Source organism: Carettochelys insculpta, chromosome 4 (genome assembly GCF_033958435.1).
Source record: "Carettochelys insculpta isolate YL-2023 chromosome 4, ASM3395843v1, whole genome shotgun sequence".
Classification (NCBI taxonomy): Eukaryota; Metazoa; Chordata; order Testudines; family Carettochelyidae; genus Carettochelys; species Carettochelys insculpta.
This window is the reverse complement of record NC_134140.1, coordinates 31,775,290-31,919,468: the sequence shown is the minus strand read 5'-3', so window position 1 is coordinate 31,919,468 and position 144,179 is coordinate 31,775,290. Positions and strand designations below refer to the sequence as shown.

Below are 144,179 nucleotides of genomic sequence, written 5' to 3'. Positions count from 1 at the left end.
TTTGATTGTCAGACTTATTTTACACCGATATAATTCCATTGATTTAAATGACACCACTCCTGATTAGCACTGATGTAAATAAGTGAAGATTCAGTTTACATAATATTCTGTAAGAAAATGATTTCTACCTGAAAGTTACTTCAGTGTGGGACATACTTACAACAATTATCCTTTGTGTCTTGTTCCTTCTTGTGTTAACTAGCCACACACACACTCCCTCTAAGCTCTGCTTTGCATCTGATGCTAGAAATTAACTCTTGCTCTCTAACAGCATGGTGTCTCCACTGGACAAGCAGGCGACAGGATGTCTAATCCAGTTTTCTTAGCCACTCTAGTGGCTAATCAGAAACATTTATTGCTAATAGCTTTTTAATTTTTTAATTTTTATTTATTGATTTTATTCCAAACATCTTTGTTGACCCAAGGGACTGAACTCCTGAGGTGATTCAGAGGTCAATATTCTAGTGTTGCTGAACAGTAAACGACTCGATTTGTCATCCTTATTAACATGGGCATCTAAAAAAGAAATGTTTGGGAGAATTTAAAAAATAGATAACTGCCAAAGAAATAGTGCTATAAACACATTTGTTCAATTGATTTTCTGTAAAATGATTAATTATGACTCATTTGATGACTTGTGATCATTTTTAATGTGAACATATTGTCCAGATACTTTTTTCTTTAATGATTGTGCTAATTTATCTGCTATCCATGCTAAAAGCCCAAGCCATTGCTTGTGTATATTAAAAGAACCCTCTCTTTTACAGTGCTCTGGTTATTATTCTTTATTTTCCTACAATGCAACTCTCCAACATTTATGTGCTTAAGTCCATATATGTAAAGATGTCAAACATAGCTACATCACTTAAAGCATGATCCTGCAGCTCTTAAAGTCATTGGGACTACTCCCTGAAGTCTAGTCACATGTGTGACAGCTGCAAGTTTGGGGGTTTTATTAACAAGCATAATTTAAATAAAGTGCAATCTACAAAATATGGTTGTATCTCCCTGATCACCTCTGCAAAGCATTTAGGAAGGAGCTATACAATATATCCTGAGAGTTAACAAACCTGGCATACTGTTTGTTTACTAATGAGTTTTTCCCAGTGCATGGAATAAAGCACTTTCACATCTTACCATTATTTGATTTCTATTTGCCTGATTCAGGACTAATAGAGTGACACAAAGATCCTCAATACTTATTCATATTTTGCTTCACCTACTTTGAAACAGGACCAATAATTTCAATTTTAAGCCAAACTGACAATGCAGCAGTAAGCAGCACTTTACTTTGGAGTATCATCAAATGCATCCGTTCAATATGGGCTCTGGAAAGAAAGTCAAATAAACATACATAATCTACAGTTAGGCCATTCTGTTACACCTAACCAACTCAGACAGCGAAGCAGTGTTCTCTAAATATAATGGAACATTCTGATTTTTAAAGAGATTGAGAGAGAATTCATACATCAATTACAAAACCATGTTAAAAATCAGTTGTGGTTCAAACTTGCAATCTGGTGATAAATGTTCTGGTTCTTTTGCGGATTGAAAATGATGATCAGTTGGCAAGAGCAAACAGAACAAATGATCAGTTTTGCCAAAAACCAGCAGGAAGCCTGGGAGTGGACTTAAAAAGGAGACTGTTCAGGCACAGTGAGACATATGCTACCCCTCACACTGGCACACTTGGTGCAGTTCAGCAGTCCTTTGTTTCACAATAGGAATTTTTTAAATTGTATCACTCCCAAACTTAAAACAACTGTTTTCCCCCTCAAAATGGTTGAAACTGTCATAAAAAAGAAATACAAGTGAGGATTGCCCCTTTCATTTGTTACCACTTGCTCATCAACAGATGCTGGCAGCGGTGGTGGATTTAGCTGTAGGCTCACAGGACTCTGGACAGCTGTGGAGGCTGCTGGTTTCTGACTGGCAGGTGGGGCAGGGGAGCTCCCATGCTCCCCAAACCCTGCCCATGCGAGAAGGCACAGGATGGGGGAGAACCCCACATGGCCCCTCATGTCCTGCCTTAACAGAAATCACAGGACAGGGGATGTTCCTTCAGCACCTCCCACTCACCCCATCCCCAGGGGAAGCCACTGGACAATGGATGCTCCCACAGTGACTCCTGACTGCATTCCCAGAAGAAGCTCTGGGGTGGGAAAGTTCCTAGGCAGCAGCTCTCAAATGGGAGAAGCCCCCAACCAATAGTTCCCAGTCCGTCCCTATCAGGGGAAGCCCCCATGCCTGACCCTGCTGCCCAGGAGAAGTGCCAGGCAGGGAAGGAGAAGTTCCAATGCCTTAACTATGGTCCCCTGCAGAAAAGTGGCACATGGATCCATGCTACAGCCCTAGGACTGAATCTTGCTCCCTGCTATGGCCTGGGGCTGTGATGCAGGGACAGAGCTTCTCCAATGGTGGGGCTGCAGTAGCTGGGAGAAGGGGAGCAGAAAGGAGCAAATAGTTTGTGAGGTGAGCATAATGGGGGATTCCTGGCTGGAATTGGAGCAAGGGCCCAGGGGAAAGAGCAGACAAAGGTGGGACTGTGGGCATAGCTGCAGATGGAAGGGATTGAACTGCAGGCACAAGGTTGGGGAAGGTCTAGGGATGTTGGTATTTAACTTGTTGACGGGTGGGCCTGGAGCAGCCACCTGCCTGCTGTGGGCAGGGGGATGCTTCAGCCCTTCATGACACGCCACAGTTGGGGACTCTCCAGCATGGCCAGACCAGCCCTTGTCTGCAGCAGACCCAACGTGGGAGTGCTGCGGGCAGAAACGCTCCATCCTGGGTGGAACAGCCCCCCATCTGTGGTGGCCATGGGAGCACCGAATGTGGGGGAGCTCCATCCAGGCTAGAGATATCTCCACAGCTGACCCTCATTTAATCGGTTAACCAGTTAAACTTAACATTTAACTGGTTAACTATTAAACCAGATTTTGCATCCTTAGAGGGGACCCCCCACTTGCTCTGACCCAGAGCCTCAAGAAACCTTAATCTGCCTCTGGCTGACAGAAAGCTCCCTTGTCTATGGATCTTCTGACCATGTGGTGTTCTCTGTGCCATCACGAACACAGGTCAGTTGCAAACGACCTATTCTCTAGAGCTCCAAATGACAGGTCTTACATATTTATGTTGCGTTCCTTGTTGAAAGCTTACATTGCTCTGTTCAAATGGAGAGCCACTATAAAGCTACTGGGACAGCAAATGGCTCTTTAATCCACTCAGAGATGGATTGTCAGGGTACTGGACACAAAGACCTCTGCCTCCCAACCCTCCTCATAATGCAGCCCCATCCTTCAACCCTCCTCTTTCTTCTAGGCTCCACTCCCCGGTGAGGGCACAAGCCAGAACCTGGCTGTGGTAAGAGCCAGGGGATCTCAGGCTGCTGTGAGGCACTCTGGACCCTCCACCTGCCCCGGATGTCACACCTCAGGGAACTGGAACATGGCTTGCAGCTGCTTTTGCCCCCACTCCAGGATATATGGATGTTCTGAGGAACCCCACAGTGGCCCAGGCTCCTAGAGAGGTTCTTACCATGACCTGCCGCCAACTTCTGTCCTGTCCAGAAGCCAGTCCCAGGGGGAAGAGAAGGAGCAAGGGTAGGGGCCTTAAGAGTAGAAGAAGAAAGCATCAGGCCCCAGTTCTGGAGCTGGTGCTCCTGTGAGCCCCCTGGGCATGGGCATAAATCCAATTGTTAATCCAATACTGAGTCAATTAGGAGGCAAAAGCAATAAATATTCCCCTACTTGACAGGACTGGACAAGACTCCTCTAACTGCCAGATTCCTTAACCATCTTGAAAAATCACCCTGTTGCCTGACTCCCCGTAAGCTCAGGTTTCACACAACACGGGGTCAGAAGAAATGGAGAGGATCATCAGCTCATCTCCCTGGAGAAGCAGCTTCCTGGCTGCCAGTGAGATCAGAAATAAAAAATTGGACCTGTTATCTTTTGAAAAAACTGAGAAAGGAGGACCTTATGCTTGTCCCCACATGGGAAAATCTTCTTCAGGAGATTCCAGTTCCAATCATTGCACCCCTGTCAGGGCTCTGGCAGCAGTAGGAGCTCTTTATTGTTGTAGTTAAGTGGGCAGCCAGTGAACATGGGCTATAACTGGAAGTGAGAGTAGATCCTGATGCTTGTGATCTGAATTCTAGCCACCATGTGCAGACTTGCCCAGGATACTTAGGTGCTGTCCATCTGGTACATGGTTACAATCTTCTTGTGGAAGTGCATATTTTGAATAAAGTGCCTTTTATCCAAACATTCTTGAAAGGATTAACAAATACACTTTGTCATGTGTTGCTGCTTATGTATTACTAGCCTATTCAACATAAGTTTTTTACACCACACAAGAAATTATGGCTTTTTTTCATCTCCACACCAAAAGGGTATGGATTAATTTTGTCCTAAAGAGGAAAATATGGATGTACCTTCATCTTGTGCTTAAATGGGTATGTGATAATAATGTATTACCTAAGAGAAATCAAGTGAATCCTGGTTTACTGACAGCTTCCAGATACAGAGAAGTTGTATTTAGGTTGTGAAAATTGCCAGGTGTTTTAAGTTGGTAAATTCCATCATAAACTAATTTTGATTCATTAGTCATGACCTTTAAGAAATTATTATTATGAATATATTGAAATGTGAACTGTATTTCTCTCAGTCATTAGAGAGTCACAGATTTTTGCAAGAAAATGTTGCTTCTCATTCTCTCATTTTATCTCTTTGGCACTGCATGTGTGCTTTATATTTTCAGAAAACAAAGCAATGGGGAGACCTTATCAAAAATATTCCGGAAAGGATAAGTCTCTTAGAAATGAACTGGAAGAGACCTGTAAATATTTATTATAAATAAACTCATAATAAGATTGTGTGTTCAGTGCTTGTTTTACTCTTGCAGGTTGGAGGACTGAGGATCTCAGAGCAGGCCAGTCTGATGTGGCTTATAAGCATCTTGCAGAGTATGACATTTTGGGATACAGTTCAGCCTGTAAGGAGTGGTGTCACCCCTGCCCTGCAAAAGTGGGTGCTTCAGAATGCATGACTGCTGTAATTCTCACCTCGGGCACTCAGAAAAGGCCCTTCGAGCATGCAGAGAACACTGTGAGTGTCTGTGTAAAACTGCAGTCTGCAAGTCACACGTCAGTCACACTCTGGCTTCCACCAGCCTTAGTTATCATTTGCAAGTGATCCCAGAACACTCTCAGATAGATATTCCCCAAAAGCATGTATTTCCAGCTCTTTCCTGGACAGTGCAGATATATTAGGTTTGGTGCCCCTCTAAGGGGATCAGTGCAATAGCTTGCTGTGGTTAATGGAGTTATGCACACTATTCAGTTTCAAGACAACACTGGATTACTTCTAATTAAAGAATAAAATAGTAGGGGAAATCGCTCTGTATCTGTATTGCTTCTGGTGGTTCTCCCAAGACCCACTGAAATCAAAGGCATAGATAGTTTGTGGGGGATTAGATTCCTGGCTTCCTTTTGATCAGTGTATGAGGAGATGCCAGTGGTTCAAGCCCACCAATGAGGAAGGGGGGCAAATGCACAGAGGCCCAGCATTTCAAAGGGCTGGGAGCGCCCAGCTGCCGCTGCTGCTACTATGGCAGTAGTGGTGGCTGGAGCCCTAGGTCCGTTTGATTCTGTAGAAGTACCACTCTGTTCCTCTGCATGGCTATGAGGGCTGGGGCAGGAGCAGTGCCATGCTCCAGGAAGCACCATGGGCTGACTGCCCTCAGCTCAACCCTTTCTGCCCAAGGTTCCACCTCTTCTGGGGATGTGACACAGGGCCCCCGATACCTTGCCTCTGGGCCCATGGTGGCTGTTGGCCTCGCCGATCATACTGCAAGTATCAGGGCTATTCACTGAATAAGCCTTACACAACTGCTGTGAGATTAATAAACATTGCACCTGTTTTAAGGATAACTAAACTGAGGCCCATGGAATGACATCCTGATTCCACTGAAGTCAGTGGGAGTGCTGCAATTAACTTGAATGGCCAGGATTTCAGCCTGTGTTTCTGCTGTTCTTTTTTTTTTCTTAAAGACCCACAGTATCAAGATTAAGAATATTAATATTTAAGTTTAAAATCATGGCCAAGGTTTTCGAAAATACAGATTTTGGGTATTCCCTTTGAGTGACTTCCTCGCTTGCATTAAGACATATTTAAAGTCTTTCCAGCTATGTTGTCTATGATTCTCATTTTAAAATAATCCAATTTTGAAGGATGGAGAACAGAAATTGTTACAATTAAAGCCATTTATTATGTTTATTTTTGCACGCCTGAGACAAAAAACATTTTTATATTACTTTGTGAAATTTTGCAGAAGTTTACGACTAGACAGACTCCCTTTATCTACCACTGAAATGTGCCAATATTCTATAGTGAATTGTAGCTATTCAACAGCTTTGGACAGGAAGAAAAGAATATTCTGTACAACTGAGATTGTGACATTTGGTAAAATGGATATGAGCCTTCAGGGACTTAAGTATAGCCGTGTCTAAACTGAGACGTAGTCCCTACAGTTTGGTGCAAATAAGGAGTCTTGAAAATGCAAAATGGTGGAACATTTAGATATTCACATGGCTAATTTGCTTATCCATTATACTAATTTGCATATTCATGAAACAACTCAAGATGTGTAGACTAGTTCTGCCAGCAAAAAAACGCTTTGTTGGCCACCCCTCATGCCTGATTTTTTCCAGGCATAAGGGGCTGCAGACAAAGGGGTTTTTCGCTGGCAGAAGCACATCTACGCTGCTTGATTTCTGCCGTGACTATGCAAATTAGCCTCATGCACATGGCATATTAGCTGTGCAAATATGCAAATGAGCCACCATTTTGCATTTTCAAGACGGCTTATTTGCATCAAATTGTTGGCACTAGGGCTCAGTGTAGACACAGCCTATATGTTCAACTTTAAGCATGTAATCCTACTGAAATCAGTAGAGACTGCTTGCATGCTTAATGTTAAGCATCTGCCCATTCTACCTAAATCTTCACAGCAACAGAACCAATTGAATAATTTAATTCAGAATTTGGCAAATCCTAGTGTCCTAATAACTTTGATTTTAGTAGCCTGGACATCAGTTTCACAGGCTACATCTACATGAGAGGGTATCCCCAGCAAAACTGGGCTTTTGTCAGGTAAAACAGCAGAGCATCTATATGCAAAATACGCTTTGTTGACAGTTTGTTGACAAAACCCAGCACATCGATCAGCAGCATTATACCTCTCCCCGTTCAGGTATAACACCACTCTCGACTGTGTTCTGTCAGCAAAACAGCCATGTAGATGCTCAAAAGCCATTCTTTCAAAATTCACTAGACAAAACTCCCTTTAACAAAGAGCTGGCTGTTTTTTAGAATAGGAATGAGGCAAGTGTGTGGCAAAAAATGGTTTGCATGCAGTTCTGTCCTATACAGCTACAACTTCTTGACATTTCAGTCCGTACCCACGTTGTAGACTCTCGTTGTTATTGTGTAGTCTGATCTGTACTAAATATTCTCCTTAACCAAATGAATAGTGTAATTATAATAAAATCTTTACTATATTCATCTTTCTGCACTAATGTAACTGATGGCTTTGCACAACCCTGCTGTGGGGTGTTGTGGTTTCTTAGTCCTGCTGTGGTTTTTATGTATTTAAACATGCTGCTTGCTTGTGTTATTAAAATCTGTCATTGGGGTAATATTATTGTGGAGGATTGTTGACTTAAAGAGGCCCTTTAAAAACACAAGCCACTGCAGATAGCCAGTAGAAAGCCTGATGAAATACTCTATATTCCTAGAGTCAAATTTAATCCAATGCATTGGGACTTCATCTAGCAGAATAAATGGACATAATTTAGACATCAGGAATGATAATGTACAGAAGCCTGTGGGTGAACACTTCAATCTCCCTGGACACTCAGTGGCAGATTTAAGGGTGACAGTCCTGAAACAAAGAAATTTCAAAAATCAGATGGAGGGAGAAATCTCTGAGCTGCAATTTATTTGCAAATTTGACTCCATTAGCCAAGGATTAAACAGAGACTGGGAGTGGCTCGCAGCTTACGAGAACAGCTGCTCTGCCCTGGGTGTTAATATCTCCCCATTAGACTCTGACAAAGGCTCACATCCCCCGTCTGATCTATCTTGTTTTTTCCTCTTTTGATAAGTACTATTGATACCGGGCTGTAACCAGCCAGGCTCGGGTTCCCCCGAAACGAGCCTGCACCCAGAAGGCGAGTGCTATATTTGGTCTACTGAAAGTGCGTGACACCCGCAATGGGAGCCCCGGAGACGCCGCAGTCACCAGTGGGGGAAAACCCGACGCATTGGAGCTTTGCTCGGGGAGAGGCTCTGTAACAGGCCTCCTAACACTAGCTGATGAAGCTGAACTCATTAACATAAGATTGCCTAAAATTGCCTATGCATTCCTTATCACTATCTCTTGTGGCCTATTGCCAGCGTAGCCTTGAAGTCTTGGCAAGCGCGCCTTGTTCTGCAGTAGTTCCCATGGCAGGGTTAATTATTTTGCAGCTTTTCACCTTGCACAGACTGGTCTCTTTGGAATTCTCCTGAGGATTCACAGAGGGGTCGGACTGCACCCTCGACTGCTACAATGTCTTCTCGCACCCTACACGGGCCATTTTCCACCTTGCTGAATAGATCTTGTAAGCTCTGGCCCTTCCTTTCACTGAGACCCCACTCTTTAAATACCCCTCTGAAACCACCCCCCCACTCATGCATCTGATGAAGCAGGTCTTTGCCCATGAAAGCTTATGCTCCAAAATATCTGTTAATCTATAGGGTGCCACAGGACTTCTTGTTGTTAATCTAGCACAGTGAACATCAATTGGAACTTCTAGTTCCTCCGTACTTTTGAATATCTGGGTGTGTCTGCACTAGGAACTAACTCAGAAGTTAACATAGGCACTACTTTGAAGTAGTCTGCGGAGACTCTACGCAAGTTTCCCTTATTTCAAAGTTAACTTCGAAGTAGGGAGTCCAACATTGAAGTCCTCACTCCATTTCTGGGAATGGAGTAGTGCCCTACTTCAAAGTTTAATTTCAAAGTAGGGTGTGTGTAGACATTCAACTTCAAAGTCTGTTACTTCGAAGTTATACTTCAAAGTAAGCAACTAAGAAGTTATTTTTATAGTGTAGACACGGCCTCTGTATCTAACTATGACAATAGCCTACTTTTAGCCTTCTGTTTTTTGAAAGCTTTACCATGAATTTTTAGTCAACCTCTGCAATGATTACAATTAAGTAGACTTTTGCCCACCACAGTGTTGTAATTTCCTCATGTATTTCCTGCGCTAAATATCAGAGAACGCAGCACCCTCTCAGGTACCACAGTGTGGAGTCTTTCAACCAGGGTTGTCTTTTTAATGGGAGCTATGCTATCTACTCTTGCTGTGAAACAAGAACAAATGGCTCCATTGACAGATATTATTAAAGTTGCAAAATCAAGCACTTCAGTGTAGGAAATGCTGGAATTCAGGTTGCTTATGCAGTCTTAACTCTGTCCCTTTGTACATACGAATTATGATACAGTCTATAATTATGTGATCCCATGCTATTTTTTCCACAGGAACCCTACTTCACTCAGTGCATGAAATAGTCAGTTCTCACTTATTAACCAATAATTAATATTGTGTTTTATCCTTTTGGTCAGTGTGTGGTCATTAGCCTTCTCCACTGCATACTATTAAAACTGTGTTCTGAAGACAGAATTTTTCAGTTCCTCATTGACTTTACAGCTGGCAAGATTTGTTAAAGACCACAAGACAAAAAAGAAATATGAAGGATAATGTGAATCCACCGCTCAATTGAGTAGGTGAGCTGGTAACAAAGAAGAGAGGAAGGCAGAACTTCTCAGTGCTTCACTTCAGGATTCTCACAAAAAATAATGTGACCAAATGACTTAATGCCATCATCATAGATAATAAAGAGGAAAAGATGCAAATCAGGATAAATAAAATAACATGTCAGGATCTTCTAACCAATTAGAATGAATTCAAATCACAAAGCCTGGATACTAGTCACCTGAGGTTACTGAAGGAATTAGCTGAAGAAATCTCAGAGCCTCTGGCAACAATATTTACAAACCCATGGCTGCCAGAAGGGGTCCCAGAAAACCTGGACAATGGCTAATTTAGTAGCCATCTTTAAAAGGGTGGGAAGGGATGAGCTGGGGAACCATAAGACAGCCAGTCTGACTTCAATAGCTGGGACACTAACTAGAGTAATGTGTTAAACGTTTAGGCTATGTCTACACTAGCCTCTTCCTTTCAGAAGGGGCGTGGTAATGGGCAAGGTGGGAAGATGCTAATTAGGCTCTCCATGAATATGCAGAGCCTCATTAGCATAATGGCAGCTGCACATGATTCAAAAGCTATTTCGTTTTAGGAAGAAGGGGCTTTCGAAGTCCAGGGGGTTCTTTCAAAAGACCCCTGTCTACATGGGTGGTGCCTGATTTGAAAGAGGCACTTTTGAATTGTGTGCGGCCACCATTATGACAACAAGGCACTGCATATTCATGAAAGCACCTTATTAGCATCTTCCCAACTCATTCATTACCATGCCCCTTCCAAAAGGAAGGGGCTGGTGTAGACATAGCCTTAATTTGTGAATATCTGGAAGATGAAGAGGTAATCATTACCAATCAGCATGCATTTACTAATCACAAATCATGCCACGTCAACTTGATTGTCTCTTTTAACAGGATAAGTGGTGAGATGAATAGGATAAATGCAATGGAGATAATATTCCTGGACTTCAGCAAGGCTTTGATACAGTGCCACAAGACATTCAGGTAAGTAAGGGAGAGAAATGAGGTCTTGGAGGAACTAACATTAAGTGGATATATAATTAATTAAACTACAACAGACAAAAAGTATCTGTTGATGGAATTATGTCAGATTGGAGGGAGGTCTCAGGTAGGGTTTCACAGGCATAAGGTCTGGGTATGGTCTTGTTTACCTTCTTTAATAACCTATATGCAGAAATATAGACCATAGTGATCAAGTTTGCAAAGCTCAGGGGTGCGCAGGGAGGAGGTGTGGATTGCCAGTACTTTGGAGGATAGGGCTAAAATTCAGAGGGATCTTTTGACACGTTGGAGACCAGGGCTATACCGAAGAACATGAAATTCAACACAGATGACTGTAAGATGCTACACTTGGGGAAGAAAATCCAAATGCAAAAGTACAAAATGGGTGAAAACTGGCTAGGCAGCAGTACTGATTAGAAGGACGTGGTAGTCATGGTGGATCATAACCTCAAGATGAGTAAGCAGTGAGATGCTTTTACAAAAAAAGGAAGTGCTATTTTAGGCTGAGAGATGATAATACTTCTCTACTCAGTACTGGTCAGGCATCAGCTGAAATACTGTGTCTAATTGTGATCATCAGTGTATAGAAAGGATGTAGATGAACTAGAAAATGATGCAGAGTGGAGTGGCAAAGCTGATCAGAGAGCTGGAATGCAAGCCTTAGGAGGAAAGGGTGAAGGAGTTAATTTGGAAAGAGAAGATTAAGGGATGATATGATAGTAATTTTCAGATACTTGAAATATGCCATAAAAGTAATGGAATAAAGTTCTCTTTTATTATAGAGAGTAGGACAAGAGGCAGTGGGTTCAAACTATACTGTAGCAGATTTAAATACATCCCAGGAAAATCTTCCTAACATTATGGCTCCGTCTACATATGCACGCTACTTTGAAGTAGCGGCGCCAACTTTGAAATAGCACCCGTCACGGCTACACGTGTTGGGCGCTATTTCAAAGTTGAAATCGACGTTAGGCGGCGAGACGTTCAAGTCGCTAACCCCATGAGGGGATGGGAATAGCGCCCTACTTCGAAGTTGAACGTCGAAGTAGGGCACGTGTAGCCAATCTGCGTCCCGCAACATCGAAATAGCGGGGTCCGCCATGGCGGCCATCAGCTGAGGGGTTGAGAGACGCTCTCTCTCCAGCCCCTGCGGGGCTCTATGGTCACCATGTGCAGCAGCCCATAGCCCAGGGCTTCTGGCTGCTGCTGAGGCAGCTGGGGATCCATGCTGCATGCACAGGGTCTGCAACCAGTTGTTGGCTCTGTGGATCTTGTGTTGTTTAGTGCAACTGTGTCTGGGAGGGGCCCTTTAAGGGAGTGGCTTGCTGTTGAGTCCGCCCTGTGACCCTGTCTGCAGCTGTTCCTGGCACCCTTATTTCGATGTGTGCTACATTGGTGTGTAGACGTTCCCTCGCAGCGCCTATTTCGATGTGGTGCTGCCCAACATCGAAGTTGAATGTCGACGTTGCCAGCCCTGGAGGACGTGTAGACATTCGATGTCGCTACATCGAAATAAGCTATTTCGATGTAGCGTGCACATGTAGACGTAGCCTATAACAGTAATACAATGGAACAGCCTGCTGAGGGAGTTTCCCCACTGGAAACTCCCTCACTGTAAGTTTCAAAAAGGAGGCTGGCTGGATAGATGAGATGATCTTTGCAGGCCCTTCTAACTCTATGGCTGTATCTACACTTGCATTCCTCTTTTGAAAGCAGAAAAGCAGTGTAGACGCGGCTCTTTCAAAAGTAAATCCTTTCTTCCAAAGAACCCTTCTTCCCTTAAAATAATATGCAAATGAGGTGCCAGATATGTAAATATGCACCTCATTTGCATGTTCAATTTCCCTCATTTGCATGCCTCTTTTCAAAGAGGAATGCAAGAGTAGACACAGCCTATGACAGTTTGCTGTGGAGCTCATCATGATAGTGTCCAAGTAAGTCGCAAACATTAATCATTAATTCATCTATCTTCCTTACACCCATTGGCTATGTCTACACTAGGGCTGTGTCTACACTAGCCCAAATCTTCAAAATGGCCGTCCATCATTCATTGCAGCGCCTCATTAGCATCTTTCGAACCTGCTCATTAACATGCCCCTTTCGAAATGAAGGAGCACGTGTAGACCCAGCCTAAGAGAAGTGGATCAATCTTTTGATCTGCTCTGTCAACAAATGGATCCCTGGAGCATCTACACAGATTTTTTGTCTACAGTTTCTGTCAACAAAGCACATTTTGGGTGTGTCTACATTTGCATTCCTCTTTCAAAAGAGTCATGCAAATGAGGGATATTGAAAATGCAAATGAGATGCAGATTTACATATTTGGTGCCTCATTTGCATATTCCTCTTTTGAAAGAATAAAAGCTGTGTAGATGCTGCTCTTTCAAAAGTAAACCCCATCTTTGAAAGAAACCTTCCCATAAAAAAAGGGAAGAAGGCTCGATCCAGTCCTCCAGCACTGGAACACCTGGGTGTGGCCAGCACTCCCAGTGAAAAAGGGCGTGGCCATTGCACTGTGGAGGCTGGCCATCCCTGCCAGCCACTGGTCTGTTGGCCACCAATTTGGAGTTGGCAAGGCCTCTGTCAGAGCAGTGCTGATAGAGATAAGCCTGGCCTACTCCACATAGTGGGTTACTGGGCAAGGGGAAGGGGGTCTCTGGTGGGGAGGGAGCAAAGGGAAGGGAGGTCCTGGCAGGGAGGGGGCAAGGGGAAGTGGGACCACCTCGTCTGGCATTCATGGATGTATCTTCCTTCCACCCCTGCAAGTCATCTGAGCCATTAACACGGTGCTTCTGTGATGTGTCATCACCCTCGGTGACCTGGATGTCACCTTTGCCGGGTTCTCAGAGTTGGAGTTCCCAAATTGTTTTGGAGCTCTGGACGGGATGCATGTGGCAATCCAGGTTCTGGACCACAGCGCGGTTGCCTACATTAACAGTAAAGGGTACCACTCAGTGGTACTCTAGGCCCTGGTGGATGCGAGTGGCCATTTCCTTGACATGTATGTGGGGTGACTGAGCAGAGCCCATGATGCCTGGGTGTTCCAGAATTCATGGCTGGGATGCCGAATGCAAGAGGGCACGTATATCCCACCATGGGAGCTCCTGCTTGGGGATATCACAATGCTCCCCTGCATCATGGCTGATGCCATGTACCCGCTGCACCCATGGCTCATGCAGCCCTATACCAGATGCACCACCCCATCCCAGGACACCTTCAATGGCCACCTCAACCAGGGGCACAGTAGAGCAGGCATTTGGGAGGTTGAAGGGGAAGTTTCACAGCCTTCTCATAAGGCTGGATATCAGCTTCCCAAACATCCCTGCGTTGGTTGCCACCTACTGTGCCCTCTACACTCTTGTGGGGGGCAGACTGGAGCCCTTCTACCAGGGATGGGCTGTGGAGCCGGGAATAGGTATGAACAGCCACCCGCTGTCCCGTTCCACCAGGCACAGAGGGATGGGGTCAGGTTCTGTGAGGCCTTGGGCCAGGCATCCAAGTATAAAAAGGATGTGGATTTGCTGGAGCAGGTTCAGTGGAGGGCAATACAAATGATTAAGGGGTTGGAGCACAATACCTATGAGGACAGGCTGAGGGATTTGGGCTTGTTTAGTTTACAGAAGAGAAGACTTAGGGGTGATTTAATAGGAACCTTCAGCTTCCTGAAGGGGAACTCTAAAGAGGAGAGTGAGAAACTGTTCTCAGTAGTGTCAGATGGCAGAACAAGGAGTAATGGTCTGAAGTAGAAGAGGGAGAGGTGTGAGTTAGATATTAGGAAAAACGACTTCACCAGGAGGGTGGTGAAGCATTGGAATGTGTTGCCTAGAGATGTGGTGGATTCTCCATCCCTTGAGGTTTTTAAGTCACGGCTTGACAAGGTCCTGCCTGTGATGACTTAGTGGAGGTTGATCCTGCTTGAAGCAGGAGGCTGGACTAGATGACCTCCTGAGGTCCCTTCCAGTCCTGTGATTCTGCGATTCACGGCCTGCTCTGACCATCCCAGCCACACTCCGCACCACAGGCCCCCTCACTCCCTCATCCCTCACACTCCACCACCAAATGCACGCCATCCCACTTCCCCTCTCATCAGTCTGCCACCAACCACTAGGGACCTGGGGTTAGTGTGGGAACAACACACATATCTGTTGGGGAATAAATGTATTTGACAAAACAAAACAGAACGTGTCAAACTATATACAGTGCATGGGGGGAATGCTCCATGGAGGGGAGGCAGGGAGCTGGGTGGGGAGACCGAACATGGAGCGGGGCTGGGATGGGAGAGGGCTCAGTCACCCAGTAGTGTGTTGGGCCTGGAGCTGTGGTAGCAATGGCAGCCTCTACCATCCCGGGTCTGGGGCCCCCTGTGGGGCTGCAGTGGGGCTGGGACCATGGGGAGGTAGGAGTGAGGTAAGGATGCCACGGGCTCAGCCTCCACAGGTTTTGGAGGGGGGGTACTGGGGCTGGGCCAGGTGTGCCTGGCAGTGGGTGTCTTTGAGAGAAGCAGCTGCGGCGGGGGTGGGGGGCAGCTGCCGGAGGGGCGGTTGCCAGAGGGGTGGCTGCAGGGGGGAGCAGTTGCAGACTGAGCTGGACAGGGGGCAGGAGGTTGGGCGAGGTGGGCGGCAAAGGCCTGAACCAGGTTTACCAGGTTGCCAGCCAGCCGCACCCACACTTCCCACTCCATTGCTAGCCAGTCCCTGAGCATGCCAGTCATCTCCCGCATGACTGCCTGGTTGGCAGCTGGCTCCTTGTCCTGCCAGTGCCATCTTTGTGTGGCCCAGCCATGGCTTCAGCCACTCAGGGATGCATGTTGGGGTGATGGGGTGGCTTCCCAGCCCCTTGTGTCTGTGGCCTGCTTGGATGGGCTGTGGCGGCTGCCTGATGATGGACCTGTGGAGACAGAAGGGGACGGGGGATAGCCCGTGAGTGCTGGGTCCCACTCCCAGGGGGCCGGGGCCCCCACTCTGCTGGCCCCCACCCCACTCCCCTGCCGTCCAATGGCCCATGGGGCCCAGGGGCTCCTGGGTGCCGAGGGATTCCCACCTGGCGAGGGTTGGCCCCTGTTTGGCACCCCACCTCTTTCCCCGGGTGGATGGGCTGAGGGGCTGTTCTGGTGGGGACCCTATTCCTGGGCTTCATGACATCCCAATCATCCCACACTTACTGGCTCCAAGTTTCTGGGGCTCAGGTGAGGCTCAGATGTCCCAGAGGGGAGGGTGATGACAAGGGTCCCATCACTGGAGCCCTTGTCATCATCCTCAGTCTTGGTGGGCTGCTCCCCACACAGGGGGCAGGTGGTGCCGGAGGGGCCTGCCTTCTTGTCAGTGTCTGTGGGGAGTCGGGGGGGTGGTGGTGTCCACTAGATGCTCTGGGGCAGCCACCTCCCTCTACCCCAGGAGACTGTGCAGCTCCCTGCAGTGGGGGGCAGTGCATGGACCGTGCCCCTGCCTGGCTGGCAGCATTGCAGGCTTTGCAGTAGGCCTGCCTCAGCTCCTTTACTTTGATGAGGACACTGCTCCCGGTGCAGCTGGGGTGACCTTGGGTAGCAAGGCAACTGGCCAGCCTGTTGTATGCCTTGGCATTTTGCTACCAGGTGCCTGTTTGGTGAAGGACCTCCTCCTCCCCCAACAGACAGAGGAGGTCCATCAGCTCCCCTTCAGTCCAGGAGGGTCCCCTCCTGGCACACCCCTTGCCCAGGTGCTGTGAGCCTTCGGACTTGCTGTCTGGGGTCTCTGGAGTGGCAGGGAGTTCCTGCTGTGCTGCCATGGTGGCTGGACAGTGTGGCCACCAGCTGGAGCTTTGAGCAGTCTGACGGGCAGCTCGTGCTTGCCCTGCTTGTGACATGCTCTCAGCTTCCTGCCTGGGGTTTCCAGAGAGCTGGTTACTGCCAGGTGGCCAGCAGGGACCATAGAGCCCTGTCTGGGCTGGCCAGAGCATCTCTGTGCTCCGGAGGAGCTGCCACCGTGGTGGACTCCTTACTTCGAAGTAGTGAGTGCAGAATGTCTGCACACATTCTACTTTGAAGTTAATCTTTGAAGTAGGGCACTACTCCATTCCTGGGAGTGGATTAGTGACTTCAAAGTTAGTATCTCTTACTTCAAAGTTAATTTCAGAGTAAGGAAAAGCATATGTAGATGCTCTGCAGGCTACTAGGAAGTAGCCCTTTACTTAGAAGTTAACTTTGAAGTTATTTTGTAGTGCAGATGCAGCCAGAGGGAAAGAGTTACATTGTGTCACTTGAATAAATGGCCTAAAATATCATAATTATTGAGCTGGATGGGAGGTTAGAGGAACAGCACAAGAACAACATTTTGCTGGGAGAAATTGCATAGGTGGGTGGGAGAAAGGAACAATGAGGAGCATTTCTTTGACGCAGCTTTTCAAAGGGAGGGCAGTTGTGGCTTGCTCAGGTAAGTGTGAGAGAAGGAAGCAAGAGATGAGACAGATACAAGCTTTCAAAAGTTTGATTTAGGAGAACTCTATCTCATTATTTCTCTTTAAGTGTCTGTTTTTGAGACTGTTCTGTTGATGCCTAATGATGCTCTTTTTAAGTAATTCCAACTTCAGGAAAGCATTTAAGAAAATTACTGATGGGGTGACATTATGTCCCTAATGAAATCAGTGACAAAACTCCCATTGACCTCAGTCAGGCTAGGATTTCATTCTGGCTCTTTCTCTTAATTTCTGGCTCTTCTTTATACTTTTGTACATCAGAGGTATAAAACTGATAGAGGACTCCCCATAAAACAATCTTCAGTGGTAAACTTTTCATACCCTAAATCTTTATTTGAACCTTTATTGGAAGCTACACTGAGGCTATGATTTCTAGTGAGAAATTATGGGGGGAAGGAAAACTGCTAAAAGTTGAAAAAAAAACCCTAAAACATTTTAACAATTTCAAAAACTCATAAAGGTCACATAGCACAACCTTCAGCCAAAGTATTTCTAAAGCTAGCAACCCACAAAGATTCTGGAACACCCACACAGAAACCTGTTCTTAATTTTGGAGTAAATATGTTTTCCTTGCACACAAAAAAAATGGCTGTTTTAAATAATAAAAAACAGCCGAAAATAGAGAGGAAGTTGGGCATTTTTATTGTGCAATTAAAAGTGAATTAGACATACCTAAGATCAAAATGATTTCAGTACTACATTGAAAAGTTTAGAAAAATGAGCATTTAAAAATGTCTTCAAAATAGTAGTGCTTGTTAAAGAGTCACGAACCATTTAAAGCAAGGCCTTTCAAATTTCTTAATTTACTAATACCATGATCAAGGCAAATTTTAACTTGCTGTTTTGGAATGTAGGAATGTGTAGCATAATTATGGTGAATTATATATGTGTGTGTGTGTGTGTGCTATGTTAATTGAAGATAGAGGGAATTGTGGCTTAGACTCCAAAATAGTAATCCTCAGGGTTCAAAACGTGACCGTCAGGGATACAATGGATGAAGCCATAGACTTTTTCAATCTACGAGGTTTCAGACTCTTTTGAAAAAATGTTTGGCTAATGATAATGAGTTTCCAAAGTTTCACAATTTTGGTTCATGTCAGATAAAACTGGTCAAGCACTTCTACATAATTTTCCAGATCAATTGAATCTTTGGAGGATTCCTTTTCTCCATTTGTGGTTGGTGGACTTCCCCCTTCCATGAAGAGGCAGCAAACTTTTGTGGCAACCTTGTATTCTTCATTCAACTTTTGCCATGACCCCACTCTTCCTGCAGCATCATTCATTTGATCACAGACTTCCCCAAACCTCAGGAATGGAACTGACCCCACTGCCCATCCTCATAGTTGTGAACTTTTAGATTTATTTCATAGTTGGAAATCCACAATACATCAATGTTTGGTCACTGCAGAGGACTGTGCCATTTGGGAAATCACTACCAGGGAGACCACAGAGAGTGCCAAAGCTTTCAGAATTGTGATAAGGGGTTAGGTATTAATCAAGTGTTCCCAGATTTCAAAACCAACTGGGGGAGAAGACTTGCTATTTTAATACTGGATTTAAAATACTGTGCACCAAACTGTTGTTGGGGCTTTAGTAAAAGTGAGCCCAGTGTGCAGTCTCACCAGCCAGGGAAGGGAAAATGAAAGGTCCAGCTACAGGTCAGTTCATATCCCTTGCCTCAGGGCTTGCTTTGTCTCTAAAAACAAAACTCAAAGCCAGAACAAATCATTATATCATCAGATAATAACTCCATGGGACATTTCTAGCTTCAGTCAGCTGAGAGAACACACCCTTCCCTCAGTAGCCTCTTTGCACCCACTTTCCCTTTCCTTGTGTAACTATGCCCAGTTCAGCCATGTGACAAATAGTAACTTGTTGATCCCTTAGTAACAGAGAGACAGCCATGCTACTCTATATACTATGAAAACAAAAAAGCAGTCCAGTAGCACTTTAAAGACTAACAAAATAATTTATTAGGTGATGAGCTTTCGTGGGACAGACCCACTTCCTCAGACCATAGCCATACCAGAACAGAATCAATATTTAAGGCACAGAGAACCAAAAATAGTCATCAAGGTTGACAAATCAGAAAAATTATCAAGGTGAGCAAATCAGAGAGCAGAGGGGCAGAAGGGGGGGAGGGGGATCAAGAATTAGATAAAGCAAAGTATGTAAAACAGCCCCTATAATGAGCTAGAAAATTGTCATCCTGGTTCAAACCACATGTTAATGTGTCAAATTTGAATATAAAAGAGAGTTCGGCAGCCCCTCTTTCCAAACAGCTGTGAAAACTCCTTTTCAGTAAAACACAGACTTTCAGGTCATTAACAGAATGGCCCACTCCATAAAGTGCTGTTGGTGCTGTTGATCCCTTGCATACCAAACCACATTTGCACCTGGCTATAAGTCCTTACAGACCATCCAGAGGATATGGTCAGAGGATCCTTTAGTCTCTTTACTAATTTATCCTTGGCTTTGCCAACAAGGTGCCATGTTGCTTTTTTATGATATGGTTATTTGTTTAGTAGCAACTAGACTACCAACAAGGATACAAGAGAGGGCTCAGAGAAGAGCAAAAGTAATGATCAAGGACATGAATGACTCTCACATGAAGACAGACTATAAAAGTTGGGACTGCTTACCCTTAAAAGGAGATAAGTAGAGGTATACATGGCAAAAGTCTTTAAAATAATGACCGTTATATAGAAAGTAGATTGAGGGCTTCTGCTCTCCCCATCTGAGCACAAGAATGAAAGGATAGTTGATCAAATGAAAATATGGCAAATTCAAACCTGAAAATAGGAAATACTTTTTACACTTGCATAATTAGACAATAAAACTCGTTGCCATGAAACACAAGGCACAATTAGGCAATGAAACAAGAATTTAACAAAATTAAAAATAGATTGGGCATGTATATAAACAGCAAGATTACCCAAAAGTAACCATGGTGAGTGATAAATTATTCTGAAGAAATACTAAGCCACTTGCTTCAGGGTTGCAGCCAGTCTCTAGCAGTGGCTGACACCTGACGTAGGGAGTAGATTATCCCATATCTCAATACAGCTAAGCTTTGATATCTTCCCCTGAAGCAGCTGGAACTCAGCCACTGTCAGAGAGAGAATACTGGCCTAGACGGACAATAGGTCTGATCTGGTCTGACAGGTCCTACGTTATTATGCCAACGTTTGCCAATAGTCATGGAGATACTGATGATCTGTGCTTAAAAACTGGACTTGGCTTAAGAACTCTTCCACTAAGGCCATAGAAAAGCCAGATGAAGAAAATAGTTTTGGCTCACCGATAACCTGAATGATCTGAAAACAGTGACCTAGAAGTGAATCACTTCCTCTTAATTCTCTTCATTCTATTATTTCCTTTTCCTTCTAGTGTTACCTCATATTCTTCCCCCATTGTCATCATGCTACAGAAGGACCCACTTGTACTTTTATGACATTTGAAATTTCAGCTTTTTTCTCCTCTTTGTGTCACTTCCCCCTATCTATTCCTGAAAACTCCTGTTCTCAATTCTCATTTCAATTATATTTTACGTGGGTGTGAAAATTATGATGATGTGGTGGAAGGAAATCTTTTAAAATGTTGTGACCTGTTGCTTTCATTTACAGTCACTGTACCTCTCACTTAAATTCTACATCTCTTCATGGAATAAATTACCAATGTAATTTTTTAAAACTAAAAGCTACTCTGGAGCTTTTTTGTTTTTTAAAATTGCCTGTTAATTGCTTTCATGCCTAAGGATGTACAGCATATGTCCTGAAAAGAGACACCCATATGGTTGTACAGTGTATGTCCTTGCACTCTGTTACCACAGACAAGAAAACAACAGACTTCTGTGTAACATGCATGGCCCATTGCAAAAACGAAGGTGTGACATGTAAGGGATTATAACTGACAATGCTGTAGCCCTACACCTGTCACAATACCGTATGTAGAAAAAACATATTATCTTTTAGTGGTGGAGGATGTTTTACTCATGTAGATGGGGAAGAAACCTCAGATTCTTCTTATAAATTTGACCTTTCTTAATCTAGGAAAGATTTTCTCTCACATTGTTAACTATTATAGTTGGATCAGACTGCTGCAGATAACTGCATCCTGGCTATAAGGGGACACTATGATAAAACATTTAGGCTATGTCTACACGTGAACGCTACATCGAAATAGCTTATTTCGATGTAGCAAAATCGAAATAAGCTATTTCGATAAATAACATCTACACGTCCTCCAGGGCTGGTGCCATCGACGTTCAAAGTAGGCGCTGCAGGGGAACGCCTACATGCCAAAGTAGCACACATCAAAATAAGGGTGCCAGGAACAGCTGCAAACAGGGTCACAGGGCAGACTAGCACTTCCGGGGCAACAGCTAGCTGCTCCCTTAAAGGGCCCATCCCAGACACACTCAGCCTGCACAGCATGCAGTCTGCAGAGCCATAGGCACGCACACCTCGGGCGACGCAGTCATGGACCCCCAGCAGCACCAGAAGCAGCAGCAGCAGCCGCCAGAGGTCCACCCAGCCGCCCCTGTAGGAGCGGTGCTCGCCCTGCTCGATGCCATGCAGGAGGCACTTGATCACATCCTAGCCACAGAGGAGGAGCTGCCCGCAGGGGAGGACGAAGCAACCCCAAACCTTGCAGCACCCCGCTGCCCCCCCGCCGCACACGCTGCCGGCTGTGGAGCTACCCCACCAGCACCGACTGGTGGGAGCGGCCGGTGTTCGGAGAGTGGGATGACGACCGCTGGCTCCAGAACTTTCGGAAGAGCCGGCAGACATTTCTGGAGCTATGCCAGTGGCTCACCCCCGCACTGAGGCACCAGGACACCGCCATGCGGCGTGCCCTCCCTGTGGAGAAACAGGTCGGCATTGCTGTCTGGAAGCTGGCCACTCCAGACAGCTACCGATCCGTGGGCCAGCAGTTTGGCGTCGGCAAGGCCACCATCGGGGCTGTCCTCATGGAGGTAAGAGGACCCACGGGGGGAGGGGGAGGCAGCCCTGGCAGGGGAGGGAAGGGGAGGGGAACACTGGCAGGGGAGGGCCACACACACCCTGCATACCCCTCATTGGTGGTCTCCCATGTGCTTCCCCTGCAGGTCGTCCGCGCCATCAACGCCCTGCTCCTCCACAGGCTCGTGCGGCTTGGGGACCCGGATGCCACCATCACGGGGTTTGCCACCCTGGGCTTCCCCAATTGCTTCGGGGCTCTGGATGGGACCCACATCCCCATCTGTGCCCTGAAGCACAGTGGAGGACGCTACTTAAACAGGAAGGGTTACCACTGAGTGGTCCTCCAGGCCTTGGTGGACAGCTGGGGCTGCTTCCTGGACATACATGTGGGCTGGCCTGGCAGCACCCACGACGCCCGGGTATTCCGGAATTCAGGCCTGTGCTGCCGGCTGGAGGCGGGGACCTACATCCCCCAACAGGAGATCCCTGTGGGGGACACCACCATGCCCCTCTGTGTCATCGCAGACGCGGCATACCCCGTCCGGCCCTGGCTCATGCACCCTTACACGGGCCACCTGTCTGTGGGCCAGGAGTGCTTCAACATGCGCCTGAACCACGTGCGCCAGGTGGTGGAGTGCACATTTGGCCGCCTCAAAGGGCGCTGGAGGTGTCTCCTCACCCGCCTTGATGCGGGCCCCACCAACATCCCCCAAATTGTGGGTGCATGCAGAGCCCTCCACAACCTCGTTGAGAGCAAGGCGGAGGCATTCTTTCAGGGCTGGGCTGTGGAGGCTGGCAGGGCCGATGTGCAGCCACCCGCTGCCCCCAGTCGCCAGGTGGACCCCGAAGGGATGTGGGTCCGGGAGGCCCTGCAGGCCCAGTTTGACGAGGCCGTGGGGTGAACGCTGGCAGGCCCCCCACTGCATCCCCCCCATCCTCCACAACACTCCCTGCCCCTACGCCCACACCACAGAGCACCCAAGAGCACCCCCCCTCACTTTTCTTGTAAATAAAACCAGACATGTTGTTCGTCAAACCAGCATATGTTGAACTCTTATTATTATCATAAATATTTACAGGCAAAATAAATATTATATATATATTATAATAAGATAAGATGACAGGAAAAAAAGGGGAAGACAAGGAAGGGGAGAACTATTTACATGGGGGGGCAGCTATCATCATAACAACATAACAGGGGTCTAATACAAACTATTTACAAAACATAAGTGAAGGGGATATATACAAAGGGGGAGGGGGGGCCACGTCCTGGGCCCCACACCCCCTAATGTCCAGCGCTGGGGGTGGGTGGCCACAACCTGCACCTCGGCCTCAGCCCTGGCTGGGGCTGGCTGGGGGCTGGGCGGACCGGTAGATATGGCCGGCACGTGTCAGCTGGCCCCAGGTCCCCCTTGGCAGAAGGGCCCTTGGTGGTGAATGGCGGTGCGACAGTGGGTGGAGCAGCAGGTGGAGTGGTGGGTGGAGCAGGCAGGGCGGGCGCAGTGGCGGCCAGCACGGCATGGGGGGCCAGGTAGTCCGTGACACGCTCAAAAGTGCTCATAAAGCCCCCCATGCCTCCTGGCACCAGGCCAGCGCCCGCTCCTGAAGGTCGAGGCGCCGCTCCTCCACCCGCAGGCGCTGCTCGGAGACCTTCAGCTGCCAACGGAGGATCGCCAGCAGTTGGGGGTCCGTCGCCGTCCTGGAGTGCTGGCTCCACCGTTGTCCCCGCCCTGGGGCCGGTCGGTGCTCCGCCGAGGGGCTGGCCTGGACTGATGGCCCCGGTGGGCTCTCCGGGACCACTGACACCTCGCCGGCACTCTCTGGTCCTTCCGATGGTGCAGCTGTGGAACACGGGGGGAAGAAGAGTGGAGACAGCCATTAGTGTGGGCCCCGAGCAGTGGCCCTTGTCCCCCCACCCCTCTGCTGCTGGTTCCCCATCCCCGTCCCCGGGAGTGCTGCTGCTGCTGATGGGTGTCCCACCCCCTCCCCCCGGGGGACCCTAGGTTCTGCTCCCCCCATCCCCAGGGATGGGGCATGGCACTGTCATGCTGGGGGGGCAGGGGCTGATGCACTCCTGTGAGGGACATGCCACTGCTGTCCTTGGGGCCATGGTCATCTGGGCATGTGGAGGGCCCTGGTCATGTCTGTTACCCCTGCCCCTCAACCCCGGGGGTGTGCACTGGGGGGGTACATACCTGATGGTCCGCTCCCACGGTCGGGGGACACCCGGTGAGCGGATGCCCTGCTGGAGCTCTGGGACAGGATGTCTATCTGGAGCCCCCCCATCGCTGGAGGAGGATCCCCCCTCCTCCTACTCCTCTGGTGCCCCAGGCGTGGGCTCCTGGGGGGGCCCCTGGGGTGCAGGGCTTACCTCCGGGGCGGACTCCGCCTCTGGGGCCTGCTGGGGCTCGTCGGCCGAGGTATCAAGAGTGGCTGGAGGGGAGGAGGGGTGCCGGGGGCCCAGGATGGCCCTGAGCTCCCTGTAAAAGGGGCAAATGACGGGGGCGGCCCCAGATCGGCCGGCCGCATCCCAGGCCTGGGTGTAACCCTGCCGCAGCTCCTTCACCTTTCTCCTGATGTGGTCAGGAGTGCGGGCAGAGTGACCCCAGGCAGCGAGGCCCTCGGCCAGCCAAGCGTACGCATCCACGTTCCGCCTCTTGCTCCCCATTACCTGGAGCACTTCCTCCTCACTCCAGAGCCCCAGCAGGTCCCGAAGCTCGGCCTCCATCCAGGAGGGGCCCTGCTGCTGCTTCTCGGCTTGGCTGCCGGGCTGGGAGCCCTGGCTCCCCTTGGAGGGGGTGCTCTGGGGGTGCTTGGGGGGCTGGTGGGCGGCCATCGCAGCGGGGGTGTGTGTGTGTGGCTGCAGAGGGGCTTTCAGGCTGACCGCGTGGCTGGGCTGCCGCCTGCATGCTCTCTCAGCTTCCTGCACAGGAAGGCAGGGGGTGGAGACCTTTAAGGGGCCGCTGCACGTGGCAACCATCGAGCTCAGGGGCTGGAGAGAGCATCTCTCAACCCCTCAGCCGACGGCCGCCATGGCGGACCCCGCTTTTTCGATGTTGCGGGACACGCAACGGCTACACGTGCCCTACTTCGACGTTCAACGTTGAAATAGGGCACTATTCCCATCTCCTGATGGGGATGGCGACTTTGACGTCTCGCCGCCTTACGTCAATGTCAACTTCGAAATAGCGCCCGCCACGCGTAGCCGTGGTGGGTGCTATTTCGAAGTTGGTGCAGCTACTTTGAAGTAGCCGGCATGTGTAGATGTGGCTTTAGTGTACAAAATCATGTAGTTTACAATACACTTAGGACTAGACAAAAATATGGATAGGTATCTTGTGGAATTTTCCAAAGCATTTATTTGCATCTTTAGGCACCTGAATACCTTTAAAAATCTGGTCCTATGGGCTTTATCTTTTAATTAAATGTCTGGGATGCTTCTAAGCATTTATTCTGAAAATGAGTGTCACAGTTATGAAGAACATAGATGTTTCCTGAGATTAGTGTGCTTGCATTATGAACGTTCTATGTGTGTCTGAGGAAGCCCTTGACCACATGAAAATTTTGAAGACTATTACGTTCAGATGGGACAGATAATATGGGTCACTAGAATGTTCATGGCCAACACAGCCAACAAATATATCAGGAGTAGGAATTTGGATGGGGGTTGCTCTGCCTTGGTAGAACCTACTTTTGCGCAGGCATGTCCCTGAGCAGAATTTATATGTTGTTTTTTTTCCCCCATTCCTTGGATGTCTTTGAGGAGCTGTGGGGGCTACTAGGGATCTCTGCTTTGTGTACCCTTCCAGTTCTGATTTACATTTTGTGACTTTCACTCACATGCTTATTCCTTCATTTGTTGTCCCCGTTATTCACTTGTGGCTGGAGTTCATTGGCTCTGCAGGTCTTGGAATAAATGGCACACCATTCATCCACAAATCAGCAATCCCCATCAGAGGACCCCCAGCCCCAAGTAGTCCCAAGGCATGTATATAAGCTTCTAAGAGAAGCAGTCTTTTCAGTCTGCTCAGGGTCATAACTGTCTTGGAATGCTCCCATTGCCCAGCAGCTCTGACAGACTCTTGGTGCGTTAGCCAGCAACCCAGCAAATCTGATGGTCAAAATTCTACTATGCTGTGCCCTATTTTTCACTGGTATAGATGCTTCAGGCATCTTGCATCAGTGGCTTAAGTTAAAGTTAGCACTCACTGAGGTCAGTGGCTGGGAATTAGGGATCCACAATCTGTCCTCAAACAGCTTCAGGTGTAGTAGGAAATCAAACCTGCAGGTTTTCATGTGGCATTTTGTGGGTTTGTTCCGGCAAGTAAGCTCCAGATATTTCTGTTATTGTCAAAGACTTAGCATTTGCTATTAATCCACTAGTTGATGCCCTGGGAAGAAATGAAATTTGAAATGTTATTTTAAAATTTCATAAAGAAATTTTCATTATCTGAATCATTGTTGTCTTCAGTTTCCCTTTTTTGAAAATTATAGCAAAGCTCAGACAATTATTCTTTAACAGTCAAGACAAATACAGGACACAGTTTAATAGTAAGGTTAGTCATCAGGTGTCAACAACTTCTTACAGCATTATTGAAATTTGCTACCATGATTTATTAGAACAAACCAGCTTTTCAGGTTCTGTCAGATAAACCCACAACCTAATTTGAGGTACAATAGCTTTGAAGGAATTGCATTCTTTAAACTATGTCCTTATTTGATAAAGGTAAAGTCATTTTACATAAAATATCAGTGTTTTACTAGGATTATAATAATGACAGGGCCACTACATTACATCTGCATCAGAATTTATCATCTTTCATACCTAAAACTAAAAAAAATGAGTCCTCCTTCACAGAGCACTTTATCACTATAGCATTTTGCCTCTCTTTTCATTTCCTCTATTCATCATTTCTCCCTTTCAGTCTATGTGGCTGTTTCTACACAGGCAAGATCTTCCAGAAAAACAGCGCCTTCTTCCAGAAGATTTAAGGAGTATCTACACATGCAAGGCACTCTTCCAGATTTCTTCCGGAAGAAGGTGCCACCTCTTCTGGATCTGCACTATGCTTCGGAGTCAGGAAGAGGGGCTTCTTCCAGAAGAAGGCATGTATAGATGTTCCTGGACCGCTTCTTTTGAAAGAAGCGGTCCTCCATGGTGGACCCATAATATAGTGGCCCTGTCATTATTATAATCCAAGGAAGACACCCCCAGCGGATCCTTGCAGCTTTAAAAGACCTCATGGCAGGATGCTTGAGAGTATGAGACAGGCAGCACATGCCACACTCGCCCCCAAGGCCCCGCAGTGCCCAGCGAGTCCCAAACCGCAGGGATGGCTAACTGTCCAGCATCCCCCACTACCCAGGGGAGCCCCAGAAACCCAGATGAGGGCAGCCAGGACCCTGACTGGGCTCCTGAATGAAGGGCCCCTCTCCTGGACTGAGCAGGAGCTCCAGGACCTCTTGGAGCTCTGGTGTGATGAGGAAGTCCTCTGGGACACCAGCGGGCACCGGAGGAATGCCTCAGCTTTCGCCCACCTTGCCCAGGGCCTGACTGCCTGTGGCCACCCCTGCCAGACACCAGAGCAAGTGAGGTGTAAGGTGAAGGAGCTGCATCAGGGGTACATGTGGGCCCAGGATAGCACCCACAGATCCAGCTGTGCCCCTGCCAGCTGCCCTTTCTACTGGGAGCTTCAGGACATGCTGGCTGTGGATGATGCCTCTCCACCCCATGCCACTGTGGAGACAGCTGCACTCAAGCCTCCTGCCACAACAGAGGAGGAGGAGGAGGAGGTACCTGCTACTGTGGATGTCCCATCTGATGGGGAGTCCACAGACGGGTCCCTCATCATCATGCTGCCCTCCACTGTCAACAGCCAGGCCCCCTCCAGTTGGACATCACCCAACATATAGGAGGCCACCTCAGGTAAGTGCGCACAGTGGCAAAGCACACAGGGGGGAGGAGGACACCTGGGCCCCACCCCTGAGCCCCGAAGCCCTAAAGCCCATCCCTGGTCAGGGCCCAGGGCGCACCCATGCCCGTGGGCAGCACCCAGCTCCCTCTCCCATCCAGGCCGGAGGATGCAGCAGCCCACCACCTGGGCCCGCACCAGCCCCCCCGTGCGGTGGCCACGGGTGCACCAGACCAGAAGCAGCTGCCACAAGGATGAGGTCGTGGCCTACATCGTGGCTCTCCGCCACCAGAACACCCTTGCCGAAAGGCAGCTGGCCCTCAACGAGGCCAAGCTGCAGTGGAGGCAAGACATGTGGGGGGAGGTGGTGGGGATGCTCTGCACCATGTGTGAGGCCCTAGCAGGCCAGCCCTCAGCCCCCCCCAGCTGCTCCCCCTGCAGTCCCCCCCAAGGCATCCCCTGCTGTCCCCCACGCTGTTTCCCCGAGGCTCCCCTTGCTGCCTCCCTGCATTCCCCCGCCAAGCCCCTTGGTTGCTCCTGTCCCCCCAGCCCATGACCCTGAGGCCCTGGACACCCTACTGCCCCCGGGCCTGCCCGATGCTGCACTGAGAGACCTCACAGCATGGCTTGTGGCCACAGTGGACCCTGTAGAGGGTCACCTGAGCCATGACCCGCCCCCCTCCAGCCCCTCCACTGAGGCTGGGCCAGGTGCTGACTGGAAAAAGATCTTCTTCCAGAAAAAGTGCCATGTGTAGAAACGGCTTCCGAGTTCACTGCATACGTATTGTAAGTATGATCTTTCCATTGTACAGTACATATCTGCAAAGCACTGTTTTCACACTATGCATAATTAACAGGTGGATCCCGTTACTAAAGTATATAATTGCGACCAACTGCTTAGTAGGAGTCAAAGGACTAGAATTATAGGTAATTATAGGTATCCATAGTTGTGATTTTTTTTAATGTATGTGATAATAAACCCTCACGCTTTACTGCACAAGCCAGCCAATAACTGGGGATAGAAGGAAAATCCTCACATGGACAGGTTATCCTACTGAGTTCTTGCACCTTACTTTGGTGAATGAGTCAATGTCTACTGTCAGAGGAAGGTTACTGAGCTAAACAAATTACTTGTTTGATTAATTACTGTGAGGATTGCCATAAATACATAGGGATAGATTCTTTGCAATACGCAGAAGGAGAAAAGGAAGTGGAAAGTATCTCTCTTGTCCCTCCTGGGGATTCCTTTTGATGAGCATGACAGTGGCGTAGCTGGTGACAATGATGCCTCCTCCTCTTCCTCTGCAATACAGGAATTATGTTGGGACTTGGTGGGAAAGGGGAAGATTACTGAGCACTGTGTTGTTCTATCAATATAGCTAGTGTAACTTTACAAGAAAGCAATACAGATGTTTCCTGCAGAGTGAAGCTCAATACAAACTGGATTACCAGCTGGTATTGCTTTGATCTTTGGGCCATCTATCATGCCATCCCTTTTAAAAAGCTGCAAATCAGGAATTATGGTTATGATTATTTTTGTTTAAACAAGAGAGCAAAGAAATGTTGCAGTCCTCCCTCTGTTCAGAAAGTGTACACCCCACTGTCTTTATTACATACACATTAGCTTTGTTACAGGCCAAAGGGCACATTTTTTTCATGTGAACCCCTTGTTAGGATATTGGCAGTACAATATTATCCACATGTTTGAAATGAGATCTGATTGTATTTGATGCTTATTTGTAAGCTAATGTATATCTAAACATTACTTTCAAACTATTAGTTTTATTAACAGAGCATATTAAAATTATATGTATTTACATTATTAGTCTGTTTTGTACATAAGAAATGAAGCACAGTGGAAGTAATAACAGTGAATAAAACTGTCCTCAGCATCTGCAGTGCTAGTTTTATACAGTGTGTTGGTTTATTTTCATTGCCTTGTATTTACAATATGTCTCAAAATAATTAGCTGCAATAACAACAAAACATTGAATAAATCAGAGATCTATTGCAAAAAATACCTTTTCTCAATTAGCTTAATCTTGGATCAGATCTGAAAGAATGAAGAATGGCAATTAGAAATCATTTATTGTTTTTATATAATATTGGTGATATTTAAAATTACTGTATGGCAATTTTGAAATGAAAGTTGTAGAGATGAAAAGGTACCAAAAATAACATCGAGTTTTCTTGGGATAGTAACAAAATAAACAAATACATACAGCAGGACACAATAAAAGAAGAATAAAAAATGTGACCAATATGCTGATTCAGCACGACACTTGCATGTGACTTTAAGCAAATGAGTACAATCTTGAAATCAATAGGAGTATTTCCACTTCAAAGTTATGCATTTGATTAATCAAGGGACCTACACTGTCAACATGCTGAAAGTGAGCTGTGCGTCTGGATTGAAAATAAGTTGTCTTTTTCTGCTTTGCTTACTTTCTGTCAAAGCACAGCTTGTAACCCATATAATGCTTTTGGTTTAAATGAATTAAAACAGGGGTCTGAAACCTGCAGCTCCAGAGCCGCATGTGGCTCTGAAGGACTTCTTTGTGGCTCCCAACACTATAATTGCAAAGTTAAAAAACAACAGCAACAACAACAACAGAAACCCTCTTGATTATTTTCGATAAACAGTGAACATCTAACAGTGCAACAATGAACAACTCATGTCTAATTAGCAAATGATGTGAAATGTTGGATAACTCCCCCTTTAATATGGCACTACATTGTGGGATACTGTATCTGTATTTTCATTGTATTGCTGATAAACTCTTGACTTTGAAAGGGAAAAAGAAGCTTGCGGCATTCCTGCTGCGAAGGGCAATGCGCATTTTAAGAGAGGAAATTGAAATTAAACGTGAAGTAAAATTGGCATAATTAAAGTGGGGTTGGAGTGGCTTTAAAAAAGAGGAAAACTGAAGATGAAAACAGACTTTCCAACTGAATGGACCCAATCCTTTGCATTTATATCGATTTTGGGCTGGGCTCCCTTTGTCTCATTTGCAATGGGAAATTCAGCAACATCAAAAATATGCAACCTCAAGAAGCATCTTCTCATAAACACTACTTTGCCAGACAGTATCCAGCTGGAGGTGCCAGAACAAAGCTGCGGAGGAACTGCTACACAAAGCGGACCAAAGAAAGAACACATTCGCTAAATGGGTGAAATCACCAAGGCTGTGTCTACACGTGCCCCAAACTTCGAAATGGCCATGCAAATGGCCATTTCGAAATTTACTAATGAAGCGCTGAAATGCATATTCAGCGCTTCATTAGCATGCGGGCGGCAGCGGCGCTTCGAAATTGACGAGCCTTGCCGCCTCGCGGCGCATCCAGACGGGGCTCCTTTTCGAAAGGACGCCACCTTCTTCGAAGTCCCCTTATTCCCATGAGCTCACGGGAATAAGGGGACTTCGAAGTAGGTGGCGTGCTTTCAAAAAGGAGCCCCGTCTGGACGCGCCGCGCGGCGGCAAGGCTCGTCAATTTCGAAGCGCTGCTGCTGCCCGCATGCTAATGAAGCGCTGAATATGCATTTCAGCGCTTCATTAGTAAACTTTGAAATGGCCATTTGCATGGCCATTTCGAAGTTTGGGGCACGTGTAGACGTAGCCCAAGTAGCATAACAGTGGCCAGTTTTGTGGCAACTCAAGAGATTATGAAATGAGGAAAGCCATTCATAGATGGTGATTATATAAAAGAGTGCATTATTCAAGTATCAGAGCAGCTGCTCAGTGATTTCAAAAACAAAAATGAAATTGTTCAAAATCTATCATTGTCCAGAGAGGGAGAAGGTATTGGAGTGAGAGTCAGACAGACAGTGGCACAAACACAGACATGTGAAGTGTGAGGAAATAGAATACATAAAAATTTTATGAATGTCTTGCAGTAAACATGCATCACATTATTTTGTGTGCACTGTTCTTAAAACAGGGGTTACAAAGACATGGTTTGATGTTACTTATTAAGGACCGCCTCATATTTACATGCATTGTGGCTCTTGAATTATTTTTTTTTTTTTACCAAATTAGAAAAAAGTGATTATTCTTGCTATTTTGGTTGCTGACCCCTGGACTAAAACATGATAATAGTCACTGTTTATCTGCAAATAACACACCCTAACACACACTTCATTTTTGAGTTTCTTTAGGAACATAGAATTACAAACACACTTTCCTGCCACATTTAATTATGACTTTATGTTTACTTAGTGCATTTGATCTCAGAGAACCATCAAAGTATTCTATAAACTTTGACTGCATTTGCAATCTGTGGTATATATAAGGGACAAAGTTTTCAGAAGTGACTAGAGATTTTGTGTGCTTCAATTTTTGCATGTCCATTTTGAGACACCTTTGATGTCTCTGATTTTCAGTCAAGATACCAAGGTGTCTCAATGGGTACCCAAAAATAGCTTGTTGACTTTGTTGTTTAATCCAAGGCAGGCTTTGTCCCCATAATGGTGGACATGAAAAACAAATTGCATTTTAATATATATTTCTTATTCTTATGTAAGTTTGGTGTCATGATTTACTGCGTTTAAGCAGGTTGAGTGAGCAGTATCTGCCATACAGCGGAGGGCTAGTAGTGTGCTGGATTCACTGCCAGGGTGTATCCTGCCGTTTTGGCTCAGTTTATGAAGGGGACTGCCTTCTGGAGAGTGCCTTGCCTACTGTCTGCTCTCTATTCTGCTGTCTCCATTGTCTGGAACTGCACCTCTTTCTGGACTGCAGTATCCTTTTCAGGACACTACCCAGAACTCCAGTCTCTCTGCAGGAGTATCAGCACTACTCAATCCTGGCATCTGCCTCTGTGGCCAGCTGCAGCCAAGGTATAGCCCCTCACCTCAGGGGTAAATTGCAATCTCTATTGGCCAGCTTCTTGTATGGCAAGTTGCAGTGCAAGAGGGAAGAGTGGAGGGTGAGGATCCCAAGTGTGCCCACTACTTTGGGTCCCTAGGATGCTGGAACAAATTTTAGGATGGGGATGCTGAGTTATGCCCCCTGCTTCCTTATACCTGTTTTATGCCACTCCAGTGGTTGCCAGCTCTCCCAGACCAAACCGACCAGGAGCCATTTATGGCAATGGCCTCTGATCCATCTGGTCTGAGAGAGCTGGCAAGCCTAGCCCTTCTCCACCCTCAGGTTAAGCCACATCTGGGGGCAACTGCTGAGCCTCGGGCTGAGGTCAGGAGCAGAGAGGCAGAAAAGCCTCCACAGCTGGTGGCCCGTGGCTGCAGAGCCTGGGGGCAGGGTGGGACCACTGTGTGCTGGGAATCCGCAGAAGTGGTGGTAAAACCAGTGAGGCTGGGGGATCCCAGAGGCCTGGCAGGACCCCACGGGGCTTCCAAAATGCCAGATCCTGGGGCCAGCAAATCTGACCCCCAGGCAGGAAGACGAATGCAAAACCTGAAGGTGCTGCAGCATCCCCAGCTCGCCTACCTACCATTCCTATGCTGCCGTGACCTGCCCTCCTTCTCTCCCCTCTATTGCTCATGCTCTCTGGGCCCCTTCCCCATCACCCTTGCACCCACCCATCCCTTATATTAAGGCCCTCTGTCCAGGAGTGGTCAGGCAAAGTTCACTCTGCCCCGCTAACCTGCCCAGTGCTGCTTTGTCCCAGGTGCATCTCTCTGTCTCTGAGAGCCTATCCTTCTTGGCCAGAACAAGACTGAGCTCCTATCAGCTCTGCAGCCCTGCAGCCTGTTTGGCTGGCTGCTCCCTTCTTCTGACTGGCCAGGTTTGCACAGGCAACCACCACTCTGCTTTTAACCACAGAGTCACAGGGCTGGGAGGGACCTCAGGAGGTCATCTAGTCCAGCCCCCTGCTTCAAGCAGGATCAACCCCCACTAAGTCATCACAGCCACGACCTTGTCCAGCTGGGACTTAAAAACCTCGAGGGATGGAGAATTCAACACCTCTCTGGGCAACGCATACCAGTTCTTCACCACCCTCCTGGTGAAGTAGTTTTTCCTAGTATCTAACCTATACCTTTCCTTCTTCGACTTCAGACCATTACTCCTTGTTCTGCCATCTGACACCACTGAGAACAGTTTCTCATTATCCTCTTTAGAACTCCCCTTCAGTAAGTTGAAGGCAGCTATTAAATCACCCCTAAGTCGTCTGTTCCATAAACTAAACAATCCCAAATCCCTCAGCCTATCCTCATAGGTCTTGTGCTCCAGCCCCTTAATCATTTTTGTTGCCCTCCACTGAACCTGCTCCAGCAAATCCACATCCTTTTTATACTGGGGGGGCCCAAAACTGGACACAATATTTAAGATGTGGCCTCACCAGTGCCAAATAGAGGGGAATAACTACTTCTCTAGATCCGCTTGAAATGCTGCTCCTAATGCATCCTAATACGTCATTAGCCTTCTTGGCTACAAGGGGACACTGTTTACTCATATCCAGCCTTTCGTCCACCATAACTCCTAGGTCCCTTTCCATCGTACTGCTGCTGAGCCAGTCGGTCCTCAGCCTGTAACTACACTTGGGATTCTTCCTCCCCAGGTGCAGGACTCTGCACTTTTCCTTGTTGAACCACATCAGATTTCTTTTGGCCCAGTCCTCCAATTTAGCCAGGTCACTCTGGATTCTCTCTCTACTCTCCAACGTATCTGCCTCTCCCCCTAGTTTTATGTCATCTGCAAACTTGCTGAGGGTGCAGTCCAGTCCCTCCTCCAGGTCATTAATAAAGATGTTGAATAACACCGGCCCCAGAACCAAGCCTTGCGGCACTCTGCTTGAAACTGATGGCCATCCAGATATTGAGCCATTGACCACTACCCATTGGGCCCGACCATCAAGCCAGCTTTCTATCCATCTTATACTCCAAGGATCCAATCCATATTTCCTTACCTTATGGACAAGATTGTTATGGGAGACTGTATCAAAAGCCTTGCTGAAGTCAAGGTATATCACATCCAGTGACTTCCCCATGTCCACAGAACTTGTTACCTTGTCATGGAAGCTAATCAGATTGGTCAGGCAGGACTTGCCCCTGGTGAATACATGTTGGCTACTTTTGATTACTTTCCCCTCTTCCAAATGCTCCAAAATGTATTCCTTGAAGATTCCCTCCATTATTTTCCCAGGGATTGAAGTAAGACTGACCGGTCTATAGTTCTTTGGATTGTCCTTCTTTCCTTTTTTAAAGATGGGCACTATGTTTGCCTTCTTCCTGTCATCTGGTATCTCCCCCAATCTCCAAGAGTCTTCAAGGATAATGGCCAAAGGTTCAGCAATGACCTCTGCCAATTCCCTCAGTACCCTTGGGTGCACTAAATCCAGACCCATACACTTGTGCACATCTAGTCTTCCTAGATGGCTCAGAGCTTGTTCCTTCCCCACATATGGCTGCCCTCCACCTTCCCATACTTCATTGTCTAGGACTGTCATGTGGAAGTTGACTTTGTCTGTGAAGACTGAGGCAAAAAAAAGCATTGAGTACTTCAGCTTTTCCTACATCATCTGTCACTAGGTTACCTCCCTCATCCAGTAATGGCCCCACACCTTCTCTGATAACCCATTTGTTGTCAACATGCCTGTAGAAACCCTTCTTGTTACTCTTCACATCCCTTGCCAGCTGCAGTTCCAACTGTGCTTTCACTTTCCTGATTACTGTCCGGCATTCTCCAGACGTATGTTTATATTCCTGCTTAGTCAACTGTCCACGTTTCCATTTCTTGTATGCATCCTTTCTGAGTTTAAGCTGACTAAGGATTTCCCTGTTAAGCCAAGGTGGTTGCCTACCATGTTTGCATTTCTTACTATGCAGCGGGATGGTTTGCTCCTGTGCCTTCAGTAAGACTTTTTTTAAAATACTGCCAGTTCTCTTGAACTCTTTTCCCCTTCATCTTCATTTCCAAAGGGATCCTGCTCATCAGTTCTCTCAGGGAGTCAAAGTCTGCTCTCCTGAAATCAAGGCTCTGTATGTTACTGTTCAGCTTTCTTCCTTTTGTCCGGAACCTGAAATCTACAATCTCATGGTCACTACAGCCCAGGTTTCCTCCCACTTCTATTTCTTCTACTAGTTCTTCCCTGTTTGTGAGCAGCAGGTCAAGTTGCTCTCAGCCCCTGGTCTGTTGCTTCAGCACTTGTACCAAGAAGTTATCCCCAACATTCTCCAAAAACTTCCTGGATTGTATGTGTGCTGATGTATTGGTCTCCCAACAAATGTCTGGATGATTAAAGTCTCCCATGAGAACCAGGGCCTGTGATTTGGAAGCTTCACTTAGCTGTCTGTAGAAATCCTCATCTACCTCATCTGGCAGTCTATAGCAGACACTAACTACAACATCACCTCTGTTATTTCCGCCTCTAAGTTTAACTCAAAGACACTCAACTGGATTTTCTCCTTCCTCATACTGGAGCTCTGAGCAATCATACTGCTCCCTCACATAGAGTGCAACTCCTCCTCTTTTTCTCCCGTCTGTCCTTCCTAAACAGTTTATAACCCTCCATGAACATGTTCCAGTTATGCGAATCATCCCACCAAGTCTCCATTATTCCAACCACCTCTTACTTTTTTGACTCTGCCAGGGCCTCTAATTCTTCCTGTCTGTTCCTCAGGCTTCTGGCATTAGTGTACAAGCATCTTTGAGAAGGGGCCAATTAGCCCACTTTCTCCTATTTTAAACTCTGTTAGAGTGCTGGCCTTCACAGCCTCCTCCAGCAAGGAGTTCCACAGGTTGACTGTGCGCTGTGTGAAGAAAAAATTTTTTATTAGTTTTGAACCTACTACCCATTAATTTCATTTGGTGTCCTCTGGTTCTTATATTATGGGAACAAGTAAATAACTTTTCAATATTCACTTCTCCATTCATGATTTTATATACCTCTATCATATCGCCCCTCAATCTCCTCTTTTCTAGACTGAAAAGTCCCAGTCTCTCTAGCCTCTCCTCATATGGGACCCTTTCCAAACCCTTAATCATCTTAGTTGCCCTTTTCTGAACTTTTTCTAATGCCAGTATATCTTTTTTGAGGTGAGGAGACCACATCTGCATGCAGTACTCAAGATCTGGGCATACCACATTTTTATATAGGGGAAGTATGATATTCTTCTTTTCTATCCCTTTTTTAATTATTCCTAACATCCTATTTGCTTTACTGACTGCCGCTGCACACTGCCCGGATGTTTTCAGAGAACTGTCCACTATAATTCCAAGATCCCTTTCCTGATCTGTTGTATCTAAATTTGCCCCCATCACATTGTATGTATAATTGGGGTTATTTTTCCCAATGTGCATTACCTTACACTTACCCACATTAAATTTCATTTGCCATTTTGCTGCCCAGTCACTCAGTTTGCTGAGATTTTTTTGAAGTTCTTCACTATGTACTTTGGTTGTGACTATCCTGAACAGCTTGGTATCATCTGCAAACTTTGCCACCTCACTGCTTACCCCTTTCTCTAGATCATCGATGAACAAGTTGAACAGGATTGGTCCCAGGACTGACCCTTGGGGAACACCACTAGTTACCCCCCTCCATTGTGAAAATTTACCATTTATTCCAACCCTTTGTTTCCTGTCTTTTAACCAGTTTCCAATCCATGAAAGGATCTTTCCTCCTATCCCATGACCACCTAATTTACATAAGAGCCTTTGGTGAGGGACCTTGTCAAAGGCTTTCTGGAAATCTAAGTACATTATGTCCACTGGATGCCCCTGGTCTGCATGTTTGTTAACCCCTTCAAAGAACTCTTAAAGATTAGTAAGACATGACTTCCCTCTACAGAAACCATGCTGACTTTTGCCCAACAAATCATGCTCTTCTACATGTCTGACAATTTTATTCTTTACTATTGTTTCTACTAATTTGCCCAGTACTGACGTTAGACTTACCGGTCTGTAATAGCCAGGGTCTCCTCTAGAGCCCTTTTTAAATATTGGCGTTATATTAGCCGTCTTCCAGTCATTGGGTACCAAAGCTGATTTAAAGGATAGGTTACAAACCACCATTAATAGCTCTGCAATTTCATATTTGAGTTCTTTCAGAACCCTTGGGTGAATGCCATCTGGTCCTGGAGACTTGTTACTGTTTAGCTTATCAATTAGTTCCAAAACCTCTTCTACTGACACTTCAGTCTGGGACAGTTCCTCAGATTTGTCACCTACACAGGATGGCTCAGATTTGGGAACCTCTGTAATATCCTCAGCTGTGAAGACTGAGGCAAAGAAATCATTTAGTTTCTCTGCAATGGCATTATCTTCCTTGATTGCTCCTTTTATATCTGTATCGTCCAGGGGTCCCACTGCTTTTTTAGCGGGCTTCCTGCTTCTGATGTACTTAAAAAACATTTTACTATTGTTTTTTGAATTTATGGCTAACGGTTCCTCAAAATCTTTTTTGGCTTTTCTTATTACATTTTTACACTTAATTTGGGAGTGTTTATGTTCCTTTCTATTTTCCTCACTAGGATTTGACGTCCACTTTTTAAAGGATGCCTTTTTATCTCTCACTGCCTCTTTTACATAGTTGTTAAGCCATGGTGGCTCTTTTTTAGGTCTCTTACTGTGTTTTTTAATTTGGAGTATACATTTAAGTTGGGCCTCTAATATGGTGTCCTTGAAAAGTTTCCATGCAGCCTGCAGGAATTTTACTATAGTTACTCTACCTTTTAATTTCTGTTTAACTAATCTCCTCATTTTTGTATAATTCCCCTTTTTGAAATTAAATGCCAGAGTGTTGGACTGCTGCGGTGTTCTTCCCAACACAGGAATATTAAACGTTATTATATTATGGTCACTATTTCCAAGCAGCCCTGTAATAGTTACTTCTTGGACCAGATCCTGCATTCCAGTCAGTACTAGATAGAGAATTGACTCTCCCCTTGTGGGTTCCTGTACCAGCTGCTCCAAGAAGCAGTCATTTAAGGCATCAAGAAATTTTATATCTGAATCCCGTCCTGAGGTGACATGTACCCAGTCAATATGGGGATAATTGAAATCCCCTATTATTACTGAATTTTTTATTTTGATAGCCTCTCTAATCTCCCTTAACATCTCAGCATCACTATCACTGTCCTGGTTAGGTGGTCAATAATATATTCCTAGTGCCATAGTCCTATTAGAGGAAGGAATTGCTATCCATAATGATTCTATGGAACAATTTGATTCATTTAGGATTTTTACTTCATTTGAGTCTATATTATCTTTCACATATAGTACCACTCCACCACCCGCATGACCCGTTTGGTCTTTCCGATATATTTTATATCCCGGTATGATTGTGTCCCACCGATTGTCCTCATTCCACCAGGTTTCTGTGATACCTATTATGTCAATCTCCTCCTTTGATATGAGGTACTCTAGTTCACCCACCTTATTAGACAGACTTCTAGCATTTGCGTAAAAGCACTTTAAAAAACTACCACTATCTATATATCTGCCCTTCACTGATGCGTTCGATCTTTTTTTATATGTGACTGTTTCTCATCTGATCTGGCCCATACTTTACCATCTCCCATCTTCTCTTTCCGACTGAGTTCTAGGAAATCTCTATCATTGGAGTCTCGTCTAAGAGAAGTCTCCATCCGATCTATGTGCTCCCCTGCACCGATCGGCTTTCCCCCATCTCTTAGTTTAAAAACTGCTCTACGACCTTTTTAACGTTTAATGCCAGCAGTCTGGATCCACCTTGTTTTAGGTGGAGCCCATTGTTCCTGTATAGGCTCCCCCTACCCCAAAAGTGTCCCCAGTTCCTAATAAATCTAAACCCTTCCTCCCTACACCATCATCTCATGAACACATTGAAACTCTGAAGCTCTGCCTGTCTACCTGGCCCCATGTGTGGAACTGGAAGCATTTCTGAGAATGCCATCATAAAGGTCCTGGATTTCAGTCTCCTTCCTAGCAACCTAAATTTGGCTTCCAGGACATCTCTCCTACCCTTCCCTATGTCACTGGTACCTACATGTACCACGACCACTGGCTCCTCCCCAGCACTGCATATAAGTCTATCTAGATGCCTTGAAAGATCCACAACCTTCGCGCCAGGCAGGCAAGTCACCATATGGTTCTCCTGGTCATCACAAACCCAACTATCTATATTTCTAACGATCGAATCCCCCACTAGTGACATCTGCCTCTTCCTAACAACTGGCGTTTCCTCCCCCGGAGAGGTATCCTTGGCGCGAGAGGATAACATAGCACCCTCTGGAAGGAGGGTCCCAACTATGGGATGGTTTCCCTCTGCTCCCATTGACTGCTCTCCTTCCCCGAGCCTTTCATCCTGCTTAACAGCATCAGGATTGTCAGACTGGAGGTGGGACAGCCCTACTATGTCCCGGAAAGCCTCATCAACATAGCTCTCTGCCTCCCTTAGCTTCTCCAGTTCAGCCACCCTGGCCTCCAAAGCCCGCACTTGGTCTCTGAGGGTCAGGAGCTCCTTGCATCGAGTGCACACATACGCCACCCACCCACAGGGCAGGTAGTCATACATATTACACTCGACACAATAAACAGGATAGCCCCCCCGTGCTGTTGGGCTTCTGCCTCCATTGCCTGCTCTCATTTAATTTAATTTTATATGGGGATTTTAAGTAAATGCTTCAGATGGGGATTATTATAAAGATTTATGTTTAAGGGCAATAGAATAACTAGCTCCCTCTAAACTCCCCTCTCAAAACTCCCTCCTGTTAGCAATCACCCTGTTCGCAAGTACCAGGTCGCAGGCTCCCTGGTCGCCTGACAGCAGGGTTTATATGCTCTGGCCTTCCTGATAGCCCCTCCCTCTGACTACAGCTCAGCTCAGCCAATCAGCACACAGTGTTCCAATTCAAACCTAATCAAGGCTAACAGCTTCCAACTGCCACCCTGAGCACACGGCCTTTCAAACAAGCAGACAGCTCAGCACTCCAAACACCAAACAAACAGACAGACACAAGCCCAGAGAACCCCCCAAACACAAAGAGCCACACACTACAGAGAGCCACTTACCCCAAGCTGCTGTGGTTTGCCTCCTCCTTCTCCAGGAGAGCCCTCTCAAAACTCCCTCCTGTTAGCAATCACCCTGTTCACAAGCACCAGATGTAGGCTCCCGTATAAGAAAGGAAAAACAGGTACGGGGCTTCTCCCAAAGGCGAGCTCCCAGGCAAACTCCCTGTTTGCTGCTCACAGGGTTCGCTGGGGCTGCCTTCTTATAGTGCTGCTAGGTGGTTAGGCCTGACTCATAGCCTTTGCCTCCAATCTAATCAGCCCTTGAAGGCCCACCTGGAAGGAAGGAAGGAAGCTCTCCCAGTTCACACCTTGCAACTTGCCAGACTGCCAAACATGCTTTCCAGCTGCCCCTCTCTGCAAAACAGATGCTCAGGCACACAGGCAGCTATTCAAACTACCTCTCTCTTCAAAATCAAACAAATGCACAGACAAGAAATTCAGCCCACTAGCTCACAATGCTGCCCCACAAATGCCACACTCACCTGAGCTCCTCGAGGATGCTTTCCCAGGCAAACTCCCTGTTAGCTGCTCCTGTTTGCTGCTCACAGGGTTTGCTGGGGCTGCCTTCTTACAGAGCTTCTAGCTGGTTGGGCCTGGCTTAAAACCTTTGCCTCCAATCTAATCAGCCCTTGAAGACCCACCTGGAAGAAAAGAAGCTCTCCCAATTCATACCTTGCAAACTTGCCAAACTGCCAAACATGCTTTCCAGCTGCCCCTCTCTGCAAAACATGCTCAGGCACACAGGCAGCTATTCAAGCTGCTCCTCCCTGCAAAATCAAAACCCTTTCACTGCCCCCAGGCTGGGGGTGGTGTGGCTCCAGCCTGGGGCTGGTGAGGGAGCCGACTAAGGTTCCCAGCTCTCCCAGACCAGCTGGATCAGAGGCCATTGCCATGTATGGCTTCTGGTTGGTCTGGTCTGGGAGAGCTGGCAGCCATTGGAGGGACATGAAACGTGTAAAGAAAGAGGGTGTAACTCAGCATTCCCATTCCGCTTTTAACCCTTTCACTTCTGGAGTGAGGCATTTGCACCACTCTACAGCTTATGTGGTGTTAATATCTCAGGGCAGATGGGAAAAGGAATACAATGTGTTTTTTTTGTGGAAGTCTTCTGTGGCCAAAGGATCTGAGAGGAACTTCCCTTCAAGGCACAGCATGGGTCTACCTGAATGTAAGTCTGCACAACAGTCATGTTGTGTGTTCTTGTGAGCATATCTGAGTTAATTTTAATCTAGATGGTTCAGAAACTGAAACAGTGAAGCTGCAACTGTGTGGGATAGTCACCTGACTCATCACCCAGGTTCCACAAAAGCTAGTACAGCTGGCACTGACACCCAGGCTGTTGCAGTTTCACTGCTGTACCACCACAAATGGCTAAGTTCAGGCTTGCTGTGCATCAGCTGCAGTCACGCACAACAAGAGAGTAATTTCAAAGTATCTAAAATCAATCAGCCCATCTAAGCCTATGTCTGTACTATGGACCTTATAGAGGCAGAGATATACTCCCAACATAGCTCTGCCCACGCGAGTGCTTTTTGTTGGCAAAACCTATTTATTTTTTCACACCCCTGACTTACAATTTTGTCAATGAAGATGCCAACACTGACAAAGCCTAAACCTTTTTAAAGTCTAAAAGAGATCTGAAGAGAACACATACTAAAATACTCAAATCAGAAGTTCAGATCCATCAGAAGCTAATGGAAAATTAAGCTGCAAAAAGCTTTGTTAAGACACAGTCATGTTGCTAAGTGCAATTCAAAAAGACGCTATACCATTATACACTTCCTTTAAAAACCCAGCCATTAAAAATGGAGGAAATCACAGTCTAAATAATTTATATTTCCTGTCTCCGGTAAAAACTAGCTTATCTGCTTTGGAAAATAGACGCTTAACTAAGCAACCAAAACTTTTTTTTAAAAAATGCAGTCTTTGCACATAATGACCAATAGGTGTCAGTTGGTCTTACATCCTATAGTTCCTTTCTTATCAGAAACTGACAGCAAACACCATTGAAAATTAACATTGAGCTTATTTACTGAGCATGCATGATTGTTCCGTGCAATTCCCTTCTTCCTACAGAAATTTCCCCACTGTTTTCCCCAAAAACTGAAATTTGGGGGAAAGTTTGTATATATAAGGAGGAAGGATTGAGGATTGAGACCATTAGGGCAAAAATGAGCGGGTTGGCACCATAATAAAAACAAAAAGATGTTTCACAACTATTTTACTAGATGTAGATGCAATGTGTCATAACAGGCTTGAGTATCAACCTTTGATTTCTGCGATGATTTTAAAATATGAGTTAAATCTAATAAAATAGTTGTGAAACATTTTTTGTTTTTATTATGGTGCCAACCAGCCCATTTTTGCCCTAATGCTTCTTGTAATTTGCACAACTCTTTGAGGTCTTCTCATGCCCATTACTTCCAGTCTTCATGATACGCTCATGATCAGGAAGAAGACTATTAGCCAGGACAGGCAGGAGTGGAGTCCCAAGAGTCTGTTGTCAGAATTTGGGAATGGTCAACAGGAAGTGGAGCTCTTGATGATCATCTGTTCTGTTCATTCTCTCTGGGGCACCTGGCATTGGCCACTACCCAAAGACAGGACACCAGATTAATGGATCTTTAGTCTGACTCAGTAAGGCCTTTCTTATATTCTTTCAGAACATAAAATTCTATTCAATGAGGAAAAAGAATATTTGTCTGTAGCTGTGGTGACCAGGATTAGCAAGAGATGAATTGCTTCATCTTTCCTCCCAGGAAACCTAGCGCAAAGATTGAGTCAAGCCACTAATGGTGAAAAAGAAGAAGCTGAAGTTAAATATTCATTCATTTATAACATGGTATTCCACTCAGTGCTCAAAAGTTTATAATCTGTCCTAATCACACAGCAGCTTTGTGGCTGGTATCACCTCATTCCACTCAAATGCAGGTGTTTTATAAGACAGGCATCTGTAAAATCTATGTAAAGACTGCTTAGACTCCAATTATCACTATTGTATATTTGTAAGATTGTAGTCTGTGTACTTTCTCATCTGGCTTGTTCTCTTCACTTAAAGATTCAATAGAAGAGGCTTCATTTTTCAAGCATGTTTTCAATGGATATCTGTGATTGATCCAAGTGTAGCTTTTATTGTTAAACAAAGATCTGCTACGGTTGTAACAGATGCCTGCGTGGCATTGTTTAAAGACCCAAGTGGTTTCAACAGTAGACTTGCAAGTGAGAAAATAGCAATAATCGTCTCTGAATTTATTTCCAAAAGTATTCCACCATTCCCAACACTTATTTTTGTTCATACTTTACAAAGCCAGTTTTAACAGTTGCAGTAATTTTAAGACAACAGACAAGAATCTCTCATGAGAAAGCCAGCAGGTTTTCCTGTGCTGGATTAAACTGAACTTCAGTCCCAATGTCTCTTGTATTTGTTGCCAAGATGTCCAATCCTTTTGGACCCTTGCTGACAAAATTTAACAAAGGTATTAAATTTATAGCTTTTAATGTCTTTTGAAGATTCTGCATCTTATCTTACTGCTAGCTGGAGTAAAAAGCCTCTGCATTCCGTATAGGACAGATACTGTTCTCTGAGCAAGGTTTGTACAATACTGTGTTTTCCAGAGAAGTTGGTAGCTCCATCAAATGTATAAGCAACCACCTGTTTGGTTAAATTTACAAGCATTTAAGAGTTCTAAGATGTCACAGAAGCATGTGATGTGTCTTCATTCATGTTCTAGAACATACAACTACTGGCCTTCCACAGACATCAAGATAACATACAAAATTACTTTATATTTGATGCCTATTTGAATTGGTGCATTCATCAGCTATTTATGTACATTTTTTGAAAATGAGAGAGTTTGTCACTTTTTCTGGGCCTTCCAGTGTTGCATCTCAGGCTTCTAAATAGTCAGCTGAGAGTTTTGTTTTGTTTTGGTTTTTTTTGAGCATTTGCCTGTCTTGTTCAGAATAAGTGTGTAATTTCAAGATTAACAAATGACGATGCACTCAATATTGACCTCTAGTTTGTAGTCTATAGTATCCCTTGTTGAAATAGAAAGTATGATGCAACAGCCATGTTGACTTACATAAACTGAAATGTGTCTCCAACATTCCCAACAGCCTCATTAAGTACTCTTAAAATTATTTTCGACAGTGACTGTCTTATAAAGCTTTATGCATGCTAATGTAATCCAGAGGCATGATATTTTGCAGCCTTTTCACATAGGTTGTCAGTACTGACTTCACTGATCTGTCTGGCTCCTCTACTTGTACTACCTAAATCCATGTTATGTCCATATCTTCAATAACGCATGCAATTCTAGTCATCTCATCTAAAAAAAGAAATATTGGAATAGGAAAAGGTACAGCGAAGAGCAACAAAAGTGATTAGGAATATGGATCAGATTCCATAGAGGTAGCGATTAAAAGACTTGGATTTTTCATCTTGGAAAAGAGATGACTAAGAGGGGAATATGACAGAGGTCTATAAAATCATGACTGATGTGGAAAAAATGAATAAGGGAGTGTTATTTATCGCTTTACTTAATTCAAGAACCCAGTAGAATTAATAGGTAGCAGGTTTAAAACATAAAGAAGTACTCCTTCACACAGTGCAGAGTCACCTATGAAACATTTTTTTCAGGGTTTCTATAAAGGCCAAATTTGTTATAAGTTTCAAAAACCAAAAACTGAAAACCTAGATTCGTCTATGGAGGCTAAGCCCATGAATGGCTATGAGCCAGAATGGGCAGGGATGCATCACCATGCCCTTAGTGTCCCTGACCTCTGTTCAACAGAAGCTGGGATTGTATGACAGGGGATGGATCAGTCAATAATTCTTTGTTGTGTTCATTCCTACTGACGCACCTGGCCACTTTTGGAAGACAGGACACTGGGGGGAATTGGAACACTGGTCAGCCCCTCTGTGGCCATTCTTATATGAAAATTAATTGTAATAATAAAAAATGTTTAGGACAGAAACTCCTCAAGACAGAAATGATGTGAAATAATAACCTTGGCAAATAATGCATTTGAAAAACCTTGGCCTAGGAAACCTATTTATAGAAGTTTCGCAGTCACCAATGTAGCATTCTGGATTGAAGTCACTAAAACATAGTCCAACAAATGCTCTGGCTGCTGTTGTTTGTTATGCCACCATTTATTCTATTGCTCAGTTCCCAATGGCCTTGCCCCATCACCTGCTGCCACCTGCTGCTGTGACATCTGTGAATAGGTGCTGTGGTGGTCCATCTGTCTCTCAGTGACTTCAGGTCTCAGCCGAGCAACTGGACTGCTGGTGTAGGCTGGTCTGCCTCTTCCACAGAAACACTGTCCCACAGAGGATCTAAGCATTGAAATCAAAAGGCTCATGGAGCCTAATCAGCTCTATCTCTAAACATAACAGAGGGGCAGGCTGAACAGTGCCAGTGACTCTTAGGCAAAGACTACACCACCAAACAAAACCCCTGTGTCCCCCCCACCCCTTCTCCCCATTAGGATCTGGCATCCAATCCTTTTGCTTGGCAAGTGCAATTCAGTGGAGTACTGACCCGACTCACCACCCCTCAAGAATGGTATACCACTCCTTATTTCCCACACAACCCCAGTTGGCTCGGGTAATTACAAATTACTTAATTTGTAATTAAAGAAATGCCAGGGTTGAAACAAGCTTACAGGTGCTGAGGCTCAGACCTGGCAAGCCCTAGCATAAATTAAGCAATGAGAGAGAGCCCCTCATTCAGGCAGACTAAGTATGGGTCTGCTTCCCTTTACTCAAAGTAAGGATAATATTTCATACCAGACAGAATTAATCACTTGGGCAGCACAGCTCTATGGGCTGGATATCTAGGCAGAGTAGATGTGTTCATGTAAATACAATATAGTCCTGAAGCCTGTCCACCCACCACTGAGTCATCAGTAGCTGTCAGGGAGAGCTCATTCAGAACTTGCTTGCAAATAATAAATTGAAATTATTAGGTAGGCCAATATAGCCAAAACAATAGTGCTGACATTGTCATAAATAACAGCTGTTGAGGGAAGCTTGTTCAGACTTTTCAAACTCATTATGCTTTCTCAGGTGCAAGTATTTTATCATATCCTGTATATGCTTTTAAAGTGTGTATGAATGTTTCAATTTACATGTCTGACTGATTACTTTCAGCCCTGCAGCCTGGGGGCAGAGCTGCCACATCCATAGGACAAACTGGAGTGGCCACCCTAGGCCCCATGCCTGTGGGGGCCTCACAGCTGCTACCCCAGCCGTCGATCAGATGGAAGACGGGAGGATTACCTGGGACAGGGCATGTGGTGGCAGTGTGTGTCAGCAGCAGAAGGGGGACCTCTCCACTCAGCCCCCCTGCACTCACCATGCGGGCGTTTTAAGTGGAAGCCTACTTTGGCCTGCTGAGCCACTCTTCTCTACACAGGCTCCTCGCAGCTTGCAGAGAAGCGGAGCACAGTGGACAGGAGGGCACGGCATAGTGCAGCAGATAGGCTGCTGCTCATGCTGCCTGTATGGTGAGTGTGTAAGGATGAGGGCAGGTGGTGACCTCCAGCTGCTGCCGCCGCCATCCACTGCATACCACTGCCACAGTGCCCTACCCCAGTTAATCCCCAGCCCAATTAGTTGGGAAGTGGGTAAGAGGGCAGGACGGTGGCAGAGTGGGGGAGAGGCAGGCCTGTGCAGAGGGGCGGGGTGCCGTGGACCTCTTGGGATGGCTCTAATTGGGATTGTGTGGGGAATGAGGTACACCATTCCTGGAGGGTGTTGAGTTGGGAAATCTCTATGCCCTTTTCTGGGTCATAGGATGTAGAAATATATACAGTACATACTCTGGCATATTCACTTGGCCTGTATATTTCTAAAAACAAAGGAAGTGCAAAACTTAGGGACTAGATTCTATTCTCAGCTGCTTGAGTGAAATCTCACTTACTTGTACATCTGATTCTCTGCTCCAGTACGCTATTTTTGTACCAGTGTAATTCCACAGAGTTTAAGTGGATCTGACTCCAGTGGCCTTACACCCACATAAGCTAGTAAAATGAACTGGAGAATCAGGCTAATAAATGCAGTTGCACCTGTGGCCTCATGTTAATAGCAAAATTGATATTTCTTAACTAGACTATGCTCTGATATTACAGCCATCATTGATCAACATTTCCATATGCCTTACTCTTACAGAGAACTTTACATTAGTATGGATATGCCGATGAAGTAGTTATCCCAATTCTCAAATATATTTTTCCCAATGAAGAATAAATTAAATTTATACATGGACACTTTTCCCATTCCTCCTCCCCCACTCCAAGTAATATGAACAAATTAAAATTCCAATATGTGTATAATTAAGACCCTTCTTTCCCAAATATAATCTACTGGGACAATTTTCTTCTTTTAAGCCCTTATCCTGAATTGTGATCCATGCAAGTATGATCCAGGATCTTTTGGTTTTTTTGTTTGTTTGTTTTGTTTCTAATTGTTTTATTGAAATAGCCAAAATTACATATATTGTGTAACACAGTGGTTCCCACACTTTTCAGCATCATGCCCTCTTTTGCGTTTTGAGAAACCCTAACACTCTCCCGACCTCTTCTTTACCATCATCCAACCCGCCTTTTAACAAAAAATTCAATTCATAATTCAAAACAAACACAAAAAAATCTGATATAAAATGTTATTTAAAATAAGCACAAATAATTTTTCTTGGCCCCTTGCGGGTGCCTAGTGCAGTCCCAACTGACCAGCTGCCTGAATCATTTGCCAGCCGCCAGAGCAGCCTGTGCCAGCCGCCTGCCCACCTGAGCCTTGCACTGCCAGACCTGCCCATCAAGCCCTGCACTACCAGGTCCAGCCACCCACCTGCCCACCAGCCACCGGGTCCCCATGCTGCCGGGGCACTGCACTGCCCACTCTCCAGATGCCTGAGCTGTCCACCTGAGCCCCACACTGCCGAGGCCAACCATCCTCCCACCAGCTACCTGGGCCACCTGCCCAAGCTGTGGGCCGGCCACCTGGGATGCTTGCCCAACCCCTGAGCCCTTGGGGCCAGCTGGCAGCCCAAGCCGTCCGAGCCCTATGCTGCAGAGGCCAGATGCCTGAGCCCCGTGCCTGCCCCTCCCCAAAGCCAGGCACCACTACCCCCCCACTCTTACCCCATCCCCTGAGCCAGGCACCCCAAGTCCTCCATTTGACCCTATCCTCGTCCCCACACCCCACACTCACTCACCTTTGCAGGCGGCAATTAGCTCTATGTGGGTCTTTGCCAGCTGCCTGCTATTTATAGCAGATGCACCAGGTGACCCATGTAAAATGGCAGGGGCTGAGAGCCGGAAGCAAAGGCCAGCTCTTTCCTTGAGTGGGGGGAATGACCACAGGGGGGAGAGCTGGGTAACGTCATGCCCCCAGAATTTCTTCATGCCCCCCCAGGGGGGCACACCCCCCAGTTTGGGAAACCATGGTCTAACACAATTTTCATCAGGCAGAGCATCTGTTTTTCTTTCTATTTCTTCATGCACAAGTGTGTAAGTGGATCGAAAGCAGCCCATGCTATCCTGGGCTGACTTGTTCTCTAATTAAATGTAAAACTACCTGCCCGCATTTTTAATCAAATAAATCCTCTTGTTCATGCAAATAAAAAGTCATGTCCCCCAGATGTAAATATTCCACCACAAGTCAATGCCATATGCTAACAGATGGTATCCCATCTGTGGTACAGTTATTGAAAATACATTGCTTTGCTCTGTAAAATAAATACAAGACAGTCGTAATAGTTTTTCAGGAATTCTTACTTTCAGATCTTAATGCCAACAAAGGGATCTCTGAAGCTACTCCTATTTGCCAAACTCTGAGACACATTAAGGAGTCATCCAGAAAGGTTTCATTATGGGGATAGCCAAAACAAAAAGCAATATTGGTGCACTGTCACTTTTAATAGTTGAACTTTTACTGGGTGATGCATATTTTATTCACAAGTAGCAATAAGACATCTTTGTGAAATAAAATGTGAAATTTTTCTGCTATTGTTATTACTAGAAAAAAGTAGCTGCCTGTTTTCTTTTTCTTTGATACCATTTCAAACCCACAGTAGATATAAAAAATTGGAATTTATATAGCTAAGAATGAGGGCCAAATTCTGTCCTTGAGTGCAGTCACATGGCTATCAGTGCTGTAACTAGAAATAATATGTTTTCAAAGTCAGAAATTGGCTCTTAATTGGAAAGGTAACATGGGCAGTGAGACCAAGGGGAAAGAGGAATTTGGATTAGCTGTGCATTTCTGGATGAAGAACTGACACATAGAAAATTATCCCATCAAAAGAAAGAGAATTGTAGAAGTAAGAGTGGGCAAATCTGTTTGCACCAGCAATTTTTAGAAAACTTGAAAAATAGAATAACCCTGAATCCTAGGAGAAAATAAAAAATAAAAGGGTGGAGACATAAGGAAGTAAGAAAGCTGTAATTTTTTTTGTTGAAAAGTTGAAGCCACAGTTTGTTAAGTTATAGTTTTGGTGTGGTCAATTCAAATACCATAAAAAAACCCCAAACATACTTGCAAAGTGGAAACAGGTTGCTGACGAACAAGGACGTTCTCTGGATAGCACACAGAGTATCAGCCTTGGGTGCGCATACACATATAAGCTCTAGTACCCTCTTCTGTGCAGCCTGTCCTCCAAAGCAGGCTAGAAGCACAGAAGAGGTGTCATCTGTTCTGCTTAATTCTCAAAGGCTACGGTTGTACTAGCAAGTTTTCCTGGCAAAACTCCAGTTCTGTCAACAAAGCTTGCGGAGCATGCACGCACAAAAGGGGATTTGTCGACAGTATCTCGACAAAACACAACACTTTTGCCAGCAATACACTGCTGTCGACAGATTCTGTCAATAAAAAAGCTCATGGGAGGGCTTTTTCTAGACAGACTGGGCATCCACAACAATGGGCAGGACTGTCTGCTGTGCTTCCCGGTGCCTTTTTTGTCAGGAGAGCTACTTTGTTGACAGAGCGGAGTGCTCTCGCATTTGTTTTGTGTGCGGCTTCACTCTGTAAACAGAAGTTTTGTTGGGAAATCTCTTCTGACAGTGACTTAGGTCAGCAGACAGCTGTAGTGTAACCATGGCTAAAGAGTATAATACCTGTTGCATTATAATAAAAAGCCAAAGTAGACATATATCATAAAAGCTAGTTGGAAGGCTTTCTCAGTGAAAAAGCCACACTGTTCAAAAGGCTGTAAATTTGAGATTAGAAAAACAAGCCAGTCTTTGTTTTATATAGTTTTTTTTTATGGTTGACATAGTATAGTTAATCTATTTTAACAAAATCTTTATGATGTGAAGAGATGGTATCATCCCATTTTGAAGAAGGGATACCATGGCAGAGAGACTAAGGTAAAAAGTATGCATTAACTTTTGGTGCTTAAATTTCATGTTGAGTGCATGATTTTTCAGCCTATATGGTACATTCATGACATATAGTTATATCAAATAAGTTAGTTTCCTGCCATTTCCTTGAGTGACCTTACTGAATTAAATTCAAGTATCTTTGAGTGTGTCTACACTAGGAACAAACTTCAAAGTTAACTTCGAAATTAGGCACTAAATCGAAGTAGCCAGCAGAGGGTCTACACACATTTTTCCCCTACTTCGAAGTTAACTTTAAAGTAAGGAGCCCAACTTTGAAGTCCTTACTCCATTTCCGGGAATGGAATAGTGCCCTACTTTGAAGTTTAGCTTCGAAGTAAGGCGTGTGTAGACACTCAACTTCAAAGTTGCTTACTTTGAAGAAAGCAACTTCGAAGTTATTTTTGCAGTGTAAACACAGCCTTTGGGATCCATTCTAGTAAATGAATGATTTATGTATTGTTGTGGGCTGGGATTGCATATAGTCTCGTGGGGATAGAGGTGTGACAGATATGAGAACTGGAGGCTCAAATGTACAATTCAGGAATGAACTATTGGAACAAGAACAGCCGAGTGATTTTCTTGGGGAATAGCTAGAGACAGGTGTAGGCAAATTCCCCACTTTTGGCTATGCAAAAACCCAGACTTTTGAAAATACATCCTTGGGAGCAGGCCATTGTTGGCTGATCACTTGTTCCATCAGGCCAAAATCAAAGGAACAAGCTCATATAAAGAAATGACTCTTCTGGTTCTGAATCTGAGACAATTATGAATTTGTAAGCTCCCCCTGCCCCTTAGTGTTCAACAAATCAGATCCCATACAGAGGAAAAACAGGTACCCAGGGACAGACAAAACTGAGGGAGCCCCATCAGAGGGGTGGTGGACCCCACCTACCCCATGGCTGGGAGCCATCTGGGGCACAGAGCCCCACCGACACCCCACCCACTGGAACCCCAGCCAGATGGCAAGGGACTCTGCCAGTCTCACATCTGGGATCTGACCAGGGTCCAGAGCTCTGCCAGCAGCCATGGGGCTGGGATCTGGCTGGGGCTGGGGCAACTCTGGCAGCCCTGGAGCTGGGGAACCTCAGGCCCTGGAGCCAGCAGAGGTGTGGAATCACTCTGGCAGCTCCAGCCCTGGGACTTAGCTGGGGCTGGGGAGACCCCAGCAGCCCCAGGGATGGGAGCCGGCAGGTGCATGCATCTCCTCGAGCAGTTCCAGCTGCGGGGTCCCAGCTGGGGCTAGTGGGACCCTGGCACCCTCAGGCCCAATGGAACCCTGGGGCTGGGATCTGGCAAGGGCATGGAGCCCTGCTGGCGTCTCCAGCCCTAGGACTTGGCCAGGGCTGGGGGAACCCTGGCAGCCCCAGGGCTAGGAGACCCTCTGGCAGCTCAAAGGGAGGCAGGGTGAGTGCTGAATGATTTGGCCCCCAAGGGGTGGGGTGTTGCTCATGTGCTCACTTCTGCTCTCAGAAGAAAAAGTGGTGTTATGTTTATGCTAGTTAATTGAGAGTTCCAGTTGAATGAATACTGGATAAGACAGAGTTTACCGTAGCTTTTATGGTCGCCATCATATTGTTAATTTTGACCTAGTTGAAAGACTGATACCTACAATGCCCAAAATTGGGGATGAGGTGACCCTGGTGAGCTTTCTCACATGCATGTATATTCTTTTACTTTTAATTTGTTTTTATCTCAAGATTAAACATACTTGCATATAAAAATGTGTGATAATGTGTAATTACTGGTAATTACTCTGTTCATTGGCTGTGACAATAAAGCAAACTGCCTTTTCGGTGGTCTGGCTTTCTGGGTACATCACTGTGTAGATGGAGACCTGTGCAGCTGGAATAAAACCCAGTCTGGAGAGATAGAAGTATGGGTGTCTGCTCAAAGGAGGTGGTGGACAGGAGCCAGAAACCTTTAAGTGGGTGCCCTTGGTGGCCCACATGGGAAGGATATAGGTGTATTTGCCTTCAGCTATTATAATACTTATCATGTAGCGCTTCATAGATTCAGGCATAGTTCCCATTGATGTCAGTTGCAGTTATTACTAGAGCTGATTTTGAATTGAAGGAGTTTCTGTGATTTTGAAAAATATTGCCATCTTGTATTAGAACTAAAACTTTAACATCTCAATGTTTTCATGAATTGATTAACCAAAACATAATTTGGTTTGGGTCTTCTGATTTTGACTTTTTTATTTTCTTAGGTTTTCATAATATAAATTAGGTTATACTTCAAAATAAAATGTCATTATAAAATGAAAAATGGAAATTTCATATTATTGTCAAAATGTCCCATCTTGATAACTGTGAACTCCCCCCCTCAAAAAAATAAATACATAAAAATAAAAATCATGTTGGGAAATTCAACAAAACAAATCTATTTCCACAACCAGTCTCAGTTTTAACGATCAAGCATTTTATGGGGGGAAAAATAATGTCATTGAAAAATCCCCATCTAGCTTTAGTTGTAACTGCTTCACTTCTGCAAATAAGAGGTCTCAAGCTGAGCACCCAGAAAATGAAGAACACACAGTTAGTCATTACCATTCCCCTCATTAAATATATTCTTCTGCCATGGACCTCATGAAAATATATTCTTCTGCCATGGGCCTCATGAAATCTAAATAGAGTTTATGAAGTAAATCAGAAAACATCAGAGATTAAGCACTTTGGTTAAAAAAATGAAAACTTTAGCTGTGATATGATCATGTCAGACTGTACCAATATGCACTGGAAAGAGAAGCTGGTTGATTGTGTATACACAGTGCATTATAATGCATGTTTTCTCATCTTGTAAAGAATACTTCAAAACCTTTTTATAGAACTAGTTTAGTAGCATTTATCTGATACAGACCCACAAATAAGGGTCAAATTTCTTGAGTTTTTGCTTAAGAGAAAAAAATCTGTAGGTATATGTAGGGTGAGTTATGAAAGAATATTTTTGTCAATGGCTGATTAAAGGTTCTTTGATCTGCTTTTTGACAGTTTCCTGTTATTTGGATCAGGTGTATTTTATAAGGTTCTCTTATGGATGCTTCCACCATAGATTATTTTCACCCAAGAACTATCCATGAACTGCAGTCTGCATGAATGAAGCAAATATTCCTGCTTGCATATGAATGTTACTTTTTAATCACATTTTTCTTTTTTGGGTTTAAAGAGATCAAGGAAATGATGAATACAAGCACTATTTTTTTAAAAGTCTAGAGATGGTTCTGGCAATTGCTGGCCAGTAATTCACATATCAGTACCAGGCAAATTGGTTCAAATTGTGTTAAAGAACAGAATTATCAGATACCTAGATATAGACAGTATATTAGGGAAAAGTCAACATGCCTTTTGTGAAGGGAAATTATAAGAATATAAGAATGGTCATACTGGGTCTCACTAAAGGTCCATCTAGCCCAGTATCCTGTCTTCTGATAGTGACTAGTAACAAGGTGCCCCAGAGGGAATAAACAGAGCAGGTAATCACCAAGTGATCCCTCCTCTCTTGCCCACTCCCAGCTTCTGACAAACAGAGGCAAGGGACACCATCATGCCTCATCCATTACAATGTCTTGAGAATTTCAAGAAGCATATGGACAGTGTATTCATCGTAGCAATATTGCTACACTGTGAATATAGCACAATGAAGATGTGTTTTATTCAAGATGCTTCATATCACATATTATGGGAAAGGTTATGATTTACTGAATACGATCATCCTGTTTGTATGCATGTATCATATCTATATCTAAAGTTAGGAATATTGACTGTGTAACAATCACAACTGTTTGCACGTGGGGAGTGCCCACTGGAAAAATGCAAGCAGAATGAATGGACCATTAGGACAATAGGACTTTGATGGTGCTAATCTCACCCCATCCTGAGAAATTTCCTGTGATGCAGCTTTGATAATACAAGGTCAGATAATTGTGTCACCTGGTACTGGACACCATCTTGGACTTCTAGCGTTCTTCCACTAGGACAGGGTGGGGTCCAAAATGGGAAACAAAGGATTCCTGCCATTTGCAAATCCTATTTAAGGCTGAATTGTGAGTTAATCAGGGTCAGTTCTACTCTTCAAGGAATCCCAGCCCAAAATAACTGCTGTAAACACCTACGACTAAACAGGGGAAGCAAGGGACTGGACCCAGATGGAAGAGTGACTGGCCTGTGATGGAGATGCTTAAAATAACATTTTGGGTAAGAAAATGATTACTTGTAGCCAGTCTCTATAGCATAGTAAGATTAGTTTGCATGTTTGTTTTATTCACTCAATAATCTGCATTGATATATTGTTGTCTTTTAAACGCCGTCCTTTGTAGTTTGTTTTGTTTGCTGAAACTCAGTTTGTTCGGTTCATAACTGGGATGGGGAAAGATGTGCATGTCTTCCTCCACATTGAGGGGAGAGCAAATTCATGATCTTGCGGTATACAATTTTCTGTGCAATGCAAGAAAGTACAATGTTGGGTTTATTCTCCAGAAGGAGTGTGCACTTGAATACTGCACAGTCCCTGAGCTGAGTCTTCCTGCACAGAACTGATCTCAATGTCTGTCCTTTTGCAGTTGGGCATATGGCCCTGTGCATGTCTGTGTGTATGCTGGAGAAGGCTAGAGGGCCTTGAACAGCATGGACAGGTAGCGAAAACTGATGGTAGAATGGGCAGGCTCTGTGGGACCTCAGTACATCAGGAGGCATGCTAGAAAATGGGGAGGGGGGTGAGCTGTCACAGGACGGTCATCTTATAGATCAGAAACCAGTTTAAAAGGTGAAATGAAAGTGCAGAATAAATTGTCCTGTTTTATAATATAGAAGGGATCCCCAGAAGATTTCTTCTGGGACCTGTGTAGTTCAACATATTCAATACTGATGTGGATGAGGTGGTGAAAGAGAGGTGGCAACATTTGCAGATGATACAGCTTAGTTAAGTCTAAAGCTGACTGTAAACAATTACGGGGGAACTCACTAAACTGGACAACTGAACAAGAAAATGGCAGATGAAATTGGAAGTTGGTAAAGCATAATGGAAAACGTAATCTCAACTGTGTGGGATCTAAATTAGTTGTTACCCAGTGCTTAATTTGTAAGAAAAGAGGTGCTTGGGTGTGAGTAATATTTTTACTTTCATATCTGGCAGAATTGCCAAGCCTAGATGGGTCCTGGCAAGCTCTGTCATGAATTAAGCACTGCTGTTACCACTCAAGAAAGATCTTGGAGTCATCATGGATAGTTCTCTGCAAATACCTGTTTAGTGTGCAGCACCAGTGAAAACAAGCTAACAATGTTAGGAGCCATTAGGAAAGGGATAGATGAGATGAGAAAATATCATAATGCCCGTATATAAATTTTCCCAAACTTTGAATACTGTTTGCAGTTCTGGTTGCCCTATCTCAAAAAAGATATATTAGAACTGACAAAAATGCAGAAAAACAGTGAAAACGATTAGGGGTGTGGAACAATCTCTATGCAAGGACAAGTTAAGAAGATTGGAACTGTTTATCTTAGAAAAGAGATGACTAAGAGCGGATATGCTAGTGAAATTAATATGCAACAGGTTTAAAACAAACAAAAGGAAGTGCTTCTTCACACACTACACAGTCAACCTGGGGAACTCGTTACAAGGAAATATAATAAAGTCCAGAGGTATACCTGGGTTCAAAAAAGAATTAGGTGATTTAATGAAGGGCAGATCCATTAGACTACGTCTACCCTTGTCCCCTTCTTCGAAAGGGGCATGGTAATCAGGCTGATGGGAGATTACTAATGAAATGCTGTGGGGAATATGCAGCACTTCATCAGGATAATTCTCCCTCATGGCAACTTCGAAATGTCAAACCTCGAAATGCCAGCATGCTGTGTAGCTGCGGGCACTTTTGGGGGTAAAGGCACTTCGAAGTAGCACGGGCACTTCAAAGTGCCCGCGGCTATAAGGCATGCTGGCACTTCGAGGTTTGACACTTCAAAGTTGCCTTGGGGGAGAATTAGCCTAATGACATGCTGCATATTCATTGCAGTAATCTGCCATCAGAATGATAACCATGCCCCCTTTGAAGAAGGGGGCAAGTGTAGACATAGCCTTAGTGGCTATTAGCCAAGAGGGACAGGGATGCAACTCCCAGTAATTCATTGCATAGTAATCTCCCATCAGAATGATAACCATGCCCCCTTTGAAGAAGGGGGCAAGTGTAGACATAGCCTTAGTGGCTATTAACCAAGAGGGACAGGGATGCAACCCCAAGTTCCAAGTGTCTCTAAACCTCTGCCTGCCAGCCGTTGGCACTGGATAAAAAAGCATGGATCACTAGATAATTGCCCTGTTCTGTTCATTCCCTCTGAAGTGTCCATCACAAGACAAGTTACTGGGTTAGATGAACCATGGTTCTGCTTTGAGATGGCTAAGCTTTATGTAGATAAAATTATTAAATGAGAATGTTAGTTGCATTTTTAAACACTCAATCATAGGAAATAATGAAAGCTGATTTACATACATCCTATGCTACAGTCTTTTACTGTGCAACACACACCCTCTCAAAGTATTAAAAAGTTCTTACTGGTTGCACAAAATCCATGGATCATATGGAAGGATAGAATATTTTTACCTCTTGAATTCAGGAGTTAGATATAAGAGAGCAGCAGACTATCTTCTGCTTCAGATTCTGTGGTCTGGCCACGTTGTATGAGGGATAGAACTGTCTGGGAGAGGCTAAAGGTGGCGTCAAGCCTCTTTGACATTCCTCTGTCCCAGGGCCAGCATCAAAGCCACTGTAAATTACAGCCGCAGCTCTCAGCCGTCTATGGATTGCTGTGCTGGCACAGATTAACTAAAGCAAAGTACACTCTGGTTACTTCTCCTGACCTGCTCTCATACCAGGATTTGGGAGAAGGGAATGGTGTAGTGCTGCTGAACTATTTCTATGCCAGTAGGAAGGCCCTTTATACATTTGGCCATTTTACAGAGAGAAGAGGAGAATCTTGGCCAAAGCCTTTGTTTATTATGGACCCTTTCCAGCTCCAAGTAAGGTAAATTGAAATACTCATGCTGACTTTGATGGGAATTGGTTCAGGTCACAAGTGAACACTGGTGAATTTATGGCATCTTAATTTTTCATTTCCTAGCTTTTAAGCACTTGAGGTTTGTAAGTGATGTGCCAGGTAAGTACACTGTTGTCCCTTAGCAAATCTAGCTGGTGCTTGCAAATGTCTTTGCTTTCTGGTGAACAAAGGAACAGGGTAATTATTGCTAGAACCTCAGCCAATGTGAAGTGGCACAGCTCCATTGACTGTAGTTAGTCCAATCAAACTCTCTAATGAAGTCAGTGAGAATGTTTGCATTTAATTAAGAGTTGAATCTTAAACAATTTACCCAAGGATATGGAATAAATCAGTAGCAGAGTAGTCCCAGAAGTTAGGACTCTTCAGTTACCCACCTGGATACTATTCCTCCCTGTTCCACATTAATTACCAATTTTTTTAAAAAACACATTTAAAACTCATATTTACTGCAGAGAGCAAAAAAATCTCTGTACAGCTGTTTGTGAAAGTTAATGAAGTGATTCTTATAAATCATTTCATTTTAATGCTATGACATTATTACAGTACTTTACTTTTATGGTTTTGTTCATTTCAAAGGGACATACACTGCTTTTACCATAAAATAGGAAAACTTATGTAATCATTTCTATTTAAAGCTCAGTGTTGGGGTGTCTCTTAAGAGGTTTTAGGAATTCTCTTTGTGCTAAAACTTAGCTTACAAGAAATAAGCCTAAGAAGAGAGCACACCAAAATTTCAACGTAATAGCTTCAGCAGTTTTATGTTAGAAGTCTGTAAAAAAGACACATGCTTTTGGGACATTTACAAAAACTTTCCAGGTGTTTTATTGCGCTTCAGCAATGAAAGCTGTTTTGAGAAAAGAAAATGTTGCATGATATCAGTTTACCATGTACACTAAGCCCTTTTGATACTAGAAATAATTTTAAAGCTGACAAGATATGGAATATGCAGTGACTTACTCCCTCTATTAGTCTTCAAGCATTTTTTTTTCCAATGCTTAATTTGTAGTGGAAGAGATGCCAGGGTTCAAGCAGTATTTTTACACTCATAACCTATGAAGTAAGCCCCGAGATACCCTCACTATGAACTGCTAACCCTACTAGTGCTCAGACCTGGCAGGCCTGGCACAAATTAAACATGGTTGTTCTTTCCCCAAATGCATGCATCACTTCCATAGTCATAACAGAAAATAACCAAACCAAAGAAACTGGTTTAGTCTATGATGTAGTGTATAATGGTGTCATGTTGACTGAGGCAGTGTTTCCAGGTTTAACTAACTCACACAGCCAGCCCAGTAACTGTTACAGTATTAGAAAATAAACTGCTTCCTTAAACAAAAAAACATCCCAGTGTATCAGATATACAATACCGATTTAATGACAAGGCTCAGATATCAATTTACCCAATCAGTATGAATGTTTCATGCAGACAATTAAATCAACTGTAGTTTTCCATAAATATTTATGCTTTAATCTTAACTTTATTGAAGCTCTACATGGACATGGATCCAGGCTAGTATATCTAATCAGAGAATCAGGTCAACAGTTTCTTTATATCAGAGATTATATTACTTTGGAGTCCATAACATTCCATAAAAACTGCTTCCTCCAAATTCTGTGTTAAATGAAATTCATTAATATAAAACAAGCAACCATCATCTGGGTATAAAAGCAAGGTCCTGATCCTGCTTCACTTCTCTTGAAATTGGTAGGTCTGCCATTGACTTTGGTGGAAGCAGGATTGTATTGTAGTATTACACTGGCTTTTGTTGATTTATGTTGCAGTGTTTAATTCAGGCATATATAATAGTTATTGATTTGAGACGAATGATAGCATGACCTCTTTTCTCTCAACAATTTGAGACAGAATAATGGTACATGTTAGGCAAATGCAGCTTTTTTATCCTTAGTTTTAGTTCATAAACTAATTGGCTGAGCAAAGTGAGACCCTGTGTTTCTCTGACATCTTTGTCATGTGATAATGTGTTAATGCCACATCTGATCGATTTTACAATTTCAAGGACTGTAATCAGAATTCTGAAAGGGGGAAAATGGGAGACACACAGAGCTGCTGACATCTGGCTACCAGAGGCAGCTGCTCCAAGCACCTCTGTAATTGCATCTATTGATCAAAGAATTGGTTGATGGCAGCCATTAACACCTTCTAGCATAGCGACAACCCCCTTCTCAACCTTCTCACCCTAGATGACTTATCTTCCTGACTGAAAGAAAATAAATAAGAATGGTGTGGGGGTGGGGAGGGATAGTGGGGCATATAGACCTTCTGGCAGGAAAGAGAATGGACAGTTAGGTATGTGTGGGGTGGGGTGGGAAGGACTGGAGGAATGGAGCAAGGAAAAAAGGGAATTGGCAAAAACAGAGTTTCCTTGGCACACAGAAAGAGTGAGGGAACCTGGTATGAGGGGTAGGGTAAAGAGGGGTTGAGTGTAATCCCTGAATTGAGGGAGATGGAGAATCGTATATAAGGAGCTTCTTCACACAGCAAACAGTCAATCTGTGGAACTCCTTGCCAGAGGAGTCTGTGAAAGCTAGGATTATAAAAGGGCTTAAAAAAGAGCTAAATACGTTAATAGAGGTTAGATCCATTAATGGCTATTAGCCAGGGTGGATAAGGAAAGGTGACCCTAGTCTCTGTTTGTCAGAGATGGATGGCAGGAGAGAGATAGTTACCCGTTTGGTTCACTCACTCTGACAATGGCTGCTGTCAGAAGACAGGATACTGAACTGGATGGAACTTTGGTCTGAGCCAGTATGGCTGTTCTTATGTTCTTATGTGTGTGTATGGGGGAATTGAAGAATATAAGGAGCTACTCTTCAGTGCTGCCATTGGTTTGGTCTAAAGAATAAATGCAGTGTGCAAACCACTAACAGTGATTCTTCCAGAATCCTAAATTACAAAACTGGGTCCTCAGAAGTGTCATTTGACAAATCAGTATTTATTCTGATAACAAGCAGGTTGAGACATTGTAACAGAAGTAGAAACCCCCTAGGTCCCATTAATATTTTCTGTGTTCTTTATGTTTCCCATTGTAACAGTAGACTCTTATCAAAAGCTGGCTATAACAAATGAATTATAACTGTCAGAGGAAAAAATAAAATAAAAGGTAGGCAGATCTTCATCTGATATGAATCAGTATAGCTTAGTTGGAATCAATGGTATTCCACAGCTCTCTCATTCATCCTCATAATGATTGTATGTAAAGCTTAGTTCTAAGTGTTATGTCTCTGAATGCTTTCGAATGATACACTAGTGAGTGTATTTCAAGGGTAGTCATTATACTTGTGTTGTCTACCTCCTCTAGTGCAGTTTCTTAGAATTCTGAATAGCATGCACAAGGCAATGGAAGATAAAAGGGGGCAGACTCACTGTTAAAGTTCATCATAAAATATGATGAAATATCTGCTATGTGAAAATATATATCTATGAAACATGAGATTAAGAAATAAATTATATCAAGTAACTAGTAAAAAATAGCCACAGGATAAATGCTTTGAATTTTCCTTTAGTAAACAGAAATCAAAACTCGTCCTATGGCTGCTAGAGGTCATATGAAATATATCATACAGGGAACAATATGTGAGCTCCTCCGCTGAGTCTTTAGATTTATCATTATTTGTACAGTGAATGTCTGGATGTCCAGGCCTCATTGTACTATGCACTGTAAAAACATATAACAAAGCAGATCTTGGTTCTGAAGAGTTTACAATCTAAGATGAGACATGAGAGGCAGGTAATATAGAGATTGCAGAAGATAAGAAGGCAATGAGAGGTCATTGATCAGTATGATAAACAATATTCCCAGCACAGAAGTAGCCTGACCATTGCTGAGATTTTTGTAGGCATCAAAGCATAAATTTCTCCTTCCTTCCTGGCCCATAATGGCTCATGAAGCAGAAGGTTAAGGAGGATGTATTAAACTTTGCAAGTAGCTATACCAGAAACAGAAATTTGATAACAGAGTGTAATTTACCAAACAAAGGCATACTGAGATCTAATAGCTGGAAGTAGGGCTGGACAATTCTAGACTTGAAATAAGAAACATTTTAAACAGCATTTTAACCATTGGAACAATTTACCAAGAATTCTGGTGAATTCCTTATTACTGGAAATTTTAAAATCAAGACTGGATGATTTTCTACAAGAACTACTCTTGAACTAGAAATGAAATATGAAATAACTATGAAATAACTCAAACAAGCCTTGTTATTTGTGTTATGCAAGCGGTCAGATGATCGAAGCGGTTCCTTTGGCTTATGTATCTATGAAAAAAGTTAGGCTCCTATGTATGCTATTTAATTTCTCTCTCACACGCACACATACAGTGTGTGTTATAAATGTTCTATTGGCATGAATTTACAATGGCACCATTATTCATGAGCAGGCCTCAATGGAAAGTAGAGAATATAATCCTTTCAATGGTATAAATTACAGATGACTGGAAAATAGTAATTATTTCATGCATGATAGTTTTAAAAATATGGTGGAAATTTTGACTTGCCTTCGGATATTTTTGTTTGTTTTCAAAAAATGAAGTTTCTGTTTCTTTGTGTGTAACAAAACCAGAACATTTAGAAAGAAAGGAAAGCTTTGCATTACCATTTTCAGAGAGTCAGAAGCCTATTTTTCATCAAATATTTTAGACAATACATTTTGACCAGCTCCATTTACTATTGTTATACAGAGTTCAATCCCCATTTAAGTATAGTCACTATATAAACATAAATAGGACTGGCTAAGAAATTGAGTGTCAAGAAATTTAATCATTTTGAAATCTGGTTTTGGGCTGATTCTATCAAAATCCTGCCTGAGATTCAACAAAAATTCATCAACTACAAATTGCTTTTGTGACATATTTTGGGTTCCAGAAATCTTATTTTTTCAGTTAATTTTCCATCTAAACAGAATGTATCATCCAGCTCTACATTTGAGCAAAAAGCCGTGGCAACAAAGACTGAAGATCTAAAGAGTAAAGACTGAAGGGGCAAGGCAAAGGAAAGAATAAAAAAAAAATGGTCATAGGTATAATCAGGCTAGTGTCATATTGAATTAAAAACTGATAAATACTTTGGCAGGAGGTAAGGTTTGGGGAGTAAGAGAGATATACATAAAGATACATGAAACAGAGCAGGGGGTTACGAAGAGGAAGGCCTGGGAAACAAAAGACGGTGAGTGCCAAATGGACAGAAAAATAAAGCTGAGTAACCTGACCATAGTAGTGGTCTGAGAGAGGCAGATTGTAAGCATGCCAACAACCACACAAAACAAAGTGATAGGAAGAAGTAACCAGCATCAGAGTTTCAGAGCTGAGTGACAACAAAAGGCATCTGCAGTTGATTTTCGGCTACTACTCTTCCCCATGTGCAGGTGGAAGAAGAAGCTGTGGGGACTCAGTGCCTAATTAAGGCCTGCTAGGTCCATTGGTCTAATGGTTGCATAGTCAGGTAACAGACTCAAACCCAATCCATCACCAGGCCCTACCACTGCCACAGTTTTCTCATCATGGGAATCTCAGAAACTGCACTTAGCTACTTATGAGAAAAACCTAGTCCTGGGTGCTAGTATGTTAAAAAAATCACAATTCAAATGTCATCTTAAATCAACAGTAGTGTTTCCCCAAATCTAGTTTCTCCAGCCATTTGTGAATGCACAGGTTTCTTTTCCCAAACCCTGGCATTTCCTTAAGACCTTCCCTTTAACACTTCTCCTTCAGCCTCTCTCTCTGCCTTTCCCTCAGGCTGGGATAGAGAGCTCCTTTAAGTGAGCTGTTTGATAGCCTTTTATCTAAGCAACAGGTGCTTTACAGTCTGCCACCAGATCTCTGAGCACATACACCTAAAATTCTGACATAGGTCCTTAGTGATTGACATCAATGATCATTATGTAACATCAAATACTGTTGTCTGAGAGTTGGTGAATTTACTGATGGACAGTTTCATGTTGCACAAGTGTATTTGCATGGCAAAATGTCTCAGGAGGAAAGGGGCTTTAGCAATAGTGCTCATCATTGCCACAACTTTTGAACAGGCACAAGTAGTGACATATTACCATGATATGAATATAATCTTTCAATCATTTTTACTGTGCTTTAAGACCTAGTGAAGTGACTTCATTCAGTTTTGATCATACTGAAGTCAGTCTTGTAATCAGTGCCACCAGGGGGATGAAAATCTGAATATTTATGACAAAGGATCAATTATTAAGACCAAATCTTCTCTGTATTGATCGTAGGATACTCTCTTTCATTCACATAATTAAACTAAATAACGTCACAATATTTAAAAGTCAGTGCTCATCAAAGCTGAGTGACTGCCTCAGATGCTGACTTTGATATCCCAACCTGTCCTGCAGGCACATGGTCATTAATCAGTATGGAATATTTCTCATATGTAAATAAGCATATGTGGTATGATAATAGCACCTGAAAAGTAAGAGAAATGAGGAGACATAGTAAAAAGATAATGAACAGGAAAAGTTAAAGGGTTCTTCACTAGCTTCTTAGGGTTTCTGGGGTAATGTCACCATGAGTTAGAAGGGTGAATACTTCAGGAGTTACCAATCAATTATATTTTCAAAGGAACTGAATCTTATTCAAATCCATAAGAGATCCCTTGTAGTTCAGGTGTGGGATAAATGGGATTTTAATGCTTTATAGGAGGAAAGGGACCACTACAGTTGTTTGGAGTCATGAATCCTCTTTCTTTGCCATTTTCATAAGATGCATAATTTTCCAGAAGTTTGCAAGTAAACAATATTTGGCCTAGTGCTGAACTAACAAACACTCCCATACTAGAAGTCATTAAATTCTAATGGCTGGAGCTGTTACTCAAGGCTTTGAAAGGAACAGAATCTAAAATTAATTTATTTATAGCTAATCCTCTGTGACTTTCAAGGCTTCCTTCCTTAGTCATGACAACATCCTATGTATTTAGGTTAATCAGATATAACACTGCCCAGCTTATCCTAATCAATGGAAGCTCAATTCGTGCTTAATGGTGCACCACTGAAGTAACTGGAAACGTGCCAATTTATTTTGGTGTGCTTTGGATCAAGCCCTAATTGGATGATGCTGCACCACTAAAGGCAACAGAGTAGGAGCCATGCTAGTCTATATACTATCAAAACAAAAAGCAGTCAAGTAGCACTTTAAAGACTAGCAAAATAATTTATTAGGTGAGCTTTCGTGGGACAAACCCACTTCTTCAGACCAGTGAAGGCAATGAGACTTTCACAATTGATTTCCATGGGAGCAGGATTAGGACCCTTAGTTAGCATTCAGGTCTTCCTGAAGAAATACAATTAAGCAGTAAGTAGAAACATGATAATTATCAGAAGCTAAATACAAAGGATGGCTCTTCAGTTTGAATGGGATAGAGTTTGTTTATACTCCAGAAAGATCAGAATCTCAGGGTAACGAATGATTTAAACAAGAGTTTTTAAAATGGCTGAAGGAGGAAGATAAATATTCCCTGAAACTGAGAAGCAAAAAGCAGAAAGGGAAATCAGATTTAGACATGTACTGTAATATAAAACCATATTTGTATACTTATACATTTTGTGCACTATGTCTCTGCCAGGAAACTACATTAGACACATCTGCATAAAATATATTTCCAATTTAGCCAGTCTAGAATGACCACATTCATTTTCTAGTTCACTGCAAGGGTAAGTAATATAATAAGCACGATTTATTCCCCAAATTTAATATTTTAGCATGCTTTCTGAGTTAACTTATTATTAAGAATGATGTCTTTGGCTTGTTTTTGTTGTTGCTCTTGCGGGAGGGGGGAGGTATTGACTATGTCAAGAATACTGAAGATATTTTGAACATTTAAGATAAAGAGAGTTCAGTAATATTGTTCTCTCCCTGAACTGGCGCTGCTCCTAAAAGGAAAAGGACATGTAGGCTATGTCTACACTATAGCAATCTTTCAAAAGAAGTCCTTCTGGGAGATTTCTTTCAAAAGAGTGCATTCACACACAAAAACATGGACTGAAAGAGTGATCTGCTCTTTTGAAAGAGAGTGTCCACACAGCCCCAGCCAGAGATCAAAGTATCAGGCACATGAGGGCTGCTCTTTTGAAAAGAGGGGCCCACAGAGCACCTATACATATTTTCTTTCAAAAGCAGCTTTTGAAAGAAGATGCTCTTCCTGAAATGGGACTGGAAGTGTGCTTTCAAAAGGAGTGCTGTGTTCTTTCAATTTAATTTTGAAAGAATGCTATTTGTGTGTAGATGCTCCACTGGATATTTTGAAAGAGCTCCTGCTTTTGAAAAATATTTTGAAAGAACTTGCTAGTGTAGACATGGCCATATTTTAGTTAAAATTAACTTTAAAAAACCCTCAGAAGTATTTGGGGTGATTAGAAAACTTCAGAAGTAATATAACTGGTTCAAACAGACTGTTTTCAGTAGTACAAGATAAGTGAATAATAAAATTAGCACTCTGCTTATGACAATGCATTTTAAGACATGTTTACACTGAAGAAAGTATATTGAAATAGAAGTCTGATTCTGATTTCCTTATTGAAGAAAAACTCCCTTTGATATTGTTGGGGTTCTTTTCTGAATAAAGAGTGTAGAATGGAGTGCACAATCAAACTGGTAATAGGAAATATATATGCTGTGTAATTAGTCTACAATACGGCATTATAGAGTTACTTTTACATTGTAGATTTTTCAATGCAGGAAATATATTCCATAGAGATGTACTATGTCATTTCCAGAGGGAATTTTGTTGGCTGCAGCTGAAGGGCCAATAGTTAAAAACATGAAATTATGCAATATAACCTGAAAATCAAATTAGTTGAAACCAGGTGTAAGTATTTTTCCATAGGTATCTTCTTTCTTCTTTGATCATTTAATCATTATTTGAATTTCAGGAAAGAAACAGGAAAGGAAAAAATAGTTACTGAGTATGTTGAGAGATTTATCCACAGAACACAATAAAAATATGTCTTTAGTATTTTTGGGCTCTGAACCTTCATCAGAATCAAATAAAATAACAAAGACATCGAAAAGGTAAATTATAACTACTATATATTATTCTTCTCAGACAAGTGGTCTCTGCAATCGTTGAAATGTCCTCCATTTTAGAGGCAAAGTGGGTGGAGTAATACTGCTTTTTGTCTCTTTCACCATCAGTATTTGGCCCAATCTTTGAGCCACACACTGTCTGCATCTAAACCAGCAAGTTCTTTTGGAAAATCAGGCCCTTTTTAGAAAGAACACAGCCTGCGTCCACACACAAAATGGGCTCTTTTGATCTGAAACCAAAAGAATGGGGTGCTCCTTCTGAAAGCACTCTTCCACTCCTGGATCAAGAAGAGTGCCTTCTTTTGTTTTAAAAAAAAAAGCACGTGTAGACGCTCTGAGGCGCCCTTTTTTTGAAACAGTAGTCCTCGTGGTGCTGGATTTTTCAATCCCGGACCCTTTCTTTTGAAAGAGAGGGGATCTGTGGACGTTCTCTATCAAAAGACTGAATAAATCTTTCGATCTGCTTTTTTGTGTATGGATGCAGTCTTTTGAAAGAAAGTCTTCCAGCAGACATCTTCTGGAAGATCATCTTTTGAAAGATTGCTGTAGTGTAGACACAGGCACTATGTCTAAGGCACTGGTGTCCAAGAGTAATTCACCAAATCACCACAGCCCTGCACAACCAGGCCTCCTCCTCAATTATTCACTGGAACTGCATCACAGCCCCCAACCTGTGCCTCAGCCCCCAAGCCGTGCCACAGCCCCTGACCTGCATAACAGCCCCCCGAGCCACACCATAGCCCCTGAGGCCCAGCCAACCAAGCCCCCGCAGACCCTCGGCCATGCTGCGTGCATTGTGCCACAGCCACTGCACCATCCAAACTGCTGTGCTGCACAAATTGTCTGCACTGCCAGGGCTGGAGGAGCTTCCTCTGTTGCCATATGCTTGTCCCACTGGGTGGTGGGGCTCATGCACAGAGTGGCCGGAGGGGCACCCCATGTGCGCGGCTCTCCTGAGTTGCTGATCCATATTCACCACAATCTGTTTCCCTGTTCGCAGCATGTGGTGAACTGAGAGTGTATTGGACATCACAGGTCTAAGTTTTTATCTACACTGTCAATTGAGCAACAAAATTCTTGTTGTTCACAGTTGCTTAACCTCTCTGCTTGGAAAAAGACAGAATCACAGAATTCTAGGGCTAGAAGGGACCTCAGGAGGTCATCGATTCCAGCTCCCTGCCTAAAGCAGGATCAACCCCAACTAAATCATCCCAGCCAGGGCTTTGTCAAGCTGGGACTTCTGGGACTTAAAAACCTCTAGGGATGAAGATTCCACCATCTGTCTAAGTAACACATTGCAGGTCAAACTAGATTATCAGAATGGTCCCATTTTGTCTTAAAAACTGAGAAACCACTATGGAGATAAAACTGGACCTGTTCTGTCTTCACAATGCCGTCTGAAAGGAGCCTTTGCAAACATAACTTTTCTGTTTAAAATATTAGAACTTGAACCACAGGTTCTGTTTTGCCACAGGTCATTTTGGAAGATGAGATCTCTTTGGATGACCATGCAAGGTGGGAGCACTCTCAGTCCTTAACTGAGGGACTGAAATGGCTGGATGAAAATGAACTTAGTGTAAAAAAATCTGCAGGTCTTTATCAAACACCACACGAGAGTACAGGCCCTAGTTTCCTACTTAAATAGGAGTGGGGCTACAGGAACCAGCCATGAGTTTTGATGTGGCAAATGGCTCATGTGGCAACGTGATAAGCAATGAAGGATTTTGTTGGCAAAAGTGCTGATAAACATAGTTTACACTGCCCAACTTCTAGCCACACAGCCGTGGCGCTAACAGCTGTGTAGTGTAGACAAAAACATAGGGTGTGTCTACTATTATGGGAAGATTGACATGCTGGCGGTCAATCTTCTGGAGTTCAATTTAGCATGCCTAGTGGGGACGTGCTAAATCAAACTGCTATGACACCGCTGTCAACCCCAATACTCCTGGCAGTCACCTGGAGTAAGGCAAGTCAACAGCATAGTTTCTCCCAACAAACGCCTTCTGCGTGGATGGTAGCAAAAATTGATTTTAGATAAGTCAATTCCAGCTGTGCAATCCTCATAGCTGGATTTGTGTATCTAAAATTCATTTTTATTTCCTGGTGTAGATCTGGCCTTAGTGTAATAGCTTAAAACAATTTAGATCAGTTTCATTGGTGTAAGTAGTTAACATACGTTGCCGTTGCAAGAGATCATTCAAGGTGAAAATGGACAGTTAACACTTGGACAGTGCCCCATAGATAAGCACCCCACCCAGTTGCAAGCAGCACCAAACCCTCCATAACAGACAGAAAACCTGCAGACTTATCTCCACTGTTACAAAGATCAACCCCCACTCCCAACGTACCTCTCAAGATTCATGTGTTATAATGTAGTGTACTGTATCCTTTGCACTAAATGCCCAATAACAACTTTGTGAGTGAAATGAGACAATCACTCTGCTCTTGAAAAACAACAAGAAGTCCTGTGGCACCTTATAGACTAAGAGATATTTTGGAACATAAGAGTTCATGAGCAAAGACGCGCTTCGTCAGAAGTACCTGTTAGTCTATAAGGTGCCACAGAACTTATTGTTGCTTCTGAAGATACAGACTAATTTGGCTACCCCTCTGATACTCTGCTCTCTGTCACTATTCATCATGCAGAAAGATGAGAGAAGACAAAACCATCCTCTCACGCCTGGGCAAACACCTTTCCCAAAGATCACTCCAGTTACTTCTCAATTCTCATCCTGAAAGGAAACCTGCACAACATCTTCAAGACAAACTTAGGAGCTTTATTTCATTACTTTCCAGGACACCAAAAATCATGGTTTTAATAAATAGATTTGTTTTATTAGCGTGTTCTGCAACCCACTAAATGCACTTTTTTTGGCTTTTAACTGGGGAGATGTTATCTGACCCCTTCATGTGAAGGGTCTTTTACAGTATGTACTAATAATTTATACTGAACAATCTGTTCCACCCCACCTTGTGCTTAGCTGTTTCACTTTCACAGACCTGAAGAGTCTCTGTGTACTCAAAAGTTTGTGTCTCTCACCAATAGAAGTTGATTCAATAAAAAGTATTACCTCGCCTACCTTGTCTCTAAGGCTATGTCGAGATTGCAGTGATTTGTCAACAGAAGTTTTTGTCAAAAGGTATCTTCTGACAAACTTCTGTCAGCAGATTGTGGCCAGACTGCCAAGCGGATGGAAAGAGTGATCCGCCCTGTGGCAAAGCAGCCTACCAGAAACACAGACAAGTCTGCCTGGTGTCCCAGAAGCTTCGTCTGTTGACAGAGGGCTCCCTGAACATCCGTACTGGCTTTCTGTTGGCATATCTCTGTCGACAGATGTGTTATGCCTTGTGCGGAGTGGTACACAGTTGTTGACAAAAGTGCTGCATTATGTCACTTTACTGTGGCCAGAATGCTTTGGGAATCTGGATGCTCCCTGGGTTTTGTTGACAAAGTGCCAGTATTATATACACTGAGAATGTTAAAGAGCTGCCACAACAGTTATGTAGTTGCAGCACCAGTGTAACCCACATACCATCTGGGTGTAATATACAGTCCCATTTAGGAGGCGCTGAGACCACTTGCAGAGAGAGTAATGAGCCTTCTCTACATCTGACTCTTAGCTCAAGTGGTAAAGGCTCATGCACTAGGCTGCAGGGGTTCCATTCCACCACAGCCACCCAGGGTCTGTCAGCATTACAAGTGTGGGCTCCTTTGGGAGAGAACTTGCCCAACACTGTTTAAAAAACCCCATCCTGATGAGGGAAGAAGCTGACAACACTGGGGGCACTGCAAGTTTCAGTGATGGTGCACTGTCTACATTGGTACTTTGCAGCATAATAACTTGCTGTGCTCAGAAAAGTGTTTTTTTTTTTCCCCATGACCTTGAGTAAAAAATGTTCAGCGCAGATAAGTGGCAGTGTAGACCTGGAACCATTCTCACTACAGCAACACTGCAAGTATCTTCTTTACCTTGTAGTCTTGATAAACAGTGAAGAGCACTCCATAAACCCTCTAAAATTATTTTTTTGTGTGTGGCTTTGCATAGTTTGGAAACCATATAAAGAAATTATTTGTATCTGGCTCTAAGGAACTACTTTCTGTCAGTGTAAATGAGTAAATCTATATTTTCATTATTCCCTGAACACATGTCATGCTGTGAACATTTCCCGCCATTGAGATGAAGCACTGAAATGGGCAAACTAAACTACGGGGAGTGTGTACGTATACACATCCTTCTACCTCTACTGTGGATGATTAATTCTGGGGTAATGTAATTGATGAAGTGGATATAAGGATACATAAAATGCCAAATGTCTGTCTCCTTGGGAGTTTTGTCTTTCTGAGAGGATTGTTTTTCTTTTAGCCTGTAGTAGTTTCTTCCTCCTACTTCTGCAGACGCAAATGGTGATTACTGATATTGGTACAGATCATACCTGCAGATACTCAGGGCTAGATCCTCAGGGTATACAGCAGCACAGATTCATTGAAAGCCATGGAAGAGTGGTGATTTACACCAGCTGAACAGCTCACCAGTTTCTACTATGGATCAAGAATTTAGGATAACAGATGAAGACATCTTATTTCAGGCATGATGTTGTCCTGTTTGGTTAGGATTAGTCAATGTACACCCTTCAGAATGAATTTGTTAGAAACCAAAGCCTGGGTGAAAAAATAAAATAAATATCATAGTGGTAGAAGCTCTGGGAAAAAGAAAATAGGGATCTTTGTTATTACCTGTATTGTCTCAATGTCTAGGGACTGTCTATTGTAGATCAATGCCCCACTGACAGTTCCTGCTCTGAAGAGCTAGACCTTGTTATGAAAGTTTGACTATGCTCTGCACAGTTGCTTGAGGAATCTTGTACTTTGGTGGCCCTGTTAAGCCCTGTTTTCATAAAACTCCCTTTTAAATCAAGTTATCCAGGTTCTTATATCAGGATACACAGAAGATCATCTCACACAGAGCCTGAGTCCATGGGGCTGAGTGCCTTTAAATCTTCATGAAGTCAGGACTTTAATTTTGCACTTTATCTGAAAGACCTCATCTATAGCAACATTGTGTTCTACAGATGCATACAAGGACTGAGTCAGTGGGAGAAGTGTCCCACACTGAAATAGCAGCACCACTTTTTTCAGCACTTGGATTTTTCCCACAAGTCTTCTTTGCAAGCATTCACTTGGCATAGCTTGATAGAGTATCTATCCTTTGCCTGCTTAGCTGGTGACATATCCTGATATGACTCCTTTAGTACTAGAATCCCAAAGAATGTAAAGAAGGCAAAGCACCAGCTAAGCTAACTAGACATGTTATCCTTCATCCTCCACAGGCCCCTAAAGAACATAATGGCAGAGTGTTCCTATTCATATATCTGGAAGAAACTGGCAAATTTGGGTATGGCAAAAGAACTGAAGCCAAAGAAAGAGGAAATTGAAATATTTTTCACTAAGCGGATAGAGACCAAACTTTTCACTTAGCATTTGTTAATGACACAAACTTTGACAAAACTGTTTTAACTTAATTTGATTATTCCCTTCAGTGGGGCTTAATGTTCTCGTGCTGTCATGTTCATAAGTAGTTAAAAGACTGAGAGGAAGGTCAATATTTCTTTAAGCAGTATGCAAATACCTATAGAGGCAGGGAGATTAGACTAATACAGCTGGTGCAGGTAGCTTATTCAAGAATATAATTTTAAGATGACCATCTATTTTAGAGAAATATTTTTGAGAACAGTCTATGGTAAAGTCTTTTATTTACTCTTTCATGCATGATAAGCTTGTGCAGCATGTCAGCATGCTGTCACAGACCTCCTGAGGCTTTTTGTAGAGGTGGGGTTTCTAGATTCTTCCACCTCATTTGTCAGCTCTCTGTGTAAAGTCAAAACCTTAACTGGGCCCAACCAATGCATTTGCCATGTAATTTTCTCACCCTCCTCTAAGGGGGATGGAAAGATTGTCTCCTAAAAGGTTGTAGGCCTGAATAGTCAGGCATACTGGTACTGTCACTAAGAATTTTTTTTTGAATGTTCTGTCTGTGAATCCATGCACCTTACTGAGCTAAACTGCCAAAAATGGAGGCACAAGGGAAAAAAAGTAGCTCATGTGGTTCTAAATCAAATTATGCACTTATGAAATCAGGAAGTGGGCAGATCATTCTTTAGAATGACACCCATACTCAAAAAAGCACATCCAGTGGAGGAGTAGACAGATATTTTCCCTCTTCTCCACTCATCCCTATAAAAGTTAATATCTATATAAGAAATACATTGTCATTCAGGATGGCTCCAAAAGCTGTAACCCACTCTTACGCAAATTGTTGATAGACAAATTCCTTGGTCATTTAATAACACCAAGAATTCCCCATGGATTTCACTGAACAGCCACATTCCATCACATAAACACTGATGCTCCCCTTCACATCATTCATCTGGATAGCTGAACAATGTAAACAAATACACTTAGCTAGAAGTGAAAATTCTGAAAACATTTACTAAAAATCCAAGACAAGTGTTATTAACATCCTTCATTTTGGGTGGAGAAGTCCAGTTATAGCTTTCCTTCACAGACTACTGTCCTACATTGTACCAGTTCTGCAGTGCTGATTGACTTATTAGGAACCACTGGAAGCAGACAAGCTGTAGGCTGTGGGTTCAAAGTGTGCTGAAGCTCCCTGTGGAAGTGACTTTTTATGTGTACAAAAGTAAGGATGCTGCAGTGGCTGTTGGAGCGATTTGACATTGCAACGCCTATTTAGAAGAGAATTTGGAGGTTTTGCTTCACTTTTTACACAATTCACTTCACTGTTGCATTTGTATGAGGGACATTTGAGCCGTGTCTACACGTGCACGCTACTTCGAAGTGGCGGCACTAACTTCGAAATAGTGCCCGTCACGGCTACACGCGCAGGGCGCTATTTCGAAGTTAACTTCGACGTTAGGTGGCGAGACGTCGAAGTTGCTAACCCCATGAGGGGATAGGAATAGCGCCCTACTTTGACGTTCAACGTCGAAGTAGGGACCGTGTAGTCGTTGCGCATCCCGCAACTTTGAAATAGTGGGGTCTGCCATGGCGACCATCAGCTGAGGGGTTGAGAGACGCTCTCTCTCGAGCCCCTGCGGGGCTCTATGGTCACCGTGGGCAGCAGCCCTTAGCCCAGGGCTTCTGGCTGCTGCGGCGGCAGCTGGGGATCCATGCTGCAGGCACAGGGTCTGCAACCAGTTGTCGGCTCTGTGTATTTTGTGTTGTTTAGTGCAAGTGTGTCTGGGAGGGGCCCTTTAAGGGAGCGGCTTGCTGTTGAGTCTGCCCTGTGACCCTGTCTGCAGCTGTGCCTGGCACCCTTATTCGATGTGTGCTACTTTGGCATGTAGACATTCCCTCGCAGCGCCTATTTCGATGTGGTGCCGCGCAACGTCGAAGTTGAACATCGACGTTGCCAGCCCTGGAGGACGTGTAGACATTACTCATCGAAATAGGCTATTTCAATGTTGCTACATTGAAATAAGCTATTTCGATGTAGCGTTCACGTGTAGACGTAGCCTTGGTGAGTGAGAACAGGGCCTTTCAAAATAGGAGGTAGCAATCTAAAATATATTACATGTGTGAGAAATTTTGCCAGTATACACAACCTACAAGACCATCCTGTGTGGAAGCTTAAAAAAGAGTTAGCACTGGATTTAATAAGTGTATCACATTTCCAGAGAGAAGAGTCCTGTCCAGAGGATAGTTTGGTGTGGCTGCACTAGGCCCAGCGCTCTGGGGAGCCCCACGGTGGCCACCAGAACTGTCCTGTGGCTGTGACTTCCAGAGCTCGGGGGGGCCTGGGGATTACAGGGGGCCTGGAGTGCGGTGGTAGCAAGAGTTGGGCCTTCCCCCACTCAACGGCAGCAGCAGGAGCCTGACCTATCTGGCAACCTGTTTAACTCTGCTGCTCATTTCCCAGCCCACTGTGCTCCACTTCACCATGGTGACAGGAAGCAGTATGACCCAGCCCCAGCCCCAGCCCCAGCCCCAGCCCCAGCCCCAGCCCCAGCCCACTCCACTTCCCACTGCTGTGATGAAGCAGAGCAGAGTGGGCTGGGAGATGAGCAGGGGAGCAGAGCTGAACAAGCTGCCTGGCTGCTCTGGCTCCCACTGCCATGGTGAGTGCTGAAGTGTGTGTGTGCGTACGTGCATGCATGCATATGTGTGTGTTTGACCCCTGCTGCTGCTCCACATTAGGACCCCTAGTAATTCCTGGGCTCGTGTCTCTCATGGGAGGGGGCTTCGGATAGGGGGTGCAGTGTGGGAATGAGGGGGCGGAGAAGCACTGGGCTTAGGAGAAGTGGTGGAGTGGGAACAGGGTGGGGGCACAGAAGAGGTGTGGCCTGTTGCGGGAAGACTGCCCCAGGAAGGGGTCAGTAGGGAGGGCTCTGCTGGAGATCAAATCTAACTCTTGAAGATGTAACCTACGCAATGGGAAATGACTACCTAGGAAGGAGTACTGCAGAGAGGGACCCAGGATCACAGTGAACCACACCTCAACAGTGTAATGGTGTTACGAAAAAAAAAAATGAAAATCATTCTGAGATCTGTTAGCAGGGGTGTTGTACGACAGACATAAGAAGTAACTCTTCCTCTCTATTCAATGCTGATTAGGCCTTAACTGGAGTCTTACATCTAGTTTTAGGTGCCACGTTTCATGAAAGACATGGACAAATTGGAAAAACTCCAGGGAAGGATAAGAAAAATGATTAAAGGTATTGAAAATATGACCCATGAGGGAAGATTGAAAAAACTTGGCATTGTTTACTCCGGAAAAGAGAAGACAGAGGGGCATAACAATTTTCAAGTACATAAAAGGTTGTTACAATGAGGAGGGAGAACACTTATTTTTCTGAACTTCTGATGATAGGACAGGAAACAAGGGGTTTAAATTGCAGCAAAAGAGGTTGGAACAGTAAAAAAAAAAAACTTAACTGTCATTTTCTTGTCCCTTCATGGACTAGGGGTGGCCCAGGGAAGAGTCAAATGAGGGGGCAGTCACGTGGCTGTAGTCCCCCCCGATTTCCTCCCTCACCAGTTGCCCTTGCCCAATAAAGTTTGAAAAAGAAACTTTATACTACATGGAAGTGGACATTTCCAGTTTCTTAAATGGACCCAGCACTTGCTTTCCAATCTGGGGAGGGCTAGAAATCAGATTTTGAAGTGGTGACATTTTTAAGTATAGAAAAAGCCATTTCAAGACATTTTAAGAAGTTTTATATGCCCTCGGAGCCTAGTACAGTTGGACTTACGGGGACTATAATTTACAGGTGGTGGTATGAGTGAGAGGACAGTTTGATTTTTTCAAAACCCCATAAAACATTCTTATTATGCCCTCATCTCTCTGTAACATACATGGCTTTTAGTCTTATACACAATACAGGATGGGGTATTTTGGAGTAACCTTCTTTTTGATATGGGTTTGGGATTACCATTAAAACTGGCTCCCGGCTCCCACACTGGTGTATCCATCACAGACTCCTGCTAATAAAATGTTTAAACCATACACCCAATCAGTAAACAATGGCTTATTATTAGTCTTCTAAGTCTAAATTTAACAGGATATTCAGAACATCCGTTCTCCCATTTACAAACCCCCAACAATAAAAGCCCTTCTCAAGGGGAGCTTTCTATAACTCCAACCCCCCACCCCAGAATCCATTAAACACACCAGTGATTTCTACTTCATTCCATTCATTCTCTTTGTAGATAAAGAGAGCAGTACAGCATTGCCATTTATTTCTGTCCATAATTTTTTACTCCACTAAGCCCAGTCTGGTCTCTGCATATGATCTCCTGCCTCTAGTCCCTGCTGGGCCTCTACATTGGAATGATTGTGATTGCATTTTTCTTATTTTTAGCAACCTATCATCATTTTTTAGTTTGGCAATGTCCCTGCCACCATAATCTTTTGAGTGTATCCTATCCTGTACCCTAATGCCACATCCTATCTCCTTCTAATGTGTATATTTGTCTTAAAATCAATACACTTTCTACTTATTGTCTTTTGAAGAACTCTCATTTCTACTACCTCTAGCCTTTTGAAGTCTTTCATTTAATTAATTTACTTCCAAACCGAGTGAAATACTGTTAGTTTACTAGTTTAATACATTTTCACTTTCCTTAAACCACTTAAACTACCCTAACTAAAGCAGGATATTGCACTAGAGTATATCACATCATGAAATCTGAGAGAACCTGCTTTAATACAGAAGTAAACTTCCTGGGGTCAGGGTGGGGACTGTGGCTGAGCTAGGGCTGAGCACCCTGGGGAAAACTGGAAGGGAGCACCTGTGAGTGACCACTTTTCACAAAGAGCCCACTCTATAATCTCTGTCTCCTCATCCTCAAGGAAACCTGCAGAAAACTTTTTAAAAAGAGAAGCCTGGAACTTTAAATTTGTAACTTGGTTAGACACTAAAAATCATGGACTGAACAGACACTGAATTTATGGCTTATTTTATTACAACATTCCTCACCCAACTTCTCCCCCTACCTTTCTTTCCATCCTGTGACTGGAGGGGTGTTGATAGTCCACTTTACCCTGATTGGTTCCTTGAAATATGTGTTAACTGATTATGATAAATTGGTGACTCTTTAATGCTAAATCTATAGTAGGGAAATAAGTTGATTTCAGATATGCAATTCTAGCTCTGGTATTTGTGTAGGTAGACTCAACGTATTGGAATTGACTTATTTCCCTAGTATAGACCTAGATTTTATACTCTTCCATTGACCTCCCTTACCCCACGCGAAAGCATGGAGCACAGGGATTGACTGTCGACCCCAGAGAGATTGGTTTCACCATGTCTGTACCAGACGCGCAAAATTGATCTCTGGAAAATCAACCCTGACTGAGTCAATCTTCCGCTTAGTATAGACAAGTCCTCAGTTAGGTTATGTCTCCACTAGAGAGCTTGCATCAGTGCTAGTGTAACTGGTCAAGGCCAAGGGAAAGAGCTCTCCCATTGTGTGGTTTTGCAAGGCAAAAGGCCTATGACTTAACCCCTGAGAGTGGATCCCTTTATGAGGCACCATATGGAGGTGAGACAGCACAATTCCTGTGAGTCCATCACATCCATCAACTTGATTAATCCACACAAATGAGTTGCAGCAGCTCTCCTGCCAACACAGCACTATCTATCCATGCTGGCACTTATGTTGATGTAATTTACATTGCTTGGGGGTGGCTTGTTCACACCCCTGAGTGACGTGATGTAGCCAGACAGAGTCTCCCCCTTACAAGCCAGCTTGCTCGTTGCCCCCCCCACTGAGGAGCACACAGGGCACGGAAATGGCTGCTGACAGCACAGTCTTTGATGCCCTCATTGAGGCCCAGATATGCTAGCTTATCGTGACCCTGAGAAGCAGAAAGTACAGCTAGAAGGCTAACAGGCCAGACTGTCAACAAGAGGGGGGGACACCCTCAGAAATCACCCCAGCTGGCATTGATCAATATGATGCACACACACAAGCACCCAGAAGGGGACGTGCCCCGCCCGCACAAAAGAATGTCCCGTACTCCTAAATTGCTTATCTCTTGTCTTACAAGTGCAAACTAAGTAAGAAATGCCCTTGTAACAAACTGGTGTCACAAAGACAGACCAGTATGATCTGGCACCATAGATAAGAAAGAGAATACATAACCCAAAAGGGGTATAAAAGATGGGTCCAACAGAACTCTAACTTTGAGTGCATTCCACCAACTACCTGCTGGTCGGGTCAGGTGATTGCCTCCTGAGGTCCACAACTGGGGATGCCCAACCTCGTATTCTTCTTTCCGTGGAATTGAGTGACCGATCCGGCTTGGCTACGCTGGTATCGAGAGACGCAGAGAGGGTAAGATACACCCATGCTAGGTCTCTGACTTTTTTTGTGCACAGCTAAAGAATTAGAGCTCTGTAACTAGATGTCATTGTGCCAAGATATCATTGTGTTAGATGATAACAGATATCTTTGTATTGGATTGTAACATAACTTGTTAACACCTGTACTTTGCTAGTATATAAGAAGTAAACAATAGCCTTTTGTAACCGTACGCTTATAACTGTAGCTTAATAAACTTGTAACTAGTTAAGATCCAAGCCTAACTATTTTGTTAACCCTTTTGTTACTGCAACACAGCCGGCACAACAAAAGAACTTTAACCGTTTGGTTACTACAGCCTGGCCGTGGGTGAGTGTGCTAGGAGCTGCCTGCTCTAACAGTAAAAAACTGGGTTGTTTAGGACCCAGGGGAGTACCTCACCGCACATTACCCGGCCACCGGCTAACACGTGAGTTAAGCAACATAAGTGGCTGTGTAGACATAGCCTGTGTAAGCTTGATAGCTTGTGTCTCTCACCAGCAGAAATTAGTTCAATAAAAGATTTTATTTCACCCACCTTGTCTCACTAATATCCTGGAACCAACATGACTACCAGAATACTGCATTCCAGCATTCCAGGCAACCATTATATTTATTGTTTTACTTTGTTGCTGGTTCATTATACCTCATTTTCTCCAAATCTAAAAATATTACACTCGTCTCAAGTGCAGAATGGCCAATAATTAATCCTTGACCACTAGCATTTGTCCCGTATCTGGATCCCTGCAGGGCTAGAAATGGGAGCTCCATACTACTTCTTTTCTACATGATACATTTGCTGCTAACCATGGAAGATTGTGAGGGCTCAGACTTTCAAAACCACGACATTTTAATATCTAGCAAAGCTACTGTTGAGTATAGAGATGGAGGAGATAAGATACTGAACACATCCTCTGTAATAAAAGCACTTGGTATCTCAGGCAGAAACCCAGGAGATGTATTGTGGAGCAGTTTGCTGTATTATCAAGGAACAAAGTGCCTGCTTGGTTACCATTTGAAATAGGCTGATGCATTGGCCACAGTATAAAAGGAACTGTAATGCAGTAGATAAAGGGTTAATTACAATTTTGAACATAAAAACAGCCATATTGGGTCAGAGCAATGGCACGTCTAGGCCAGCGTTCTGTCAAACAGTGGTCAGTGTCAGCTGCATTGAGGGAATGAACAGAACAGGGTAATTATCAAAGGATCCATCTGTCATCCACTCCCAGCTTCTGGCAGTCAGAGGCTAATCAACTAATATGAATTGCAAGTAGAGTCCAACAAGTTTATTATAACCTTCTAATGATGTGCTTCTGACAATCTATAATACAAGCCTGCTGCACTTCAAACATTTAGCAATTTTTTTAAACAGCTTACAAATGAAACCCCAATATGAATTGTGAGTAAAGAGTTAGTGCTAGCAAGTTAAGCGGGGCACTAAGTGTTTCTCCTGGCCCACAGACCATTCCCTTTTGTGATGATAGACATGGGCAAGGCATAGGTTGCAGAAATTTGTCTACACAGTGTTGAGTCCACACATGAGAGGTGTAAATTTTACTTGACAGTAGTGTGTCACACACTAAGTGACCTGCATGGACCCTGCTGGAAGGCAGTGAAAGTTCCCTAGTGTGTGTGAAGATAATTCTGTTTGAACAGGGACTCAAGTGCCTAAATCCAACAGTGAGGCAAGGGTGGCATTCATGATACCTCTGCTCAGCTGCTGCCTAACCTTAGAGTCACATGAAGGCCCTAGACACCAACTTCCAACTGTGAAGTCCCCGCAAATGCCTGCATTGCATTTAGAATTGTTTTATTTTAGTCATTTATTTTCTTGGCATGGTTAGTTTCTCTTTAAAAAAGTGTGCATATTTTTATATTACTGCCATCATAAAGCCATCGCAAAGCTTGTGTTTGACCTTAAAAATCCCTGTCCATTGCACAGATTTTTCAGGCTTTCTTTTAAAGTACAGTAATATTTTATTAAATTAATACTGGCAATAGTTCCATTCTCAAATAATAGAAATAATAATCAGGGAGAAGAATACAGAAAAGTAACTTGAAAAAATTTTAAATAATTAAAAAAGGATGTTAAAGAACTTAGCTTTCAAAGCCTGCCCTCTGTGTTTGAAGATGCTAAAATGTGCTACTGTTTCACTTCATTAAATGTTCAAAGTTCACTTCTCACCTGTGGCTATAGGGTTTGTAAGGGCCTTGAAAAAAGACTATCCTGATAGTGAATTTTTGAATTTCGGTTTTATGAATGGCCTCGTCCTGAACTGTAGAAGTGGATACAAAAAAGAGAGTCACTTTTCAGCCTAATTATTATAACAGATCTTTGGATTCTAAATGGTCATTGAAGACCTGGTTAGGACTTCAGGATTTGGCTTGTAATTTTAGAAGTGTACATTGTACTATTTTATTCTGTGACTGTCAGATGGACTGGTGTAGAAACATAGTTTCTCTTGAAATAATGAGCCATCCTCCACCCCAGCTACATGTATGTATGCCTTTGTATAAATGAAGTCAGGTTTCCTTCAAAAAACTCTGTTGAAATATGATTTTAAGACATGTAATAATAATTTTGACTGTGTATGACATCATAGCAGCGTCTACACTAGCCCCTTCCTTTTGAAAGGGGCATGGTAATGAGTGAGTTTGGAAGATGCTAATGAGGTGCTGCCATGAGTGTGCAGCACCTCATTAGCATAATGGCAGCCATGGCGATTTGAAAGTGCCGCATTTGAATCACGAGCCACCTGTGTAGACAGGGACCTTTGGAAAGGATGCCCCAATCTTTGAAAGCCCCTTAATACCAATTTGGTTTTAGGAATAAGGGGCTTCGAAGTCATGGCATATTCATGGCGTCACCTCATTAGCATTTTCTGACCTCGCTCATTACCATGCCCCTTTCAAAAGGAAGGCGTTAGTGTAGACATAACCCATATGTCCAAACCGTGGAAGGCAGACATAGGCATTCTGGAGCTGGACATTGTGTTAATAATTTATGTATCAGGGCATATACCCCTTCTGACCAAGCAGTAGTATCTATGAAGCCTCTTCCTCTCAGACACGCAACACATGGGCACATTGGTGGTATATACTTGTATGCATACATTAATGTAGGTTAACACATCTTTTGGTATAGTTATATGCATCTCATTTTTGAGACATTTTTACAGTGAGCCTGAATTTTACCCAACATATATGTATGAATTGTTTCATACACAGTCATTGTTTAATGGTTTACAACACAACCCAAAGGCAGGAAATTTAGAGGGTTTGTGATATAGATTGAATAAAATAAAAGGGTCAGACTGTAAGGTAATCTCAGCAATTTGTTTGCATTACCATGTCTCTAGTAACATCTTTTACTGGTCTTATGCAAGCATTGCATTACAAACTGGAAATTTAATAGTAACAGAGAGGCAGCCATGTTAGTCTGTATTCTAACAAAATAAATCAGCAGTCATGTAGCACTTTAAAGACTAACAGAATGATTCCAGACCAACTTCTGGAAATTTGTTATTACAAAAGTATGAGGAGAAGTCATAAGAGAGAGTGTGACTACATTTGCATATTAACCTACTTTACAACCTCAGTATCTGAGCACTGGGGTGTCAAATCTCTGCACATTTAGAAATCTGGTGGCTCAGTCCTCAGCTGGTGTAGGTCACCATCTCCATCAATTACAATGAAGCGTGAAGCTACAACAATTTAAACCAGCCCAGGATGTGGCACATGGTAATAGCTCATTCTGTAGATAATGAGGTTCAGGATGAGACCTGAAATAAGAAGAGAACCAGGAAAGCGGGGCGTTCAGTTTTTAAATGTAAAGCTCACCTCAGGAGAGAAATGTGGAATTTGTAAAGTGTGTACTTAGATGAGTAAGGAGATATTTTTGTTTAAGATATAATGGCGTTCTGAAAAGATGCTGTATAGTCTATTTCTATGGTGAGATTACAAGTGCTAGAAGAATTGCAAACAGAGCCAGGATAATTAGTGGTGCTAAGATACAGTTAAAGATATTCATAGTCTTTCTTGAAGCTCTGACTCTCAGAATCTAGTATGTGAGAGATTTTTTTTTGAAATTGCCCTGTGAGTAAATAGATTTATTTAATATTTTTGATTCTTGTGGGATTTTTTTCTTGTTCTAAAGGAAACACACATTCTCTTCCCCCTCCCAATCTCTGACAACTTTACTGATATCACAATTAAAGAGCTGACAGGGAAAGTGCAGTACTTGCTGTGAAATGAAACTGTTACACCAAAGAGAAGCCTAGACAGCTCAGTGATAAGATAATTTAGATGGCGAGAGAATGCAGTTAATGTATATCTGGATATAAAGGACAAAAGAGTGGAGATCTGTAGTTTTAGACATGAGGTTCAGACATCTCCTCTGGATACTGTGGGAAAGAAGATACAAACAGTGCTTTCAGCTCTGGTGCCACTGCCAGTCATAGGTGGAAGCTGAGAGCACTTGAAGAGGAGCTGCATCTGAATAGGAAGAGAAAGGATAGAAGAAAATTCAGGGTGGGTGAGTGTTGTGAAAGCACAGGTGTTTAATGAGGGGAAAAGTAACAACTAGTAAGTAAAGCAGGATGGTTTCTTACAAAAGGAATCTGGAGTGGTATTGTACAGTGTTTCTTTACAGTGGAACTACAAGTCTTGAGAGCACATTTTATAAAAAGTGATATGTAATGGGAGTCAGACAAATAGCATTTAGCTTACTCTAAAAAGGACCTGGAATATAATATATTTATACACTACGGTGCTACTGTGGTCCCTTTTCATCTTGAGAGACAGTGGTCAACAGTGGTGGTGAGAATCTATGGGCAGTGTTTGAGTTTGCAGCTTCTCTCATGGCTTGTCTGTCGAGTTTTGGATTTGCACGGTCAATTGCAATAATTGCATGTGAATCTATTTCCTAATTCTTGAGTCTGAGAATTTTTCCTTCTTTAAGATGAAAATAGGTGTATAAAAGAATATATTGGAAGAATGTAATATTTTCAAATTGTATGGCAACACAAACCATTTGGGCTGAAGTGAAAGATACAAATGTCAAAAAAATAATTTTAGAAAACTTTCCAAGACTTTCTAGGTCTGAATGACAAGCAAAAGGAGTAAGTATGAAGAGTACAATACAGATATTACAGTATCTCAGTCAGCAATGTGGAGTGGTCAAGCATGTACTACATCAGCTTAAATAGTCAGTGAAGTCCTGGGATATTTCTATTTGTTTTTTTCAAGGAAACAAGCTCTGTAAATAGGCAAGGAGTAAGTGACTATTCAGACATATGGAATTAGGCTTTCTGGATATCTAAGTAGACTATATTTACTCACTGAATCCACCTTGCCTACGTGTTTGTTGACCCCTTCAAAGAACTCTAATAGCTTAGTAAGGACATGCTTTCCTTTTATAGAAACCACATTGACTTTTGCTCAACAAGTTATGTTTTGTGTATCTTACAATTTTATTCTTCACTATTATGCTATTTGCACAGTACTGATGTTAGACTTACTGGTCTGTAACTGCCGGATTGCCTCTAGAGCCCTTTTTAAACATTGGCATTATGTTAGCTATCTTCCAGTCACTGGGTACAGAAGCTGTTTTAAAGGATAAATAACAAGAAGTCCTGTGGCACTTTATAAACTAACAGATATTTAAGAATGGGTTACAAACCACAGTTAATAATTCTGTGATTTCACCTTTGAATTCTTTCAGAACTCTTGAGTGAATGTCATCTGGTCCCAATGACTTGTTACTGTTACGTTTATCAGTTAGTTCCAAAACCTTCTCTGATGATACCTCAATCTTGGACAATTCCTCAGGTTTGTCACGTACAAAGGATATCTCAGATTTGGGAATCTCCCTAACATCCTCAACCATGAAGAATGAAGAATGAAGAAAATAATTCACTTTGTTTCTCCACAATGACTTTATCATCTTTGGGTGCTCCTTTGGTATCTTGATCATCTAGGGACTCCATTGGTTGTTTAGAGGGCTTCCTTCTTCTGATGTACTTAAAAACATTATGTTACTGCTTTGAGTTTTGGCTAGCTGTTCTTCAAATGCCTTTTTGGTGTTTCTTATTACATTTTTACACTTAATTTGGCAGTGCTTATGCGGCTCTCTATTTTCCTCAGTATGATTTGACTTCCACTTTTTAAAAGATGCCTTTTTATCCCTCACAGCTCCTTTTACATGGTTATTATGTTATGATGGCTCTTACTTGGATCTCTTCCTGGGTTTTTTAATTTCATTTGTTTGTACACCTACCACACTGTCTGAGCATTTCTAGAAGTACATTATGGGAAAATCAGGGCTGCTATCAGTAGAGAATGCACATGCAGCAGCTGAAAAGCACAAAATGTAGAGGATTTTTATGCTAATTTCCCCAGGCCAATGTACATTATGGTAGTATATACAGGGGGACTGAGGCTTTTCCATGAGCAAGAAACAGCTTCTGCTTTTATGAGGTATATTACTATCTGCATGTAAAGAACACATTTCAAATCTTATCAGCTGCTAGAAGCTAGCCTTATGGTTTCTGTTTCTTGGTGCCTTTGTCTATCATTTGGCATGATTTTATATATATATATAATGTTTTTACTAATAATCTTAGCTTCCCATTGTCTCACTTTTCATTTGAGTATTGAGCTGCTGCATTAGTCCTTTGTTAACATAGTTTAACAATCCTGAAATATTCACTCATTATAACTGATGGCATAAAATCAGATTACTTTACATAGCAACTGTTACCAAGAAAAACCAACATAATTAAATGCATTTTTAACCTCATCTAACCTTTCTTGTTAAACAGGAAGTGTTCTGCTTTCTAGGTTGTTATGATCACCTAGCAGTTAAAGGAAACGTGATCTTGGTAAGTGGAAGTCTGAACAACTCCCCCCCCCCACTACCACAAAGACGGTTGAACAACAGTGAAAAGAGATAGTATGAATATATATAGTTCTGAGTTCTGTTTTTTATTTACTACTTCAAAGAATTACAGTAGAAAGTAATTTGTAGAGTATTAACCTTGTTTATAAACAAATTAAGATAAATGCCTGGCATGGGAAAGAGGCTGCTGGTCTGAACAGTATGCAGAAAATGAGACTGAGGAGAATGATGAAGGACTTGATTTCTCAATATTTTGAGAAGTAAAGGGACTTTGAAATAGCATAGGCACTTCAAAGTATTTGTGGCTGACCCGCAGCGACATGCAAACCGGCCCTTCGAAGTTTCAAACTTCAAAGTTGCTGCGGAGGGGATTTAGCCTAATGAAGTGCTGCATATGCACTGCAGCACTTCATTAGTAATCTTCCAACACTCTAATTACCATCCCCCCCTTCGAAGGTGGGGACTAGTCTAGACACAGCCCAAGTGTAACAGAACTGCTTATTATTTCTGAAGCTGCAGAATGCCATTAGCTTCCTTGGGTAGAAAGAAAAGTTTAAAAAACAACATCTCTAACATTTTGTAAACTGTTCCCAATCCAGGTGAATTAATTGCAGATTAGAGTTAGGATATGTCTACTCTTACCGGACTGAAGTGTTGATCTCCTGGAGTTCAATTTCAGACATGCAAAATCGATCTTTCTGGGGTCTGCAGTCGACCTCCTGTGCTCCTGGTCTCACAAGGAGTAATGGAGGTTGACGGGAGGAACACTCTCATCAACCTCCCTCAGTGAGGACAGACCTTATAGTTGATTGCAGATAAGTTGATTCTAGGTATGCAATTGCTGTAGCTAGAAATTTGTATCTGCAGTTGATTGTAAGGTCTAATGTAGACCAAGCCTTTAACTGCAAGGATTATTAACGCTTATTTTAGTGTCAGGACTACTGAAAACTCTCCTGTGAAGTGGTTCAGGAGTAATTTCTGATCCTTCCCCCCTTCAGCTGTATAGCCAGCAGCGACCAAATTAAAGTGATGTTGCTGATTTTTTTTAAACATTTTTTCAAGTTTGATGCATCTTTAGAATAATACATTATAGTTACTCTCCTATGCGTGCATGCCACATGGCCCTTTTTATTACAGCTTACTTACATTTTATATACAAAAAACATGACTGAGTGGTAAGAAGATGAGCTATAGTATAGGATTAGATTCACAAGAATGATTTAGGCACTTCAGATGGAAATTAGGCACCTAAATCATAGAATCATGTGTCCAACAGTTAGGCACAGCTAGCATTCAACAAATCCCTGTTTAACTGCTGTCTGATCCTGGAAGCCCCTTAAGTCCCTTGGTGCTTCTTCTGTTGCTGGGCAGGATCACTACCACCTAACTCATGAGACTCTGAACTAGTTTAGAGCCTAATTCATGCCTAAATCCAGTGCTTTTCACAAACCAGTGTTGCCTTCTATCTTACCTGGAGGATCAGTGAAGTAGGTGTGCTAAGGTGCTACTTAACTACTGGATCAGGCTGCACACAAAACAGAGAAGAAGGCCATGCTATCCTATACCAGCTATCTCAGTGGATAGACCATTTACCTAGGGTGTAAGAGGCTGCGTTCAAATCCCTACTCTGCCTGAAGGAAAATAGGAACTTGAACCTGAGTCTTTCACCTCCTAGGTGAGTACCCTAAACATTGGGTTATAGCAGGTTTTTTTCCTCTTGCACCTGTTTCCTTCATATAATAGACTTAAAAGACTCATAGGGCTGAGAAAAAATGAGCAACTAGGTTCCAGTCCCTGTTTCCAATGGGTATTTATATAAACTGGAACAGTGCAAGAGGAGATACTGAAAGAGATGTACCCCAGAACATTCCATTACCTCATAGTGAGTCCCCCATTGTGAATCTAGCCTATAGTTTTGTCAGGGGTACAAAGTTAGCTATAGCTCTTATGGGCATTTTAACACATTTTAAGGCAGCTATAATGTTAAGTTAGGGAATAGGATTAAATAAGGGAAAATAGTAATGACACTGTAGTACTGTTATGATAGTTCTTATTTAATAGGTATTAAAGTTCTATGATATGATTTAATAAGTGGCTGGCTGGTTTAGCACTTGGACAATATTTAAAGAGATATATTCATTTAACGGTGGTTCAAACTAATTCTGAATTAATTTCTGTAGCAGAACATAGTTGTTGATGTTTGATTTTGACATCTATGCACATATAAATGAGTTCATTTGCTAAACTAGTTTTGTGGAAGTGTGAAATGCAAAGCCAGATATTTTCAGCTGGTGTAAAGGAGAATAGCTTCATTAGTTTCGATAGAATTTGGGGAAAATGGCTTTTGGGGGGCAGCAGGACGGATGCCAAAACCTTCCACTCACAGGATAAAACTAGAAGGACTGTTTCTGGAAGTAATATTACTTAGCTAGTTACTCAGATGCTACTCCGTTTGAGTAATTTACCCAATCCACCTTAGCCTTACCCTCTTCATCCTGACAGTTTTTAAAGTGCAGGCCACTTGTCTCACAGAAGATTACATTGTAGTAAGTGGTCACCAGAACATACACAAGAATAGTTCATAGTGTATTCTGTATATACCCCTATGCCCCCTTCTAGTATTGAGAATTTAATCTCCTATGTGATCTTTAGAGTTAAAATAAAGGTAGAGTATCCATTTTACACATCTAAATGCCTGGTGAAATCTTCAGAAACATAATCAAACCTAAAAACTCACATTTTACTCCAATGTAGGTATGATATAGCCAATGTCAAGCATTAACACTCCTCTCCAGCAGTAAATCATAGTCAAGCCATCTGAAATTCTGAAGAGTTTTCATTTAGAGTGGTACACACACGTCAATCTTTCAAGCTTTTCTTTGCAGTCATAGAACTAGAAGCCTTTTCTTCCCTTCTCCCATTAATCAAAGCTGTGGGTGTCCTCTACTCTCCAGGCTTTAAGAAAAACATATCACATGTCTCATGATACATTAAAAAGAAAAAAATAAAATCCATAGATTGAGGGGAACTTGTATGTAAACAACATGTATCTCAGATACAATTTCAAAATCCAAGATGGCTGTGCAGTAGTTTTCCAAACATACTAAACTGGTCAGGCCACAAAATGAATCTCTATGATCTGAGTTTCTGTTTTCTGAAATTTAATAATTTCACTGTTGGAGTTATTTTTAGTAGTTTTGACTTTTATGCAAATGGTCAAAATCAGGGTTTTTCGTTGGCTGTGTCTACACTTGCATTCCTCTTTTGAAAGAGGCATGCAAATGAGGTTATAAAAATGCAAATGAGGTGCAGATTTACATATCTTGTGCCTCATGTGCATATTCTTCTTTTGAAAGTAAACTCCATCTTCGAAAGAACCCCTCTGCCCATAAAAAAGCTCCTTTGAAAGAAGAATATGCAAATGAGGTGCCAGATATGTTAATCTGCACCTTATTTGCATTTTCAATTTCCCTCTTTTGCATGCCTCTTTCAAAAGAGGAATGCAAGTGTAGGTGCAGCCCTTGTGTATATTGTAACCTCAGATACTGTAAAAAGCAATCTTTGTAATATTTCCTAGTGCACTTTAACGCAGCACTTTTTCAACAAGTACTATGTTAAAGCACACTAGTGAACCTTCAGTGTGCCCCAGCAAGCTCTACTAGTACCAGTTAATGAACAACATGCGTGCACTTCAGATGTCACAGGTTACATTTCTGGTGTGCATTATGTAAACAACAATTTCTTGCTCTCATTTTGGCGGGGAGGGGCTGGGCAATGGTGTTCATCAATGTTTATTGATTAAAATCAGAAGCCTTGCAAGTTGATCCTGGTTCTGTACAGAGGTCAAAGGGAATTTTATCATTGACTTCCATGGGAGCAGGAGTGAAGCAAATATATCTTCTGTGATTCACATCTAACTTTATAGAAGGGATTCTTGTTCCATTAAAAAAATTCCAAAGCTGCTTTTTTATTAAAATCTGTCAGATTAGTTTCATGTACTGATTTTAAAATCTCCAATTTTTCAGAATATTTAATCAGAGCATGATTTTAAAGTTACTCTCTATGGGGGCATTGACGCTTTTGCATTTTGCTATTACATGCTAAAGAAGTTATAAAATTCATGATGAGAAAACATCACAGCACTAGCACCAAATTTTGCACCACTAAATCACAAGTGGTTTCATTCACATGGAACATGGAAAAAATTGCCATAGCAGAGTAGGCTTGTTGTCCATACAGTCCAGGATCTCTCTGATAGTTGCCATTACTGGATACATCAGCACAAAGGGCAAGCAACACTGTGTTGGGCTGTTTCTTCCAAATTCCTGTTGGATAATATTTGCTATTTATCAAGAGAAGTTATACTACTTACATTTTAAGACATCTAACTACTGTGATTCTGGGTGTTCTCTTCTATCTTTTTTGACTCCCCAGCATCACTCATTTTACCCAGCCTTATATATTGTGCCTGGTTGCTTGAGTGCCACACCTCCAACTCTAATACCGCTCATCTGGGATTAACTGTTTTAAAGGGAGTTAGACTTGGAACAGGCATACAGGGGCACACGTATGCTGGAACTATTACAAAAATCAAGCTACTACTGGTTACTCTAGCATCTGTAGATATTTCACCGCTGTTTACTTTTCCAACTATACAACCTATTTAGCTAACATCAAAACCACTCGAGGAATTACACTATTCAGAGAAATGTCCACCTTCTTCTGCTCTCTCTCATCAGGAAGCTGCCTTTTTCTTAATGCTCATTTCCATTACAGAAAGTTTGTTTCTTCACTCCTATACCTGATGTTACCTTTAGGTCAGAGGAATGCTGTATTGGCTGCCATGTGAATGAAATGAGAGACACTTCATAGTATAATAACAATTAGAATGGTTTTCCAATTTATGGAGTTCTTATGTTCCAGTACATCCCTAATACTACTATCAGTGATTCCTGGTATGTTAAGAGTAGAGATGGTATGCTTCTATTGTTTCTGTCAGTGGAGTCAATGGGATGTTTGTCATTAACTTGAATGGAAGCAGGATCAGGGCACAGAATCAGCCTGAAATTCCATTGAAGACTGCCTACAAATGTGTTTTCATTTAAGAAATCTAAAGAAGTCTGATTTTTTTATGGTTGTGAGCAAGACTGAGTGAACTTTTTCTTCCTCTGTTAGGTCTTGTAAATTTTATCTTTTTTCTATTTAGCAGCTTGGTCTTGCATTAATGTATAAACATCTAAAGTTTATAAGGACCCAACTTTAATTTGAAACAGTCATGGTTAATATGGCTGGATGAGGTCATGATAACTAACCAGATAGTTTAGTTGGTCACTGAAATGGTACCTGCTGAAAAGGAAACCTGATACTGCACTCCTATCATAACTGAAACAGCAACAGTAATGAAAAGGGTCCTTAGACTATGGACAGCAAATCCAACTGTTGTCATGGTGCTCTGCAAATTTCTGGCTTTAGATGAATGCGTTTTTCAGATATTCGTTTGTCTGTGTGACAAGCCTTACTTCTTCAAAGGCATCATGAGAAATACTTCTGTGTGGAAGGGATAGCTTCCTGAGACACACTGATAAAATGTGTCTGGCTCTAAAAGAGTTGGAAAGGATGTGTGGAGAAGTAGGAAGAGCTAGAAAGTTGAAAACATGGGAAGTTAGAAGCTGGGAGACAGGAGGGAAACATAAGATGCAAACTTGTTTCTTTACATTGATTTTCTATTCTGCAGAAAACAGTGTTGTTAATAAGGCACTAAATTGGGAGTTCTCAAACTTTGCTGCATTGTGACCCCCTTCTCACAAGAAAAATTATTACATGACCCTGTGAATGGGGACTAAAGCCTTCACTTCTTGAGCTCCATTGCCTCTGAGACTAAGGTTACGCTACAGCTGCGTCCAAGGAACAGGTCTGCTTTTCTGAGAACACTTTCACAAAAGCAGACGCGTTCTTATGATATCGCTGTAAATCTTGTTCTATGCAGAAGTAGGGATGTCCCAAAAGATGAGGTTTTTCCAAAATTTGGTGCCATGTAGATGGGCCAAATTTTGGAAGCGCTTCTCTCGAAAGAACAGCAGAAAAAAGATATGCAAATTGCAGTGTGCAATTTATGTATCTTTTCCCAACATTTCTTCTTAGTCTAGACATAGCTTGTTAGAGTAATAGGGGCAAGACAAAGTCCAAACCCCACTGCCCCATGAAGGTGAGCCAAAGTTGAAGTCCAAGGGTTTCAGCCTGAGGCAGGGGCTTGTACCTGAGTCCTGCCATCCAGGGCTGAAGTTCTTGTCTTTGGTTTTGGTCCCAGGTGATGTGGCTCTGGGTTCAGCTCTGTGTCCCAGCAAGTCTAATGGCTCACTTTGGGATCCTGACCCACAGCTAGAAAACCACTGCCCAAACCATCCCTGAAACTGAATTATTAGGACTATTATAAGAATTATAAGGACTATTAATATGGATTGCAAATCTGAACACTGTCTTGGTTCTCCTTGCTTTTGAGATAATGGTCCTGTGGAAATACTGCAGTAGGATCATACAATTAAAGACTGGTTTGTAAAACATATGAGCAAGGGATTTAGTAGAAAGGTTTTATGGAGACTTTTGAATCCTTCACTTTATAACCTTAATGTTTTTTTAACAGCTTCCATAGAATGTCATGAACTCATTTCCACATGAAAAATATTCACACTATTTTGACTTACAGGTCAAATTACTCACATTATAGCAGAGCTTGGTAACAGCTCCTTGGTTGGGATGGCAGCCAGAGCTCCATTGTAAGTCCTGTTTAATGCATCATGTAAATTTGCCCAGAAGTGTAATTTCTGTTGAAAAGTTCTGTTTATTAATATTTTCAGGAATTTTGGAAAGTTTGAAGGCAGCTAGTTGAACAATTTTACAGATAGTTGAGACATATTAAAGAGTCTAGAATTTCAGGGGATAGATACTTAGTATTTTCTGAAACTCAGATTCATTTCAGGTATCACACTGTAGAGGTGCATGTTAGGGTTTACCCCTGGAGGGACAGGGAAGGGCCACACACCTCCTTACAGTCAGAAGGCTGTCCTGGTTCATGGCAGGGCAGCAGTCACCACGGGGGCTCAGTTCCTTTCAGTAGGGCTAAGCAAACAACCAGTAAGTAAGGAGCCTGCCCTGGGGCAGACCATGATATCAAAGAAACAGTTCAGTGTAGATCTGGAAAGGGGGAAGGGTACTGCTCCATGGGGAGGGAGAGGCACAGGCCCACCAACTCCACTGCACCTCAGTCCAGGGCCCTAACAGCAGCAGTCAGTAGCTGCCGGTCAGTGGGGATCCAGGCCGCAACACACTGACATCAGCTCAGGTGGCGTGGCCCCCAGGCTACTTCCTACCTCTGCTGGCATTGGGTCCTACTCAGGGCTGTCAGGGAGGTCCACGTTCTCTGGGTATCAGGCAGATGGCAGGTCCGGAGACCCGAGCAGTTCTGGGCCTTCCAGGTAGTGGGCCAGTGGCAGGTCAGGGGGCTCAGGTGGATGTAGACCCTCCAGGTAGCAGGTAAGTGCCAGACCCAGAGGCCCAGACATCCCCAGGTCCTCCAGGTAGTGGGCAAGCAGCAGGTCAAGATGCTTCCCTGGGACCAAGTCAGGGTGGCTGGCCAACGGGTCTGGCCAGTCTGCAGGTCCAGCAAGGGCTACGCAGTTCCTGATTTCAGGGACCAGGACTGGGCCACCTGATTTGCTCAGAGGCCACCCTTTTAATGAGCTCCATGCCCGGCCTTTGGAACTCCCTGACTGGTGTGTTAATCTCTTGGGGGCAGGGTAAGGGGTCTCTGGCTCTGCCCACCAAGGCTTCTAGAAGGACTCCTCCGCTTCTGGCATTGGGGAAGGCCACAACACCTCACTACCCTAACCACCTCACTGCACTAACATTAAACACCCAAAATACCTCAGCACTCAAAATCACTGGTCACTTTTGAAAATTTTGGCCATTCGTGTAAGACCCACTTCATCAGATACTGACTGGGTAACACAAAAACCACTGACCCCCACTATTGGATAACAGTTATGTCACAGCACTATGTGAGGTACCATAGTTATTTATCTTTACTCATAATAGGAATCTGATGAAGTGGTTCTTACTCAAGAAAGTTCATCACCTAATAAATAAACGTGTTAGTCTTTGAGGTGCTACAGGACTGCTCGTTTTTCTGAGAAGCTACAGTCTAACATGGCTACCCCTCTGAGTCTATTTACCGAGCAATCTAGAGACTCTCTACCATGTATGACTCTTAAGCTCCCAAAGACAATGTAAACTTTGACAATACAGTGGGTCAGTTACTTCCAGGGTAGAAGAAACCAGGGTGAATTAAGACCGAAGGACACTTGAGGTGCTGAAAAATTCAGATAAAGTCATGGAGACATGGGAAGCTGGTTACTTTGTGGAACAGCGCACCGTGTACAGCACTACGAAGTATGGAGCCAATGAGCTTGCATATCTCCTAAACTCTGCATCAGCAGGGAGAAGTGGGTGAGAGAGCTGGGGACTCCCTAGGGGACTCCCCAGCTTATCTACAATCCAAAAGGCAGGAGAAACCAGTGGGTGGGAATTACAAGGAGTCTGCTTTGAGTCATTTATAAAAGAGCTAGGAAATTAAACACCCCTGTAACCACTGAGCTTAGGCTATTCCTTAGCATTAAAGTTGAACCATATCTATATGGTAAAGGAACACTGGAATGAAAATAACCTTCAGTATTCAAAAGTATGGAAATGGAAAGAAAGGAAATTAGATACATACTATAGTTATGTAAGAGTTTGTATGAACCAGGAGAATGTTTCAATCTTTTCACAAGCCTGCATTTAAAAGCTTCGTTTTTTTAGGGAAAAAAACCAGGAACGTTGTTTCTCATTCACAGGTTTCAATTTCAATGTTAACTATCAGTCTTACCTTACGGAAAATGATTAGCATTATGTTGCTTGTCAAATTTTATTTTTATTTCTGGAATAAACTGTAGCAAGCACCATTAAGGACTGAACTCTTATTTCAATGATATACAAATACCATGATGTAGCATTTATTATAAATGTAGACAGAGCACTTATTTGCTTTTAAATAACATTGACTGTGATAGTAAAAAAAACCCCTCATAATTGCCATGGCTATTTGACTGTAAAGAAGCCTTCCAAGAAAAGTGATGGAAACTACATCATTAGAGTAACCTCAAAGCATTAGACCAAACATTAGAACTATGGTAGAAAGAACACTTAATTGACTGGGTGACTTTACTGGTTGCTTCAGCCTTGCATTTCTGTGGCAGAAATGACCCCATTCCCATAAATAAATACATAAATTCAAGGATTTAGGAACAAAACTCCCATTGACTTTCAATGGACTTTGTGTTTCTAAATCACTTGGGAAAACTCTTCCTATGATTCCACTTAGAAACCATAATATAATAACATAACTGTATTTCAAGGTTATGGGTCAGATGCTCAGTTGGTGTACATAATCTAATTAGCGCTTACCAAGGATCTGAACATACATAAACCTGCTGTGTGCCCAGATTGTCACTCCCATAAGTCTTTTTCCTATTGGCTGACACTAATTGAAGTAAAATCAAAACCTTTATGCACGGGAATGCAAATATTACACTTGTCTTAGCAGGTTCAGTTTGTGTTTACCAACTGCAATTTTGCAAATGATTCTCTGTTTTCTTTATGAATATGTATAGTTTGCTTTTACCAGCTAGAAACACTGTGGAGTTTAAAAAACAAACAAACAAACAAAAACAAAAACAAAACCCTCTTCCTCATGTTCAGCTTGCAACAGAATTGGCTAGGGTATGCCTCAATTTAATTAGAACTGAATAAAATGACATAGAGTGACTTTGAAGTTGAACTGGTTGATTGGAAAAATGCAAAGTAGATCAAATGTTCCTGCGCAATGAGTTTTGGTAGCATTCTTTCCACATTTTTACTACACAAAGGCCGCGTCTATACCAGCAAGCCCTTTCGAAATTGAAATAGAAAAGAAGGGCCCCTTTTGAAAGAACCTGCAAAGCGTCCATACGCACAAAGTGCTCTTTCGAAATTCATTTCCAAAGATTGCAGCACGGCTTTCAAACATCTACCCTTCCTTTCCATGTCAGGAAGAGCCCCTCCTTTCAAAACACTCTTTCAAAGAGTACCAGTGTAGATGATCTGCAGGCCACTTTTTTTTGGAAAACCTGTCCTCCATGGTGCTGACCAGCTGGCGTGTGGAGATGCTCCTGCCAGCACATGAGGGGCTCTATGCCTGGTGTGTTTGCCGTGTTTAAAGACACAGAAGCCCAGAAGCCCCATGCAGAAAGCTCAGAGCATACTAGGTACAGGCACCTCATGAGCCTGCAGCAGCATGGCTTCCTGGCAAAGACAAAGGCCAGCAAGGCACCCCACCAGCCTCATGGCTACTCCTCAAGATGGGGCCAAAGAAATTCGCCTCCTCCTCGAGCAAGGGGGAGCTGAAGGACTTGTTGGGGCTGTGGGAGAAGGAGGAGGTGCTCCTCCACACCACTGGCTGGTCCAGGAATACCACAGCCTTTGTCTGGCTGTCTGCAGGACTTAAGGCCTGGGGCCACCCTCCCTCCCCCGCCACACTCAATGGACCAGGTATATACCCAGACCCGGGACATGGCAGGGCGCTTGACGGCAGCGCCCACCAGCTGCCCCTACTACAAAGCCCTTGACCGGCTGCTGGGACTGAGGAACGCCACCAAGCTGGAGGCCATCGTGGACACAGTGGCGCTGGAGGCAGAGATCCAGCTTGTTCTGGGAGAGCAAGCAGGACCCTCAGGCAAGGACTGTGGCCAGGAGCAGGACACATCCTCAGATGGGGAGAGGACCCTGGTAACCAAAATCCCCGCTGGATCCTCCAGCAGGGATCCCTCCACCCAGGCCACCCCTGAAATCCTCGAGGTACTGTCAGGTATGTGACCAGTGAATCACATACCTCGGGCCAGGGGTGGGGCTTGGCTGCCCCACCCCAGCACATTCCAGATGGCTGCAGCCCATGAACCATGGAGTGGCCTGTGCATGGCACTCAGCACCCCCTACTGTGGACAACACCACAACCCGCAAGCCTGGGAAGGGGGCCTGGGAGGAGGACGGAGCCCGCCTTGTACGCAGCCCACCTGTGTAGGGACCCCCAAGTTCCCAGGATCACCCAAGGCCCACTGGCCACCAGAGGTGGGGCTGGCTACAGGGGTTGGGAGACATGGCTCCTGGGGCCAGAGGAAGGGGCGGACGGGTCACTCCATCCCCTCTTGTCTCCACAGCACCACTATATGAGGGCCAGGTAAGCTCTGTCCAGGGCCAGAGACCCCCCCCACAACTGCTGAGGGGACTGAGTTGTTGGGCCACCCACTGCTCATGTAGGCCTGTGTCCCCTCCCACCTCCCACAGCCTCCCACACCACCTTCCCTGCCACCTCCTGTGCTGCCTCCCATTGCCTCACCTGCCAGCACCCTTGCCGCACCTGACCTCACTACTTTCCTTCCACCCAATGTCTTCCCCCGTGTTCCCATCCCCTCCCCATCCCAGCCCCAGCAGGGCCCTGGATCTGGGGCAGTAGGGCCCCCCTGGAGGACTAATCTCCACCCCTCTCTGGGTTCTGCTGCCCCTCCATGTTCTCCTGCTTCCACCCACCATGCTCTGTACATAGTGCCCCCCCATTTGTATGATTGGTTCAGCACAGTTCTTTTCAAGTTTTAACACGTTTATTTGAAAATACCACTGTCCCCCATGTGAGGGAAGGGGTATTGGTGAGGGGCACACATTTGGGGGCAGCAGCGGGGCACGTGTTTAGAACTGTGGTGAAGGGTGATGGGGGGACGGTCATTGGACCCCCCTCAATGAAGGCTGCCCTGATGGCATCCCTCACCTGCACCCTGTCCTGGTTTGCCAGATGGCCTGGAGCATGAGGGCACTGCAAGTAGCCATGTGCTGTCTTGGTGTCCCACCCCAGGATATAGTGCTCCTGCTTACTCTCCACAATATTGTGGAGAGCACAGCACCCAGGCACATTCCTGAGGCTGACCTCCAACCTTGTGAGGAGGCAGTGGAAGTGCCCCTTGAGCCAGCTGAAGGCCCATTCCACTATTTCCCAGACCCAGTTCACTTGCTCATTGAAGCACTCTCAGTTGGGGTCAGTTTGTCCCGTATAGGGACACACGAGGCACAGGTGGAGGGGGTAAGCTGCACTGGCCACTATGCATGCGGGCATGGTGGTATCCAGAACAGGGAGGTCCCACGAGGGCACATAGGTTCCCTCCTGCAGTCTGAGGACCAGCCAGGAGTTCTGGAAGATCTAGGCAGTGTGGGTCCACCCAGAGCATCGCATGCAGATGTCCAGGAAGTGGCCCTGGGCATCCATGAGTGCCTAGAGGACTATTGAGTGGTGCCCCTTTCTATTAACCTAGCACCCCGTGCTGTGATCCAGGGCCTGGATGAGAATATGGGTCCCATCCAGGGCCCCAAAGCAGTTGAGGAAGCCCAGGCTGGCAAAGCCTTCCAAGGTGGAATCGAGGTTCCCGAGGTGGACAGCCCTCCACAGGAGGATGGCGTTGATCACTCAGACTGCACAGGAAGGAGGGTGTGTGCACCATGAGTGCATGTCAGGGTGTACTGGGTCCCTCCCAGGCCCCTGCCTGGCCCCTCCCCTCCAGGGTAGGTGTGTGGCCCCATCATCACTTACCTCGAATAAGACAGCTGTGATTTTGGCCGGGCCCACCCCGAACTGGTGGCCAACCGAGAGGTGGCTGTCCAGGGTGGCCAGCTTCCAGATCATGATTGCCATACATTTCTCCAGGGGGAGTGAGGGCCTGGATGTCCTGATGCTGAAGGATAGGGGCCAGCCAGTGGCACAGCTCGAGGAAGGTCTCCTTCCTCACGTGGAGGTTCTGGAGCCGTCACTCATCATCCCACTCCTGCATGACCACCCAGTTCCACCACTCGGCATTGGTGGGGTGGTGCCACACATGCCAGGTGGAATGAGGGATGGGGTGTGAGTGGTGCCCCGTGGCAAGGGCCTGAAGGATTGGGTGGGAGGTGGAAGAGGAGGGCTGTGGTGATTATTGTGGCCAGCAGCCTAACAACATTACCACTGGCATACCTGTCGGGGAGCTGGCTGGGATCCATTGGGTACCAGTGGGATCATGAGGTCTCTCTGGGCACAGGGTCTGCATTGCTGTCTATGCTAAACTGACCCTCAGCATGTGCAAGCCGGGGCTGTTTGGGAGGGGTCCTTTAAGGGGGTGGCTGGCTGCAGAGCCCAGAAGGGCTTGTCCACCATGCAGTCTCACACGCAGCATTTCCTGGTTTGTTCTTTCAAAAGGGCTCCTGGGGCTGTGTGGATGCTCCCTTCTGAAAGACTGGATCGGTGGATCAATCTGCTTTTGGTTTCATCTGCGCTCCTGCGAAGCCTGGTCTTTCGAAAGGTGCCTCCTGGAAGCTTGCCTTTCAAAAGTGCCCTGTAGTATAGACACAGCCAAAGGGTGTGTTATTATTTTGGTAGGCAAACTACAAACATATTAACTTATACACAATAAAACGAATTGTTTCAAACGAACATCCGCCTTCACTATTTGACAACGGTTATATCACAGCAGTATATGAGGTACCATAGTTATATATCTGTATTCATAATAGGAAATAACCCAGCTATCTCAGATAACTCAATGTGTTAAATATGGTCTCTATGGACTTGTAGAGAGCATCCACTATACTGTCATCTTTTACTTATTTACTTGTATTCAGAGATTCAGTATCGGTATCAGAAATGTTTATGTGGCGTAACTGAACAAAATAATGATTCTGTCTTTCTTTTCTTCCATTCTTTTTGTGTATTTTGTGTACAGCCATCCCCTGTGTTCCCTCTAGCAGCTTTGCCAGAGGAATATACCCTGGATATCTTTACATCGACACAGTTAATCATTTTTGGACGAACAGTGCTTTTGTTAGAGGTTTTCCCTACAACCGTCTTGCCTGAGCAGCTGCTGCATTCTCTGAACAATAACAACCTGTCAAGAGAGCAGAATAAGTAGCTCCCTGAGAAACCAACACCAAATCTGTTCTGTTAGCTGTGTGGTGAGAAATTCTTGATAGCAAGCAGTCCTATAATCCCTCACTATGATTATAAATACTATCCCTCTGGCACCAGGACTTCTATCAACATGGAGAGTGAGATCAGTAGCCCTGGCAAGTCTCCTCCACTTGGTTTAGGGACAGAAACAGCTGGGACTTTCTTTTAAAGATGCTGTATGTAGTCTGAAACTAAGAGCCTCAGCAGTGAGCTTTCCCCTCTGGCAATAGCCAGGCTTACCAGGCACTGTTTATGGCTGGAAACTAGTCGCCCCAGCAGCACATCCCTCCTTCTGTAACATCTACTTATTATGGGAGCAGCTTGCAAGAGGCAGGACTTGGAGGAGCAGGGAGAATTTGTGAATAACCATTATACATTGCTTGGGCCTAGCCGGCAATTTTCATATTTTTTCATAGTCTGAAAGGGTGGGACTGACAAAGAGACTGAGGCAAAGCTGCACTGGGAGCAGAGCTTCACTGTACAATGGACAGGGAGAATGAAGTGCCTAAGAATGCAGCGCACAAAAGCCAGTACATTTACTGTGGAGCTGCCTATATTAGCCAACCAGAAGTGCCAATGACAGAAGTGTGTGCAAGGCCTCCCCACCTCCATAGAAATAGCTGCTAATTCATAGGCTGCAGGGAAGTGCCAATTGCTGCTTAACCATACATGAATGGGAACCAGACACCTGAGGCAGGAGACATTTCTTGCAGGAATAAGCTGGGTGCCTGTAGGGTAGGAGGAGGAGGAGGAGCTACCCACCTTGTCACTGTTAGCCAGGGGGTCAGCACTCTTCCCTACAATGGGGAAAATCCAGATTTAATTTTCTCCGCTCTGTCAGATGAGGGTAAAAGGACTTTGAAGTGGGTGTTTCCCAGTTCTCAGGGCAGTGCTCTAGCCACAGAGTTCTGGGATATTCTGATTTCTTGCCTGTTGAAGCTACTCCACTGTGGGTAAATAACGAAAAGGCAATGGGAGCAGGTGTTTGGACCTATAATTTCCCAGGCAGACCTGAAGTCTTCCTCTCTGCCCTCATGTCTTTTAAGTATTTATATAAAGGAGAAGGAGCCCTATGTCAAAATAACAGAGAGCACTCACCTGGGAGGTGCAACAGCCCCACTTAGGTCTTTTCTCCCCATCCAGCAGGGAGGGGAGAATGTAACCTGCATCCTAGTTGAATATCCTAATCACTGCATTGAAAATAATGAGGTAGGTAACACTGCCTTAATATTGAATGGGATCAGATCAGTTAGATATGTTAAGAGGCCACCCACCAGATCAGAGCATGCATATGACTTAAGTTTCTGAATGTCCATTGTCCTTTGATCCATGAACTGGTCTGGGGCTTGAATGGGACATATGCATCCAGACACCTAGGCTGTCTATACTGGAGGGTTTTGTCAACAAAACAGGGGTTCTGTTGACAAAACTCATGGAGCATCTACACACAAAATGCATTTTGTTGACAGTCTGATGACAAAACTTGTCACTTCCACTGATTACTTTCTGCCTGTTCACCAAGAGGAATAACACCTTTTTTGACAGTTTCTGTTGACAAAAAACCCATGTAGATGTTCTGGGGGCCCCTCGGTGTCGCCAGTCAGAGCTTCTGGTTCATTGGACAGCCTATTTGCTGAACTTCTGATTGACTGTTCTGTCAAGAGAATAGCTGGGCAGTCTGGCTGTTCTCTGTCAACAGAGTGCATTGCTCTTCCGATCCACTTTTGTGAGTGCATGTGATCTTTCAACAGACATTTTCCTAGAACAACTCTTCCGACAGTAACTTCTGTCGACAGACCACCGTAGTGTAGGCATAGCCCTAGAGGGAGACAGCAGTCACATGGTCATAGGCAGGAGAATGGGTACTTAGGGAATTTTTACTCTAAAAACTTAGGTGAAGAGCTCTTTAGAAGCCTACAGTGTTTGGTAGGAAGTTTGCAGATTGCAGTGAATCTAAAATTGATATTTAAGTGCCTTTGTGGATCGGGATCCAAGAAGTCATATCCACCTAGAGAAGACATTTTCTTAATCTTTCAGTTCCCATCAACTGTAGAGCAGTGAGTTTCTGATTTTCATAACCCATGCAGGCGTGCAAATGTGTACTACCAATAAAACTTGGATTGGACTTGGACCTATTAAGACAAAGTAATTGAAAACTCTCATAATTGTATCAAGAGGTAATTGGATGAATACAAATCTACCACTGTTGTACCCTTGTTTCAGCATACCTTTTGTTTGAGTACGTGATTTCAGTTAGGAGTGAAAACCTTAAATAGTAGTAATAAAATAGTACTTTTTTAGCACTAGTAATAAAATATATTGTGAATTCAAGATCAGAAATTAAGTAAAACAAGCAAGATCGTTTATAAAACAGTGAAAGACTCAGTAACATTGATTGATTTTTGCAAGAAAATGTGTTGATGTGCTCTTTTTCTTTTTAAAAATAATTCTGAAATGATTCATGGCACTGACTGGAGCAACGCATATACTTAGAGAATTAGGGACTCTGTCTGACAAATATGAGAAGGATCAAAGATTGTTCTGATTATTTTGTACTTTATACCTGGGATTTAAAATTTATAAGAATGACTATGTCATTCATTTAATCTGTTGGCTGCATGTAGATCAACTTCAGCCCATTGTGGTCAGACTTTTATGCCCTGTAATCTATCTTGCATTTGCAGATCATTGTCAGAATAGCAATAATGAATTTCAGTTTCAAAATATTCACAGTTTTGTCATTAACAATTCAGAAACTGTTTGTTTGAGGAAAACAGGTCTCTTCTGGGACAATCAGCCTTATTGGAAAACCTATGATTAATAAGCTTCCTTTATATGAACAACTATTTTAGCCAAAGTTCTGAAAAAAAATTGGACAGTTGAATATAGTCCATAACTCAATTATAGTTTTGTATAAAATATTCTTCTGCTCAGCTACAGTATAAGAGTAGTAGTTAATCAAATTTAATAATAAAGGCGAGGATGGTTTTGAGAAGCGGAATTAGTTAGATATACATTAGAGATTTGAACTTGCATATGCTTCTCTGGACTTTTCTTGGGAAAGCATACACATCTCAAGCTGTTTTCTCCCTGTAAGCTCAGGATGGAAAACCTTGCAAAACTGAAGAAAATATATCTGAGTATTTTGCTAATTTTTAAGATAGCGTTTTATGTGCATTGACTACAGTACAAGAGATCAGTGAAGTTCATACTTATCTCCTACAACAGCGCACAAAGAAAATATTGTTTTCAAGCTTTCCCTGGGACTGAACTTTTTTAAGAATAAAAGAACATAATCTGAAGTCAGGACAGTGCTTCTAAAAATAAGCTATGGGCCTCAAAACTCTGTTTTGACCTACAGCTGAAGAGACTACAAAGTGAAACTAAGACCCACCTGTTGTGGATAGCCAGATTGACTCAGAGGAACAGCATTGTACTTCCACTAACAGGTTGAAAGCACTGTGAAGAATTAACTAATTAATCCCCAAATACCCCTGTGAAGTGTAGTTTAAGTCTGAAGTCAGCAGTTTGTGAAAGTATTCCTTCATAGCTGCAGAAAAACAAAATAAATCTTCCTAGAGTACAATGACTGAGGAAGACACATTGATTCAGTGTGGAGTAGTACTGTAATTAGTTTCAAGAAAGTATAGCAGTACTTTAAAAGTTACAATGAAAAAAAAAGCCCTTTCAATCTATGCATAAAAGACCTATGTCTACATGAGAAACCTCTATTGACAGAAGTCACTGTCGGAAGAGATTTCCTCGCAAAACTTCTGTTATCAGATTACATCTACACATAAAAGCAGATCAAAAGACTGATCTGCTGTGTCGACAGAGAGCACCCAGACTGCCTTGTCCTCTCTTGACAGAACAGCTGACCAGAAAGTCTATAAGCAGGGCTGGCTGCTCAATTAACCAGAAGACCTGTCTAATGACAAAAGGGCCCCAGAGCATCTACGGAGCTGTTTTGTCAACAGAACATTGTTGAGAGATGCATTAGACCTGAACAGGGAGAGGTGTAATGTTGCTAGGTGATGTGCTGGGTTTTGTTGACAAAGTGCATTTTGCATATAGATGGGCTGCGTTTTTTCCAGACAAAAGCTCATTCTGCCAGTAAAAGCCTCTTGTGTAGGTGTAGCCATATTGAATAATGGAACTTTGTTTGTAGAAACTTTTTAAAACTAAAAAAGTAAAAAAAGTAAAAAAAAAAAATATTGTAACTGTTCTGTTAGCTTCAACAAGGGCTTGATTTTTCTTGGAGTTTTCTCCAAAGATGGAATCTTTGGAGAAAGATTGGGAGAGTCTATGGAAGCTTAGAAATACTTGCTAGAAACAAAGCTCTTTGTTTGTCAGACTTCAGTTCCTGTTTTAATGGAGCTGGTGGAGAAAACTGTTGTAATAAGTAAATCAGATTTGTAGGACAAAAGGTACCAAAATATTTACAGCTTGCAAAAAAGATAAGTGGGTAGTTAAAATGATCTAGCATTTGAAATGTGTGGATCTTTTAATATAAGGGGTGGTATTAAAAAAACCAGAACCTGGCTAACTTTTAAAAAGCTCCTGATCTCTTTGTATGCTCCCCAGTGCTGTTTTCTTTTATATCTAACAGGTATGATATAGATGGTGTTTGGTCCTGCTATAAGGGCAGGGGACTGGACTTGTTGAACTCTTGAGGTCCCTTCCAGTTCTATTCTATGATTCTTTTACCCCTCAATAAACAAGCCTGACCACCATTGTGCTTTCATTTTCAGGTACTTTTAAAATCTGTCTCCTTTTATGATATTTTACACTGAAAAATCTTCACTTGCTCAAATTTATTTGTGGTCACTCTATTGCAGAAGCTGGTGAAGGATGAAATTGACACTAAACTAGTTTGGTGGGTCCCTGACCTGGCTAGACACACATATAATACAATAAAACACAATAATAGCTGCAGGGCTCAACACCTTAGCTCGTAAACTTTAGTCCATGTTGGTCTTTCTGAAGATACCAGGTATTTTGTAAAACCACAAGAAGTCCTGTGGCACCTTGTAGACTAACAGATATTTTGGAGCTTAAGTGTTCGTGGGCAAACACCTGCTTCATCTTTGTCCACAAAAGCTTATGCTCCAAAATATCTGTTAGTCTACAAGGTGTCACAGGACTTCTTGTTTTTGAAGATACAGACTAACTCAGCTACCTGTTTGATACAGGTATTTTGTGTCAGACTGAATATGGTCTGTCAATAAATTAATATTTAACCACCTAGAGGGATTAGGAGGTGAATTAGAAAAATATTCTACCAGCCAGCCAGACAAAACTAGTTTCTTCCAAAATGATGGGTATGACCCAAGGGAAATCAATCTGCTTGAGCAGTCAAGCAGATATTCTCAGAACAACATATAGAGTTCTATGCTTAAATTTGGAAAACACTGGCATTGGGAAGGCAGGTAACTTAATATGGAAATAAAACTCTGATACCCAAGATTTGAGGGGGAAAAAAACCAGAAAAGGTTACATGTGGAAGGAGGTAGTTTTGGTTTCTGTACACAGCAAGGAACTGACACTCTGACAGATAGGTCAGACTAAAGGCTTGCTCTTTGGACATACAGGGTTTTAGTTACTTGTTTTCAGAACTAAGCCAGTGACTTATCTAGTTTGGCTTATGACATGTAAGTATATTCAAGGAAACTATTTCTATTTTTAATAAAGTTGTCTTAGCGTAGTCTAGCAGAATGAGGGGTGGGAGTGGGGGTTCAAGCAGTTCCTCCTCCAGGAAAAGAGAAGACTGCTATCTCACAGGGGAGCTGCTAAAGAGTAAAGCATTAATCACCCCCTCAGCTTTACTCCAAAGACACTGGCAGAGTAGTCAGGCTCTCAGTGAGGTCATTATAAAAGGCTGCAGCTGACAAACACCTGGAGAGACCCTCAACAGCCTAAGAAAGACACAAGACAATGCTTTATCCAGTGGTTTATATATCCAATGATATTTGTGTTTTCTTCTGTATGTAAGTCCTATCTCATATGGATTTTTTTTTGGTTAATTCTGTAATAGACTCCTCCGTCAATACAATGCTCTCTCTGTCCCTATAACACTTCAAATAGCAACAGTTGCAGGTGAGAAACAGGCCTGTGGAGAGATTTAATTCTTCATTTTTGTTAAATCTCCCATTGCAGAATTTTTACTGAAAAAATTGTCTTGTTTGTGGAGGTGAACAGGCTCTTAGTATCTTCTATTGTGGCATATCCTCAAGGCCTGTTTAAGAGGGTAGGATGAGAAGTCTGCCAGACGGAGGGAACACAGCAAAACTATGGTAACTCTTGAGAAAAAATGAAAAAGAGCTCAATAGTCTTATGTCACAACCCATTTCTAGATCTGCTGCAATCCCTGATTAACTATAAATATGAGCTCAATAAGCTGTATATGGCACTGTCTGTATGCACCCTATTTTGGCTCAAGCAGGATGTCTGGGAATTGTGTGAAAAAGCTGGCAATTTTTACTGGCATACCCCCGAAGACAAAGACTTCTCTGCACACAATGTCAGGCCTCGGATGACAAACATGGTAAATGTTATATGTCACATAAGGATATTAATAAGAGTTATTTAATTTTATGAATCTCTGTACAAATTCAATACAACCCCTTTCACAGATGTTTGAATCAATTTTTCAAAAACTTACATTAGCACAAATTGCTGTAGCCGAGTGTAGAGCCCTTGATAAGCCCATAGGAGAGGATGAGTTAACTGAGGTGATTAAGACAATGAGGAAAGCCCCAGGGCTACATGGCTTTACTGTTGAATTCTGCAGACTCTTCTTTACCTCCTGTCTGACAAGATGATTAAAAGGGTGCCAAGAGGCCACCATTCCCCTTCATGCTGAGGGAGGTGTTGGTGTCAGTTATTCCTAAACGAGGAAGCATTGTCTCAATATTATAGGCCAATTTAACTTATTAATAGCAATGTCAAAATATTAGAGAAAGTTCTAGAAATAGGACTGGAAATGTTTTGAGATTTTATGATATACTCAGATGAGTTAAGTTTGTCAATGGCTGTCATGGTACTGATAACTTTTTACAAGGAAGTATGACCCAAAACTACAAGTGTTGATAAGGCTATGATCTGAAGAAGTGGGTCTGTCCCATGAAAGCTCATCAACTAATAAATTATTTTGTTAGTCTTTAAAATGCTACATGACTGCTTTCTTGTTTTGCCAGAACCACAAGCTGTATTAGCCTTAGAAACAGAAGAGACTTTTGATAGAATGGGCTGGACATATATGTCTTTTAGCTTATAAATACCAGGAATTGGACCCATGTTTAGCTCCTGGATCCTCTTGATATAGTCACACCCAATCTCTCGTGTCACAAACAACGTCACCTCAAATACCTTTAAGCTCTTCCTCTGGGCTAGGCAAGGGTGCCTGTTGATTCCATTACTTTTTGATTTCACCCTGATCTGACTGTACACAAAAGGGTATAGTCTATGAATAATATCAATTTATACTTCATGGGACCAAGTTGTTTGCCTTTGCTGTCTGGCTGAGCCCATATAGCTAATGTCATCCAAGGATTCTTTTGTATATAGTCAAACCAGAAACTACTATTCCTATTCTCCCATCATTAATTCAAAGAAAAGGAGCAATGCAAAATAAATTCAGGAAAATTAGAACTATTGGAAATCTCCTGATGGTCTTGAAGTGTGGGGTTCTTAATGGAAATTCCACAGGTAAACTGTAAATCAAGTACCTCAGTATAAAAGGGCCAAGAAATGTTAATAAACTGATGAACTTAAATAAAGATCTTGTACACTGTCAAAAACTAGTGATGAAAATAGGTGGCATCCTCTTTTCCTGAGCCTGGTGGGAGGAGTTAATACAATAAAATGAATATTCTGCCTAGGTTCCTTTATGCTGGAAACAGTCTATCTATATCTCTATATTACTCTTTCTTATTTAAAAAATTAACAACATTATCAGAGTCTTTCCATAAGGTCTTGGCCAACACCTGTGATCAATCTCTCTATGCCCCAGGAATAAGGAGGGTGGGGGAGTTGGGCTGCCAGACCTACAAAATTGCCATTATGCTTTTAGCATGTCACAGATGTCAAATGGCTCACAGCATGATAATACTTATATAACCTTTGGATGGAAACTAAATGGGTATTAATGCAACCAATTTTCCCTGTGGGTCTGCTCAGTTCCTCTTTTTGTCCACTGGCAAAAATTTGCACAAAGGGTCTGGGCTATTCTGGCTAACAGATGTCTCCCCCCCATCATGCAAAAGCACCTAGCTGGGGTAATGCAGACTTGCAAATTAGGAAAAGATATTATTTGGAATAAATGACAGAGGAGGGGTATCATGGATTTTCAAATGTGTTGGTGCTGAGAGATTTGTCTCTTTCTTACCCTTGTAAAGCAATGCTTTGGTCTGCCATCCTCAGCAATATATCTGTACTTACAGCTAAAACGCTTGCTAATATATCAGTTTGGTTCAGGTGCCCAGAGCTACTCAGAATCTTGAAAATGCTTCATTAATTCCCCAGACCGAAGTCCACTATGTGTACTTCACTAATAAAGAATTCTATTGGCCTGGAGTTCTTTGTGAAAGCACGAATGGGTATTATTGCAGCTTTTAAAGCACCTCAATGGCAAAGCATACTGCAGAATATTAAAAATGTTTTTGTGTATCTTGGGCTTTGCCTGATACAGCAAATATTCTATTTCACATGTAGTCAATGTCAGAGAGGTCATGCAAGCAGGGGGACCCCTTCTGCCCCTTTACCGCTCCCTTTCTTCTGTTTTTGCTTGTGTATATCTTTTATTAATAATTATTATTTATTATCAGTTTTAACATATGATACCTATATAATATTGTCTAATTTTGTATTGTCTGGTCTTGCAGCTTTGACAAGTTGTAAGTTTGTTTAAATGTCTCATATTATCATATGTTCTGTGTGGTACCTGATGATTTGTACAAGCTGTAAGTCATTTGCCAGTTTTGTATTTTTGTTTGTTTTTTTAAGAAAAATAATAAAAAAAATCAATCACAAAAATAAATCCAACTCCAAAACAAAACAGCCCCCAACCTGAGCCTTTGCCTGATCCAGGGCAAAGCCCGCATTAATAGAAAGGAATATTTTAATGTTTAGAGCTGATTATTGAGGGCCAAGTTGTACCATGACATGCCAGTCCTGATCTCTGGGAGGGATTGTTTCCAAAGGTACAATCCTTCCTAAAGCTCCATTGCATGCAGGCACCATACTCCCCACTTCTTTATATGGCACACTCAGCCTGCCAATGCTGAAAGGATTCAGAGGCTCACGTCCAAAATGCAAGGACTGCAACTGTGCATGGCCTGCTTGTGCACAAAGTGTTCCTGCCCTCCCCACCATTCCATATGCAAGCACGCTCTTGGTGGGTTCGGTTATGTACACAACTGCCCCTCTCTGTTTCCTTTCAGATTGCTACACAAACACGCTGAAGGTGGTTCCAGGGGACCCTGGAATGGCCTTTTAAAAATTCTGCCACAAAACTCAATTGGGATCAAGGTCGTACACTGGGTCTAAGAGTTTAACTCTTGCTAGATTCCACTAAATCATCCCAGCTTCGTCTTTGGGATATTTCTGAATAGTAACATTTTGTCTTGGGGACTGAGCTACCCAGAAAAATCCAGACTCCTCTTTTCCACATACCCCCTGTCTCCATCCAGTTAGACAAACTGCACATTGTGTGCTATGCTACCAATCTATTCAGAACGTTAGTCTGGGAAAGTGTAAACATTTCCACTGAATGCCTAGCTTAATAGTAGCTTGTTTGTCAAGCAGCACTGCCTTTCCCCTCGATTATGGTCACCAGAAAGTGTTGTTGTTTTTTTTTCATTTAAAAGTGAAAACATTTTAATTCTCCAAGCTCAGAATGTAACGTGCACTAAGTGCATGATCCGAAGCACACAAAAGTCAGCCACAAGACTTCCCTTAGGCCTGGCCTATGCTAGGGTTCAAAGTCGATCTCAGATACCCAATTCTAGCTATGCCACTAGTGTAGCTAACATTGACCTATCAGGATTGACTTTGTTCCCTGGTGTAGATCAGGGATCTTCAGGCTTGTGCAAACATCCCTTACTCCACACGTCAGTATGGAGTACCTCGGTCATACGACTGAGTCCAGAGAGATCGATTTTGCCACATCTTCATACAGGCATTAAAATCAATCCCGGAAGATTGATTGCAGCATGTTGACCTCTCCTCCCCCTGTAAGTATTGACTGGAAAAAAAAAAAAAGAAAAGAGAAAAAGAAAGATAAAGAGGACAAAAATACCCTTTTAGACATATGTAAACAGTTTTCACACAGCAATCACTCCATAGTTGACCTCTCAGGTCTCTTCCTCCAAGAAAACTTGTATAACATCTTTAAAAGAAAGCAAAATAGCAGTCATGTAGTCAGAAGAAGTGACCCATGAAAGCTCATCACCTAATAAATTATATTGTTAGTCTTTAAAGTGCTACATGACTGCTGCTTTGTTTTAATACAGACTAACATGGCTACTTCTCTGTTACCTTCAAAAGGTGAGCCTGAAAATTTAAATGCATAACTCTGGTGGATACTAAAAACCACAGACTTAACAGAAACAACTAAACAACAACAAATCCTGTGGTTCCTTATAGATTGACAGATATTTTGGAGCATAAGCTTTCATGGGTCTTCGTCAGCAGGTCTTTGCCCATGAAAGCTTATGCTCCAAAATATCTGTTAGTTTATAAAGTGCCACAGGACTTTTTGTTGTTTTTGACTAACTCCGTTACCCCTCTGAGACTTACCAGAGACACTGATTTGATGGACCATTAAAACAACTTGTAACACACCTTCATGTCACCTTTGTCCTGTGATTTTAGAAAAGTTAATTATCTACTTAAAATGAAGTGGTCTGATACAACGTGTGAACCTCTTATACTTAACTAGCTGTCCCACCTTGTATTTAGCTTGATCAGGAGCTTCTTTCTTCAGAGGAACCAGCAGAAGAGCTCTGTGAAGCTTGATCGCTTGCCCCTTCCACAAATAGAGGTTAATTCAATAGAAGTCATTAGCTCATCCACATTGTCTCTCCAGATAACTTGCATATCTCACAGAACTGGAAGGGAACTTGAGAGATCATTGAGTCCAATCCTCTTCACTAACAGCAGGACCAAGCACCATCCCTGTTAGTTTTTTTTTTTAAATCTATTTGCCCCAGACCCCTAAATGGCCTCCTCAAAGATTGAGCTCACAACCCTGGGTGTAGCAGGCCAATGCGCTAACCACTGAGCTTGGATACATCTAGTGCATTTTTTCTCTTTCCATGCTAATGGACAGCTGGTCATATGACACACAGATGTACATGTGTCATGGGATAATAAAGGATAGAGGGGTTGCATATTAGTCTGTCAGCAAAGGTAATTCACCTTTGTCCACACTAGAAGTTAGGTTGGTTTAACTACATTAATCAGGGGGTGTGTATTTTTTATATTCCTGAGGAATATAACTGGGTCTACCTAATTTATTAGTTTAGGCCAGGGCTAAATTTTGAAGCCCAACCACTGCTCTGTAGAAATATTCAAGAGAGAGGTCTCAGAGAAAGGCAAATTCCAAGACATTAAATTCTCAGAATTTGACTTCAGGCATTCTTATTGGTGGCAGAGGTTTGAAGAGTTGATGATCTATGAGCAAAAGCCAAGGAATCTCTAGGAGGTGGAACACTCATTCGCACTGAGACAGAAGCCATCCTGTGTGTCTCCCTTCCTAGATGCAAATGGCTTCAAAAGGAGTCATACTGTCCTTACTTGTGTCGTTCTGTTGAGGCAGACTGCTACGGGTCCCAGAGAGCAGGAGTCTCTGAGCTGTATAACCTGCCATCTGTATTTTCAGTGCAGAAAACCAGCATGAATGCAGTAGATGTTATAGTAGTATTTTCTTTGCCCTGGCCCTGGTCCAGCCCTCTGTGCTCTGCATATCTGCACTCCAACAGAGGAGTATCCATTTGAGGAAAACTGTAGTGTGGAAGTGGCACTTCCCTATCTTCCACCAGAAGGGTGAGATCTACTGATGGGTCCTTTCAAGACCCATCGCAGTCTGATCTCTATTAAACAACATACACATGTGCATGAGCCTATGGAACTGTATTGTAGTGCTTACAAAATCCCTAGAACAATAAATGTTCTTGTTCTTCCTAATGGAGACAGATTCTAAGGTCATCAACTATAAGGATCAGATGAGACTCACATGAATGCGTCGGCCCAAAGCTGCATTGGTATTAAACAGGATTTTTATTACATTTCCAAGTGCTCCATGACGTGTTAAATTACTGTAAAGCTTCATGAAATTGCAACTCAAAAGTATTGTACAATTGAATAGCTCGAATTTGTTTCCTTTGTTCTTTTTCAGAACAGTGCCTCAGCTTCTCCTGCACAAAACTAGAAAGTGGGATTTAGTTTCTCTTATTCAACAAATCATTGGCTGATCAGTTGGGACCAATCTTCATTTTAAAGTTCTTATGCACCTACAGCAATACTGGAGTGTCACAGTTGAAAGTTCTCTTTTGGATGTCTCCTGTAGAATACTGCATTACTTTATTACACAGGGAAATAAAATTACATAGGACTTCTCCTTTTACATCAATCTTGGCCTTATCCTGGTCTCAGTCAATTCAAGGATTGATAAGTTCAGTGAGCCATATGGTCACTGGGGACAGGAGTAGGCTTACAGGAGAGTCAAAACATGAGGTCCTTATTACGCAGACCTTACTTGCATCCAACTTCAAAGACACCTATCGGGGATGATCTAGATGATGTTTGGTCCTGGCAAGAGGGCAGGGAACTGGACTTGATGACCTCTTGAGGTCCCTTCCAGTTCTCGTGTTCTATGATTCTATGAAGTCAATATGAGTTTGCCTGATCATCAGCAAGGGCTTCATGATTCTGGGCCTGATACAAACCCCAATGAAAATTTATGGCATTCTTTCAGCTGATTTTAATAGAAATGAGGTCAGGCATTTGATCTAGCCACCTTTGACATTTTGTCTGAGTAGGAAGAACATGATCTTTCAAGTCTGGGAATTTGCTGTAGGTTGTTTTGGGCCTGATCATACAATCTGTTCTTAAGATAACCTCCCATTGGCATCAATGAGAGTTCTGCCTGAATTAGGAACTCAGGATTAGGATCTACATGGCTAGTTTGCATTTTGAAAGCTAGTTTGCATTTTGAAAGTGACAAGCTGGCTGCCATTAGGCAAATGAGGCACTAAATATTCCTACCAGATCCTCATTAGCATTTTCAATCCACTGCATTTACATACCCCTTCCAAAAGGGAGGGGCAGTGTAGATGAAGCCCTGGAGTCTCCACGACAAAAAAGGGAAGATAATTTAAACAACCTGACTGAACAAAACCATTGCATACTGAGATACTTATCAAACTTCAGCCGTGTCTACACGTGCACGCTACTTCGATGTAGCGGCACTAACTTCGAAATAGCACCCGTCACGGCTACACGTGTTGGGTGCTATTTCGATGTTAACATCAACGTTAAGCGGCAAGACGTCGAAGCCGCTAACCCCATGAGGGGATAGGAATAGCGCCCTACTTCGACGTTCAACGTTGAAGTAGGGACCGTGTAGTTGTTGTGTGTCCCGCAACATCAAAATTGCGGGGTCCTCCATGGTGGCCATCAGCTGAGGGGTTGAGAGACGCTCTCTCTCCAGCCCTGGCAGGGCTCTATGGTCACCGTGTGCAGCAGCCCTTAGCCCAGGGCTTCTGGCTGCTGCTGCTGCAGCTGGGGATCCATGCTGCATGCACAGGGTCTGTAACCAGTTGTTGGCTCTGTGGATCTTGTGTTGTTTAGTGCAACTGTGTCTGGGAGGGGCCCTTTAAGGGAGCGGCTTGCTGTTGAGTCCGCCCTGTGACCCTGTCTGCAGCTGTGCCTGGCACCCTTATTTCGATGTGTGCTACTGTGGCGTGTAGACGTTCCCTCGCAGCGCCTATTTCGATGTGGTGCTGCGCAACATCGATGTTGAACATCGACGTTGCCAGCCCTGGAGGACGTGTAGACGTTATTCATCGAAATAGCCTATTTCGATGTCACTACATCGAAATAAGCTATTTCGATGTAGCGTTCACGTGTAGACGTAGCCTTCATGTGATAATTCATTTTCTCCAGTTATTATTGCCAGGCGTTCCCCATCCCTCCCATATAGATAGGAAGCAAAAAGATCTCTTAGGCTATGTCTACACTACAAGCTAATAGTGATTTTATTAAAATCAATTTCTTAATGCTGGGTTTTGTCCATTTGATTTTGTGCGTCTTCACCTTCCTACATGCTCCCCACAAAATTGACTTATTGCTGCCACACACAAGTAGCCTAAATCAAGCTTAAATCCAGTGCTGCAGCAGTGTGTTTTGGGAAACTGTCCCACAGTTCCCTGAGCCCTGTAGCATTCCGGCCCTGCGAGTACATATGGATATCTGATGACATCTTGCCATGTTTTATTCCCCTCTTTCCCCTGCTGTGTTAAACAAACGCCCCTTTTTCCACATGAGGGTCTGGCTTGCCTTTATAAGAGATGTGCTTTTTATAATTGAGGAGAGGGGAAGGGTAGTAAACCTGTCCCAACCAACAGGGTTTTGAAAATGGGATACAAACCTGCAAAGATACAGTGCTTTTGTATCTGGATTTAGACCTACTGGCAGAGAAGACCCTTATAAGAAGAATATGTTTAAGTAAACACGAGTGCTACACTGAAACTCAAAAGAATCATCAGTAATGGCTTGGGAAGGCTAAAAGACAGCATATATTTGATAGCCCCAAAAACCATGACCACCCAGAGAGACCCACCATGTGTCCTTATGAGCAGTGTGCCTAGGCTTTGATTAATTTTGGCCCTGGATATGGATTTAGGCCCTCTGGAAAAGAGGACCCTAAGTAGAAATGGGATGTACACTGAAAATCAATTGAATCATCAGTAATGGCTCAGGGCAGCTAAAAGACAGCACACATTTCACAGCCCCAAAAATCATGACTGCCCAGGGAGACCCTTTGATTGTATTTGGACCTGAATCTGGATTTAGTCCTCCTGCCAAAGAAGACCCTTAGAAGAAGAATATGTTTAAGCAGACATGGTTGTTACACTGAAACTCGAATGAATCATTGAAAAAGTTACTGCTCGGGATGGCTAAAAGCCCCCTCAATAAAGCCAGCTCCTTTGTCCTCTCACATAGAGCCCATACAAAAAATTTGGTCTGAGACAAGAGCGACTCTAGTGACAAACTATTTTCTTTTATTGACCAAAAATCATGTCCACTGAAGAAGACATCCCCTGGGCAGCTAAAAGACCCCTGGCTGCAGCCAGACCCTGAAAATCATGACCGCCGAGGGATAAGTCCCCCAGCATTTAAAAGACCCCTGGCTACAGCCAGTCCCCAAAAATCATGACTCTCACCGTGCACTTGCTGCTTGGCACCTTGTGCAGCATGTCCTTTTATTGATTCGGGGCCAAGTCACATGATGTGGCTGGGTGCCGGAAAGTTCCAGACTGCATGGCACCTGTGGGAGGAGGGAAGGGAGGTGATGTGGGGGTCAGGACAAAATGTAAGTGGCTGAAAAGAAGTTTCTCATCCAAGCACGACCCACACCCAAAGACTATCTGCCACATGATGCTGGTGAGGGAAAGTTCCCAGAAAGTGTGGTGCCTCTTGGAAAGGGAAGGGAGGGGATGTGGGGAGCAGGAGAAAATGTAAACAGGTGAAAAGAAGTTTCTTATCCTATAAGACAAGCACAACCCCAACCCACAGCCTAGCTGACACATGGTACAGCGGGGCAGTGGTTGACATCAGGCAGCGCAGAAAAAAAGGCAGCTAGCAGGGGTATGCACAGAACCATAGACCCCACACCTGTGCTACTCGCAAAGAGAGAGAAAAAAAGAAAAATTTTCAGCCTCTCGTGACCCTACAGCCACAGGCTTCCAGGTGCCTAATTGAAACAGTCTTCCTGTTGCCTAATTCCTGCACACCTGAAAGCAGTGGAGATGTAAGAGGCCAGAGTGGAGAACTGTGGGGCACTGTGGGGCACATAAGGGACATACCTGGAGGCTAATGAATTTGATTTAGAGACATGGAGCATCCTCACTACCTTTCATTTGGAATTTTAAATTTGAACTGAACGCTACACCTGTCAGGTTACTACAATATTAGGATTTCGATATTATGTCGATTTTAGTGCTCCATAAATCAAGCAAATGGAATATACAGTGAGGACAGGCACTTGGAGAAATCAGGCTAACTGATTTAAACTTGAAATTACCTCATAGTGTAGACATAGCTTAGTCTGACCTCAGCTAGATCATGTAACTTGATATCCAATTTTGTCTGAGCTGTTTCCACATGATCCAGAACACAAATACACAAGTTCTAGTCTAGTTGTTCATGATTTTCTCAATAAATCACAGAAAAAACAACTGCTGCAATTTCTACTAGTAGTAATAATCAACAGTTAAAGGCTAACTCTTCCAGCCAATTAAAAGACAAAGACCTGCTCAAATTCCCACTGAGGGCTGCTGCAAATCTAATCTGAAATGTTCCCATTTGTCTTAATCTCTTCAACTTCAATGCTCTTTTGTAAGAGTTACTTGTACAAGTGTATTACTCACCGAAATGTTAACTCAAAATGGAATTTTAAATGCAGGGCACAAAATTCATCTGCAGTGTGACTCCTCTAAGATCAATGGGAGCTTCACTAAGATGTAGTTTGATTTCAAGGCATTCTCTTCTTAAAAATGAAACTTTTCAAGATAACTAAACAAAACTAAAGCTTTTCCCACTAATGGGAGAAATGTTGGTACAACAGTAAGCCAGTAAATTTAATGTCATTTATATCAGAACAATAATCTGTGAGGCTATTTTTCATTTGATTTTATCAGAGCTGCAGACATGATTTTATGGTCATTTTTAGACACCAGTACAGTGAGAGAGAGGTGATAATTTTTTCATTATGGCTTTACAGAATAGTTATTACTATACACTCATATCATATTTTCATCTTCTGCACAAATATTTGCAAATTAATTATTACTTTGTCAGGTACCATCCTTGTTTAATTTTTAATATGATGGCTTTTCATAACCATGAACATTATGTTTCCTTGGTTTTATCCATCAGAATAGAGCTGTACACGGCAGGAGAAAGTTGAAAGCTTGAGATGCAAATGTTCAAGGTGTTTCAAAAGGATTCTCATACCACCACTTCTCAACAGAGTATGTGGTTAGAGGACTCAAGGGATAGTGTTAGTTCTAGCCCTATTGTAGGCTAAAAACATGCTCAATGGACTGAAAATATTAAACTGGGCAAAGGGTAAATAATGTATTTGTGATATGACGGCAGAATGGGCACAGGGAGGAGAAAAGAGACCTTGAAATGAGGTCTGAATTTCTGAACATATTGGGCCTCCAAGGTCCATCCTTCACTGTGTGCTGGGATAAACAACCTGTAGTAGGTACTATGACTTTGTCACATTAGCTTTCTCTTTTATTGCAAGCTCATTTGGAACCCTCTATGCAGGTGAGGCATATTGCCATTTTTCTTCCAATGAGTACAACAGTTTATATTATGTTTCCTTGAAATTTGGATGTTTGAGGCATACGTTATTATTGATGTGCATGGCCTATTTCATTTAGATGAGGTAACCAATGAGTTTATTCATACAAGATGTATGAGATTACCAGGACAATATAGATTTTCTTACACATTTTTGAAGGCGAATATTGCTATTCTTTGAAAATCAGGCTCCTATTTCTGTTTTCTTAAAAATGAAATGAATGTAAATATATTTACAAACCTTTCCCAATAGCCAATGCTCAGTTCAGACTAAGTTTTCAAAGGTTGTGCACAAGTAGGTTTTCCATTAAATTGAGCGCTTGCACCCTTAAAAAATTATTTGCACCCAGGAAGCACTTTGAGAGAACACAACACGGGACTATAGGAGCAGGAGCAGAACCAGATCACAACTGCATTTCCTTTGATGGAGGACCTCAGGAAAAAGTGCTCTTCTGTGCAATGATTAAGCTTCTCCTCAAGGAGTTGTGGGCTTTCCAAAGAGTTTGTTGCAGAACTTCTCTACTACCAGGCTGTGGTGGTAAGCAGCTCACAACTGTTTGCTATATTCTTCATTAGCTCCTTGTTTCAAGGAGGAGATAGAGGCCAACCGTTACTTCCTCTCTCATTGCAAAAGGGCTTTTGTGGGTTTGTTTAAATTTTGCTCTTTGAAATAAGCAGCTGTTGAATGGAAAAAAATGCTGAAGGTACTGTTTGCAGTCCTTATCCTGCCTACTATGCTGCCATACTTAGACTGGGAAAATAAAAGCAGTCGTACTCTCCCAAACTTTGCTGACGAGCAATACCCAAACTGAAATTCTACCCACAGTTGATACTGTGTGCTTTCTGCTAGGTTCCAGTCCTGTATCAGTTGTCCCCTTTTCCCCCAATTAAGGAACAGTGGCATGTGTAGAAAGCAGATTCCAAAGTTATATGTGTAAGCTTTAACTGAAAAAAACTGTATGTCTAGCCTGTGGTAAAGACAAGCTTGGAAGTGTGACTCAAAATGTAACTGAAGTAATAATGTCTGCCTGAGTTTGCAGGCAGCCAGTCAAGAGACAGAAGAAAAGCTGCCTGGACCCATACCAATAACCAAACCACCCGTTTGCTGCTGTTACCACTTGCTAGGGGAGATGAATTCCAGACTCTGCCAGGTAGTTGGGAGAAGAGTGGGACAGCCCTAGCTCCTGCTGGTAAGAGGAAGGTTGTTGGAGAAAGCTGCAGGGCCCCTGCCTCCCTGGGACAAAGAGCAGGAAAAAATCTTAGCATGCTCACATGTGGTGACAGAATGGACTAAACTGCTGAAGCCAATAGGTTTCTATGTGGGGTGGTCTGGTTGGGCTGACAATTGTGTTTGGTTTGTATTATTGTAGGTTTCATCACATGACATCTTTAAATCAAAATTAATCCACAGTCCATGGAGACTCCAGGACAGTCTTAGAGGGTTGGCACTCATTTGACCAGAAATTTCCTGGGTCAGTGTTGAGCTGCATTGCTCAGAAGGGAGGGGATAGCTTGACTAAGAGACAAGTTTGAGTTCAGTTCAGAGAGCCAAGAGAGAAGCAGAACACCTGAGGGAGTGTTTGATTACCTCCATGCCCCAGAAAGGATATCTTTCAACAGCTGTGGAATCTGCTGTATGGGTCAGCCACCATTCAGACAGCCATGACCTTCACTTCAGACCAGCAATTCAGGAAGTGATGCTGCCCCATTGGGGCAAAGACATAGGAAGAGGGACCTTCTAGTTTAAACTGGCCAAGACTCATAGAACAGTACCACTTGCCTCCAGTCCTCACTCATTTTCAGTGTGCCATTTGCCTGGAAAGATGCCAGGGAGGGAACTGGGGTTGGAAAAAAGTGTGGAAGGTGGGTAATTGGCCAATTTGTTAATGTTTAGTACTTATTAATTAACCCTAGTCATATCCTTCCCCAGATTCTATTTTCTGCTCCTAATAAAGTCCCCCTTTTTTAGATAATTATTTTGGGTACAACATTTCTTTGGGTGCGGCGTTATTTTGGGTGTGGCATTTCTTTGATGAGGTTTGTACTGATGTGCTTTATTGTTTCTTGTGTGGTGGTCTTTATACTGTTGCCTATGAGTAGCACAGCACCATGTGTGTCTTGAGCAGAGAAAGGAGTCTCCACTTGTGGAGGGATCAGAAAAAGAATCCAGGAGCCAAACTATGTGAGGAAAGTGGAGAACTACACAAAGTGGCAAACACGGAGAAGGCTTGAACCACAGCCTGAAGGATGGAACTATATGTCTTGTGTGTTTTACACTACATGAATAACTTGAGGGAACTTAAACTTAAGTTCACCCTTGGGTCCAAATAACCATGCTTACTAAACACATACAGTATGCAAGGCCTAGGTACCTATCTACACTGCAGCTTTGGTGGAGTTCTTGTGGATTCAGAAAGGCAGAAGATAGTGAAGTGTAATAGAACATGCTATTAACATGGGGCACTTCCCAACTCTTATACAGCACAAATACTGATAGTTTAATCATCAGAGAGCAGTAGAGTTAACAATACAGATAGAGGCACTTCATACCCCAAAGCTATTGTTTCAGGCTGTTGGTAAATTCAGGGAGACTTCAATATATCTGTTCACACCCTCTTCATGTTTTTACAGGTTTTTTTTAAATCTATAAGTAGTAGAAAGATGTATTTCTTTAAAAGAAAGCTGAGAGACCAAAGAAAAAGATGGAACTCTCAAGAAGAGTACCAGTTTGCCACCTCAGTATTATCCAATTCAAGCTATGGGATGCAAAATCTCAGATTTCTTTGATTTGGGATGCATATATAAACCCCCAAATCAAAGGAGTTTGAAATTTTGCATCCCATGGCTTGAACTGTATCATACTGGGGTGGCAAATTGATAATCTTCTTGAGATTCCCATCTTGTCTCTTGATTTGGGGGTGTATATATATATATACACCTCCCAAATCAAAGAAACACACACACACACACACACACTCCATCCGCACAGAAAGGGACATATTATTCTCACTCTTTGGCCAAAATCTGATCAAGATATTTATGAATAAGCTTATAACTTTCATATGACTAAGAAGGTTATTCTAAAGGCAATACTGGTGGCATTATGCTATGTAAGTATGGCTCTCCACTCTATTTAAAGGTTGCATCAGGCCTTAAGGCTGAGAAGGATGTTTGGCACTGAGAAAATTCACAGCAGTGGCAATTGCACCTAAATGAGCTGGGGGAAATGCTACTATTTTCTCAGCAGGTTTGGAAACCACTACCTCTGCAGCATGCATAGATTCTCCCAAATATAAAACCAGTTCCCTAGACAATAGGCTACAGCTAATACCATTAGTTCTTCTCCTCTACAGTCCAGTAGCAAAATCCTGTAAACCTTGTATTTAAAATTTGTCTTCTAAATCCATAAACAGGGAACTACTTACTTCATAACATTAAATTAGTACCTCTGAAAATCAGGGCACTTTTCTTTTAGGTCCTTATATATGGGTCCAACTTAAGGCACCTATATTTGAACATTTGGAGACTTCATGGAGCTAATTATAGCCACGTTTACACGTGCATGCTACTTCGAAGTAGCCGCACCAACTTCAAAACAGCGCCCGTCACGGCTGCACGTGTTGGGCGCTATTTCGAAGTTAACATCGACGTTAGGTAGCGAGATGTCGAAGCCGCTAACCCCATGAGGGGATGGGAATAGCGCCCTACTTCGACGTTCAACGTCGAAGTAGGGAACGTGTAGTCGTTGCGCGTCCCGCAACATCGAAATTGCGGGGTCCTCCATGGCGGCCATCAGCTGAGGGGTTGAGAGATGCTCTCTCCAGCCCCTGAGCTCAATGGTGGCCCCGTGGAGTGGCCCCTTAAAGCTCCCTGCCCCCTCCCTTCCTGTGCAGGAAGCTGAGAGAGTGTGCAGGCAGCAGCAGTAACACACGGCTAGCTTGCACACTCCTCCGCAGCCACACACACACCCACCCGACGCGATGGCCACCCGGCAGCCCCCCCAGAGCCCCCAGGGGACCCCCCTCAAGGGGAGCCAGGGCTCCCAGCCCAGCAGCCAGGCGGGGAAGCGGCAGCAGGGCCCCTCCTGGACGGAGGCCAAGCTTTGGGACCTGCTGGGGCTCTGGAGCGAGGAGGAGGTGCTCCAGGTAATGGGGAGCAAGAGGCGGAACATGGATGCGTTCGCTCGGCTGGCCGAGGGCCTGGCCGCCTGGGGTCACCCTGCCCGCACTCCGGATCATGTCCGGAGTAAAGTGAAGGAGCTGCGGCAGGGTTACGCCAGGGTCCGGGATGCGGCCGGCTGATCTGGGGCCGCCCCCGTCACTTGCCCCTTTTACAGGGAGTTCAGGGCTATCCTGGGCCCCCGGCACACCTCCTCCCCTCCAGCCACTCTTGATACCTCGGCCGAGGAGCCCCAGTAGGCCCCGGAGGCGGAGTCCGCCCTGGACGCAAGCCCCGCACCCCGGGGGCCCCCCCAGGAGCACACCCCTGTGGCACCGGAGAAGGAGGAGGAGGAGAGGGACTCCTCCTCCAATGACGCTGGCCTGCACATCATTCTCCCATCCAGGAGCTCCAGCCGGGCGTCCGCCCCCCAGGTGTTCCCCGACTGTGGGAGTGGACCGTCAGGTATGTACCCCCCCCGGTGCATACCCCCGGGGTTGAGGGGCGGGGGTAATAGATATGGCCAGGGCCCTCCACATGCCCAGATGACCATGGCCCCAAGGACAGCAGTGGCATGTCCCTCACAGGAGTGCATCAGCCACTGCCCCCGCCCAGCACGACAATGACATGCCCCATCCCCGGGGCTGGGGGGAGCGGAATCTCTAGGGTCCCCCGGGGGGAGGAGGTGGGAAACGCAGCAGCAGCAGCAGCAGCAGCAGCAGCAGGAGCATGTGATGGAGTGAGGGGGAGTGCAAATGCGAGACTCAGGCTAGATATGGGAAACAAGCTGAATAGCTCCCAGTGGCTAAGGATGATCCTGGGGCTACAGCTGGCAGGTGACATCTCTGCCCTGAACAAAGAGGAGGGAGGAGCCGAGCTGGGTTTGAATCGGGGCGGCAGTTAGAGGCTAGGGGAAGGGAGAGCTGGAAGGCAGCCAGCCTGAGGAGGGGGAAAGCTACACCCCAGAGGGGCACCCCTCGGGGTCTTCTCCCCAGGACGGGTTGGAAGGACTATCTCTGACTGCTGTACTGTCACTTCTGGGAGAAACTGGGCATCTGTTGCCTAAGAAACCTCCTGTCGTACCTGCTGAGTTGACAGTCACTCCTGCCAGCGAATGGGGTGCAGTGCAGGGGGACCCCAGAACCCCATCACAGCAGCATCTCCCGGGGACGGGGATGGGGAACCTGCAGCACAGGGGTGGGAGGACAAGGGCCATGGCTCGGGGCCCACACTAATGGCTGTCTCCACTCTTCTTCCCCCCCTCCTGTGTTCCGCAGCTGCATCATCGGAAGGACTGGAGAGCGCCGGTGAGGCGTCAGTGGTCCCGGAAAGCCCTCTGGGGCCATCACTCCAGGCCAGCCCCTCGGCGGAGCACCGACTGCCCCCACGGCGGGGAAGACGGCGGACACAGCACCACCAGCCGACGGCGACGGACCCCCAGCTGCTGGCCCTGCACCGTCGGCAGCTGGAAGTCGCTGAGCAGCAGCTGTGGGTGGAGGAACACCGCCTCCACCTGCAGGAGCGGGCGCTGGCCTGGCGCCAGGAGGCACGGGGGGCCTACATGAGGACCCTCAACAGCATCGCGGACTCCCTGGCCCCCCAGGCTGCGCCGGCCACCGCAGCGCCCGCCCTGCCTGCTCCACCCGCTGCTCCAGCCACTGCGCTGTCTGCCGTCGCACCGCCACCCGCCACCGAGGGCCATTCCGCCGAGGGGGACCTGGGGCCAGCTGACACTCGCTGGCCGTATCTCCCGGTCTTCCCAGCCCTCAGCCAGCCCCGGCCAGGGCTGCGGCCGAGGCGGGGATCCCGGCCGCCCACCCCCAGCGCTGGACTGTAGGGGCGTGGGGCCCAGGACATGGCCCCCTCCTCCCCCTTTGTATACATTCCCCCCAGTTTATTGTTCTTTTCTTGTAAATAGTTTGTATTTGTGACCCATTACTATGCTGCTCCTTACCCCCCCATGTAAATAGTTCTCCCCTTCCTTGTCTTCCCCTTTCATGTTATCCTGATTTTTATAATGTATATATATTTATCAGTTTGATTTCCCCTGTACATAGTTTGTCTTGTTCAGAATATTTATGATAATAATAAGAATAATAATAAGAGTTGTAGTAAAGAAAATGTTTGAGTTGACAAACAAATATCTGCTTTTATTTTTACAAGAAAAGTTGGGGGTGTGCTCTTGGGTGGTCTGTGGTGTGGGCGTAGGGGCAGGGAGTGTTGTGGAGGTTGTGGGGGGTGCAGTGGGGGGCCTGCCAGCATTCACCCCGCGGCCTCATCGAACTGGGCCCACAGGGCCTCCCGGACCCGGGTCCCTTCGGGGTCCACCTGGCGACTGGGGGCAGCGGGTGGCTGCACATCGGCCCTGCTGGCCTCCACAGCCCCGCCCTGAAAGAAGGCCTCCCCCTTGCTCTCCATGAGGTTGTGTAGGGCGCTGCATGCACCCACAATCTGGGAGATGTTGGTGGGGCCCACATCAAGGCGGGTGAGGAGACACCTCCAGTGCCCCTTGAGGTGACCAAATGTGCGCTCCACCACCTGGTGCGCGTGGTTCAGGCGCTGGTTGAAGCGCTCCTGGCTGGCAGACAGATGGCCTGTGTACGGGTGCATAAGCCAGGGCCGGAGGGGGTATGCCGCATCTGCGATGATGCAGAGGGGCATGGTGGTGTCTCCCACAGGGATCTCCTGCTGGGGGATGTAGGTCCCCGCCTCCAGCCGGCGGCACAGGCCCGAGTTCCGGAAAACCCGGGCGTCGTGGGTGCTGCCAGGCCAGCCCACATAAATGTCCAGGAAATGGCCCCGGCTGTCCACCAAGGCCTGGAGGACCACTGAGTGGTAGCCTTTCCGGTTTATGTAGCGTCCTCCACTGTGTTCTGGGGCACGGGTGGGGATGTGAGTCCCATCCAAAGCCCCGAAGCAACTGGGGAAGCCCAGGGTGGCAAAGCCCTCGATGGCGGCATCCGGGTCCCCAAGCCTCACGAGCCTGTGGAAGAGCAGGGTGTTGATGGCACGGATGACCTGCAGGGGAAGCACATGGGAGACCACCAATGAGGGGTGTGCAGGGTGTGTGTGGCCCTCCCCTGCCAGGGCCCCCCTCCCCTCCCCTCCCCTGCCAGGGCTGCCTCCCCCCCTCCCCCCGTGGGTCCTCTTACCTCCATGAGGACAGCCCCGATGGTGGCCTTGCCGACGCCAAACTGCTGGCCCACGGATCAGCTTCCAGACAGTGATGCCGACCAGTTTCTCGATGCTGAGGGCACGCTGCATGGCGGTGTCCTGGTGCCTGAGTGTGGGGGTGAGCCACTGGCATAGGTCCATAAATGTCTCCTGGCTCATCCTAAAGTTCCTGAGCCAGCGGTCGTCGTCCCACTCCTCAAGCACTAGCCGCTCCCACCAGTCGGTGCTGGTGGGGTAGCTCCACAGCCGGCGGCGTGTGCGGCGGGGGGGGTGGGGTGGCGGGGTGCTGCAGGGTTGGGGGTTGAGTCCTCCTCCCCTGCGGGCAGCTCCTCCTCTGTGGCAAGGAGGTGCTCAGCTGCCTCCTGCATGGCATCGAGCAGGGCGAGCACTGCTCCTGCAGGGGCGGCTGGGTGGTCCTCTGGCTGCTGCTGCTGCTGGGGGTCCATGCCTGCATCGCTCGATGTGTGTGTGCCTATGGCTCTACAGACCGCGTGCTGTGCAGGCTGCGTGTGTCTGGGAGGGGCCCTTTAAGGGAACAGCTAGCTGTTGCCCCGGAAGCGCTAGTCCGCCCTGTGACCCTGTCTGCAGCTGTTCCTGGCACCCTTATTTCGATGTGTGCTACTTTGGCGTGTAGACGTTCCCTCACAGCGCCTATTTCGATGTGGTGCTGCCCAACGTCGACGTTGAATGTCGACGTTGCCAGCCCTGGAGGACGTGTAGACATTATTCATCGAAATAGCCTATTTCGATGTCGCTACATCGAAATAAGCTACTTCGATGTAGCGTTCACGTGTAGACGTAGCTTATGTGTTAAATATATTTTCTTCTTGACTCTGATCCTACCCCAGAGAAATAAATGGGAGCTTTACTGATGAGTTAATGGGAGAAGTACCAAAGCCATTTTACATTAATAATAAAGACAAGTTGTGTGTGTCTTTTGAAATTTAGACCTCTCATTGCAATAGACAAAACTGTTCTCAGAATCATGTCAAATATTTTTCCTATAGCACCTGTTGTTAAGTGTTGAAAAATGGAAACTGTGTTATATGTTCCTCTTTATACAGTAGCCCAGTGGAAGGGGAGCAAAGTAGCTGAATGTGAAGCCTATTTTTTCTGTGGGCATAGCAGCAACAGCTCATTGAAGTAACGGGTTCCTTTCCTGATATAAAAGGTAGTAGATATCACTTGAGACCCTATGGGTTTTTAAGTGCTGAGCTCCAAGTACTTGCTTGGAGAATTTTTGAAGGAAGCTGGTATCCCGCCCTTTGGAACTCTGGCAAGGGAAGTCACTGCACACTGTCAGAAAAAGGGACTTACATCAGCATGTATTATTGCAGATGGAGACCCAGCTTTGAGAAGGCTTTGCTTATCTGACACTGACTGGAAAAAGATTAAGACCAAAGTCAAATGGTTTTGGTGTGAAATGTTACAGAGCCACATCTGTATTGCAGAAGTCAGTAAAAAAAGGAAATGAAGAATGATTGGTTTTGTCCTTCCCACAGTGCTACACAGATCACCCCTAAGTTTGTTTGGAAGGCTGCTTTGGTCCTCCAGCCAAAACAAAATCTTCCTTTTCTAGAATCAACAAGAATCCAACACAAAATCATTAACAAAGTAAGTAATCCTTCCTCTTGGGATTTCCCATCTTCCCTTAGTCAGTGTTACCATGGTCATTCACTCCCATTTCCAAGGTAGAGTAGCTCAGACACGTGGGAACCCCAATTTCACCCTCTACCACAGACAATGCAGAGAAACAGCACAGCCTGCTGTCTCCTAACCTCTCATTTCATTAATTACGATGAGCTTTAAATATGCCTGCTCAAGTATTCCCCCTTCTGCTCTTCAGTCACACAACCATTCTCAGCCAGATCCCATAATCACTGAAAATACCAAGGGAAAAAGAAATGAGCCTGGGCCTGCACCTCTTCTAAAGGTCCAGCTCTCTGTTGGATATTGCAAATGAATTCTGGTACCGTATGTGCTGCTACCACTGCTGCCAATTACAAACTCTAACTCTTCTTTCCTGGAAATATCTGTAACATGTGCACCAGCTTTTCTGAGTTGAAAGCTGAATTATACCTGACAGTAGAAGAAAGCAAAATAGCAGCATTCCTAAATCATTACTTAAAAATGCTGTTATCACACTCCCCAACTGCTTTTGTCATCTAGATAGGGGAATGAGACATCGTGACATGCCTATCTTCTCTGTGCTATTGAAAAGCACTTGCAGATAATTTATTAGACACTTTAGTACCTGTACAGGTAATCATGGCAATCCTATGGATATTGATTTCTGTTGATCAGTATAATAACATCTTCTAGTTGTTTAGCCAGGATTGCATCTTTGCAGAGATGTAATATTTTGCTACGTGAAATGAGCATATTATTGTACTCCTTAGATTTCTATCACTGTCCATGCTTTGATGATATAAATTATCTCAAGTTTCAAAGCATATGTTACAAAGATTGTATCTACTGTCAAAACCTTTACCGCTAGTCATATGAAATTGTATCTGCTAGGTTGCAGCACTTAGGAAGCATCAGGCGTGTGTGCTCATTATATTAGTGACATCAAATATTCTTTATATTATAAATTCTTCCTCATTTTCTGCCAGTTGTATTCCTTTAAGTCCTAACACTGTCAGACCTCTCTTTTTCCCTTTCTTCTGCTTTGAACTTTTATATCTTTTGCTGGATAAGATGATAGGTGCTACCTGGATTCTAAAAGGCGTGGTGCATTTTGCAACCTTCCTCTTTCCTTCTGTAACAATTCTTCTTTTTTTGCTTGGCGATTAATAGCTTATGGACAGTTTAAAACATTAGCTCAGGAAGCACAGCTGTGAAAAATTAAGATGAGGAGGGGCTCACCCATGAGTTATTAGTGTTTGCTTCATAGGAAACCTAGGTAAATTGATAGTAGAAAGCTGTTCTAGCCTATATATTACAGAGCACTGGATTAAGGCATTATATTTACACAAGGAGGAAAACTGTTGTGGATTTAACGTATTATGAACTGAACAATTGCTGGCCTGTGCCCCATTTTAAACCTCCTATTAATGTCTTCTGAATTGCAACCACGACATTTAAAAAAAACATGTGCAATGACACTGAATTATTACTGATGATTTAAATTACAGTATGGCTTAGATGTCTTAGCAAAGATAGCTCAACAATCTCCTTTATGTTAGGTGCTGTACATTCAAAGGAACATTACAAGATCACTAACGTAGACCAGACTAATAAAGGTTGGGTGAAAATGCTCTCTATTTCAGAAAAAAACAAACAAACAAACAACATTTTGTAATATTTCGAAGCTCAGGTGCAGATTAGCAGGTTGGTCTCTGGACATCCATTGGGCTATACCATCTGATTTACACCAGCTGATGATATGCCCATCCTCTTTGACGTGGTTTAAAAAGTTCACTTATCTCTTGAAGGCACATTTCAGAACATCTAATGCTAGCAGACTGATTTGCTTCTCATTTGACAGCACACAGGAACTGCGTCTACATGTGCACGCTACTTCGAAGTAGCGGCACCAACTTCGAAATAGCGCCCGTCGCGTCTACACGTGTCAGGCGCTATTTCGAAGTTAACTTCGACATTAGGCGGCGAGACGTCGAAGTCGCTAACCTCATGAGGAGATAGGAATAGCGCCCTACTTCAACGTTCAACGTCGAGGTAGGGACCGTGTAGACGATCCGCGTCCCGCAATGTCGAAATTGCCGGGTCCTCCATGGCGGCCATCAGCTGGGGGGTTGAGAGATGCTCTCTCTCCAGCCCCTGCGGGGCTCTATGGTCACCGTGGGCAGCAGCCCTTAGCCCAGGGCTTCTGGCTGCTTCTGCGGCAGCTGGGGATCTATGCTGCAGGCACAGGGTCTGCAACCAGTTGTCAGCTCTGTGTATCTTGTGTTGTTTAGTGCAACTGTGTCTGGGAGGGGCCCTTTAAGGGAGCGGCTGGCTGTTGAGTCCGCCCTGTGACCCTGTCTGCAGCTGTGCCTGGCATCCCTATTTCGATGTGTGCTACTTTGACGTGTAGACGTTCCCTCGCTGCGCCTATTTCGATGTTGGGCTGAGCAACGTCGAAGTTGAACATCGACGTTGCCGGCCCTGGAGGACGTGTAGACGTTATTCATCGAAATAGACTATTTCGATGTAGCAACATCGAAATAGGCTATTTCGATGAATAACGTCTACAAGTCCTCCAGGGCTGGCAACGTCGATGTTCAACTTCGACGTTGCGCGGCACCACATCGAAATAGGTGCTGCGAGGGTACGTCTACACGCCAAAGTAGCACACATCGAAATAAGGGTGCCAGGCACAGCTGCAGACAGGGTCACAGGGCGGACTCAACAGCAAGCCGCTCCCTTAAAGGGCCCCTCCCAGACACAGTTGCACTAAACAACACAAGATCCACAGAGCCGACAACTGGTTGCAGACCCTGTGCCTGCAGCATGGATCCCCAGCTGCCGCAGCAGCAGCCAGAAGCCCTGGGCTAAGGGCTGCTGCTCACGGTGACCATAGAGCCCCGCAGGGGCTGGAGAGACAGCATCTCTCAACCCCCCAGCTGATGGCCACCATGGAGGACCCGGCAATTTCGACGTTGCGGGACGCGGATCGTCTACACGGTCCCTACTTTGACGTTGAACGTCGAAGTAGGGCGCTATTCCGATCTCCTCATGGGGTTAGCGACTTCGACGTCTCGCCGCCTAACGTCGAAGTTAACTTCGAAATAGCGCCCAACGCGTGTAGCCGCGACGGGCGCTATTTCGAAGTTAGTGCCCCTACTTCGAAGTAGCGTGCACGTGTAGACACAGCTACTGTGTCATAAGGGCATTATGAAAAGAGATGTGGACCTAGAGCCTTTGTTTGGAGGAAAAAAGTCCTGTTACAATTTGATGGGGAACTGTCTTAGCCGGGCTGTAGGAAGCACATAAGAGAAGAGTGTAGTACTCACCCAAGATGTGAAAGGACTTAATTTTACTTTCACTGTGACTGATATGGAACTAGGATTCAAGTTTGGGTCCCGCCCCGAGAGGTAAGCGCCTTAACCACTGGACTATTGGCTATTCTGGTCTGAATGTCTTTCACAGAATCATAAGGTTGGCCCTTGTCTACACTTACCACAGGGTTATTTCAGCTATGCAAATTGCACAGCTGAAGTCAACACATGTACTGCTGTGTCTTCCACATAGCAGGGGACTGCTCTCCTGTCGAGGCCAGCTACTCTTCTCATCTTGCTGGAGTATCAGCATTGATGGGCATGAGCTTTGAGGTCGATTTATTGTATCCTCAATGACATGATAAATTGACATCCAGTGGATTGATCCCTTGCCAGAACGATACCTGGCTTAGTGCAAACATACCTTGAGAAGGGATCACAAAGGTCATCTTGTCTTACCCTCTGCCAAGATGCAGCATTTGTAGTTCCAAGATAGATGGCTATCCAGCTTCCTTTTAAGGCCTCAAGTGAAGGAGCTTCCATCATCGCCTTAAGAAGTCTGTTCCATATCCCTATTGTTCTTACAATTAGGAAATTTTTACTGAGAGTCCCATCTCTTCTGTTGAAGCTGTTCCACTGTATATAATAATTACACATTCATTCTACCACAGACCTAGAATCAGATTAACTTTACTGTCCAGTAGTCAGAGCACCAATCTGGGAGGAGGCAGACTCAAGTTTTAGTCCATATGTCAATTTTCTTATTCCCAGGAAAGTTATTTTCCATGTGTAAGGTACCCACCCCCCGCAACACAGTATCATTAATCTGTAATACAGATAAAACACACCGAAATGTCACTTGTGCCTATTAATTAATGGATTATGTCCAAGTTATTGTCAAAACTGTAAATATTGTCAACAGTTTTTACTTTTTTAATTTACCCTGGGCAATGCAAGGTGCTGATCTGAATGCCATATACAGGGGACAGAACACAATAATAGTAAATCAATTTTATTTATTAAGAAAAGTGACATGAATATGTACTGGTACCTGAAACTGTGCCATGTCTACGTGATGCTGTAAATAGGTAACAATAAAGATGAAAGTGAAAATAAAGATGTGTGCATGCAATATATAACAGTCTTTTATCACATGATCAGATACTATTTTTCGTAAGGACCATTTATCATTCAGTGCACAGGAAATGATGGATGGTGCTCTCTTACTAAGCAGCTGGTCAATAATTTGTTTTTGCCTCATTGTTCAATATGTGAGCCTATGCCTTAATTACTACTCACTGTTCAGTCACTGGTCTGAAGAGAGAATTATTAATTTCCCTTTTCGGTAGGTATGGTACACATCACTATAGCCTCTGTATGCTTCACAAGCATTCATTTTAATCTCCACAACATCCCAGAGAGATGACAGATGATGTTATCCCCATTTTACAGATGTGAAGCTGTGGCACAGAGAAATCAGGGTCAAAAGTATCCACTAATTTTGAAACTCAGTCTGAGAAATCTAGGACATGATTTTTCAGAGTACTTAGCATCATGTCTTAATATGTTCAAAGCACAGCTCCCAATGACTTCAGTCATAGTTGTGAATTCTCAGAACTGCTGCAAATTAGACTCCAGGATCTCATTCAGAAAATGAAGAACAGAGATAGTGACCTTCTAATAAAAGTTTTGTTTAAGTGATTTATCCAGTGGATAGAATCTAGTTCTCTAGGGCAGCATTCACCTTGTTTATGCATGAGACCATCTTTCTCTTCCTGAAATTTCCTGATCCCTTTACTCTACATCTTCCAAATTCTACAAAAAATGCAGCAGTGTTCCTACAGATAATCCCCTTTTTCATTTTGTGATCCTGACTCATCCCCAGAGCAGGTCCATCCCTCAGTGAGGTATGTGTGTGGAGGTGACTTTTGAAAAAAATAGTGTGAGATTATCCCCATGAAGGGTATTATGTATCATAATGCATGCATACAAGGATGTCAAATTATAGTTTTACCGACAACTTTAATTCCACCATGTCCTAATATTTGCTTGACTTTGAAACCTTAGTAACATTCTTTTCAGTTGTGGTTTTATGTGAAATTTACCATTTTAAAAAAAAAAGAAAATAAAAAAATCCATTATGTGATATATTGACGTCCACCATCAGCCTCAGAACCACTACATAAAAGACCTCTGCCACCTGAGCTAACAGAATAACTGATACTGCTACTAGTCTGTCACCCTCTACATAGCCTAGCACTAGGTGGGTCCATGAGACATTTTGTCAGATGGTTTTGCAGATTCTTTTGTGACTGAAAAAGAATAGTGAGGCTCAGTGCTCGGTTCCATTCCAGGCTCTGCAGGGGAATATACTTTAGTGAGCACAGATTCTTCTGTCCTTCCTTCTTTGATTTGTCCCTTCCCGACTCTTGTCTCCTCATCTTTGAGCCCATTCCCTCTCACGCTTATGCCCACTTCAGAAGGTTCTAATCCCTGTCCCATTCTCTCCTCTAGACTCTGTCCTAATCCTTCTCCCTCATCATGAGTCCCAATCTCTCTCCCCTGTGTATTTTACCAGTCTTATTGCTTAGCCAGATCTAGTTCCCCATTCCAGCTGTCTTTTCCGTTCCTACTCACGCTCATTGGTTTGTTTTCAGAAAATGGAAGACTCTTTTGGCTGAAATTTTCCAAAAAAGTTCAGGTTGAGGCAAACATCTAACATGGAATATTTCATCCTGAGGAGTTAAAATCTGGCTGTTATAAACCAGTGGAAACGGGCTTGAAATGAGAAATTTTAGGCAAGTGTAATAATGGACAGTGCTGCCCACCTTGCCAATAATATACAGCTATGGAGTGCTTCTGTAACAGCCTATGTTGCTTCAATATGCAAAGGAGTGGATGAGGTCAGTCAAAAAAAGCAGAGCTCCTGCTTCACAGCCAAGTATGTCTCAAGAGCAGGTGATAAAAATGAAGGAAAACTAATGGTTTCATGCGGCTTTCTGTGTGATATTAGAGCTAGTGTGAGAGTGCAAATCCATATGAGAAATCAAATTCTGATTAAACTTAGTACTGTAGCAGGTAATAGATATACTGTGATGAGATCTAAAAGATGCTCTTAATCTCTTATATGTATATGGCCTCTTTCAAACAAAGACATCCTTTCATAGTGAACTGTATGTATACAACTATTGAAATACAACAGCTGTCCTTGTGTTGAATGATGCAAAGGTAAGCAGTCACTACATAGAAGCTGTGTAAAATGCAGGTGTGTATAGGTTTTACTAATTGATTCTATTTTTCATGTGGTTTTGATAAGTTGGCGTCACTTGTGAATTGAAGAGAGATGAGCTTCACATATTTCACTTCCAAGAAATATCATGACAAAACCAATTTAGGTAATGGGTGCCTAACAAATAAAAATGCTACAAATAACAGAAATGTAAGTAAAAATAACAAAACTGCTGTATCTATTTGAGTTTCGGAATGCGGAGCCATTTTAGCTATCATATTAAGAACATAATATTTGGTGCTGAAAGCCAACTTACACAAAGTTACACAGGTTTTTGCCATCTTTTGTGGAGCAAAAAGGGAAACAGTTTTTAATGACTTATCAGAAGAATGTTCAAAGTTAACTGCACAATCTGCAGTTTAGGTATCTCTGCATGCAGGGCTGAGTTGACCTTTTTGGAATAGAGGATTAAGTAATTCAAACTTAATGCTTAGATGACCAAACAATCCTCTCTGGCTATGAAAGTTATTATAGACTAGGTTAAATCGATGGAGCTGAAGGATTACAAAACAAAGTCTGTATGTCTGCTCATGTGGGATATTGTTCTGAGCTGTTAACAGTATTTAACTCCTCAAACTGCTCAATGTATATTGTTCTTAAAAGTTTTGCTGCATTATTTAGCCACATTTAATCTTTGCTTTTTCTGTCATATTAAATTATATTGGGAAATCACACGGACACAGCTCAATTACAAACAAATACCAACATTTCCTCTAACAATATTTACACCAGCTGTGCATGTACACTGCTGCTCTAGCAGTATCCTACTGGGCAGGCATGTGCATTTATATATGGTTAGTAAACACATTTTGAATCCAGTTGTGCCTCTGTGGTTTCCCCATGTTCTCAGTGTTGTGTAGTGAGCAAAGAAACACACCATTATAACTTCTAGGCTGTATATTGTACATGCCATAACACTAATTTTCCACATACTTCTTGCTGGCTGAGAAAAATGTGTTGTCAGTGTCAGATCACATTCTTCCAGAATATCAGCAGAAAGCTATCGCTGAACAGCACGTTCTCCAGATTTGAAGCAGTGCATCTGCCCCACAAAAGCTCATCACCTAACAAATTATTTTGTTAGTCTTTAAAGAAAACTATGTGGCTTAATGCTAACTATATTAATATGCTTAGTATACTAGCATGGCTTTTTATTTGCAGTGAAATCACTGTTTCCTGTCTTCTGATAGCTATACACAATAGCACAAAGTGAGAGATGTGTGTTTTCAGACATAGTCATTTGGTTTTAAATATACTGTACCCTGGGCAGAGCAGGGTACAATGGTTTCCTATTCCAGCAACTTCTTTACAGTAATTAGGATTTATTTTCTCTGCCTCAGTGGGCACAGGTAGGTCTTTCAGATGACATAAAGCTGGCTTCCATGTTTAACTACACCTGGTTTAAGTGGACACATTAGAGGTGTGAACTTACAGTCACTAAGTAGTGAAACAAATACACATACCTTAGCAACAGCTAGGTAATTGCTGAATATCAGAGGGGTAGCTGTGTTAGTCTGGATCTGTAATTGCTGAAGTCACTCAAGTCTCCAGTTTCCCTATAATATGGAGCATGCCTGGTTTTATTACTAGAAACATTTAATAGCTAACTCTCTATCAATGTTTTTGGTTTGGTATTTCTAAGGCCCCCAGCTTCCCTTGGCAGACTTTCCTTAATCATGTCTTGGAACAGCTCATTACCTGGACTTTCACCTCTAATAAGCAATCCTTTACGTTTAGGGCTTGCTGTCTACACCAGTACCTTGATTACTTTCTAGGATGCAGCCAGGTGAAGGGCTGTCTTCCCCTTGGTTCTCCTAAGCCTTTCTACCTCCTTTTCCTTCTCTGTTCTACCTCCTTTATAGCAAGTCTTGTTTTTCTAATTTTAGTTGCAGCTGTGGGTTCCTGTGTCCTTGATTGGCAACTCTAGCAGCTACAAGGAGATGTAATCAAGATGTTTGCTTACTTATAAACAGCTGAGGATTTCTTCTCCCCTCTTTCAGTTCAAGGTCTTGCTCATTAATGTGATCACTGAAAATTGTTTGGGATCCCACTATGTCAGGCACTGGCTCTCCCCCATGAAACACGAGGCACCTGTGATGAATGGGGAAAATCAGGTTTCAGTCTAATTATATATACTGTCCTCAGCACTATGATTGCTAATTGTTTCATGGGGGAAGAGGGCAGAACATTTTCAGTATAGGGTTCTTGTCCTGGCAATCACTTCTGAGAATCATTAAGGGCTTAATTCTATCAGCTGCAGGGCATGATGAACTATGCATTTTCTTCCTCAGGTTGTCTTCTAACCATAAGTATTCAATTCCCTCTGACAATTAGTCCCAGAATGGCTACCTCCTGAAACGGTCACTTTTTAGAAATAGATACAAGGTCAGGAATTGAGATGACTGTATTAATAAAATATAACACTTGACAAAATTGGAATTAACTAGGTTTTCCAAGGGGAGTCCAGATACTAATAACTTCATGGGTTGGGGGAGGTAGGGGAAAGCATGTAATAGACAAATACATTTCCTTAGTAGGCATCCTTCAGTTTGCATAGACTATGGATCGCGCCCTTTAAAGTTTCAATTGAGGAGTTCATTTACAGCGTCTATTGTGACTATGAAGACCCACATGAGAGTGACAGTCCTTGCTGCATCTCTTGCAGATGTAGTGGGTGTCTGGCAAGTCCTTATTGTGCTTTCTGTGCGCTCGCTTCTCCTCTGCTAGCTGTCTGATCTTCATCTCGCCCTTCTGAAGGCCCTTATGTAACCCCTGCCTCCATCTGCTGCGGTCGTCTGCTAGTTCTTCCCAGTTGTCCAGCTCGATGTCTACCTCTCTGAGGTCTCTCTTGCAGACATCTTTGTAGCACAACTGGGGGCATCCGGGAGGTCTTTTGCCAGAGGCTAGCTCACCATACAGGATGTCTTTTGGAATCCTTCCATCATTCATCCTGTGAACGTGGCCAAGCCAGCAGAGTTGACGCTGCCTGAGGAGGGTGTGCATGGTTGGGATTCCAGCTTGCTCGAGGACGGCGGTGTTGGTCACTCTGTCCTTCCATGATATTCCAAGGATGTGCCTGAGGCAGCGCAAGTGGAAGACGTTCAGCCTCTTTTCCTGGCAGGCATACAGGGTCCAAGTCTCGCTGCCATAAAGGAGGGTGCTGAGGATGCAGGCTCTGTAGACTTGCATTTTGGAGTCAGTGTACAGCTTGTTGTTATTCCACACTCTCTTGCTGAGTCTGGACAGAGTTGTGGCCGCTTTTCCGATCCTCCTATTTAGCTCAGTGTCCAATGACAGGGTGTCAGTGATGGTGGACCCGAGGTAAACGAACTCGTGGATGACCTCTAACGTATAGTTGTCAATGCTGATTGATGGAGAATCAGCAACATCCTGACCGAGTACGTTTGTCTTCTTTAGGCTGATGGTAAGCCCAAAGTCCTTGCACACTTTGGAGAACTGATCCAGCAGTTTTTGAAGCTGGTCTTCTGTATGAGACACTACAGCAGCATCGTCTGTGAACAGCATGTCTCTGATGAGGACTTCTCGCACCTTAGACTTAGCTTTCAGGCTTGCAAGGTTAAACAGTTTCCTATCAGATCTTGTGTGCAGCAAGATGCCCTCTGTTGAAGATCCAAAGGCATGCTTCAGGAGGAGTGCAAAGAAGATCCCGAACAATGTCGGAGCAAGCACGCATCCTTGTTTGACGCCGCTCCTGATTCTGAAAGCATCTGATAATGCGCCGTCATATTGGATGGTTCCTCTCATGTCTTCGTGGAACGACTGGATCATCTTGAGTAACTGTGGAGGACAGCCTATCTTGTGGAGCAGTTTGAACAGACCATCCCTGCTGACCAAGTCGAAGGCCTTGGTCAGGTCGATGAAGGCTATGTAGAGTGGCTTTCTCTGCTCCCTGCACTTCTCCTGCAGCTGCCTCAGAGAGAAGACCATGTCAACGGTAGACCTTTCTGCACGGAATCCGCACTGTGATTCAGGATACACCCTCTCAGCAATCTTCTGGAGTCTGCCAAGGATGACACGAGTGAACAGTTTACCAGTGACGCTTAGGAGGGAGATTCCACGGTAGTTGTTGCAGTCGCTTCTGTCTCCTTTGTTCTTATACAACGTTACAATATTAGCGTCGCGCATATCCTGTGGAACCTCACCCTCTTTCCAGCACAGGCACAGTAGCTCATGTAGGGGTTCCACGAGTGTGTCCGCAGCACATTTGATTACCTCTGGTGGTATACCATCCTGACCAGGGGCCTTTCCTGCTGCAATGCTGTCGTTGGCTCTCTTCAGTTCATCCACAGTCGGTTCTTGATCCAGTTCGTCCATTACTGGTAGGAGTTCGACGGCATCAAGGTTGGTTGACATTTCCTTAATCTGAGAACATGTATCTGTGTGTCTACCTAGAGCTTCATCTTAATTTACAAGTTTAAAGAAAGTACATAATATACAGTTTGTTTTGTTATGTTATATGTCATCTCTGCTGGAATTTGTCTTCTTGTGTTTTCAGGTATTGATATAAAGTTAGATGATGGTTAACAAAACTTTCTAGATGAACTAATGGGCTGACTTTCTGGCTTTAATCACAATCAGCAACAAACAAAACACACTGAGTAGGATTTAAGCAAGGTGAAATGAGTTGTGGGGGACATGGAACAAATCCTGGCAGTACTGAGGGCTGGCTGCCCCCAAATCTGCCCCTTTCACCCAAGGCCCTGCTTCTTCTAGGAACATGGAGCTGGGCTTCCCCCACCTTGCGCAGGGTCCCAGCAAGTCTAGCCTCTTGCCTCAGGGGCAAACCACACCTGTAAAGGCCAGGCCCTGTGGTATCTAGATACAGTACAAAGGGGAATGAAGGGTGTTGGGGAGACTCAGGTCTATTCACTAATTTGGGTCCTGACCCAAGAACCCTCTGGTAGTAGCCTTGTCCCACCTCCTTCATTATTCCTCAACTGCTCATGCTCATTGGACCAGTTCCCCATGAGTCTTGTACCTTTGTGGCCTTTGTTAAGACCTACATTCTGTCAGGTATCAGGTTGGAGTCAATTTCTCTCCTCCCCTCCTCTCATCTCCCCAGCCTAAGATGCTTCTCCCTGTGAACCTGTCCTGTATACTCCCTGGTCAGGAACCAATCACTCTCTGCTCTGCTGAGAAATTACACTCATCCCTCACTATACGAGCACAGTTAGTTCCCAACTTTCTGCATGTAGGCAAAAACTGGCAAGAGGGATGCTAAATTCCTATGAAAATACAGGTAAAAGTCTCTAATTGGTTCCTAGGGCTCTTAACATGGGAAAGGAGTGGCAGCAGGTGGCACTGCTTTTGAAGGGTAAGTGAACCTTGGGTTGGGAAGGGTTAAAGGCTGGGGACAGTTTGGGGCTGTGAGTAGGAGGGAGGATTAAATTGTGGTGGGGGTTCAGGTTGTGGGGCCATGGGGGATACAGGTGGTAGGGGGTTCTGGCTGCTGCAGTTTGGGGCCAGTGTGGGGGGTGTCCAGCTGTGGGGCTGAGGGGCCAGAAGAGTGGTCTGGCCTCAGGGTTGGTTAGTCTGTCATGGTACACAGCTGTGGGGCCAGCAGAGGGGTCTGGCCACAGTACATGCCTGCAGGGCCAGTAGAGAGGTCTGGACATGGGGCCACCAGAGGGGTCTGGACGCAGTACACAGCCACGGGGCCGGTTAGTCTGCCATGGTATGGGGCCGTGGGCCAGGAGGGAGATCTGGCCATGGGGCTGGTTACACTGCCACTGCTGCAGTGTGGGGCCAACAGGGGGGTCTGTCTGTGGGGTCACTGAGCTGGTTACGCTGGTGTGGTATGGGGCTGGAGGGCCAGCAGGAGTGTCTGGCTGCAGTGGGTTGGGGCTGTGGGCCTGGCTGGGGGGGCGTTGACTACTGGGGGTTGGGGCTGTGGGGAGGGGGTAAGGCTCATATTAGTGGGGGAAGCTCACTTGCTGAGTAAACTAGGGGACGTATATGTGTCCCTCATTTAAGCAAATACTCATAAATAAAGTACTTGTTTAACAAGGGATGAATGTACTTATAATCGGGGCTGCCCCAGAGGGCTGCCCTCTGATTGGCTCCCTAGAAGCCTTTTCCTGATTGTCTGTGGATCTTCCCAGTTCCCTCCAGCTTGCTTTAAACTCTCCTGGCCAGAGTGGGGCTTAAAGCTAGTTGTGAATTTAAGTGACTTTCTAAATAGGAACATATTTAGGAATATGCTTAAAATTAAGCACATGATTAAATGCTTTGGACGTTGGAGCCCTAATTCCTTCCTTCCATACAAGACAGATCTTCAAACTGAAGTATAGTTTTGTGGTGGTCTGTTTTTTGAATACAAAGTATGATTAAATTACTGTATTCTACAAGAAATGTCATCTTTTCTTTGCTATTCTTTTTGGAGTGAGAGTTGCAGTCATTTTTTTTAAACTATCAAAACTTATTACAACATAGACTTATCAAAATGTATATTAAAGTTTAACAAATATCTCTGTTTTCATTCTTTGAGTTTTCATTGAATGAGTGTACTGTCAAAACAAAATGTATGCATCTAAAAATATTGTCAAAGGATATAGTTCAGAGAATGCTGTAATTCTCTCTCATACAGAAATATCGTCTTTGCGGCCTATATAACTCTAACTCTGACCATATTGTACATAAAGGCTTGTGGATTTTGGGAAAACAAAACCAAGAACTTATTTTTATTTATGTATGTGAAAAGTGCAGGAAAGTTCAATGGTTTGTAGTGACCACTAATATATATGATGAGCTTTCTTTTTCTCCTCCCCAAAAACATCACAAATACTAACTTTTAACAAAATCTTTTAGAGCAGCCAAGCTAAATCAATCCTTAGTAAAAATTCTCACAGGATAAATTCAGCATTTTCTTAGTTCCATGCCAATTAAACAAACCCAGCTTAAAGGGGAAGAAAGGCATTACATGTTTTTCTTCTTCCACTGTGTTGCAAATCTGTGGTGAGGGTGGAATATTTTTGGAAAAGGCTGTTTTTCCCCCCTCTCCTATTCCAGTTCTTTTAATTTCACCTTCCTTGAACTATATACAATCACATTCCAAATACATACTCGCATTTATGGGATCATAAACTTCTCTTGTCATAAAACTCTTTTTATTCAAACCATGATATAACTTACTTGTTTTAAACCCTTTTACTCTCCTCCACTTTTCTGTCGCAAGACAAAACTCCTAGCTGACTCCAGGAGTACCCAGCTGTTGTCCTTCAATCTCAGCAGATCCTCTCCACATTGTCTGAAGTCTTCCTCTTTTGTGTTTTCCTTGTGGGTTCCATTTGAGAGCTTGATGGACTATTCTGGCTGATGGTTTTCCAAGAGTGTGGCCTAGCCAGCCCCACTCTCTTCTCTTGATCTGAACATCAAGTGGTTCTTTTCCTGCTTTGTGCCAAAGCTCCTCATTTGTGACAAAGTCTTACCATTTGATGTGAAGGCATATGTTTATGAATGTCTGTAGCTTGTGATTTGAAGACTTTTTAGTATTCCAGGTCTCGCATTCATACAAGAGCACACTTCTCATATTTGTGTTGAAGATCTGCAGTTTTGTCTTTGCAGATATTATTTGTAGTCCACTCCTCATTGCGGTGAGGTGACTTGTGTGTCTCAATGAGCTGGAGAGCTATGCTAGAGCTCCTGGAAATGTCACCCAAACTGGACTGGTCAAGGGGTAGAGACCAGACAAATTTGGATCACCTCTCCCTGAGGTAAAAGGGGTTGGTTTAGGGTTAACAAACCTATCTGTAAAACAGAAACATCTACAAAGAAGCCTACAACTACACAAGTCTTGGCAGGAGTTGGCAGTCTGCAGGGATTGGTTATGAAGTGTGGTAGGGAAAGCTGAAAAAACATGATATAGGAGCCAGTATTTTATTTCTCAGCTTTATTTATTTTTACATTTTGAGTAAATTTAACACTTTCCTAAGGTGCCAAGTGGACAGCCAGAGAGGGCAAATCCCTTTGTTTATCCAGAGAATGGATACAGCACATATTGAGCTGGGGAAACATCTTCACACCATCTTACACTATGCTACACCATGGCAGTGGGATTTGCAGCTTCTAGGGACATACCTGTGCTTGATGAATCAATCTAGCTCTTTAAAAATAACGTGTAGACCATTGCATGGTTTTTAGCAGAGGCTGCAAAAGTATGTACAGACAGACAAAGTTGGGTGGTCAGGGGAGGGGTCATGCAGGCCTGAGTAGCCTGGGTTGATGCCTGTCTTACCACATCTTCACTGCTATTTTTAGTGAGCTACATCAAGTAAAGCTAGCATGGGACATGTATTTGAGCTGTAAATCACACCCCCAGCTACAGAAGAGGTGTAGCCTTAGGCCCTGATCCAACAAAAACACTTCAAGCATATAAATAGTCCCATCAACTCCCATGAGACTATGTTAAGTTAAACATCTGCTTTATGTGGTTTTAGGTCCTTGAATAGTGCTGATTAAGTACCACCTCTGGGAGGGAAGGAGGGAAATTAATTTATATGCTTTTTTGGGCTGGATCCACTGCCCACAGAAGTCAACGGGAGTTTTTTTGTTGATTTCAGAGGGGATTCAGGATCAGGTCCTATTGCTAGTCTCTCTGCTAGACATTAGTAGTTTATAATTGTGATCTCTCTTCCAGTGACTCAACCTTGATGTTCTTCTCCATCGCTTATGTATATGTCCATGTCCTTGGCCATGCCCAGAATGCCCTCGACAAACCTGTTTGCTAAGATGCAGATCATGTGTGATGAAAATTTAGGAAACAAAAAAGAGGTGCAGAATCATCAGATATGCACACCCCTCTGGGAGCTGAGTAAACACATGATCCTCATGTTGGTAGAACTTATCCTTCCATTCTCTTTACTCCTGTTTTCATTGGCTGATTCATTGGCTTATATAGATAGTGAGTTCTTTGGGCCCTAACAGTATCTTTAGCTGACTTGCAGATGCACAGAGCCACAGTGATTTGTGTGCTTGGGAAGTAAATAATTTTTATTGTGATATGGATATCTGGAAATTGGACTGAGACTTCCAACTCATTTTATATAATTTATGAATAGTCAGAGGATATCATCTGCTATCAATCAGGCCTGAGAAGATCCTGTAATACAGAAGGAAATACATCAGAGCCCTGCATTGCTTGAGGGAGCAGGCTGGGGCCAGGGTGCTCCAATTCCTGCCACCATGGTGAAGTGGAGGGCAGGAGTCTGGAAGATGGGAGGCAGAACCAAGCAGGCTGCTGGGTAGCTCCAGCTCCTGCCACCTTGTTGAATGTGGAGAGGGCACAACCCCAGCTGCCACCCTGTGCCCAGCCCTTGGTAATCTCTTGGCTTGTGTTTTTCTGGGAGGGGGCTTAGGAGAAGGGACACAATGGTACCAAAGGGGGCAGAGCAGGGGTAGTAAGAGGCAGAGTTGGGGAGGAGTAGGGGTGGGGCATTGGGAATGGATGGAATAGGGTGGAGACACAGCAGAGGTGGGGTGGAGATGAGGCCTTCATTGGGGTTGGTTGCTCCAAGCCCTGGGTCTGGAACATGGGGGTGCCACCCCGTGTCCTGCAATCCCCTAGGGATGGCCATGCCTCTGAGTCAACGCATTTTCTATTTTGTTTGATATCACAGAAAAGCTATCAGTGGGCCAGACCTGGTACCTTCTTCCTGTTTAGTAGCATCTTATTCCACAGGTCATATAAGCTTTCATAGGAGTACTCATGGGGTAACATATTATATACTAACAATAAGGGCATCAGAATTGGGCCTTACATCGAATGATACATCCTATGATCAGTAAACACACAACCTTTCATAGCACTTGCCAGCCACAAGGAGAGCACTGGAAGCATGCTATGATTATAATCCTCTCACCCATCCTGTCTTCTTACTCACCGGAGGAAGAGACTTGTCATCAGTTTATTGGGCATTCTTCACTATTACCTGAAATGAAAATCTGCTTTCAATAAAACGTGAAATCCACCTTATGCATCCCCTTCAATCTCAAAAACTAACCATGTATATACCTCTCCTATCTAATTTGTGGGAATCAGCAACTGAGCCCTATGTGTTTAATATGTTGGGATTGCAAAATTTACAGTCAGAGAATGATCAGACTCCAGTGCTTATTAAAAGGGTTTCTGTCTTCTTTCTTAATATAACAAATATAAATGGTTCTTCAAAATGTGTTAATTTTATATATATTTTAATGAAGCGTCTCTAAAAAGATTGATAAATCTTCAGTTTGGGAATGAGTTTTTAAGACTGAAGAGCAACAGGAAATTAGACACTTGAAATGTGGTAGTTTCCTTTCATTCTTGCATTCAAACAGAACTAGTAGTGTGTACCTTTTGCAGTTACAGGAAAAAGGTCTTTTACAACATCTTTTTGATTCAGGATTCACATCTGGGTCATTTTTTCCTGCCATCATGTAAATAAATATAACACACTTGTTTTTAGGACCACTTCTGTATCCGTTCACAGGACAGCCTAATCCAAGTTTACCAAGAAACCCTAATTTTGGTTAGGCTAGGCTAACATTAGCATACCAGTAAATACTGTGTGAACTG

General features: G+C 43.9%; 1 long non-coding RNA gene across 1 annotated transcript; it reads right to left on the bottom strand.

Moving 5' to 3' along the window:
• Positions 1-23,373: 23,373 nt before the first annotated feature.
• On the bottom strand, positions 23,374-87,088 carry LOC142011996 (uncharacterized). Its single transcript, XR_012645238.1, has 4 exons — positions 87,001-87,088; positions 30,175-30,206; positions 26,451-26,632; positions 23,374-24,082 (listed from the first exon to the last, which is right to left on the bottom strand). It is a non-coding gene; the product is annotated as an uncharacterized LOC142011996 (long non-coding RNA).
• Between the last annotated feature and the right edge of the window lie 57,091 nt (positions 87,089-144,179).